This window comes from Centruroides vittatus, unplaced genomic scaffold (assembly GCF_030686945.1).
Source record: "Centruroides vittatus isolate TY-2023 unplaced genomic scaffold, ASM3068694v2 contig_273, whole genome shotgun sequence".
Classification (NCBI taxonomy): Eukaryota; Metazoa; Arthropoda; class Arachnida; order Scorpiones; family Buthidae; genus Centruroides; species Centruroides vittatus.
The window spans coordinates 1891970-2006205 of record NW_027121739.1 but is presented as its reverse complement, the minus strand read 5'-3'; the positions used below and the strand labels follow the sequence as shown (position 1 = coordinate 2006205).

The following is a 114236-nucleotide window of genomic DNA, read 5'->3' as shown; positions in this document are numbered from 1 at the left end:
TATTGAAAAGTTAATGTTTTTTAAATTTTACGACGTAATATTTTTCCAAATTAATTTCTATGATTGTAATCGTTTTCTCTAATATTTTCTCTTGATAATTCATTATAAAAACAACTGTTTTGTGATAAACATGTTTTTATAACGTATTTTTATATATAAAAAAAAAATATGGAAAATTTTGTTTTTATAAAAATAATTTTGCATTTTCGTTATTGTAAAAATTTTAAGTAACAATACTGAAATAGTAATTTGCATTTTTTAAATTTTCAGTTAAAGTAAATAGGAAAACATTTAAAATTGATAATTGTCAATAAATTTAAAACAGTATAATGTAAATAATTTGGAATTTACAGGAATAATACGAATTTTTAGAAACAGTTTTATTGGTATTTCCATTAAAATTCAATGCTAATTAAAATTAGTGTCAATTCTCTTTAAAATTAATCGCGAAAATTAGTGTCAAATTTTTCCTGTTTTACCTAATTTTTAATTCTGTTTAAAGTTGGTAAAATTCTATTTTAATTTTTACAAGAATATTTGAACAATGACAAATACTCCTGAATTTGCTAAAAAATAAAATACCTAATAAAAAGAAATAAGTAATTACAATTTCTTAGTTAAAGTATACAATTCCACAATATGGCTTCCATTCATGACTATTGTACATTAGAACTTAATTACTGTAATTATTGAATAATATGTAGTTAGGTAAGATAATTTGAATATATTCTTACAGATTTGGTTTTTATATATATGTAATGTACCAACTGATTAATATATGTAAAGGTTCTTTTTCCGACTTTTGATTTCTGACCCCAAAACGTAGTCCTTCCTTCTTGACCTTCTGAAAACTTCTGTTTCATGTTGCCAAATCTCGAAGCTTCTGTTCTGGAGTTGCTAGATGTTTTTTCTTTTTATTCCATGCATGTTATGTTGTTTCAACCGTCACCGGTTTTTTAGGCATTAAACCACGCCTCTATCTTTGGGGACAATCTACATCTTTACATATACTTTTAAAATATATTTCAGGTGTGGTTGACAATCTTAGTATCCATTATATTAACTGGGTCTATTTTGTCTAATATTATGAAAAGAGCAAATAACTTACATGGATCAAGGAAATACTGGTCAGTAAAGAAAAGCATTTGGCTTTTGTTTTCAAATATCACTCTACAAGGTAAATTTTATTTTCTTCCAGTTTTTTAAGCTATAAAATTAATTTTAGAACAGGAACTTACAATTTTATTTTGAAACTTTTAGGAATTAATTTAGATCGCATTGTTCAAGTTTCAACAAGGATTATAATCGGAGTTTGGCTGATTACAGTAGTGGTCGTGGGATATGGCTACAGTGGAATTCTGGTATCTTTCCTAACTGCTCCGAATTACGAATGGACACCAAAAAATTACCACGAATTAGCTTCTGCAGTAGAAAGCGGCGACTTCTCCTGTGGTATAAGTAATCGTGCGAAAAATTTCCATTTAAAGGTAATAAAATAATTTCAGATTAATCTGTATAGATAAAATATAACTGATTAAAATAGTATAAACGATACTTTCCAAGGATTAAATATTTCTGATTTCCACTTTTCTTCAATATTATGAGACTATCAACAAAATTTATGTTATATAAACATGAGAATATTATTAAATTCAAGATAATTTATGACGGAAACTAAACTTTTTTGTGGAAATATGATTTTTTTCTGAGAATTTTTGGCACATTTGTGCATTAATTGTTTCTTAGCAATAAATTCTTAGAAAATGGCGTTTTAAACTAGCATTCGACCAGTTCCAAAATATTTGAAAGGAAAAAGAATGGACTTTGCCAATTTGCATATTGCTAAATTCAGAGTATTAAAATCTAGCAACCAGTTGCGTAACTTTTCCGCATTTTATGAGATTTTATTTCAAATATAATATTTGTATTATTTATTAATCAAAATAAATAACGAACATTTAATGTAGCGCCATCTGTTATGAAATTTTAATACAAAAATTTTATATACAGTCAAACCTGTTTTTATGCGCTCCTTTTATGTGCGATTTTTATTTGTGCGATTTTTTTAATGCGAATTTTTAATTTGTGCGGTATAGTTGGCGACTAGTCTCGTGCGATTCGTCATGTCTTACGTTGACTTATTATAGCTAAATAAACTTATTATAGCATAAATGCACTTATTATAGTAATATTATTGCATGAATATGCGAAAAATGAAATAATTTACTTTTTAAGTCAACAAAACACCACCTGGACAAAAATATGTAAAACAGACGATAGACCAGACGATGCAGTCAAGTACTGACATCTGTTGTCAATAAATTCTATTTCGTACGGTTTTGAGTTATTTTCTATGTGAGACTTTTTTTATGCGGTCCCTGTTGACCGCATAAAAAAGTTATTTTTTTAATTGTGTTGCTAAAACTATTATTTACAGCCATTCGTGAAGTTTCGTGAGATTTTTTTTAATGCGTTTTTTTTAATGCGGTCCCTATCCCCCGCATAAAAACAGGTTTGACTGTATTTTAAATATTACAAAGTAGCAGAAGATTCTTTGGATAGAGATGAGTTATATGAAATATTGTAAATGCTAATAACAAGTAAAATCTTTTTTAAGTCTAACCCCTCGCAAGATATAACAAGTTACCACTTCCTATCTCTGCATTCCGTTACCCTTCCAAAACCAAAATGTAATCATGTTGGTTTTGAAAGGGTAACGGAATGCAGAGATGTTTCTTAATGCCCCTTACATATAAGCTACCATGCCAAATTTCGTTCTTCAACCCGTACGGAGATATAAAGGTGAATGGACAAACACAAACACACATTCACGGAATTTTTTCAATTTTTGGTTCAGGAGGTTTCTAAACATCGAGAACAAAAACTCGGAAAATAAAATTTGATCCATTTTTCCCTTCTTTTGTTTATATTACAGCCGGAAAAGTAACAACAGATACACAAGAGAAACACCAAAGAACAACTGCAGATGCTTTTTTACAACATTTTACCTTTAAAAACATATTACGTCTAAATTATCCAGGGAAAGTGAACTTGAAAAAATAAGTTCGGCCTCATTGCACAATTCTAAGTAGCTACAAAACTTTAACGTTAAAAGACAGCATTGCAGAAAGAAATTCAGCGAGCAGATTTGCAGGCAGTTGGGTAACGTCAAAGACAAAAAATGGAATTTGTTAATTACAGACGTCAGACGACTCGTCTACATTGCAAACACTAAATAACTGTCTTCACGTAAAATAGATTTATTGAGATATGTGTATGTATCACGGCACACCGTTTTTCGTGTTCTGGATGATTGTAAGATTGATGATCCTACAGTGTTGCAGATTTCTTCTTTAATTTCGGAAGTTTAGAGCATATTTGAAGCCGAAACTTATATTAAATCAACCGTACATAGAAGCGAGCATGAAAAGTGTGCAGCAATGAATCTCAAACGACATCAGGTAGAAAGAAGCTTCTTTCCGTTTTAAAACTTCTAATTATTTGTACTGTCACTTTCTTTCTTTCGATCGTCTGACTGTTATTCCTCAATCTGAAAAAGTTAATGAGATAGGTGAACGCCGAAAATAGATATACAAATATCAGGAAAGAGAAACCTCGATGACCTTTAAAAAACTTTTGTTGCAAATCGAAAGTCATATTATTTCAATTCAAAATTCAAACCTAGAAGGAGTTACATAAATAGCCAGCACGATTGTATTGCTAAAAGTAAAGTATGACTACAAGAGACTAGCCAATACTAATTTGAGTTGGAGAGCATATATCTTACATTAGATAAATTAATTAAAAATATGATAAAAATTTTCAGCCTGGCATTGTGACAATTTCACAATAAATATTTATTTCGTATAGAATTTGAATTAATTAAACCGGACTCATGTATTAAATTTTAATTGAATTTAAATTAATTTTTACAGGAAAATGAAACTGGAATTTGGAAAACGTTGAGAGATCACATTAATCGAAAAGACAATTACTTGACTGTAGAGAATTCTATCGAAAAAATAAATAGCGGTCGTTTCGCGTTTATCGAAAATATTGGTTTGATAAACAAGTTCATCAGAAAAGAACTGTATGGAAAAATAGTTATAAGTGAGGATGTGCTTGCAACGTATTCTGTGGCCTTTGTCCTAAGAAAAGATTTTCTGTATAAGAAACAGATTAGTAAGATGTGCGGTTAATTCAACTTATTTTGTTGATAAAAATATTACATTCTTTTTAAAATTCTTTTTAATTACTTGCTTATTTCTTTGTAGCGTACGTCGTATGTTTGAAAGTGGGATAAGTGAATTTCTTAGAAGCAAAGAACAAACAATTCCAATATATGAAAAAGACAATCTTGCACCATTAAACTGGAATGAACTCCAAGGAAGTTTTATTCTTCTTATTACAGGTTATGTTTTATCTATGATTTGCTTTGTTAGAGAATTAGTCGTGAGAAAGATAAAACCGATTTCAACACTACAGTAGATATGCATTCATAAGTAGTTTGCAAGTCCTGTGCTATCACTGATAATTAAATATTTCTCTTTATCTTTTCACTGACGATGTAGTACTACATATTTTTCTTATGGATGTGAGAATTCAAATTAAGGAAAAAGAATTTCGGAAGCAATTCATTATTTTTCATTAATTTGTACAGAAAAATATTCCGCACAATACTGGAAAGTGGGATAAGATGGAAGAAGGAGCCAATGCGGAAATAGGCTGCATTGCGCGAAGTTATGTGCTGTAACTTAGTAATAAATACTGCTACTAAACCTGCACACTAGTAAATTTGCATGGCGATAATACAGCTGTTTTTCCAGTGCTCATCATCAATGTCTTTCATAGCTGGACAGTTGGGTGTTAATATAATTTCTTAGTTTTTAAAACTGTATATAGTGTATTAATTTGAATTCTTAGATTATTTCTATGAACAGAGAAATGTTTCACGTTTGGGCAATTGTGTAAAGATTTCATTAATACCATTGGCTACCATGCATTTTATGGAAGACTCCCAAACGAGGTATTAGGGAAATGGGAAAGCGCTATTTGTAACAAGTCGGAATTGCCTCGTTATGTTTAATACCCTGTCATAAACTAAAAACAAAAAACTACTGACAGAGGACAAACTTAAAGAACAAAAAAAACGGTAAATTTCTCAAACTGAAAGACAAAAACGCAAATGTGTTTTTAAATTTTCGAACGATAATGACATCGATTTCAATCACTGTATATATTTGTATTCTAATTCTACTGAAAACGGTAAATGCATTGTAATATGTCATCGATAATCACACTTTTCATAAGTGGATGAAGAACATGATAATGATGAGGTTCAACAGATTCGCACTTTAAGTCTTCGAGACAAATGGATCGATTATTACAAATATGTCTATCATAAATTCTAAATATTGTCTAGTTCATAGTTAGGTGTATTGTTAATAATTATAAAAATCTTTAATATGAACTATTCCATATCGTCTCAGCACACGTTTTAAACCCATCTAGGGACAAGAGAAAGTATTTCACATTATTTCATAAACATTCTAAGTTAAGAAAAATATTAGTAATTTGAGTTTTTATTAATTATATTTGAAGCTTAAACCCTTGATTATTCAATGACAGACAATTATCTTTAAAGTTTAATGATTTAATTATGAAAAAAATATAGCTTCTTTGTTTACCTTGTTACCCTAACTTTCAACGTTTATTCGGTTTAAAAACTTTATATAAAATTTTTTAAATATAATTTTAGATTTTACAATATAATTTGAAATTTTTAGTGACTTGAATTTATTGTCTTAGTGCAACAGAAAAACAAGATTCTTTTTAAACTCTACATTTTTAGTAAAATAGCCAGTAAATGATTGTCTTTAACATAAGAAAAGGATTTAGGCTGAAACTGAATTTTTATTTCACATTTTCACAGTTTTCTTTGTGAACAGAATTTTAAATAATTCCAATGTTATTTAAATTAACGTAAACTAGACATGAATCATTTGCTATTGTTTCCTATTTTTCGATAATGTACATTTTGAAGATATAATGTAAAAAGTCCTAATAATCATCTTGCTGAATCTGTTGCTCCTATGATATTAGCCATTCAAAAGAATCAGAAATATCGTTATTCAGAATAATTCCTCGTCACTTAATCCATCGATCGCCAACTAAAAGTTTTTTTGTAAAGTTTCTATTAGATTGGAATTTGTAGGGCACCAAAGAATTGTTTTCAGTAAGAAAGTAACTATGGACAAACAGAATCAATTACTCCATCATTGATTTTCAAAATATTTTATGGTGATTATAAGTCATCTGTAGGCACTTGGCAATCACTTTTGTGGAAAGATCGAACTGAAGGGTATATGATGTTCATTTAGCAACAGTCTTTGTCGATTTTATTGCTTTATAAATTTTGCATTATCGCGCATTGACACACTGACTTGCATTAGTTTATAATCCTAATAAATCGCCATATGTGATGTCATAGTAGTTTCTATTCATAGTCATTCGATCACACCAGTATAACTACCGAATTCCAATGTAATAAATACACTGGCGATGGAATATTGCAGTTCTTCTTGTGGAACGGTTGCACCATTGAAATTTTCATGTAGAACAATATCATTGTCTCCGAACACTAGTGAAATTGAGATAGGAATTGTCGAGGTTTTAAACTTTCGTTTACATGAAACATCATCTCTCTTATTGAAATTTGTCGAGATTATTGCAATGAATCGCAAACAAGTTAAAATTTTCTCAAAAGAAATGATGTGCGATATCTTATCAATACGGTTTTCAAGATTTCCATAGTTTTTAAAATTACAGTTGACGTTTTCTTGAAATCACAAGGCAAATGTCCGACGTATATAACAATTTAAAACTTAAATTAAATAACTTTAAAAATATGAGAAAAAAAATTGAATTCAATTATATCATTTTAAAATATATTTGTCTAACCTTCTTTTGCAGACTTCTCAAGTTGATTGTATTAAAGTAGCAATAGGGGCAATGAAAAATTTAAAGTAAGTTCTTGCCACAAATAATTTTATGAATTGCATTCGTTTTTCCGAAATAACATAAGTGTTATTTAAATTGTAATTCTATTATTTCTATACGAGTGTAGCGAATTATATCAATATGCATTCTCGAGAATATTTTATTTTCGACATAATGTCAATTTCAATCATAAGCTTCAACTTCTCACTAAATATAATACATTTTATGTAGTTTTGTGGCATAAATAATACCTAAATTCATATTAAACTTATTCACCATTATTCTTACAGTTATGTTTAATAATAATTTTGAAGTCATTGGTTATCAGTTATTTTCACAGCTATAGATTTTCCAAATAAAACTTCAATATTGAATTGTCCGTAAGTATAGGCTAATTAAAGTTTGTCTACCAGTGGCCAGGCGGTTCCATTCCGCAAAGACCGGTAGTTCGGTCTTGGGTTTCACCTCGCCGGACAGGCTGGCCACGTGGAGTTTTCCGGGTTTTCTCCACGTCTGTAACGCCTGAATAGGGGCCAGTTACCCTTAAAAGACCTCCCGGAAGGCACTATTTCTCGCGTAACGACAATCACAAACGAACACAACCGCAAACTATATGACATGACAATTTGGTCACACTTTACTACTCGGCGATATAACGTAAACGCTTCTGTTCAACAATCCGATACAAGACAAGAAAGTTATCGCTATGATGTAATTTAAAATAAATATTTGTTTTGCTTATATTACTTTTTGCCCAGACAGAAGTGTTATGTGCAGAATTTCAAACTTATTTCTGTCTTAATAATTTATTTCAAAATATCACCCATTATCGTAAAAAGGCTGCAAATTTATCAAGTAAAATAATTGATTACTGTAAAACAAAATCAGTATGTTTATAAATCGTAGGAACCTGTTATTATTTTGTAAATTAAATAATAAACGAAATTATGAATTAATTGTTCTATCCTGAATATTGCTCATTCTACTGTATGTAAGTTAAAAATTAACGTAAACAATGTTTTAAATAAAACAATTATTACATGAATATTTTAAAAAGTTTTCTATTGATTGAGTCAATAATTTGTCATTATTTTAGTTTTCTGAATTAATTTAGTCAGAATTTATCAAGTTCTTCGTATTTTTGTTTATCTAATTAAATTGTCATTTCTGGTTATCAACGCGAGAACAGTAAAATTAACAATGGTATGCGAACAAAAGTAATATCATTCTAAAAACATAGCAACGGACAATAGGAAATTGTTTTTATGCTTACTTTACTTATTTATATGTCGAAAAGTAAAATATTTGATTAAAAAATGGATCCCGAGTGAAAAACATATACACGGCTTCTGAGTAGATTAATATTTTTAAGGAAACGGTAGCTTATGTTAATAGATGGAAGAAATCCTGGATAATTGAAAGCTTCGAATTTACAAGAAACAAACATTATTTCAGACACGGCATGTTCTACTGTTTTTAAAAAAGTAAAAGAATCACATGAGTAATGCAGGTGACTGTCAATAATAAATGGGAAAGCGTATTTCTGCTGGCTGAGAATAATAATGTTCGTGTCATCACGACATCCAGATTTCAATATTCAACACAACCTCGCCGGTTTTCTTCCAGATTTCTGAAAAAATATTCAGTATTATATTCAAACTTATATCACATTTAGATATTCGCGTAAATTTTCTTGATTTAGAGAAATCTCAAATAAAAATAGAAGTTTTCAAGAATATTTCAAAATTACATTCATTGATTCTCGTGATAACTGATGTATGAATTATTACTATAAGTGATCACGCACGTCGATTAAATCCAGAATGTTTATTTGAATAATATAATGACTCTGCTATTAAATACGAAAATTGAAATAATAAAAGGAATTTATCTCTTATTGCCGATAAATTACATACTTTTAATACAAGCTCCTATTATTTTATTATTAAATGCAGTATTTTATACAAATCAATAAAAATTATTGAAAACATTTGAATTAAATTTATAAAATGAACTCTTTCTTTAAAAGCACACGTAATATTTTGTATGGTCAGCAGAATAAAACAAGTGAAGAAAGACGAAACAAGTAAAACGCTTATTCCGATTTATTTTGATCATTGGAAATATCAATATATCCCATTCAGGGTAAAAAGGTTTCAAGTTAAGCGATAAAGTATAATCTTTCCTTACGTAAGTACATTAAGTTTATTTCCTGTTTATTTTGTATAATTTCTTGTTCATTATATCGTTATGTTGTAATTGTTAACATATATAAAAATTTACCACAATTGTAATAAATTTATTAAAATCACTTTGTAATTTTAATGAATTTAATTATAATTATGGCTAACTTAAAAGTTACTTAAGTAACTTTTAAGTTAGCCAAAATAAACTTTTATGTGAAAGATATTTAGAAATTAAATTTTATAAGATTTAATAAAAAATGGTTAAAGTTTAAAACTTTAACCTTCTAAGATTTGAAAGTCGTGTAAACAAAACAACAGGTAAGATTTCTTCTTGAAGGCTTTGTTTTAAAGGTATTTTCCTAATTCAGTTTAGGAGATTTTTGTGTATTTGTTTCCTCTAACCGAAGTGATAAACTATTCAGCGTATTTGCATATCCAAAGTGAAAGACTTCACTTAATATCCATCAGTGGCGTGCCGTCATTGGAAGCGATGGAAGCGCCGATTCCACCTTCCAATGACCTTCCCTTGTATTTTATAAAATATAAATTTTCATATTTTAACGTACTTTTAATTAATTAAAATTAATATTTTATTATAACTGCATTATGTATCTTTTACAAATTTCTATACTACATGTGAAAAAAAACGATAAGATTGCTATTGTATATTCGAATAATTCGGTGGTGGAAGGAATGTCGAAACTGGGTCAGTTTCTAATCAGCCAGATTATATAGGCATTAGCACATGCGGTTTACAGAGCACCAACCTCACCCGGTTTAGCTGGTAGAAGCGACACAGCGTACGGAGTCCAACTTTATAACCCGGACCGGTTCTGAGCTGTTAGCCGCCTGCCTGTCAACTTCCAAGCAGCCAGATTATAGGCATTGGCGCATGCGCTTTACAGAGTACCAACGTCACGGTTTAGCTGGTAGAAGCGACACACGCGTAAAGAGTACGCGACTTTATATCCCGGAGCGGTTGTGGGCTGTTAGCCGCCTGCTAGATATTCGGCCACCCTCGCCCGATTATGTGAATCACGAGCAGACTAGATCAACGGCGGGCAACCCGCGGGCCAGCTACGGCTGGCGAAAAGTTTCTATCCGGCCCGCGAGATCTTTAATAGATTATTAAAGATCTCGCGGGCCGGATAGAAACTTTGTAATTTTCGAAAACGATAAAAAAATAAATGTAGTAATTAACTTTTTATTTATTTATTTCATATTTGCAGACTAAAAAAATTACGAGTCACAAGAAGGCGTCAATTAACTACTACGGCGCGGAAAAAAACGTAAAATTTATTCTGGCCCATGTTATAAAAAGGGTTGCCCACCCTAGACTAGATTTATAACAACCCAACCGATAGGAGTTTACTGGCACGTTTTTATGATAGTTCTGTATAGTTGACAGGAGTTTTAAAAAAATCCATTAAAATATTTGATATATTTATTTTGCGTTTATTCCGCTCTCCCATCTTATATTACTTACGGATTTCGATGTTAAACCGGTGATATTACGATTTAGTATGTCCCATCTGTAAGGGGATGCAGAAAAAACGTGTACAATTCTAGTACAGTGTTAAAAATTAACTGTTACTTTGGCAGCATCATTTACAACCAAATTTAATGAATGAGACGTACAGTACATACAATGGTACAAAAAAAAAGCTCTAGAATTTATTTTCCTTAAATTTACGATTTATATATCCGTTGTCATAAAAATTTGTCTTTCCACTGTTTTCCCAAGACTACAGATATTCAGGTACAAAGTAACTGGTTTCGACTTATTTCTACTTAAGAAGTGACTAAATAATTAAGAGATTAGGGAATGGGGACATAAATAAAACCCTGTTGAAAGAGCCAGAATTTTACTTCAACAAAAGCTTAACAGAACCAATCACTCGCTCAGTACAGTGGGAAACTGATTTCCGTGTACACCTGGTATTAAAACGAATTAGTTAGAAAACAAATGACTATTAAGTTTAACATAGTTAGATTTTTACAGCTATGGCGAGAAACGTTTAAAATTTACAACAGCCCTGTGGCGTCCTTTGAGATATACTAGTGATGCGACAAAAGAGGCATTTGACATTGACCGGTATCGGCACCCTCGGGATTTGGCACGCACACACTCACTACACACCTACCTGGACCGTCACTAGTTCCATCCATTAGCTACTCGTATCAAGATATTTGACTAAGTGGATTGTTTTAAGATTTAAAAAGTAAAGAATATTTGTTATATTTTGTTATATTTTATGTACGTTTCTTTACAAAGCTATATTTTAATTATAATTTTCTTTAAACGTATATTAATACAATCGAACAATACATTGTACCAGGTATGTATATCCACCGCACATTTTATTTCACCGAGTAAGTTTTTATAATTTATTTTTAATTTTAGCCCTTATATCGTGGCTAGCGATTCAGAATGTAATTGTGATATTAAAATACATTTAGAGAAGTCTACAGTTTTTACTGGCTTATCGAACAAATGAATACGAATGGACCCTAGACCAGTGATTCTTAACAGGGGGCCGCGGCCCCTGGGGGTCCATAAGAAGTTTGCCGGGGGCCGCCAAATTATGCAAAATTTCCTTCAGAATATAATAAAAAGAAAATTGATGTATAATCCGAATATCGTATTGAAAAGTGAAATAAGAAAGATAAAGTTTTCCTATTTAGTTTTTATTTATTTATTTTGTATTTCTTCCTACATACAACTTTGTTAGTACAGAAGAAATAAATGTAAATATGCTACTTACACCGCAGTATTTACTTCTTTTATTCCAAAGCAATTTACTATAATGCTTGGAATTTTAAAAATAATTAGGAAAAATAGTAGGCTTTGAAAATTTAAATATTTTTGCAAAAGTTATGCAAAATCCTTACGACAAGTGGGCGTTTTAGTTTTAGTTTAGTTTTAGCATCGACATTGGATCGATTTATCGACATGTTTCTTATTTTATTTTCTGTTAAAAATTAATGAGTTTTCATGTTTAATTGTGAAGTTTGAATGTTATTTAAATAGATAATGAAATAATAAAATTATGATTTACATTTATTATATAAAAAATAAAGCAATAATAAAAAAATCAATTTATTATAGATAAATTATCAAATTATCAAATATAAATTATTATTAAACAATGGGGGTCACAAAAAAAATTATGAAATATTTGGTGGGCGGCGAGTATAAAAAGGTTAAGAACCACTGCCCTAGACCATCACTGACGCGCAATTAACTGATTGCCCCTGGAAGCCGGCTTCTTACAGAAACACAGCTTCCCTGTCATCAAATGTCACGGCACGCCACTGATATCCATATATTTATAATTGAATATAAGAATCTGCAAATTAATTTATGAGAAAATATAGGTTGGCCGGAAAATATAGGTAATTTCTGCAATAATTTCCCTGTGATAATTAATTTATAAAATATTTAATAAAGTTTTATTCAGCAAACGTCTTGTTGAAATTATAATGTGTATGTTACAGTATAAGTGATTAACCGGTTATTATAATCATAATAGTATGACCATAATTAGCACTCATCTTGTTGGGTTCGATAAATTTCATTTAATGTCTGACTTTTACTAGCGATTTTACGTTATTCTTAAATGAATTTATTAATTTTGATAAATATCGCGATATTTTTACGTTTCTTCTTGCTCTATTAAAACAACTCGTAGATTTAAAGAAACTGTAATAAATGAATGAAAAACTCACTCTCTCGCTTTTATTAATATTAGGACGATTTAATGAATATAGGGAAAAGTGATTTTTTTTAAAAAAAACTGTTTATATGTATAAAAATATCAAAAAGTTTGTTGGGAAAAAATATTGAACTAATAATTCTTACTGTTTATTTAAACATGGTAAACTTTACTGGCATTTCCAATTACATGATTTTTTATTCTTGCATTTGCATTCGGTGAAATTTCACTTTCCTTTCAATGGACATTTCTAGCATCCTTGACCTCCTTTAATTGATGTTTACTTTGCGCATACTCTAAGACATAGAGCGGTGTTTGTTACATTCCCTACCAAATATTTTCTATAAAAAATTTTTTGTCACATAGCACAAATTACTTTCTGGTATACAATTGTGAAATACGTATTTCTTGTTTCCAAGAGTCATTTTCATTAAATAATAACACTGCCATGACATTCCGCAGATCGATTCTTCCTTGTCCATGTCCTGGTATTGTTACTCCCACAGTAGCTCCTACTTTGTCCACAGAAAACTCCAGTACTGATATTTTTTCCATTGAGCTTCTAAACCTGTTTGTGGGTTCACTCATTTCTTCACAACTTCTTCTTTTCTGTTTTTGATCGTAAAAACATTTGTGAGAGTCCGAATCGATCAACAAAACAAAAATTTTTAAATTTTATTATTTTATATCGTTTTATTCGTTTTCTTTGTTCTTTATACAAATTTTGATTTCGAGATAAAAATTCAGAATTTTTCACCGGAGAATAATTATATTTCCTTTCCCACCATTTGTTTCCTCTCCCCGCGGAACTCCAATCTGAGTCAGAGAGGAACTAAAGACAAAATTCGCCAATTGGCGAGAAAAGTAACGTGACAAGATGAAATAAAAAGAGGGGCGCGAGAACAAAAGGGTCGGTCGGTGTTCCAGCCTCCCGCAGAACTCGAAAACCTCCGAGTCCTGATAAAGTCTCACCGCTGCCTGCTATCCTATCATTGACACACGTCTGCGACCCATCCAGGGACACATCGACGACCCGTTTCCGAGAAATGGCGACTTTTATTCTGTAAACTCTCTCTCGGTTTAGGAACGCGCGCGCTACTACGTAGATCTAGTTATGTGGAACCTGTAACTGTGAAACCTTTGTTTGTTAATAAACTCTGTTTGTTATTTACATGGACAATGGCTTCTGTCTTATCGACGAGCCCGTTCTCCTCCTCCATTCGACCTAACAAACAATTAAGCCTGACATTTCGGGACAATTAAACTCCAGACCGGAAACTGCCATCCTTGACAGTTGGCAGGTCTTGCCGACCTGTTATCCGAGAAAAAGGAGGTACGACCCCGTCTACCTCCTGGATGAACCCACACATTGGTCACTTCCATACTAGAATGCACTTTGGTGGACGAATCGGGTGGACGAATTGAAGTTGGTTGATTGATGGCTGTTTGTTTTTCAATTCTTTTCCTAAATACAATCGTTGGGTCCATCTAATTTACATTGATTTTGATTTAGGGATTTAATTATTTCTTTTAGCTCCTCTTTGGTAAGAGCATCTGCTACAGCATCATTAGAAAGAGATGATGTCTTTAGCCCAACTTTTAAGAGTAAAACAAACATAGTTTCCTAAGGAGTACACTTAATGCATTGATATTATAATCTATACTTCGTAAGTTGCACAAATTTCTTATTTAATAATTTATTATTTAAAATAATTATTTTCGTAATTATTCTAAATTGTTTAAAATTAATTAATCAATTAAATTATAATTATTAAAGTTAATAAGAAATAGCATCTAACTCTAGAACCAAATTATTTTGGTACTAGAGTTATATTACGTAATTTAATAATATTATAGCTTTTATCTAGCCCGATATCGTATGGCATTGATGGCGTGTAGGTTAGAAAGTATCGGGTATTAATGTTATTGTTTAGTTAATTATGTTATATTCGTTTTCGCGTATATTTTAATATTTTTTACGGTATTTTAAAATGATTTACAAAACGTTTTATTGAAACTTGTCGTATTTAATGAAAGGATTATTTATCTATTTTTAAAAGACAAGTAACTAATATATAATTTATTTTATATATAAAGAAAAGAAGGAGCATTTCACATTATATACAAAAGATAACATTTAACCACTCTGCAGTGACTGACAGATATATCTGTCAAGGGCAATCGTGTGGCACTTGTGAAGAACAGCGATATCCACAAAAGAGTTTTGCAGATATTGCCAAAAACCACCGCAAAAAAATTTCACATGAAAAAGGAATTATATGACAATAAAAATAGACTTTACTTTACTAGTCATAATCGTTTACAAAATCTTTTTCCAAAACAATAATGAGAAAAAACGCGTGGGAAAATACTTAAAAAATTTTGCACGTCTGTTCTCCACTACATAGGGATAGCACCATACCTGTCTAACCCACTGCAGAAATGTTAAAATCATGTTAATTTTTAAAATATTGACAAAAACAATAGCAACAAAATATCACAAAACTTCACAAATAGAATTCCCCAATAATATATTTGAACTGTTCCACAATTGGGGAGAAACTAGACCATATGTCCTCACTAAAGCATATCCTCAGGGTAAAAACTATTCAGCCTACAAATACATAGTAAAAACAAAAATTTTAATGCTTGAAGAGTTAAAAAATAATAATTTATATAAAATACTAACCAATCATATTTTCTTAAAATGCTAACAGCTGTACGTTATTTATTCTTAAAAATCTAACATCCGATCGTATATTATCTACAGATAAGAAAAATATACTGCAGTAACTCACAATATTTCTAACATTGTTGATGAAGAATGATTCTAAACTTTCAAATGGAGAACGTGTTTATCCGTTACCATGAACAAAAGAACACGACGCTGGTCAACACTAGTTAGTTCAGGTACAAACTGTATGGTAGAGGGCGCGAGTGTAATATATTTTGTATCAGTCTTTATTTTTTATAATTCAAAATGTATCATTACTTTACATTAAATTCTATACAAATTAAATTTTATACTCCAAAATGTATCGAACCCCCATACTGTGAAAGCACACCTCCACCCTCAAGATAGACAATATTTACAGTTTATTTACAAAATAGATATAGAGTATACAGTTTGGAAAACAGTAAATACAGGATACACAAAGTGTGGTGCCTCACGTACTAGATTGGCTTTTGGGAACTATTAAGCTCTGGAGAGGCTTCAGTCAGCCTGTGGAAGGGGCTCTACTGCAAGGTTTGTCTCAGCACTTACCTCTCCCTGACATAGTTACTAGAGGAGTATGCTCTCTCTAAGCTCAGTGCGTAAAATCACTCAGTGGTTTTAAATATATTACTGCACCATTTATTTTTATATTTTTTTACAATAAAACTGTTAATTTACTCATCGACTTGATTATCAGACAATTGTGCAAATGTTTAAAATATGTCTTTTATATTAAGAAAAAAGCTTTTGGATTATATATAATCCAAGTTTCGACACGTGGATTATATGATGCGAATTATTACATTATTACTTGATATCTAAAATCAAGATACAAAATAATAATATAAATAAGAAATTTAGTCTTCGTATCTGATATACGAAGATAAAAAGACAATTACGCCTGTTCAGATAGGAAAAAGTTTAAAATATGTTTATTTTTAGCTGTTCGTAAACTGTCATAAGTTCTTCATTCATATTTAATAAAAAATTTTGTTCTTTTAGTTCAATTAAGATCTTCGAACATGACGCCGCCATACTTCGCTTGTTGTCTCAGCAAAAAGTTAGCGCTCCTCAACTTCGCTAATGAAATTTTGTAAGCGTTTTGAGATGACGCTGCAAGCCAGCTAAAATATGGAACGAGGTTTATCACTGCGCTGACGTCTCGCTGAATAACAGAAAACGTGGCATATATAACTCATATCAAAATTTTTTTCTCACCATCAAAATTAGTATATGACAAAAAAATATGATAATATATATACAATCAAAAAATTAAAATAAATGGAAAGCAGTGGTCAATAACTGCTCATGAACGTTTATCTTTCGTACTGTTGAAAACATTTATGCCAATAATTTTTCGACAATATAAAACCTGTTTTATATTGTCTATTATTAAGCTGCCTTTATTAAGCCTTTTCTTATGTGGAAATTCATTTTATAGAATATACACAACAGGAAACAATAGAAGTTTGTTTTCTCTTTTAATTATTTTGCACCTGAATAATTTTCTGATGGTCGTGTTTACGAAGTCATTTTCTTCGTAGGCAAAACGCAACAGCATTTTTTATATTCAAGTAATTGTTTTTTAAGCAGTGCCTAATCTAAGTACACCAAGAAACAATTGACAAATAATAGCTACAATCCTTCTTTTTTACAATGATCATTCTATTTATTACAAATTCTACTAGTTTAAATTAACATATAATTTCTTTGTGACAACAGGAATACAGCATCTTTGAATTTAAGCGTTTACTTAATTTAGATTTTATTATTTTATAATATTGTAAATTCAAAACATTTTCTATGTGTCTAATTTTCATTGTGAGCATTTCTGTTGTGGGTTTTTTTCTGATTAAGGGAACAATCTAGCAATATTATCCATTTTGTAGCGTGTGTATATTTTGAACGCGAACAAAAAACATAATTGTTTCACAGAATCGATTTAACCATCACATCCTCACTATATAATATTTCATTAAACTTATATAGTTGCAAATTAAAGTCAAGTCTTTTTGTATTAGTACTATTGTAAAATATAAAATTAACGATTTATAGAGAGAGATTAACTTGTACACATTTAAATGACAATAGGTTACTAAATCAGAAGAAATGCTACAAGATTCTATAAAGCAATTTGTTCAAACTTGTTATATTGTTATCTCATCTGTCCTGTGTTCATACTTTGACATATTCAATAAGTTTTTGGCATAATTTTTTATTATAAATAAATGGCCTGTATAGGCTTGTTTACTACACGCTAATGTTTACTACAAACATTAGCGTGTTTGTAGTAAAAAGTTTTTCTACAAACAAAATTATCATTAGCTAAAATATTATAAATAGTAGATGTTAGTTTTTTAAAACAGACAGACAGTTCAAATAAATGCCCTATAAATTTTAGCATATCCTCTTAAAGCTTTTTCCTTAATATAAAAGACATATTTTAAACATTTGCACAATTGTCTGAATGAGTTGGGTTGTATGTTGTATGGGTCTGTTAACTGCAACAATCATATGGGTATGAGTCGGGTTTGCCTCACATATTCAGATACGATGATTGCGTCTACATCGTCGACATGTTAGTTTTCCTCGTCAGGGACAGTTACAAGCAGTGTGATTTTGGCCTAACCACAAAAAACATCGGTTTGTCTCATGCAGTTTCGCTACACGGTCTCTCGGATTTGTTATAAGTGTGCAGTCAGAACTGAAGTGGTGAAAGCTGCGTGTAAGCCTCAGTGACAGCCACAGTGCGTTGTTTGCTCTGATGAAAGCATGAAGTTATCCAAAGTTAGTTCGACACTTGAAAACTAAACATCCGACTCATAAAAAAATTTATTTGTAAGTAAAGCCATATTAATAAAAGTGTAATTAAAGCATCTTATCTCGTAGCATTAAGAGTAGCTAAGACGTCCAAACCCATCTCGATTATATTATAAGATAATCGAGATGGGTTGATAATAATGATACTAATAATAATATTATTATTATTAGTAGTATCATTATTATCAACCCATCTCGATTATCTTATAATATAATCGAGATGGGTTTGGACGTCTTAGCTACTCTTAATGCTACGAGATAAGATGCTTTAATTACACTTTTATTAGTATGGCTTTACTTACAAATAAATTTTAATTTATAATAATAATAATATTATTATTATTATTATAAGCGCAGAGCCTGATTGGTTAGGAGTTGAAAGTTGAAATTTTGAACACTGTTAGGTTACATCATAAAAATGCACACTAAGAAGGAATTTTTGGATATTCCACCCCCACCCAAAGGGATGAGAAGGAGAGAGTTACTTTTAAAGTATAATGTGTAAATAATAAAAACAGCAACTAAATAGTGGCACATTTACTATACATTTTGTGAATTAATAAATATTTTAATCATTTCCACCTTTCGGTAATCCGAAACCAATAAATTCAAAATAAACGAAGTCGTAAGGTTATCAACAACGTAAGTTACTTTTCCATTATAATGAAAACTTTACTGGTGTTTTTTATTTTATTGGTTATTTAAATAAAATATATTTTTAATTACTAAAGATCTCTTCAGTTAAAATTAAGTAATGATTTTAATCTTCTAGTAGATATCCGATAAATAGAATAATGAAAACGAAATTTCTCATAAATTTGATCGTAATCTTATAATATAATTGAGATAGATAGATAACAACAACAACAACAACAACAACAACAATAATAATAATAATAAGCAAAGAGCCCAAACCGTTAGGAGTTGTAAGTTGAAATTTGTTACAGTGTACACACACAAGGAATTTTGGAAATTCTTCTTCACAGGGGAGAGGGAGAGGGATAAGGATCACTCTGAAGGACTCGGCTTCTGCTGTACTATTTTAGATGTAGTTTTTGCGAGAAATTGAACATACCTTTTGACCCATCTAAAAATTCTCTAATTATTCTTAGAAGAGGACGCGACCTAATTCTTGCACACGGTGAAAACAGAAAAGATCGGTTATAATCTAATAATCTTAATCTTTGCTATCCTTACTTTTCTTTCGAGCAACGCCGGGCTTATCTGCTAGTAAGTATATAATACTTAAAAACTTTATATATTTATAAATTATAGATTATTTTAAAAAAATGGACGAAGACTACGTGTGGAAACTGTCTGGTTACGATGTAAATAGTTTTTATACAATAGTTTTTAACACAATTTATTATTTTTTACAGTTTAAATGAATTTTTCAATGCTTACAGCATCCTACAGCGATGAGATTTACAGAATCGAAAAAACAAATAACTCACACTTGGTATTTTGATATCATTAAAATCTTACAAGAACAGTTAAAATTTAGGTAAGTTCGCAACTTGTGGTAAAATTTATAAATAAAAACCATATTAAATTTCCTTTGGTAGCTGTATCTGTATTATATGTTGATCTAGTAATCGTCTCTTTAATCTGAAAAATATATTGACGATAGACTGTCTCATAGCTTAACAGGTTCAAACTCCTTTATTGCTTTTTAACAAATGCACTTCGAGTCAGTATTATTTTTTCAGGCCCCTCTTCAGTGCTTAAGTTCTTCATACACTCCCTTACACCTATACTGTACAGTACTTCCGGGTTCTGTTTACATTGCCTTCTAAAATACAGTTTTCTCCTATTGCAACAGTGCACTACAGCAATGAGGCCTTCTTTAAAAGTATTGCCGGGAGAAAACTGTACCGAGGGAAATGTTTCTTAAAAACCACAACATATGTTATACACACTTGAAACATTTCCCTCGGTACAGTTTTCTCCCGGCAATACTTTTAAAGAAGGCCTCATTGCTGTAGTGCACTGTTGCAATAGGAGAAAACTGTACTTTAGAAAGCAATGTAAACAGAACCCGGAAGTACTGTACAGTATAGGTGTAAGGGAGTGTATGAAGAACTTAAGCATTGAAGAGGGATCAGAAAAAATAATACTGATCCGAAATGCATTTGTTAAAAAGCAATAAAGGAGTTTGAACCTGTTAAGCTGTGAGACAGTCTACCGTCAATATATTTTTCGGGTTAAAGAGACTATTACTATAGATCAAATAAAAACCATTTAAACATTTTTAATAAAACAAAACGAAAATACATGAAATAAAATATGAAGTTAAATGTAATGTAAATGACTCTCACATTTAATGAAAGTGATTTCATATAGATATGAAGTTGTTCATCCAATACCTATAAGTACAGGCAAAAGAGAAGAAGATGGCTCTTATTCTGGAATGGTTGGCCAAATTGTGAATGAGGTAACTTCAATTGTTTTGTAGCGTGTTTTGATGTAAATGCAAATATCTTTCCTTAAACTGTAATATCTCAAGATTGAAAATACAATTAAATTATGAAAGGTGATTATTGATAAAGTACTTATGAAATTATAAAATGATTAGCTTTAGTCACTTCATTGACAATATTTTTTAAGAATAGTCTTAATAAATTAAAATAATCAGTTTTTATTAGTCATGTTTTGTCAGAGCGTGGCGTAGTCACCTATACATATAATACGTCACTGCAATGCATTTTTTAAATTTCACATTTCCTAAGTGTTTAACAATTTTCAAAATGGGGAACGTATTGGAGATCGTTTTTTATAAAACAAAAAGAAAATACATGAAATAAAATATAAAGTTAAATGTGTGAGATACCGGGGAAATAGAGGAAGTCGTATCTCCTTTTTCTGGCAACAGTTCGTTGACCTTTCACTTGTCAAGACGGCTAAGTTTTACGAGTTGCTGTCCCGAGGGTCGGCACTGTTCTGTCAGGCGAGTGGAGAGGTGAGATGGGGTCGACGATAAGGAGAAAGCGATATTCGAGTCAAAGAGGACACCATTTAACAAGTAAAACAAGGTTTATTTAAATTAAACAGAGGACTAAATACAACGTACACTAATATCCCTACTAGTGGTTCGAGAGAGAGTTTGCAGGTTTAGTTCATACCTCATTGTTAATTTCCTTATCGATTTGGCACTTAGATATCCAAAAAGTGTATATAGGTATCCAGGAATGGCACACTTTTATAAAGTCGCGACTGAGCGCGGTGGACGCTGGAACTTAAGGTCCAGAGCGGTGGCGACCTGCAATGGCGTTGGTCCAGCTGATGGTCAGAGACTCCCTGGAAGGAGGGAAAAGCGGCTTTTATAGCTCTAGGCTGGGAAAATCGGTCACGTGATCGACGGTTGATGGCGATGAGGGTCACAGGTGTTCCCGGGACCCAAAATAAATGACGAATTCGGACGTTAACTATAAACTTAAGTTGCAAAATGATCTGTATACAGCGTGAGAACAATGGATAGTTGACAGTTATACGGGCAGGGACGCATATTTTCCCCGCTAGGAATTTTTTCTATCGAGGATGTTATAATAGGGAAAATTATTCTAATTTTGAATGGAATTCCAGATCTCACAAATGTAATGTAAATGACTTTCACATTTCAATTAAAGTGATTTCATATAGATAAGAAGTTGTTCATCCAATACCCTTAACAGCCAGCAAAAGAGAAGATGGCTCTTATTCTGGTCACATTTAAAACGTTATAAATTCCTTTTGTTATCGGATTAAATTTGTAGACTCAAAGATAAGAGCAAATACAAATCGGTACTCTAACTTTTCTTGTTAAGAATGAGACAAGTAAAGTAAAACACGAAACTTGAAGAAAGTTCCAGTAGAAAAGGAATGAGATCCAAACAAATTTTGCCTAATATGATAGTATTAATAAAGTGCTTAATTACGTTATTTGTTGGAAGTAACGCTGAAGTAGTCGTAAGAATAATATCTGACGTACAAAATTGATACTGGTGTACATTTTGAATACTACAGATGTATGTTCAAATATTTCTGTTTGCAGATGATCATCCAAGGTTATTCCGATAAACCATACTGTGACCCATTCTTTGGTTGGTGTTCCACATATTCTGTTGTCAACATTGATTTCGATTGCGTTACATTTACATTAATTAATATTAAACATATTACAATAAATTTGTACTTGTTTTTTTTATTTCAAGTATACTTACATCCCATATTTCTTGCACCCAGAAGTTAATCATTTTTCATTTGTTAATCATTTGGTGTTCGGAATTTAATTAAGTAAGCTTCATTAAAAACAGGAATAATAAATGTGGTGTCATGTTGTTCCAGATGTGATATGTGGAAAAGAATAAAAAGGATTTTGAGGAAAGTTTAAAAGAGATGTCACAGAAAACGGGAATAGAGGAAATCATTATAGTTGGAGATTGAAATGTCCATGTAAAAGAAGGAAAAGAACGTGCAGAGACAGTATATGGAGGCATGAAATATGGAGAGAGAAATGAGGAAAGAGAGAAGATAATAGAAGTATCAGAAGCACATGACTTAAAAATTGTGAAAAGATGGTTTACCAAGAAAGAAGAACATGTGACATTTACGAGTGAAAAAAGTCTAGTCAGCTAGATTATTTCTATGCTGGATTAAGTCTAGTCTATGTTATGTTAAATAACAACAAGATTTGTTGTTATTGACATTACATAGAAAGATAAGTATAATAAAAAGAATATACAATATCAACCAAGACTCAAGATCTGGAAACTGGGAGCGGGAATGTTAACAAATTCCAGCAGATATCGAAGAGGAATACGAAGGTAATCCAGAGACAGGAGGGCAGTGAGATTAGTGAAGAGTGGGATAAGAAAAGCAAATATCATGAGAGAAACTGTGGAGGTCATATGTGGCAAGAAGATAAGGAAAGGAAGAAAACGATGAAGAGAGACTTAGTGGTGGAATGTTCTTAGTGGAGGTAGAGCATGCCGGACAGCAGAAGAAAGAATCTTTCAAATTTTTGAAAGAGAAGAGAAGGTCAAGCCGATAAAAATAGAACATAAGAATTTAAAAGTGATAGTTAAAAGTGCAATGAGATAGCCAAAACAGTAAATGAAAAAATTTGTACCAGAAACTGGAAATTGAAAAAGAAAAAAATTAATCTACAGAATAGGAAGGAACAGAACATAAGCAAGAAGAAATATTCTGGAAATCAATGCACTGAGGAATGAAGACAGAATCTTGTTGACACAAGTAGAGTAGATAAGAAAATGGAAAAAATATTTAAATAAATTGCTAAATGAAGAAAAAGAGTGAGGAACATTAAAAAACACAGATAAAAACCTAAAGGAAATACAGGATTTCACTAGAGAAGAAATAGAAAATGCGATTAGGACTATGGACGACCTCAGGATTTGTGTTAATGATGGATAAAGCAGTAGGTCCAGATGTGAAAAAGTAAATATTTGATATAATGAAAAATATCGTTAATGAAAGAAATCATTCCAAGCCAGTAGAAAAGAAGTGATATTGTACCAATCTTTAATTAAACAGAAAAGAGACCCATTATTATGTGATAACTACAGAGAAATACAACTCTTCGAATATTTATTTATGATTTTTTAAAAGAATGTAGAAGGTAGATTAAGGAAGATGATAGAAATTGATGAACAACAGTTTGGTTTTGTAAAAGGCAGAAGAACAATTGATGCACTCTTTGTGACAAAGAAAATTAAGTAGAAATAACTAGAAGGAAATAAGAAAGTATAATTAGTCTCTGTAGATTTGGAGAAAGCGTGAGATGTCCGGTTTAATAAGGAAGAGAGTTTCAGAGAAGCTAGTCAGGATAACCAAAGAAATTTATAAAGACACAAAGACTAAAAGTTTTAAAAATCAATAAAGCTTCATTTTGAGTTGGGTTTTTCAATTTAACAACCTATCTTAAAATTTAAGTCATTAATTTTAATTACAAGTAGAGGAAACCTGAGTGGCGAGATGTAAGAATAAAATACAAAAATTTCTAAATAAAACATTTAATGTGAGAGGCCGGAGATTTGAGGCTATGGCTCCAAACGCTTTTGATCGGTGTCAGCCAGGTGAACGCCGATCAAATGTCACTGGATGGCGGTTACGGTGTTAGAATGAAATAGGAGGGCTTTCTAACCGTCGAGTGGGGAGGCGCGATAAGCCCGTCAATAGTGTCCAGTTTTTCCGATAATAACAGGTTGACAAGTTAAACAAATAAAAACAATTTAATTAGCAAAAACGCAATAAGTATTTTAAACTAATATATTAGGTTTACATACAAGCATAAGCATTATTTGTTTCGATACTATTCCTAAGGACTTAAAATATAACGGGTAAGTACTAAATACTTATATCTAATTTATTTTTAATCTTCTGAAACCCGTGTTTCCTTAAATTCTTTAATTCACTAACACAAGATGTGTTATCATTTCGACAATTTACTGTATTTTTGAGACCGCGGATGTCAGCGAGAAATTTTTTAAATGAAAGGAAACTTTCCTTTTTTTTCGTTCGAAAATTATTGTAAACATCCTCTTTCAACTATCAACAGTTATGTGAGAAAGTTTACACTTAGCTGTCAAGAACGACAAGTCATCGTCAATAACGGACTACTTTCTCACGCTAACGCTATAAAAGCCGCGCGCCCAGAAGCGTAGGGCGCGTCAGCACGCAGAAGTTATTCTTATACTTGTACCCATCGATCTCCATGCAAAGGACTTGGATTCCATTAGAGAGGACACGACCGCCATACTCCACTTTACCGTCCGATCTCGCATAGAGGCTCTGTAAACTCTCTCTCCCCGAAGATAGAATTAGGCTTTAGGCATAGCCGTCCTTATTAGAATTGTAATCTTATATTTAATCGCCTATAATCGCATTTAATAGAATAGCCTTTAGTTGCATAAACTTGTACCAATTTTGTTCGTTATCTAGTTAATCAATAAATGTTTTGTGTGTTAACCTGTCGACCTGTCGATCTTTTTTCCGTGTAGACATCTATCCACTTGCCGACGCTCTCCCCACTCACTTTTGCCTTCCTAAGCCATCCAACCGACAAGGAGATCGGGTTTTACCAACCCGTGCAGAGTAAGTGGTCAGCAAGGATTAACCCCTGACCCCCTACTAATCTCACGATTTCATCTTTATTTAGTTGATACGGTTACAAGTACGATAACACGTTTTGGGCACTGCCCCTCCTCAGTCGACTAAATATCGAAAGATTATGCATAAATTCGTTTTATTATAATATCTGAACATAAAAAATTATTTAAATTAAATTATATATGTATAATATTATGCCAGTCCTATGAATGTATATTCTTTCTGTGTTGGAAAAAGTGCTTATGACAAGTCAAGCAAAAAAGTGCCCAAAACGTTTTATCGTACTTGTAACCGTATCAACTAAATGAAGATGAAATACAGCCAAGTGTTGAAATGATAACACATCTTGTGTTAGTGAATCAAAAAACTTACATCTAAGTCGACCGAGAGAAAACTTTAAAATTTTCTAAGTGAAATATCTCTATTGGACCTACGTCCATGCCTTAGGCATCTGGAGACAGATTCGAAAAAGAGTCGTTCGGAGAAATGACTCGGCCTGAAGAATGGCTGGACGGGAGTCTTTGGCCATCTGCTTCTATGATGGAGTCCACCCTGACGCTCGATTTCGAGCCTCTTTTGTCCTCCTGAGTGTGCGATCTTTACTACGATGATTCATATTTTTGTGATCGCGATCTGTTCCTGGTAAGGCCGAGGCAGGCCGTAACACTTTGACGACTGGGCTGCATTGTTGATACTTCTCTCCCGGCATCCTGATTCTTTTTACCATATAAAGCAACAAATTTTAAGTCCGTTGATGTCATCAATGAAGGGTTGTGACTCTTCTTACCTCATAATTTAACCAATTCTGACTTTTTCCCCATTAATAACAATATGTTTGAATTTGTTCTCAAAACTTATTCAAAACAATGTTAAAGATTGTTGATTTGTAAGTTTATTTGATCGTCTTTATCTATACGGTCAGAGGTCAACGGAAAGGCAAATGGCAAGAAAGTGAGTTTTTTTCCATTTCGTAACTAAATGCGTATTTATTTTTAATCCATCAATTTAATTAATTAATCGTGCTCGGAATCGTACTATTTCAAAATTTAAGCAATTGATTTTAATTACAAGTAGACTAAAACTTAAATGGCAAGATGTAAGAATACAATACAAAAATTCTTAAATAAAACATTTAATAATAAAAATAAAGAATATTAACGTAAAAATTTAATAAAAACTTTTTCAATTAAAAATATTACACAATTTAAATAACTAAAATTGTTGTAATAAATGAAATGCTTAGTAATAATCTTAAGTTTAAAATATTTTCAGCTTATTTATTTCTTTAAACGGTTAATGTTACCTATGGTAGCGAACTCGGCGACAGGGGGAAATTTTTCTACCCTACAATCTAGACGGCGACAGGGATTTTTTCCCCACCCCTACATTACACGCGGAGACAGGGAATTTTTCTTTCTACCTTACATTTAGACGGCGAAGGGGAGATTATTTCTACCATACGTTCTACGCTTACAATTCTAAAAAATACAAATTAAAAAAAATAGGATAACTTACTTTCTTTCTGAGATTTTTCCACGTTTCCCGTCGACAGAACTAGACTCTCCGGTACGTGACGATGCTCTTGTTCCCCCTTTCGTCTTAACACTTTTCTCTCTTTTTTTTCACCTTTGTCTTGTGTTTTCTTTTGCTTTTTTGTCTTTCTTGCTGACATTAGGTGTGGGAGCAGCCGGAATAGTCTCTGGTTCTTTCCAACTAGGTATTTTTCCGTGACCGGGATGTATTCGATCAGTGTATGCCTGCCTTTTTAGAAACACCCGAGGAAACTGCCGAAATACTCGTCGTGCACTGTAAACCAAGATAGTGCCGTATGAATGTAAAAAGATTCGCCCATGACATATTGCCACATTTCCTTTGAACGTTCCTTCGAGAGCCGAACTATTCCGCCAGCATTTTCGGCAACGCATCACGCATAATTTCCGGTCACTGCGATAACTCGATTTGCATGTTTGGCCACATTTCTGGCAAAGTTCCTCGGTGTGTTGGAGGCCCAGTTTTACGGTGAATTTCGGTCCGCCATCAATTCTTTCGTCTAATCCTAATTCGGAAGACTCTGCTTCTATTAACTGATAAAAAGTTGCCCAGTACACTTTTTCCAAAATTCGTCCGACTCCAAATCACAACTCGACATGACAAACTTGTGAAAAATCTATTCCAAAACTTGCCGAATACGCTTAGCAAATTTGTCAATACATTTATTCCAAGCACTTAAATTCACAATGTAAATTAAAATTATTATTAATTACCTTATAATAGAAAAATTCCAAAAGTAACAAAACCTCAAGAAAATTTTTTTGCACAACAACACGCCTACTCCACTCTCGGGGGAAAAATTTGCATACTTCCGATCAATCGCGATTCTACGGATCAAAGCGCCCTCTACGAATTTCATTAATTGATAACGAAATCCCCACAAATTCCCCGTCGCCATCTTGAATGTAGCGAAAAAAAATTTCCCCAACGCAGTCTAGAATTTCCCTGTCGCCCTCTAAAATTTCCCTGTTGCCGAGTTCGCTACCATAGGTAACATTAACCCTTTAAACATAAAGACTAAATGTAAATATTTCATCAGATTTATTTATGATAAATAATGAATTTATACTTAATATTTTTGTGTAGGACGCCGATATGAGTGGATTTCCTCTAGTTCTTAGAAGCTACATACCAGATTACACACCAGTTATAACGACGAATCTTATTAAATTTATTGTTGCAGAACGAAAAATGAAATCTGACTGGAAAAGTATTACTCGACCTTTCTTTCTGGAGGTATGTTCTCAAGATATATTTGAAAATTCAGCTTAATATTCAAAAATATGAAGGTATATCATTTTATAAAACACCGTGTAATATTCCAGTGTAATCAAAAGAACTTGTGATCGAGATTATGCTTGATTATACAAATGTTTAAAAAATTTAACAAAATACTATTACTAAACAGTGCCATCTTTAGAATGTAAGGGCCCCTGGGCCAGGACCAAGATGGGGCCTCCTTAAGGAAACAGAAACAATAGTATATTACAGACCTAGGGATGCATTATTTGTGTATATACGATTTTTCACTTCTTGGAAGTGAAAAATCGTATATACTTCAAATGCCAAGAAGTGGGATTTTATTTCAGCGCAGCAGGAAGAAAGTACCATTTTCGCCGAGGTGTGGTGAAAAAAAAGTATCCAAAATGTTTTAAGTTTTCTTACTCTAAAACAAACAAAAATTATTATTTTAAAAATTAAGTTAATATATTAATCATTGAGTTTTTAATTATAATCAAACTTTTTAATCAAACTTCAATTAAACTATTTCAGTTAACCTATTTTTTATTTGTAACTTTATTACTTTCAGATTAAAGGGCCCCTAATCTGAGGCCACGGGGCAGGGCCCCGTAGGCCCTGACCTAAAGATGGCACTGTTACTAAAGCAAACGGGTCATATTTCGTGAAGTAAGAGAAATGAAATTAGGCAGCTTTCTTGATGTTTATTCTTCCATTTTCAGTAAAATCCCAGTGCAAACACTGAAATTTGCCAATTTCTGCTTGGCTTTTCAATTATAATTTCACTAATATCATGGAATATTGTAAGGAATGCCTACAAACTGTATACTTCTATCACGTAGCTATTTTATGCTGTGTCTTTAAATAACTAATTTTCGCATTTTCACAAAACGTCTTTTTTACGCTGGGTGTACTGGAGTTTTGATGAAACACATTAGTAGTGTATATATACCAATTCTAGCCCACCTAGATGCAAACGCCCCAAAATGTAAAAGACTCAAAATCTGAATGACTTTTAATCAGAAAATTTTAAAAAATCATTAAATTTTTAAATTTTTATATTTTGCTGAGAGAGTTGCAAAATATAAAGAGTATGAGCAAGAGTTAGATTTTAATGGAATTCATTTTCCCATTGTTATACATAATATTAAAAAATTTGAAAACAAAAACAACATATCTGTTAATGTATATAGTTATAACAAAAAATATGTTATTTATTTTTTAAGAATAACTGAAAACAAGTTAGATAAACATGTTAATTTGTTGTGTGTTAAAGAAGAACAGAAATCACATTATTGCTTGATAAAGAATTTATCTCGGTTGATTAGAAGCCAGCTTACAAAAGATGGACATAAGATTTTGCCATGTGAAAGATGTTTAACGTACTTTTACTCAGAAGATAAATTGAAAAGTCATGAAAATTATTGTAAAAAAAAGTAAGCCTGTGAAAATTGAAATGCCTCGCAAGAGTGAGCAAATTGAATTTAAAAAGTTGAATCACTCTTTTTAAGAGTTCCATTTGTCATCTATGCTGATTTGGAATGTTTAACGAAAAAAATGCATACATGTCAGCCAAATCCAGAAATATCATATACAATGGCTTATCAGAAACATGATCCCATGAGTTTTTCTTATTACATAAAATATGCTCATGGTGAATACAAACCATTCGTTGTTTATAGAGCACCAAATGCTCGAAAGAAATTTGTGGAAATGTTAAAAAACAGACTGAAGAAATAGAGAAAATCTAAAAAAACGTTAAGCCCATGGAACCACTAACACAAAAAGAATTTAAACAATTTAAAAATACAAATATATGTCATATATATAATAAGATTATTAAAAGTGACGAAAAGTAAGTTAATGATCACGATCACCTAACTTCAAAATATAGAGGGGCAGCACATGATAGCTGTAATTTTAATTATAAGAATCCATCATTTATTCCTGTGTTTATTCACAATATAAGTGGATATAATGTGGAATTCACATTAATTTGTTAAGGAACTTGGATATGATAACAAAAAAATTTATTTAATGAAGAAAGATATATTTCATTTGGTAAAGGCGTTGGAAATATAAAAGTAAGACTCGTTGACTTTCAGATTTATGGCATGTAGCATAGACAAAAAGAACAATTTAGAAATACAATGAAATATTTTCCTGAAGACAAATTAGATCTTGTTATTAGAAAGGGTGTTTATCCCTATGATTATACAGACAATGAATTAAAATGTAATGAAACACGATTACCATCAAAACAAACGTTTTATAGTGAATTGAATGAAACTGATGTATCAGATGAAAAATACAATCATGCATTAAAAGTATGGGAAGAATTTAATATTAGAAATATGGCAGAATATTCTGATTTGTATGTGAAAACAGACATTCTAATATTTTCAAATATATTTGAGAATTTTAGAGATCTTTGCACTAAAACGTATAAATTGGACGCAGCATTTTATTACACAGTACCTGAATTATCATGGGATGCTATGTTAAAAACAAAAGAAGTTAAATTAGATTTAATTTATTAACTGACTATGATATGATTTTAATGCTTGAGAAAGGAATTAGAGGTGGAATCTCTCAATGTTGTAACAGATATGGCAAACAAATAATAAATATATGAAAGATAATGACAGAAAAATGAATCGAATTATTTGATGTATTTAGATGCTAATAACTTATATGGATGGGCCATGAGTCAATATTTACCATATGGAGGATTTAAATGGTCTGATACGAATACAGATGTAACACAGATATCTGATGACTTAGAGACTGGTTACATTTTAGAAGTTCATCTCGAATATCCTATAGAATTAGATGATTTTCATTCAGATCTTCTTTTGGCTGCAGAGAATAGGGTGCCTGATGGATCAAAACAATCAAAGTTATTAACAACACTTTATGATAATGAAAAGTTTGTAATTTATTATAGAAATTTAAAACAGTGTCTACAAATGGGATTGAAACTTAAAAAGATACATAGAGTTTTAGAATTTAAACAATCAGATTGGTTGAAGAAATATATAGACGTGAATACAAAAATGAGAACAAATGCTAATAATGATTTTGAAAAGGATTTTTATAAACTAATGAATAATTCTGTATTTGGAAAGACAATGGAAAAGATAAAGAAGAGAGTTGATATTAAATTATGTTAGGATGAGAAAAAGGTTGAAAAATTGATAGCTAAACCTAATTTCAAAGATAGAACTATATGTGCTGAAAATCGTTCAGCCATTCACATGAATAAAACGAAATAAAATTCAATAAACCTATATATGTAGGAATGTGTATATTAGATCTATCAAACACTATAATGTATGATTTCCATTATAATGTTATGAAATTGAAATACGGTGATAATATAAAACTATTATATCAAGACACAGATTCTTACATTTATGATATAAAAACTGATTATTTCTACCAGGATATGAAAGCAATGATTAATTACTTTGATACATCAGATTATAAAGAAGATAATAAATATGGTATACCTAGAGCAAACAAGAAAATTTTAGGTAAAATAAAAAATAAAAATAATGGTATGATAATGACAGAATTTGTTGGATTAAGATCAAAAATGTATGGCTTGAAAGTTGAGAATAAAGTTGAAAAGAAAGCTAAAGATATTTAGAAATGTGTTGTTAATAAGAGAATTTCACTTGAGGATTATAAAGACTTTATTTAATAAAACGGAGAAATATAGAACATTGAATCTAATTAGAAGTAAAAAGCATAAACATTATTCTTTAAAGATAAACAAGTTACCATTATCACCACATGATGATAAGAGACATATATTAGAAGATGGAATTCATACATTTGCATTAGGCAATAAATATTTTTCTTATATAAATGGACTCTAGAATAAAGAGGGCTATTGATTGGGATAATTTTTCAAAACGAAAGAATTTAACAGAAGATATAATAAGAGAATTGAAAGATGAAGTTAACTGGGATTTCATTTCAATATATCAAAAGTTATCAGAACGTTCTATAAGAGAATTTACAGATAAAATTAATTGGGATTCAACATCTCAAATACAAAAGTTATCTGAATTTTTTATTAATGAATTTAAAGATAAAGTTAATTGGGGAAAAAAATATCAGAACATCAAATTCTCACTGAAAATTTTGTAAGACAACACGCTGAAAAAGTTAATTGGCAACTCATTTCTATACATCAATCGTTATCTTCGAAATTTATTATAGAATATGCAAATAAAGTAGATTGGGATGTGATATCTCGATATCGAAATTTAGATAATGACTTTATTAGGAAAATGCTCTAAAATTAAATTTAAAATCACTTATAAGATATCAAAACATATCAGAAAAATTACTCGAAGACATAGATCAATTAAGTGTATTAGACTGGAAAATAGTTGTTTAATATCAAGAATTATCCAAAGATTTTATTATAAAACATGAAAATAAAATTGAATGGTGTGATGTTATTTTAAAGAAAAGATTCTCCGACGAATTTATTGAAAATAATTATAAAAATATAGTTGTTTCATTGTTAGCAAGAATTTGTAATAAATGATATTATATTGAATAAATTTTTTTCTATATAAATGGAGATAATGGAGAAATGGAGGAGCTGAAATATATTTTAGCTTAAACTTAATGTTTTTTTCAACTTAGTAAATGGATGAGAAGACAAAGAAAGCGTTACTTACTTTAGCTAATCAGAATAGAACAATAAGAAAGAAGAATGGAGAACAATTATTAGGTAAATCAAAATATGAAAAAAGTCTTTCAGAATTTCATAAGCCAGTTACAGAGAAATTAGAAGTTCCTATACAGGATGTTAGACAAGATTTAAAAGCTATTGTAGATGCTATTCCTAATATAACAATTTCTTCTACTATTGATTCAACATTTCCTCAACTTCCTGAAGCTAAATCAACATTAGTTGAATCTACGCCAAAAAAGGAAATATAGATATACTGCTGAAAATTTAAATGAAAGATTAGATGCTTCGTATTTAGAGCAAAATAGCTTTATTCTACCATCACAATTAATTAATAAACCCAATGAAACAGATGAAATGCTCGAAAAAGCTGAAAGAAGAACTAAATCATTAGGTTCGTTTCAAGCAAAAGTGAACAGAAAATTGATGAAATCAACAGATGGTTTTCAAAGAAAACCATTAGAAGTGGAGTTAAATTTGTATCAAGCCGATTTAGATTTATTTAAACTTTATAGAGAAAAATTGAAAGTTTTAAAGTCTGCTTCGCAATCATTTAAAATTAGTGGAGAAGGATTAGTTAGAGAATTAGAAAAATTAACTGGTAAGCTAATACTTTTTTATCTCCTCCTAACAAGGAGGAGATAAAAAAGTATATAATAACATTGTTGAAATTCTAGATTTATTATTAAAGTCAGGTGAAATAACAGCCGATACGGTGAAAGAGTTTTATTCAAAATTTTTATATTAGTAAATGAGTAAGTATATTAAGACCAGAGTTTATCTCAGCGAATCTCAAAAAAATAAATTGAAATCAGCTTTAAAGAATGACGAAGAAGTAAATTTACAAATAGATAAATCTTAAAAACCTCGTAATCATGATATATTTTTAACGAAAACTCAAATAAAAAATATTAATGAAGGAAAGAGAATAAAAATAAGCAGAACACAATCAAAAAAGAATGGAGGCTTCTTGCCATTTTTAATTCCAATTTTCACAACTTTAGCTACAGGAGCTTTATCGGGCAGAGCAGGATGGGGAATCAAAAAAGCTTAAGATAAAGCAACTGGATCAAGATGTAATGAAAAAAAAACGTGGAAGCTTTCTTCCTCAAGGCCCTTTAGGGCCAATATGGCCAAATTTCAAACTAGGGAAAGGAGTGATTCAGAATTGGAAATATGCAACGAAATGATAAACGATAATATAAAAAACGAAAAAGGATTTAGAGGTGTTTTTACAATTGATCTATTACCAAAAACATTTAGAAAATTTGAAAATGATATAATTAATTTAGATATTTCAACTGGAGATGACACACACTGGGTTTGTTATTATAACGATCCCAAATATCCCTTCGTTGAATTCATTGATCCTTTTGGAGAATATAAGTTAAAAAATGTAAGATTGAAAAGAGAGATAATTACAAAAGAAATCATAAAATATTTAAAAACATCTAAAAAAGAAATAAGATATAACTCTAGTTTTCTTCAGAATCCTACATCTGTTAGATGTGGTTACTATTGCATAAAATACATAGTAGAAAGAAATAAAGGTAAATCACCCTTTGAAGTTTAATATTCATTTACGCAAGAACCGAGTGAGTTTAATGAGAATTTTGTTTTATATAAATTTAACTAATAGTCTTAGATTCGAAAAATGCTGATAAGTCAGAAGACTTGACAATAGAGTTTAAAAATCCAATACCTGTAAACAAATCGAAATTAGCATTGAAATCAATGTCTATGTGGGTTTCTTGGCGTAATATCGATGAAAAATTTCATAATTATACCTTTAGATGTTTTGATAAAACAAAGTGGCATGACGTAACGATAGAAAATGGAAATTACACTCTTCGAGAATTAAATAACGTTTTAGTAAAATTCTTTGGAATTCTTTCTATAAAGTTTGGAATTCATTTTGCAACAACAAGATTTATAATTCATTTAGAACATGGATATAAAATTGATCTGAGTAAAGGTAAATTCCATGAGTTATTAGGCTTTGAACCAAAGATATACGAAGATGAAGAACAGAATGGAAAATACATAGCAAATATTTCTAAAGTAGATGATATTCATATTCATTGTGATGTAATCAGCGGAGTAGAGTACAACGATTACACGAGCGATATTCTATATTCATTTACGCCGTCTCATCCACCTGGAAGTTTGACAAAAATTGAAGAGATTAATCCTATATTTGCAGACATTAATAGAAATCATTATATTTATAGAATTCGAATGTGGATAATTTGATCGATCTTAACAGAGAGTTCATTGTAATTCATTTATTTAATTTAGAATTAAACGATAAACCGTTTAATTCTAAATTAAATAAATGAATTACAATAAGCATAGACTGTTAGTTCGAAATAAAAAATATTATGGTGGAAATATATTTATTGATGCAATTAAGACAGCTGGCAAGAAGTTATTGCAAATAACAGGAAGTCAGGCTAAATCTGTTGTTGAGGATAAGGAGAAACAGCTTGTAAAAAATAAACTTGGGAGTATTTTATCTAAAAAATCACCGACTGTGGAAGATAGAGTAAGGAATATTTTAACTAAATAAAGTTTATATGGAACAGGATTAAAGAAATTTTTATACTAATAAATGGAAAAGGTTTGGGATTTAACTTTTCCAAATTATTACAACAATTAAATCGAAAGTTTTGAGTACAAACAGCATAGATAAGACAAAGTTACCGTCGATGAAAAGGAATAAACGAAATACGAATTTAATATTAAAGATGTAAATGATATGATTTTATTTTCTAGTGGTTATATCTGTCTAGAATTGAAAATTACAAAGCACGATGGTTCTTCGATTGAAAATGATAACGTAACTTTGGTAAATACAGGAAACATGTTCTTAAGATCAAAATTACACATTGGTAAGACATTAATTAAAGAAATTGAATTGCCCTCATTGGTTCATCACATTAACGGTCTTATAAACTTTACAAAAGATTATTCTACCTCTGAAGCAACTAATATGTTGTTTTTCATTGACACCTCGGAATCGCTAGATAAACAAATTTTGATATTTGATGGATCAGGTGATCAAGATCTTGAAACTAGAGCAAAAATGGAGACTTTTCTAAAAGGATTAAAGAAAAATGCAAATTATAATGAAGGATTTACAGAAAGATGGATATTAACTAAAAACAGCAACAAGATCAAATTGTGGATACCAATTAAACAGTTGTTTGGATTTTTCAACGACTCTAGGAAAATAATAACAAACATTGATGTTAGATTTGTGTTTTGGAGAAATTCGAATAATGATATGATCTATACCAACGTTGACAATCCAAATTATAAAGTAATAATATCAGATATTTCGCTTTGGTTACCACATATTAAGCTATATCCTGAACAAGTTAGTTTTAATACTCTATCCCTAAATCCCTCATCTGATATAGAAATTAATTGGTGTTCTGTTAGATTAATTAAAGGTAATGTCCAAAATGGTTCTAGCGGTACAATAATTGTAAATACAACCACAGATGAGATCAGAAATATTTTTGTAATCTCACAATATAAAGAAAAGGAAAACGATCATAATCAAAATATTACGATATTCGATAACTTAGATATGATGAGAAGCTGGTTAAGAATTAATAACGATAAATATCCAACAAAAGACTATAATGTTTGTTTTAAACATAGAGAATTAAATTATTCGAGATATTATTCAGATTTCTTAGCAGCAGGATTAAATACAAATAGCACAGAATCTTAGCACAGAAGTTATACAAACTATGGACGACTTTATCCTATATTCATTTCGATGTTTCCTCTTATGCCTCTTATAATAATGTTGATAATCTGAAAGTTGAATTCTTTTGACAATTGAGACAAACACCCGCTAAACCGCATAGATTTTATTTCGTTTTAGTCGAAAAAAGGAAAGGATTTATGAATATGTATAATAAGACTTTTGAAACCATTAAAACTTTAAAGTAAATAAATGGCTTGGTTTCCTTTTGGTGAATATTACTAAGAACTAAAAGAAGGTCCTCCTGGTCCTCCAGGTAATGGTTTCAAATTAACGTATGACGGAAATTATGATATGCAAAATGAGATCTTAAAATATTGTGGGAATCCAACGAATTAAAACGATGCTGCAACCAAGGAATATATTGATAATAAATTAGAAATAATCGGTGAATTAAATAAAGATTTTCTACCTTTTGCTAAATAAAATGCTAATAAATTAAAAATATTAGAAGAAAATCATATAACTGATAAAACTGATTTACAAAAAATATTAATGATTTAGTTTTAAGCATTAATAAATTTATAACAAAAACGAGTAAAATACTTCAGGAATTAGATAGTAAATGTCTGCAATTACATAATGGCACTTTCAATACAAAAAACAAAAGAATTGGTAATGTTAATGATCCAACGGAAAACAAAAATGTTGTGAATAGACGATATTTAGAGAATAATGCTTTAACTATAAAAAACGAAGTGTTTGATGCAAAAATAAAAGAATAATGAACTTAACACATCCTACATCTGACCTAGAGACTGCTACAAAATTTTACGTAGATACTTCAAGTAATATTTCATTCATATTAAAGTGTTTTTTGTATAAGAGTAAAGCTAGAATTCCTTTTTATGGTGCAGAGTTTTATTTAACTTTAGGTGATTTTTCTATTAATGATAGTGATAGAATAAATTACAATTTAAAATACATGTTTGAATCTGATGGATTCATTCGTAAAATTTATTTTGCAAGCGATTGTGAATTACCTATGGGTATATTTATCAATGATAAATTAGTACTTTCTTTTAAAAAAAACAGAAAGGAGAAACTTATCTATATATATAATTGAGACGAGTTGATAATAATAATAATAATAATCAGCGCAGAGCCCAAACGGTGAAGAGTTGAAATTTGAAATTTGGTACAGAGTTAGTGTACGTCACGAGGACGCACACTGAAAAGGGATTTTTCGAAATTCCTCCCCACGGAAGAGAAGGACGAGATTAAGTCTTAACACTTCCATCAACAATGGAAGTGTTACGTAACAATGGAAATGTTAAGAGCCCAAACGGTTAGGAGTTAAAAGTTGAAATTTGGTACACAGTTAGGGTACATCACGAGAATGCACGCTAAGAAGGGATTTTTCGAAATTCCTCCCCACTGGGGAGAGGGACAAGATTAAGGCTTAACACTTCCATCAACAATGGAAGTGTTAAGTAACAATCGAGAACAAGAGAAAGTGACGTGCAAGATATACCGGCGCTGAAGGAAAAAAAAAGAAAAAGAGTAATATGTTAGAACATATTCGATTTTCAAATTTAAACAGATTAGGTCGGTTTTTCTCGACTTTTCTTCTTTAGAACATTCGATGAAAATCGAACGATATAATCAGAACACGTCGCGAAAATCGAACCATATCAGAACACTCGATTTTCAAATTCGACTTTTCTTTAGAAATACTTAGTTCGTGATGAAATTACTCTTTTTTCTTTTTTGACTATAACGTAATAATCTTAATCTTCGCTATCGTTACTTTTGCCCGAGCAACGCCGGGCCTGCTAGTATAGTCATAAATGAAACTATTCCATTTTATGAAAGACATATAATCACAATTAAAAATATAGAAAAAAATCCGTATTATGAGGAAGCAGATGATAATAAAATCGTTAGATATGATATTTCATTATTTATAAGTTATATTGAATAAATTTTTCCTATATAAATGGTGATTGATCTTAAGTTGGTAATAACTCACAATGGTGAGACGTATTATATTTATAAGGATAGAAGCGGGCGTACACGTAAGATGAATTATTTTGATACGCCTCATGGAAGATTTTTTATATACACCACGAGATAGATTTTGCATATTGATAGATAATTTTTACATGATTAAATTTTGATTAATATAAATGATTCTAACTTTAAGTCTAAAAAATTATTTTTCATTAAATATTCATTTTTTAAAAGACTATGTAGAAGAGTCAGAGATTATTTCACTGTTGCGACATTTACATTTTCCAACTTTAATAATAGGAGTATTAACAACAATGGAAGATGAGTTCTTCCACTACAAAATTTTACCTTTAAAAAACAAACGAATACTTTTTATAATTTTTTTATTTTTTCATTCATATTTATCAGTCTTAAACGTTTTGGGCCATGTGAATGATTGAAATTTTCTAAAAAGCAAACGATTTCAAAATTATATAATTTTTCATGATTTTTAAGTGATTTGATTTAAAAATTTTATGATTTTTTACAATTTTCTGATTAAAAGTCATTCACATTTTGGGGCGTTTGCATCTAGGTAGACTAGAATTGGTATATATAGACTACTCACATTTATGTAATATTTTTAATTATCAACATCAGCATTCATTATCAGCATCAACACTCTATATCAATTCTCCTGAAATATGAGTGATTGATATATTATATTAAATTCTTCGTTTACTTAACGAACGTTGCTAAATGGAAACATATGATGTACAGCGGCAGGACACAGCTAACTTGAGTAGTGAGCATATATTTTAAATTAAATAAATTTAAAAACAAGATTAAAAGTTACAGCCTCTAATTGTGACTGTGCCACAATAAATAATTGCTCGTTTCTTATAATACATTTAAATTTACCTAAATATTTAAATTATTTGTCCTGACTGACAGAGTGATTGATTTATCATCGCCCAAAGCAAACCGCTGAACCTAAAGAGGTGAAATTTGGTTCACTGGTAGGGTACGTCATGAAAAACCACACTACAAAGAGATTTTTCGAAATTCCCTGCGGGGGAGAGAGAGAGGATTAAGGCTTAATCTGAAGAACGGTTTTTACTGTACTATTTTAGATGCGATTTTTTGTTTGCAACTACGTTTAGTCTTCATTGAGTACTCAGGTGTATTAAATTGATAACATTTCAGACATTGTTATAAATATTTATAAATATATCGATTTTTTACCAAAGGTTCGAAGCGTTTTAAATTCGAATTTGTTATTGCATATTGATTCGATTATAAAACGATTGTAAACGTTCCAGAAAATTGATTAAATTAAAAACAGTTCACTTGATTTTGGCAATTCTCATCATTCTCAGCGGTAAGTGTTATGTAACAATTACTAAGGTTGTTGAAGTACTAAATCTAAATGATGTTTGCTTGCAAAATCCGTGCGGGCGAACTCGCGGGTAACAGCTAGTAAATTCATATACTCAATGGTGATATTCGAAATAGTTAACAAAGGGTTCGCTAGCAGAAAATTTTTCCCTGACAATCACCGACAAACAAAATGGAAGTTTTGGCTAGAAATAAATACAATAACTTCTCTTGCGATATATCTAATAATCAGTGGCGTATTTGGAACGTAACGAACCCTGGGCGAAGACCAGGTAACAATAGTATATTAGTGCTGTCGACCATTTTTTTTCTTAGGCAGAGAAATTTTTCACCCCGAATCTCACTACTCATAGTAGACAGATGTCATCATCTCTCGTAATACAATATCCTTTTTATTTCGCTTTCCATAGCCCGACACGTCTTCCACGGCCATCTGGTATTATCTCACGCGCGAAGGGTTGTGGGATCTCCCTTATGACTGGATCTAGTTTCAAGAACTTTCTTGAATCGATCGCGATTAAACCTCGTTTCGGTCGAGATTGAAACGGTCGAGAGAGATCGCACCAAGACATAGTCCCCGACCTCGCTCACAATCTAGATTGAAATGCTCGGTGTGAACGGAGTATAAAGCTCTAGTTTAGTAGTATTACAGAGTATAATACGTATATTTTAATATATTTAATAAAAACCACTGAGAAATATTCCGTGTGTTTAACAAGGTTCGGGAAACTGAAAATTTTACCAACGGGTTCGGCGAACCTGTGCGAACCCGCTGAATATCACCACTGCATATACTTGATGTAAATATTCAAATTGATATAAGTTGTATTTCTTAAATAACTCAACGATACATCAGTGTAAATTCGTTAATTTCACTTATAATAATTTATTTGTATTAATATACTAGCTTTGGATTGCACTTGGAATTTCCATCGTGCTACTTGGAATCATCTTACCGCAGATAATAAACTGTGGACAAAATATAAAGAAATCCAGGAATTTTTGGTCATTACAGAAAGCATTTATGTTTCTGCTGGCATCATGCTGCATGAAAGGTTTGTACGCAAATATACCAGATATACTTTTTTAATTGCCCATATTCTTGCTTTAATATACTTTAAAACAATTTTCAGGAACTAATTTAAACAACACAATGGGTTACTCTTCAAGATTATCGATTGGACTCTGTTTATTATTAATCTCTGTATTAGGATTTGGCTATTCTGGGACATTAATTTCCTTTCTGACCACACCTTCTTATGAACCGGCTCCAAGAACCATAAATGAATTAGCCACTGCCGTAAAAAATGGAGAATATTCATGTGGGACAATTCGAAATAGAATAGCCTTCAATTTACCAGTTGAGTAGACTTATATTTTTATAAATCAAATACTCAATGTCTATTTTCGAAGATTTATAATCTAAAAGTGTAGTATACTTATTTATTATTTGCTGTAAATGTTACTGTAAATTATAATCATTTCAATATAAAAACTCTTTGTTTCAACTTTACTTTTTCTTAGTTGAAATGGGCAGACTTCTCTCAAAATTTTCTTTTTCTAAACCTAAATTCAAATTTAATATTGTTTAATTTAATCTTAAATCTTAACTTTTAAAATCAAGCGATGAAATGTATTCTGTTGTTATTTTTAAAATTATTATATACAGGTATACCTCGAGTTACGTCGTTTCGAGTTACGTCGTTCTCGATTATACGTCGTTTGTCAAAAAAGTATATGGAATAATAAAAAGTCAAGTTTGAGTTTATTTTATTTGACTTTACATCCGTCAGTCACAAATATGAAGTCGTAATATCACTAGAAAAGCGTTAAAAGCACATAAAATCATATTAAAATATGTACATTTACAGTAAATGTTAATATAATCATCATAAATCTAAAGAACGAAACATGAAAACATCTGTGTTTCTGTGTTGTCGTCTTATTTAGCGGTCTTTAAGTGTTCATTATTGGGGTTTTAAACCGTAGTAAATTCGACTTACGTCGCCTCTCCTGGAACCAATTATCGACGTATGGCGACGTATACCTGTATAAGTAAAGATTTAATTTTTCAGTTTTTTAACGTTTCACTTATTATTATTTATAACTTTTACGATTTAATTAATTTGTTTTCGTTCACATTTGGCGATTGCAAATGTTTTATTTTTTATAATTAAATTTAGATGATGAATTTTTTGTCAGTCAAGCTAAGAGACTTGCAATTTTTATTGTGTTAAAAATTTTTACTAAAGATTTACACCTCCAAGCAAAGAAAAGAAAAAATATGTATATTTTTCTTTTATTTATGACTTACGTCGAAAATGGAAACTTAAGTTTTTCATAATTGATTATTTAACTCGAGAAATTAAAGCATTATAAACTTATATTTTCAATATTAATATCTATAGAAGTGTAGTATAGATATAACAGTTGAGTATAGTTATAATAATTATAGTTTCATTTCGTTTAGTCTGCTATAGAGACTTGACTGATAGAGGAGTGTATTGCTTTTTGCTTATACTCCGGAAGAACAGGAGGATGATCGCACAGCGACCGAAGAGTCGGCCTTATACCCTATTCACACTGTACATTTTAAGCCAGCTTAAATGACTAAGCCAGCTTAAGGTATGAAATATGAACGGAACTGACTTAACGTTAAACCGGTTTAACTACAAACAACCGGCTCGGCTTAAATCGCTTTCTCAAAGGAGCTTAAGTCGCTTCAAGCTTTCCACGAGGTCCGTCACAAGTTCAAAAATAATGGCGGAAGCAGACGTGTAGGTACAAATGTTCGAACAAACGATACTCTTCTCTGTTAGCATGTATACGCTGCTTCGGTACAAGAAGTTTAAATGATAATACAAATTTCTTGTTTACGAAAAAATATATATATAAAAATTTCTGTCAAAAATCCATTATTATCACAGTTCTATCGCTAAAGTGATATAAACATTGAGAGAATCGTGCTGCCAACGACAACGACATCACTGATAATAAATGTTAATAAATCCTAACTAACGTCTTATGCTCTTTAAATAAGTTATTTATAATTTAAATTACTAAATATAAATTAATTTATGATGATTTATGAAAAATAAGCAAAAAGTTTGATTTTATTTAAAATGTAATATTGAGTACACCCACTTGAGGGCTAAGCGAATAATTCGCTTTAATTATCTAGTGTGAACGAGTAGTTAATCTTGTTTTCGACAATGCGACTTAACTTAATTCTGCTTAAATTTTAATCCCGCTTAAAATGTACAGTGTGAATAGGGTATAACGGTCTTAGTAGACGGTGCGACGATGCGAGAGGGAGAGATAGAACTGCCTTCCGGGAGGACTTGGGGGAAGCTGGCCCCTATTCAGGCGTCATTGGGAAGGAGGAAATGCCGGAAAAAACTCCGGCTGCCAGCTCGTCCGACTAAGGCGCGAACTCCCCCCCCTCCGGTGTTTAGGGTCTGGTCACCGCCCTTCTAAGCGGAGACGGAGTCCACTCGGCCACCGGTGATAATTATAGTTAATTTCATATATTTTATTTCAGGGAAATAAATCAACTGATATAGAAATATTAAGAAACTACATGGAAAAAAATCCAGATATGTTAGTATCAAGTTCATCCGCTGCAGCTACCAAAATCAAAAATGAACGTTACGCTTTCATTGAGGCAGAGATTTTTATGATAGGAAAAGTTATGCCATTATTTCAGTTCAAGTCGACACTAAGTGAAGATAATTTTCATATAACCGTTGTAGGATATTTGCTTAGAAAAGATTTTCCATACAAACGTTCTATCAACAAAATGTAAGGACGTAAAATTATCTTTCATCGTTTCTAGTACAATTGTGTAACAGACATATTCTGATTGCATTTTACATTCTTCATTATAGCATAACTCGTTTATTTGAAGTTGGAATTGTTAAACGTATCATCGAAAAAGAGTATCTTCCTCTACATGAAGGTAAGGATGAAGTTCACCCGCTAAAATTAGAAGAACTTGCAGGAAGTTTCGTTGTTCTCCTTATCGGTTATACATTATCTCTTCTTTGTTTTATTACTGAATTGATAACTAGATATTACACTAATTCAAATAGAAATTAAAAATTGATAAAGGTTTATAATCTGTACATTTTTTTTTCTGGAAATTGTAGTACAGTGGTGCCTCGTATAACGTACGCCTCGAATAACGGACGCTGCGAACAACGGACTTTCTGTTTGGCCGTTACGTGACTCGAGCAACGGACTGGCTGCGAACAACGGACTTTCTGTTTGGCCGTTACGTGACTCGAGCAACGGACTGGCTGCGAACAACGGACTTTCTGTTTGGCCGTTACATGACTCGAGCAACGGACTGGCTGCGAACAACGGACTTTCCGGCATAATTGGCGACTGCTCCATGGGTGCGTTAGTGTTTTCCTAACATACTAAACAAACGTAACCCGTTTGTTTAGTATGTTAGGAGCAGCGTAACAGCAGCGCACTCCCGTAGTAGCGGAGCCCTGCGTCTCCGCTACTACTGGAGTGCGCTGCTGTTTGTAGGCATTTAGGAACGACGGTGAAAGAAAGATGGCAGCGCTGGCACTATCGATAGTATCGTGATGGAGGAATCTATAATTCTAAAATATGAGCTTTGAAGGGCAAAAGAAGTGTCCCAATTGTAAAATTTAACCATAAAATGGATTATTTGTTGAAAGAGCATTCAAAATAGTCACGAAAAAATTAGAATGCCGGCTACCATTCGAAAAAAATTCGTAAAGACACTTACATCACCGCGTGCACTAACTTGCGCTTTCACAATTTTTAAATTTTCATTTATAAAACCACATAATGGACTCGGAAACGAAACTATCTGAGCCACGGAAGACGCCATGTTGCTTTTTACCGTGAACTACTGCTACAAGCGGCCGTTTTTGCCGTTCGACGGCGCGCACTCCCACCAGAATTTAGGAACGCGTTCCGCAGTAATTTTTAAACGGATGTCGCTCGCGCAGAGTTACGCGGAGGAATAAAAGAACGCGCCCCGTGTTCATTTTTTTTATGATACAGTACGGTTATTTTATGCTGCAGAACGAATTAGATGTTTCAACATGTATTTCTATGGGAAAATGCGTTTCGTATAACGGACGTTTCACTTAACGGACGTGCACCTGGAACGGATTAAGTACGTTATATGAGGCACCACTGTAATTACAGTTAGAATTTAGTACATCATGTCATAAAAAAAAAACATTTTTTCATTGTACTCGAAAATACTGGTTTATGACGTGTGATTACTATTATATTATGACAAACTTTTCTATGATATTTGAAAAGTAGGAAAGAGTAATTGAGTAAAAATAACACATTCAATATATTCTCTAGTTTTCTGATATATAAAAATTATATTTAATCTGTCGCATTCCTGGTCAATATCTTTTTAATGATGTGCATTGAAACGTTGAAATCTGATTTTTCTATTAAGGCCCTTTACATAATAAAACTCATTAAATATGTAAAATAACAATTATTTTACTTTTAAAAATGTCATTTTAATCACACAAGCTTTTGTTGCACCGAATGTAAAATCGATTCAACAGCTGTTCGGTCTCAGATGTATAAATTTATAATTTCGTAATATTTCAAATAATGCTATATCATTGGTGTTTTTCAAATTTTATATTGAAATACACTTGAAAGTGTCTATCTCAAACATGTTCAGCTTGAAAATCTTTCTTCCTGAAATTTGTTTTTCCTCCAGCAATTTCAATCTAAATTCAATATGTCATTTATGTTTATCTCAAATAATTACCTAAAATCTTTATATCTGAAATTATAGACTGAAGTGTCAATTTGAATGTTAAAGCTCAGTTAATTTATTGATACTATAAACTGTAGTCGAGAAACATCTCTTGTAATAGAGTACGTAATTGAAATTAACACAGTTACTTTATTGTCTACAAGTTGTAGCCAATCAAAGAAAAACTGCGTTAATTTGCGCTAAAACTATTTTTAGCAACGTGACATGTAGGCGATCAGCCGAGAGGGATTTTTCCAAGAAGAACTTTCTATCGGAAACTGTCTTGTATTTTCGTGTTATTAACATAAAGAAATCCCGGAAATCCCCGTGTTGCCAGCTCGAAGGCAGATGAAAAACCACAACCAAATACTAGTGCTCAGTGGTTGTATCCATTTGATCTCTGTTGGGTTAAGATTACAAGTTTGGCTTTCGTCTTGTTGGTTGAAAAGAGTCAGCCATTAGAAACTATCGACAAATTACTTCTGTTAAGATAAGTCAAAAAAGTTTTATTTGTACCTAATATACTGTACTTGCATATACTGTACTTGCTATTATATTAATAAAATACTACATATTCAATCAAACCTGTTACTGTTTACTGTGTACGTACCGCTATATCTCCAAACCTGCCTATCTGTAGTGTTTTACTTGTCTCCATAGGATTCTCGATAGACAATGTAACTGAATACACCTTTTAATTGTAATTTTTCTCTACATTATTTTGCATTTACACTGTGTGCCTAACTGTGTGTTATTGTGTGAAAGTGTTAATTATTACGTTAAGAATGAAGCACATGTATTACTATATCACGTGATCTTTTTAAATAAATATATGTGATTATAATTCATTTTTTGTAATTTTATTTTATGCATTTGTTAACATTATTCCAAGAAAAGATCTGTGACCTGCAGTTAATAAGAAAAGGGATCCATGGAAGAGAACAGGTTAAGAACACTTGGTCTACACACCTACAGACCTTGTAGCAGTATGTAGAAGCTATTCCTAATAAAGTATACACAACTGTTAAATAACTAACGTACGAAGCCAATGATCCGTTTTTGACAATCCCATATATCAGCTTTGCAAAATTTCTGTCAAGATGAGCACAAGCCAATATATCGGATTTCTAAATTTTAAAGATTAAGTGTTCTTCTAATGTAATATCCTGCATACCTTCTGTGATGTGAACAACTACACGGATTCCGTGATTTTATTCTTGCACTTATGATCCAGCAAATCTCCTACCCTTTCAATAGCATCACTTCATAATGTCATCCACTAGCGAAGAAAGCAAGGTGTAGTAATCTGTCATTATGTATTATTTAGTGTCCAACTGGAAGTCATCACCAATTGTCTAATATATAGAGGTACAAATATGTGATAAGGAAAATATAAGATGCGGAAGATACGAGATAAAGAGATATTAAGGTTAGAAACGTAAAGTGATAATTATAATACCTATACTTTCGTCCTGAGTAAGGAAATATTTTTCAAGTTAGCAGGGTGTCCGAGAAAGAAAGCTGTCCATCTTTTGAGGTTTCATTGTAATTTTTTATTATTTTGGATATAACTACAATAATATATATATTAATTTGGTAAACCTCAAATAGTGTTCAACTTCGTTTGAGAGGATGGCTGAGGGTATAAACATGATTCAGGTATCGAATTAAAATGCTAGCCTTGTGAATGAGTCCATTTTAATCAGAAATGAAAAATTCTCAACCGTTCAGAGCATGTGGAGTGGCAAATGTAGAATACAATGTTAATTCTATGGAACAGACATCCACACTGTTGCGCTTCATCTAGCAACTTACTTTCTGACTTTTATCGTTAAAAAACCCACTTCTTACCCCTATCCTGAATTCTTTCTTTTTTTGCTAATTATAAGTTAGTTAAAAGACGTCATGCATTACTTTTTTAACATGAAATAATTTACATACTTACGCTATCCATTTAAATAATAAAATTAAGGATCTCTGTAATTTTTGAACTGAACTATTTTGATTATTAAAAGCTGTAATAAAATACTATGTATTGGTAGTAGTAAAAGACACGCATGTAAAATTGAATAGTAAAAAAGACAATACACGCTTTTTTTAATAAATTAGTTTTGTTAATATTGCTTCGCCCATATCTGTTTTTAGTCTACGTTACTCTATGATGAAAGTAAAACACGATTCTATCCGTCCAATACGATACTTAGTTGCAATTGGTGGATTTACTCACAAACTTACCAATAAAATAAGAGGAAACGTAAACATGCAACTGGTGGGAGATATAAGTGTTTTATTCGCGAAGCTCAAGAGAAAATTATTGCCACGAAGCGGGCCGCCACTACTATCAAAGTGAATCCCAAGCACAGCCAGTGGAAGCTTTTCAGCCGTAAGATTGATAAATTGCCACCCAGAAAGCCGAATGAAAAATTGATAGCGTACAATATTGCAAACGAATATTTAATAAATGAAAATTCTTTAATTTAGATATTTTAAGTCGCCTCACATTTTTATATTTTAAAAATTTTTTAAAAATACAAAAATTATATGGAAAATAATGTCATAAAACTTTATAAAATAATTAAAAAATACAATGCAAAAAATAAATTATTTCCCGGTCAATTTGAGTCCATTAGAAGTTATTCGCTTCAAAATAACGCGATTTTAAGCGAAGAACCGCGCGCCGCCGCTGCAGCTATTTGTAGTAACAGCAACTGGCGGGTACTTTGAAAGTTGAAAAATCCAATTTATCTTTAAAGTTAATATAAAATCACAAAAGAAAATATAAACTGCATTATTTTAATAGTTTTTGACATAATTAGCATTTGTTTCTCCAATATGCATTACAGGTATATACCCCTCTTCGACTGGAGTTACAAGTATAAAAGTTCAAAACACAAATGTTGAGATGTTATTTCATTTCAACTTTTACACTTGTAAATCCAACTGAAGAGGAGCGTATGCCTGAAATGCATATTGTAAAAATAAAAGTTAATATTGTGAAAATATGTAGACAATTTGTGATTTATTTACAGACTCTAGTTACTCTGTAAATAAATCACTATTGACTCAAGTGTTTAATATATAAAGAATGCTGTCTTTACTTGAGACACGAGGATAAGAACGAACCGAGGACCACCCAGATTGAGAAACGTCATCTTGGTTTTGATACAGGAAACTAAAACGTAGAAAGAATATGACTAAAAACTTGAATTAACTTGATGACATCAGAACTAAAGTACAATGAAACCTGCTAATGTGACCACTGAAGGGGCCAGCTCAAAGGGGTCATCTTATGCGGGTGGTCACATTAGCAAGTTTTATTGTACTTTATTTAAAGTAAATGTAATAAGTATAAAAGAAAAACTACATATTAACATATATAACATGTATGTTTTGTTTATGGACTTCATATTTACCTATTTAAATTGCTTCATAATTTATACTACATAGTATGGATGTTGTATGTAATTCATAATTTATATACATATTTTACTACATCAAACATTTTTATTCTCAAGTTTGTTATAACAAGAGGCCACTTTACATTGATATTTTTACATTAGTTATTTAGCAACATTTTCGCTTCATCTGTTAAGTAATATCGCTTTTTGCAACACTTTTACTCTTTTATGTAGTATTTGGGTTATACAGAAAAGCAGGATAGTTTAATAAAACTATGGCTAAAACCTCTTTTCCGCCTCATCAGGCAAAACTTGCCTATAATTGTCTCTAAATAAAGATTGACTCCGCAATGTAAATTTGTCCATCCTGAGATCTGAGAAGAACGAAAATATGAAGACAGTAAATAGGTACCTTAATGTTTCCTTTTCTATTTTTCTATTTTAAATCAAAAACATAATCTATGTAAATTTAAATATAAGAAGAGATATGCTATCATTACTTATGATTTTTCGAAAATAATCATTTTTTAAAAATTGAAAACGTTACTTCTCTGCATAACGACAACTTCGAATAATTATTTCCAAACCTAGACAGAAACTAGCCAGAATATATCCACACAATACAATGATAAAGGGGCTAATCATGTCTTCTATCAACAATGGATGGAAGCGAGATGTACCGGTACTTGTTTGCTCAGCAGTTGGAGTAACATCCTGGACTTTGTTAGCAATTCCCGATTCAAATAATCGAAAAGTTCTGCAAATAATTATATTAAAATGTAGACGACATTAAAGATATGCAATTCATATAATAATGTTTCTTCTTACATCTTATCGATATCTTTCGTCCAAGGGAACCCTTTTCTTATTGCATAAGCAGCAGGAAGTGTGTAGAGAGCATCTTTCGAATATTTAATATCCACGAAATTAAATTGTTTTTCCATACGTCTTAAGAATTTATAACTACGAATTAATGCAAATTTAGTGTTTTGCATTTTTTCGATTAACACTTCATCGGAAAAAAAATTATTACGAGATTTTATATAATTTACTATTGTTTTTGTATTTTCTGATTTTCCTCCCTGGATAAATGAAGTTATGTCTATTATTAGAAGTACGTTGTAAGTCGTAATATGTAATTTTTTAAATTTTATCTCGCTTACCAAAAAGTACGCTTCTCCGCCAACTGTGGATCCGCAATCGAAATCGCCATTTTGTATATCTTTTACTAATTCATTGAAGGTGGATGGAACGTATTCGTACACTGGAGAAGTCAGGAAAGATACCAACGTTCCACTGTACCAAGACATCAGTATCGTAACGAACAGTATCCAAATTCCTATTGACAACTTAGATGCCATGCCATTAATTTTACACAAATCAAAACCTATAAAAAAGCAGCATATTTAATTAATTTTATGTTTTCATAACGAGTTTAGAATTAGATACCAACTTTGCGAGGTGAAAGATGTGTAAAGAAACCAATAAATTTCCTTTCGAGATTTCGGTTTTCCAAAATTGCCAATTGCATGGTCAAATTTCAGGATATAATACAAAAGAAATCCAAAAATAATCATTGTCGATATTAAAACTATCCATACCTGGAAAATATTATTAATTAGATATCCAGTTGTTGCAAAGGAAAGGGAATTTAAGACAGAATTTACCTTTTGAGAAAAAGGCTTCACCACAGAATTCCAATTTGATTTTTTTCTTCCTTTTCTAACTATGAACTGTATTGGATGATGTACAATGCAATGCGTATATTCGACTTTACTATATGCGTCGTGTTGTAAAAACATTGGAATTGGTGCCATGTCAACTTCCTAAACAAAAAGGTATCATTTGAAATTATTTTCTCTTATTAGAATGTATTAATAAAATCAAAAAACTTAATAGAAGAAAGTTAATTAGATACCAATATATAACAGAAATGGTATACTGTACATTGTGGATAGTATCTTACGTAACATATTGTTTTGCTATTATATAGAGTCGAGCTGAAACGATGAGTCAAAAGCCGGACACGAAACTTCCATATAAATCGTTCATCAAACGCATAGGTATTCATCAGAATGGTATGGCTGTACCTCATTACTCTCTTATATTCAGGGCAGTCAAGAGAGGGAAAGCTGAGATTTTTTAATAATAGAAAATATCTTTTGAAATAGCCTCTGAAAATTCTTTATAATCATTTTTTATTAATAATATTATACGTTTTTAATTTGTTCAAGCAAACAGAGCGAAACTCTTTTGATGGCCCTGCTTGCGTTCAACCGATTGGAAAAATGTATGAATAAAAGTTTTCATGAATTGTTGAAGGATAACATTTCCTTCCAATGAAATATCAGACTATATTACACAGAATATAGGATTTCTAATATTTCACTTAAATAACTTCTATGTGAAATGACTAAATCGTCATTACCTAGATGCTATTGAGGTTGCCGAATTTATATTCGTTTCGCATTTTCATAAAACGACAGAATAATTCTACATGTAAAGAAATTAAAGTTCTAAAATTAAAATCATACGATTCCATCAACGAAATACACTGCGGAAACATGGACATACAGATAAAAGTAATTCAGAAATTGTCTGATGTTTTGAGACGAAGTACTTGAGAAGATTAAAATAGACAAAGCAGGTATAAACAATATTGAAATCGAACGTGCAATTATTTACTGTGACATGGTCACAATACCGGGTTTCGATTTTTAATTTACTTAATTAATTAATCTTGGGTTAGGCGCATCAGCGCCCTCTCGGGGTGTTTGGCTCACGGGGGAACAATTTTTAGCCAGTTTCAAAAATCAGCTTTGTAAAAATCATGGTTTTTTTCGTGGTTTTGTAATGTTAGGTGTTTGTGGGAATGTGTTTTTGAAGTCCTATTCAACAAAACTACTCAAAATATATCGTTTTTATTTATTTATAACGAAAACAAAAAAGTATTACGTTTTAGGAATTTTTCAGGAAAAAATTGTCAACTTTAGAAGCGCTTTTGACAAACTGTAAACCAGTCTGTTGCTATCTAAGCTTTGATTCACTTTCTAGTATGTGTCTTTTTACTATCGCAACCAATAAATGCTTTGTCCCAAATCCCAGGCCAAAAATATTTTAGTATTTCCAAAAATACACCTCCTAAATTTCTACAGCAACTAGAGGTAAAAAGGCAAATTATTGGCAGATAACATCGATAGTAAACTTCTTTTATACTGTAATTGGTTAATTTTTTGTCTGTTATTAGATCCATCTGTAAAAAGTTCCCGCAAAATGCCACGCCCCCTCAGATTACCACTTCGAATTATGTCACTATAAAATCGCTTGTTTTAATTGTTTTTTCACTTCTAATTTGCCAATAAAAAGTTTTTTGATAGTATTTAGACAAATAAACATGTTTTCAAAATCATTTAGCAATAAATATTCCCAGGAAACTTCACCTTTCAAACTTTCAATGCTAAGTCTATGGGAGATCTTTTTGCCGTTAATTGGCTTTGAAAATTCTGTTTATGCATTTTCTATGCTCCAATTGGTCATTTCTGACATAACTGACCCAATATCAAGCAATGAGCATTTTTTCAGAACCCTGACTCAGTTCTACCCCGTCAGTTAGTCACGCTAATTAAACTTCCTCCGTAAGACGCGCGGGGTACCACGGTTACCCTGGAACTTCAGTGTGGCTTTGTGTAAAAATTTTTTTCGTACAAATTTGAAAATTTCTCAGTGCGATCTTCAGTACTTTGAAGGTACTGAGGACATTGTTTTCCAGCATTTAATAGATAAAAAAATACACGCATTTTAAACTGGCATGTCGACACCTGTTTCCCGTGTGCCTAACCCAGGTTAAAATATATATGTTTTCCACCTCAAATTAGTAGTGTCTTTCCCCTGTACATCATACTTTTCCCGATAACAACAGAGTCTTGCCGGTCATCTATGTAACTCTAATCATGGTGAAGTATTTAAATTAAAATCACTTAATTTCCGAAAGTTTGTGTACAGTTAATCGGGGCTTACAGTCCCTAGGCTTTCTACCTCTGGTTTAGACGTTCATCTGTCTAACATCGTTCTCGAGACTAAGGAATGACAGGTGAATAGACAGTCAAACGACAGTGGGAATCTAAAGGTCTACAATCTTTTCAAACTGTAGCCCAATCTAACAGAGAAATATGCAAAGAAACAAAAAGAGAAACTTGTTTATACTCTTTTTTTTATTTACAGCATGAATTTAAAAAATTATTTAAAACATTTTAAATAAACAAAAAATTTAAAGTATAATTTTGATAACCTTTCTAATTACAGTTCCAATCATTCCTGACCAAGTTCCATTTTTTTCCAGACGTCCAAATGTCTTTGGTAAAGGTTTGACTAGTTCGTATCTATAAAGGAAAGCATTATTTTCAGATAAACTTATCGTAATTATCTGCAGATTATATGTATTTTAGAAGATTATATAGGGTGGCCATAATTAGTTAAAAAAAGATGCTTATTAAGAAATTCTTTAAACTAATGAATTACTTTTATGATATTGCTTTATAACATATAACTAGCAATATATAACGTAATATACAGTGCGTTCGTGTAGTCCCTTCGCAGTGGGCAGGGAATAGGAGAAACGAAGTACTGAAGTCACAGCGTGAAAAGTTAAGCTAAGTTATGATGTCACCGCTGTGCCGAGCCACAAGTACGTGGCCCACTGAGAAGGGACTTTACAATCGCCTGCATTTGGATATGTTTAATAACTGTAAATCTTATTAAACCATTAAAACTTAAATATAATTTGTTATCCTAATATGACATTTTATCTGTATTTTCCACACTTGTAAAACATTCAGTGAAATATATACAGTATATTCAAGTACAATTATTTACCTTACTTCAAATAATGAAAATGTATCTTTAAACGTATTAATTCTATATTTATTTTTTTGACATACTTAAATTTCAACTTATCTTCTAAGATTTTAAAAATTCCATGACTCGAAACCCACGAGATTTGAGTTCCAGTTTCATCTGTTTTCATGAACAATGGCCTCTAATAAGAAAAAGTTCTTTACGTTCATTTATATTATTATATCTTTAATATTATATAAAGACAAAATTTTACATTTACTCCACCCATCTTCCAGACGTAACTTTCATTTCTACTTCCTGTTTAATAAAAGAAAGCGTTTACAGTATTACCGTATTTTAAACAAAAACCATTTTACACGGTAGAGGTCTATCACCGATTTTCCAGCACGATTAATTAACGACATAATAGTGCCTCTACGTCACATTACTATCGCCACATTACAAAATACAGGATGGTTAGAATTAAATTGAAGGTACTCAGACAGACGTGAAGCCGGCTCTACTGAACCGAATCGAATGAAACTCGGTACACATAAAAAGCAGATCACAAGAAAGAGATTTAACAGGAAAAAAATTAGTAGAAGTTTTTATCACCAGAAGAAAATGTAGCGCTGTTTGGTCGAACAGTTACTGGCTGTGGAGTTATTTAAAAGATCGTGTTTATCAGGGGATGTGCACTCCGTGTCGGTGCTGACTGCCAGCATTGTTCGACACTTGTTCAGATTTCTTCTGAAATGTTACGTGCAGCAGTTAATAGAGTGGCTTTACGATTGCGACAGAGAAGGATCTTACATCGAGCACATACTGTAAATGTGTAAGATTTAATTTTATTATTTTAATAAACTTTTCTTCACTTGTCTTATAGTTGTCATCCTTGCAGCACCACATTTACTCCTAGTGGTAAAAATTTCAACTAATTTTTTCCTGTGAATCTTTTCCTCTGATCTGCATTGCATTTGTATCGAGTTTCATTCCATTCAATCTACTAGAGCCAGATCCATACGTGTCTGAGTACCGTTACCTTAATTCTAAATACCCTGTATAACTAGAAGACTAGTGTTTGATATCTCCGACACAGCCTCTTTTGTATTCTTCAATAACTTTTCTTCCATGTATTGTTTAACGAACTCATACGGTAATTTGAAAGAAGCTGCACTCGACGTTGTCAGTCGATAGATGAATCTGGCAGCCATGAGAATTTTAAATGCTCTTTTATAATTCTGTCCGGATTAAAGAGCTGCAAGAAAATTGGTGATAAATCTTTTTTATTAGTGGGATGAGACAATTTAACACGAATGTTAAGCCATAAATAAAGAAATTATTCTAAAAGACATTCGAGATAACTTTAACTTTACGTGAATTGTATGTCGCTTAAATGACAAATATAAATTTCAGTGTCATTTACACAGCTAACTACATGTAAGAAGTAAGTTACTCCAGACACTTCGAAATAATGAGAAGTTTTAAGAAAGATTAAAGAAACTTTTAAATAAAGAAAGATATAAATAATGAATTATACTCACTACATTTTGAGAAAATTAATGAAAGAGAGAGAAGAATGTAGAGAAAAGAAGAAAACATTTCACTCTTCTGAAATGAAGTAATGTGAAAAGTAGAACGTATATTGAAGGTTTCTTTCTATTGCTAACGTTTACACGCATTTTAACATTTCTATATATATTATAAATATTATTTGACATGCAAAAAATTAATAAAATTGATTTTCGCATTTAAAATAGATTTCAAATAAGTAAGCATATATTCAATTTAAAAATATACAGCGTATTGGAGAATTTCAATGTTACAGCTTTTAAGAAAATGTTTGTTTTATTGATTGTGCATCTTTGTGTTACTCAACAATAAGCCAACAGTACAAGAAAGCTAATGCTTATCGATTTTGGTGAGATTTTTATCGTACACGCCAACAATGATTCCATGAAAAAAAGCTTTTAACTAAATTAAACATTTAAGTTTGTCCTCTAATAAACTGATATACAGTCGAACTTCGATTTAACGCCACTATTTCTTCTCGAATATTGGAGTAAATCGACATTGACACTAAACTAAATTAGCGCAACGGGAATACCATAGTTATAAATATCTTCCTGTAAATTCTATGAGTTTTTTTAAATTAAGATCCTCTTATTAAAGGAATGAATTAGAAGAATGATATTATTTATGCTAATCCGATTTAAGTGTGTTGCAAATACGGAAATAGAAACACTCTTTCACACAGCTTTACTGTCTGTTGATATAACATTAGAAAAATCTAGCAACGAGTAAAATATTCGTTATTAGCATTTACAATTTTTTATAAAACCCATCCCTATCCTCAAAATTAAGTTTTTTTTCCATTTTATTTTTTAATGAAAAATGATAACAGATGGCGTCACCAAATGTCGCCGGAAAAGTTAAGCAACTCGTTGCTGAATTTTTTTAATGAATATTTTACATTGCAAACAAATAGGCGCGTTTCTTCAGTCTACTCGAAATATGATACACGAACCCTTTTATCACCCCACCCCTCGATCTTTAAGCACAATAATTTAATAGCATTAACCCTCCTAATACACAAATCTTTCAGAAAAACTTCAAAAATTTTCAACAAAAAGAACAAGAGTTGATAAGCTTCAAATTGGGTGCACGATATCGTCCCCCTACACGCACTAACATCAATACATAGAGAAAACAGCCCCAATTTTTTTTACATTTTGCTGTTTCAAAATCCCGAGTCAAAAAATGCAAAAATCTTGAAGTGGGGGTAAATTTTTTTGTGAAATACAAGAAAACCATAAATATTTTTATTGGCAGTTCAATTGTTTTCATTTCTTCTCACTTCCAAAATTCTGCATTTAAATTGATACTAGCGAGGTTGAGGCCGAAGTTTTAAACGCGAAAACGTGTACGTCGGACGTTCAGCGCCGCTTTCCTGCAAGCCTAGAAGTTTGACAATGGCGTTTGGAATGTCGAGCATAATTCCACTGACTTTCCAAACACCATTGTCAAACTTCTGGGCCTACAGGAAAGCGGCGCAGAACGTCCGACGTACATGTTTTCGCGTTGAAAACTTCGGCTTCAACTTCGTTATTATTTTCTGCTATTATGAGTATAGCATACATACGCGAAACTACTTTTATGACTCGTCTTTCTTTGCCATAACTAAATTATTTCGTAGCAAAACAGCTGATAATTTCTAAAATTTTTATTGTGGTATTTTAAATTACTGTTTTCGTCAATAGTTGGCGACACGTGACGCATGTTCGAATGTTACATACAAAATATTACAAGATTCAATGATTGATTTTATAAAAAAAAAATACATTTCTAATTTTATTTTATGAAAATTAAGTTATTCCAATATCAAATCAGTCAGAATCCATTTTAAGAGTCAAATACCTGTGTGACTAGAGTCTACAGATATTATAGGGGTTGCGCTATGCTCTCAAGTACAGTTAATGTCTCAGGTTGCCGATAGCCGGCGTGAGAGTCGCTGTTAACGAGAAGAAGTTTGTTTATCTATTTAGTTAGTAGGTAGTTTTCTCGTTTTCAATTATTTTTGTAACTTTTTTCTACTGTTCGGTGAAAAAATCTTATTCGTAATTACATTTTTTAATTTTATATCACGTATAAAGAAAGAAAACGTATATTTGATTTATAAAAAGATTAATAAGATGATGATTTTAAATTGCAGATGAGGATGTACATAAATCTAAAATAGTTATATTTTCGATTTAATTTATCCAGGTTTTAAATAGATATCTGTTTAAAACTTAAAACTAATATCTCAAATAACATAGTAGAGATAGCAGTAGCAGTGTGATAAGTCTGTTAACATAAAATGACACTTCTATCATCAGAATGCAATCTTCTGTCATTTTAATGTTAACAGTAGTGGGGTTTCTCATTTCCCGGTCTTTTGCTTGTCCCAGGTTTCTGGAATAAAAGTGAACTGTTTCCCGGAATCCCAAGAAATCCCGGGTAAAACTAATTATTTTCAAGATATACGAAATATCTTGAAATCAGATGATATACAGTAGACCCCGCCTATAACACGGGTTCATATAAGACGGATTCGTATAACACGCTAATAAAGGCTCGTATAACACGGTGAAAGAATGAGACTAATTGTCATGGCCGACTCGTGTCTCAACAGGATTGGTCGAATCAGGACCAATTGTGGACATTGCACAAACCGTTGAGTTTAAACGAGCAACGGACCTACTAAAAACATTTATTATTCAACGGCCATAAAAATTATATTTCTACTAATGATGTCTCCAAAGTTCAGCGAATTTTTTGCAGAAATAACAACTTATCAGGAAATGCGTCTGCCGTTCGATGACCCGCTCCGCGACGAAAACAAGCTTAAACAATGGCGTTTTCGAACGGTGCACACTCGGTAAGTATTCCTACAATTTTTTGTTTATAGCATAGTTTATATGGATTATTCCCAAAAAATTATACGTGTTTTGGAAATGTTCTAGTCAAATTAGTCTAGAATCGATTAATTTTATGGAAGAAAACCTTTCAAACAGCCGTACCTCTTAAACTGCACAACTGCGGTGCTGTGAACGGCTCATGCATTTGTAAAATCTAAGTGACTCGTACAACATTCATATAACACGGAACGTATCTACCGTGTTATAGGGGTCTACTGTAATTATCTTTTATTTTTTTAATAATTTAATACGTTTTACAACCTCCAAAATCATATTAATATTGCTCTGTAAGATATATATTAAAAGTTACCTTTAAATTACGTAAAAATTTTCACAAATAGAAAAGTTAATTAAAGTTTGCTGGAAACTGCATACAACAACAACAACAAAATGCTTTAATTGAGTTAAAAATTTAAAAAAAAAAAAGAACTTAGATCAAACTTCTAACTTAAAAGGTAATTTTCGTTTTGTAAATAAAACATAATACAAAATATTATTGTAAATTTTTATAATAAGATTTTAAAAAGTAAAGATGGTCAATACTCCAATCACTCGATCTGGTTCTTATTTAACTAATGAAAAGTCCTGTTACCAAGAATGCCCTTCCCGATTCAATTCCTGTGGAATCGTGTTTAATTCATATGGGTAGAATTGTCGTTAATGCATTTAAGAAAAGACAGATGTTATGTGTTTTTTCACCCGTAGCCTGGAAGATTTCTAGTTCGTTTTCGAGATAGTAGTATTTCTTTTGCTCTCTAGTATTCTTGATTTGTCTACCTCGGCTGCTTTAATAGAGAGGTTTCAAGGTCTCGTGTCACGTGATAAAACACACGTTTGCTCCGCCCATTCGCCATTTTTGTGGTAGTTTTCGCTCGCTTAGCTTGCACGTAGTCTGTTATTCGACGTCCTTTTTTTAGTTTAAACGTACAAAAATACTGCAGTTCTATTATCATGGATTAAGTTAAAAAAGATTCTTTTCTTGCAAGCTTTTCTAGCAGTCTAACAGGACGAGATGCAGCTCTGTACGAAGAGAAAATTTCGTTATGTCAAGGCGATCCATACGAAGCCAGTTTATCAGACTTCGTCGTATATCAAGAGTTGTGGCCGAAAGTAGAATTTGGTGACATTATAAACTATTTGGTTTTTACAACAAATTTCTACACCCTGTCACAAATGAAAGCTTACAAATCTTTAGAGGCCCATAACTATTTAACAAGTGGCTGGGTTTCTCCTGATATAAAAGTAAAAGTAATGAATAACAGCGAAGTAATATTGCTTGGAAAGATATGTTTTCTTTCGTTTGTTTAAACTCGTGTTTTTACGTATTTCTTAAGTAAGAATTTTTGTCTGAAAGTAAAAGTCTAATTAAAAACAGCCGTGGAAATTTTTTAATTCAAATTGTTCAGTACCTTTATTTTCTAGTTGAAATTAGCATATAATAAGTCTACTTGCTTTTCGTTTTAACGTGTAATGTTTATAAGTTTGCACTAGCTAAAGCCTAAAATTACGTTAGTTATTCGTTTATAAATGCACTATACCTAACTAAATTAATATAAGCAAATCAGTAAACTCTTTTAGGTTTTAAAATATAACTTAGTGTTTATTAACGTAAATATTGAAATGAAATGTTTCTGACAAACTCTTGTATTGATATTCACTTTATTCGTAACGAAATTTTTCCGGTTAATTCTCGAGAGCCATGCAGTTTGCCTTCGTCGTGGAAGCTCTTCAGTTTGAGATCTTTGATGACAAATAATGCCGGGAATTAAAAAAAAATGATGTTCCTTTGTTCTTGAGTGAACTTGCATTACACTCAATTACACAACAAATCAGTGAATTACACAACAGTGATATTCGCGACGAAAAAAAACAACACAAGAACTCCAGTTAAAACGCACGTGAACACACACAAAACGTAAACAAGTCACAAACAGTCACAAAGATGGCGCTGGACAATTGCGCATGCTCATGACGTCACTCGTGATGTCGACATGAAACCTCTCTATAGAAACATAAAGCTTATAGCCCGATAATTCGGCAGTTCGTTTGGCTGTAATAATCAGGTTTATGAAGAAAAACTTCATACTTGCAGACTTCGTACTCGTTTGTATCCTTGCCCAATTTGCACAATCTGGCGTTACGCACTTATTGAAGCTACTGGGCATGGTTAAATATTAAGACAGCATAAGCACAATTATTCCAGATATTACAGGTTCTGACAAGTAAAGAATTTTCAGTTCTGCCACAAATAAGCTACGTATTGATTATTGACCATTTGTGTCACGCCATAACGAGCAAAAATTTAAAAAGCTAATAAGTAGGTTTAAAATTAATAAATACAGATGTATTCTGACAGTTTATGAGTTAATTATACTTTCTATTTGCAAAATTTCCTCAACCTTAACACAAAATAAGAAAAAAGTGAATTTTTAAGAAATTTGCGGGATTTTCCGGAATAAGAAAAATTTCCCGGGATGTTTCCCGGGTAAAAAAACAACCGAAATCCACGGATCCCGTTTGAGAAACCCTAACCAGTAACATTGTAATACGTGTCTGTCATCTCTAATATAGTACAGTGGGAGATCGGTTAACGAACATAATACGTTCCAAGACTGTTCGCAATCCGAATTGTTCGTTAACCGATTATCGATTTACCATAGGTTTTTATGGGAATTTGATTAATTCGTTCTGGAAACTCCAAAAAATAAAATATAAATACTTTCTTACTACAGTAATAATAAAAATACATATATACACAGCCTTACATTTTTATTAGTCATGTTTTTTTTCCATTTGTGGAGGTTAAAGAATCTGTCTAATGTCGATTGGTTTTCTCACTTCTTCAGAATTTTTCAGAAGTAATTAATAGCATTGTCATTGTAGAGATCCCTAAGCTATTAACCTCAACCCGGTTTGGATGCCATTCTAAGACCTTTGTTCTGACATCCTTCCCAGTGGCGTAGCGTAGTGGGGGCGGCAGGGGCGGCCCGCCCCGAGCGGCATTTTTAGGGGGTGGCAAAATTTCACAATAAATAATAATAATATCTTGTAAAAATTTGAACCTGTACAATACACAATAATGATGATTGTTCTTGCTGAAAAGTTCTTTAGAATCACTGTATATTTTAGTCTTTTATATTGAGATACCTAAATAAGGGGGCGGCGAAGTTTTCTTCCGCCCCGGGCGGCTGACACCCAGGCTACGCCACTAATTCTTCCACTTCCTTAAAAGATGTTTAAGAGCAGTTATTTGCATTAATCCTCTTTTTCAGAAGAAAACATATTTCGCCGAGTATCTTGGTTTTCTTTATGCAAAAGTTCTTGGCGTTCTTCTCTTGTCAGATCAGTTTCAGGCTCCATTATCAGCTCTTCAATGCTCTTTATTTCTCAGATGTAATTTTTGTTATTTCTTTAGCTGCTTGAGTCTTCTTGATTATACCGTATCTTTCTTAGATGAGATTGAAGTGCAACCTACTATAGACGTGTTCAAGCCATAATGCCCAGCAACATCAGATATTTTCTGTCCACTCTCTACCTTGCCTATTATACTTTCACCTTTCGAAAATAAAATCCGACGCAAAACTTAACGAGTGCTCGCCCGACAGGCTCGCGAATACTATAAAAGGATTATTTCTGTCAGAAAAATAAAAAGCTGGAATTACAAGGGAGCGTTTCAAAGTTCGGAGGAATACTATCAGATCAATATATACCGAGTTGAGCGTCGATGTCCACGTCTCCCGCGTTCCGAAAAGTTTCGAGTTGTTTCCTGAACACAAGGGAAGACCAATCGGTATTCATTATTTTACGTCGCTTCTTCTTGTGTTTGTTCTGTGAGGTGTTCGTTATCCGAACATAAAAATCTTTCGCGAAAGTATTCGTTATCCGATTTTTTTGTTGACCGAACTGTTCTTTAACAGATCATCCACTGTATTTGAGATATTAGTTTTTAAATTTTCAAGACAAGAAACTTTTTTATAATGTTAAAAACTTTTATATTGCTACATATTGTGAATGAAAGTTTTGTACATAATGTTCTTGTATGATATATCACACCAACCAAATGCCGAAATTCTATTGGGCTAGATATGGTTAATTACTAAATAAATTATGTAAGCAATTTGGCACTAGAGGGAGGCGTTAGGCGCCATCTCTTATTAACTTTAATAATTATAATGATTATAACGTTAGCTTATATGGTCGATGGTTATAACCAGTGGTGATATTCGGTGGGTTCGCACAGGTTCGGCCGAACCCGTTGTTAAAATTTTCAGTTTCCCGAACCTTGTTAAACACACGGAACATTTCTCAGTGGGTTTGTTTTTTTAAAAAAATATATTAAAATATGCGTATTATACTCTGTAATACTACTAAACTAGAGCTTTATACCCCGTTCGTACCGAGCATTTCAATCTAGATTGTGAGCAAGGTCAGTAGTATGTCTTGGTGCGATCTCTTTCGACCGTTTCAATCGAGGTTTAATCGCGATCGATTCAAGAGAGTTCTTGAAAGTAGATCCAGTGATGAGAGAGATCCCAGAATGCCACGCGCGCGAGATAATACAAGATGGCTGTCGAACACGTGTCGGGCTATGGACAGCGAAAGAAAAAGTATAATGTATCTCGAGAGATGATGACACGTGTGTATTTCGAGAAGCGCGATTTCGCGATAAAGATTACCCCTGCCTTAAAAAAAAAAAAAAAAAAAAAAAAAAAAAGGTCGACAGCCCTAAATTATTATCGTTACCTGCCCTTCACCCATGGCTCGTTATGTTCCAAGTACGCCACTGATTGTTAGATATACGGTTGCAAGAAAAGGTGTTGTATTTATTTCTATTCAAAACTGCCATTTCATTTGTCGGTGATTGTCAAGGAAAAATTTTCTGCTAGCGAACCCCTTGTTAAATATTCCGAATATCACCACTGGTTATAACGTTAGCTTATATGTGCTGAAAGAGGATAGCGTAACTGGCAACGCATCTGCACGGTAAGCAGGGGTCGTGGGTTTGTGTCCCGTTCCGGGTCGATTTTTTCTTCCAGCGGTTCTAAATTATTTAAAATAATAATAAAGTTAATAAGAGATGGCGCTTAACGCCTCCCTCTAGTGCCAAATTGGTTACGTAATTTATTTAGTAATTAGCCATATCTAGCCCGATAGAATTTCGGCATTTGGTTGGTGTCTAGCAATGTTGTTTATATATATCTGTTTAATAAATAGGTGTTGATAAAATAAGTAAATAAATTTGCATTTCACTGTTTTATTTTTATAACATATGTATGACAATATAATTAGGAAAACCATAGCTTATCCTCTGATACATTTAAATAGCCATAGAAATTTAATTCAGATAAAGACAAACTATTTTTTAAATAATTTATAAACTTTAACACTATTTAAAGTGTGCTATACAATTTTACTTGATTCCGTATAGTGAGAACTATTATTTGGGATGAAATAATTTAGTATTTTTGACATGAAAAATTACACTCACATTGCCTCTACATATTTTGGTAATTTATATAATATTTTGCACTATCAAAAGTAGGATATAAATGAAGATTTATTGATGGCCTACTACCCCAGTCTTTTGTTTATATAGACCTAAAACATCACTAACATTACTTTTTTTAGCCTCCATGTCATCACTATTCACTTTCACTGTCAATATCTAACAATAATGTCTGAACTTTTGCCATCCTACATTTATCTATTTTATTTGTCAACAAGGACGACGCCAGCCAATGGGCCAAGGAGGCAAGATGATGTAAATTGATAGAGGATATGAATTGTATGTAGGTAAAATAAAAACGATTAATAAAGTTTTAATCATTTAATATGTACCGGAAAAGAAATATCTTAATTAAAACATTTTTAACTTACAAGAAGCTTAAGAAGATTATTTTAATTAAAACTGAGCATATAAATAATTTTTTCGAATTTCTAGGGGAGGCAGCTGCCCCTCTGCCGACGCCCTTGTTTGTCAACCTCTATCTCATCATCTTCTAATCCTCTATCTCTTGATCTAGTAATAGTCTCTATAATCCGAAAAATTGACGGTAGACTGTCTCACAGCTTAACAGGTTCAAACTCCTTTATTGCCTTTTTACAAATGCATTTCGGATTAGTATTATTTTCTCTGACCCCTCTTCAGTGCTTAAATTCTTCATACACTCCTTTTACACCTATACAGTACTTTCGGATTCTGTTCACATTGCCTTAAAAATTACGGTTTTTCCATTGCAACAGTGCACTACAGCAATACTACACAAATAATTACAAAAGTATAACATCTAATTAACGTTCTAGCTTATTTTTAATATAAATTTCAAAAGTTTTTAAAACAATCAATTATACATACGTACATACGTACAGGCTTTCCATAAAAATTTTCTAAAACCTTGCACATTTTTTAAAAATCACTACATATGTTATACACATTTGAAATCATCCCTTCGGTACAGTTTTCCCCCGTCCACAACAATATGATTCTATTAATATAAACTACTGGCATGTTGCGCCCTCTATCAGGTTATACCATTGTTTGTCGATCTGTATGCCATTATTATTATTACTATTACTATTATATTTTATTATTTCTACATGCTCTTTAATTTTTCAATTTTTCGGATTATAGAGACTCTTACTAAATCAACATATAATGCAGCTACCATAGAAAATATAACCTCTATCTCTTATTTGCTTGTAAATATGTTGAATATCTTGTCTAAATAGTTGAAATTTCCTCTTTTTCCTTTAACAGTCTATATTTGAGATCCAAGAACTAAATTTACTGACTTTTAATCCTCCTCTCTAACCTGTTTCTAACTTTTTTTAATCTCTCTCTATCTCATTAAATTAATAAACACAATATAAATTGTGAATAACATATATCATAGCTCTTTTCTCTCTGCAAACTACAATTATATACCTAAAATTAATAAATTAATAAAAAAGATATAGGCTTAACCTTGATAAACTCCAAAGTCACCCTAAATTCTAAATCTCTTTTTTGTAACACTTTAAGTTTATCCTATCTTATTACGTGATTTAACATTTCTATACATTTCCATAATTAAATATGTATAATTCTCATTATTTCCTTTTTTTCTGATTCAGAGAGTTTTCGGGAATTCCGAAGACTTCCCATATTAATGATGTATATACAGGCTTATCTATAAAATTTTTGACTACGTTTTCTTGCCTTTAACAAAAACTCACAAAAATGTTTTAAAATGAACACAAATTGTGAGCAAAAACAAACTGTCTAATCAATTTAAAGTCTAAAATCGTGAAAATGACAGTTAATAGAAATATAAATACTGTATTAACTACATTTACGAATAAATAGTGTTCAAAACCGGATTAAAATGGTATTTATAAACAGTCCTTTAAAAAAGACAAAAGCAATATCCGAGATAAAAACGAGAAAATTTCATATATTAAAAGAATTTTCAATATTTACAGCTGACTCTCCCTATGCTCCAGCCAAACTTATGACTACACACGATCGAAGCGCTGGAAGTGGCAGAAATATTTACTAAACCAGTATAGTAGCATTAGAGCTATTGGCAGCTCAAGCACCAGTATATCTACCGCCTCTGGCTTAACCCAATCATCCGGCTATTATACGGCAATTATTTTAAATTAATTACTAAATAATTTGTCACTAGAAGGAGGCGTTCAATGCCATCTCTTATTATATTTAATAATTATAATCAAATTAAATACAGTCAAACCTGTTTTTACTTGATTTTTTATTTGTGCGGTTTTTTGTGCGATTTTTTATTTGTGCAGTATAGTTGACAACTAGTCTCATGCGTTTTGTCATGCATCACGTTGACTTATTATAGCGAAATAAACTTATTATAGCATAAATGAACTTATTATAGTAATATTATTGCATGAATATGCGAAAAATGAAATAATTTATTTTTTAAGTCAACAAAACACCACCTGGATAAAAATATGTAAAACAGACGATAGACAAGACGATGCAGTCAAGTGCTGACATCTGTTGTCAATAAATTCTACGTGTGTTTTAATTACGTTAATTAAACCTTCAAAGTGCTTTCACATTCCTGGACCATTAAGATAAGATTCATTTCAAAGCGTAAATTGAAGGTAAATGTACTGTATTATTTTTTCTATTTAGATATAAAATTTTAGGATTTTTATTTTATGTTTAGACATAATCCCTGAAAATGAATAAGGACAAAAACAAGGCGAAGAGGAAGGTAATTTCCTTAGAAACTAAGACTACGATTTTAAAACGAGTTATTTTCTATGTGAGACTTTTTTATGCGGTCCCTATCCACCGCATAAAAACAGGTTGGACTGTAATTTATAAAATTCTGGAAGAAACGTTAAACCTTATTATATGGTTAAAAGAATTTGAAAATTGTTTTTATTAACTTAAATACTCGGTTTTACACGAATAGTAATTGGGTATTACATGAAATCTTATGAAATTTTATTCAATTTTAAAGTTTTATACCGAAAAATTTATTTAATTTCAATTACTTTTAATACAGTTTATATATATTTAACGTTTAAAGTGAAATATTTTATAGAATCACTTACACAACGTTTAAATTTTGGTTTCTTTTTCACTGAGCATTAATTTGATAGACAGAGCTTTGTTCAGGGATTTGCAATATGTTCTATCTTTTGATAACGGCGATATTCCTGAATTCAAATCGTAATTTCTCAGTAAAGGGAGAGAAACTGTTGTAGAATAATCAGTTCTCATGGGTATACCATTAGATATAATGGAAACGACAACTAATTCTTCGTGATAGAGTTCGTCCAGCATCTTTCTGATTACTTCAATGGGCACAGTTGGGAATAAGGTAACCAATCGCCAAACACAACGTTCGTAATTCGGATTGTCGATTTTCACTTCATTTAATGTCGTTTCTCTCTGAAAATCTCTATAAATCTTTCTTTGCACCATCTTCATCTTTTGCGATTTCCCATATATCATTATGCAAACGAGGAAACTGTATATACAAAAATATGCAAATCTTTTAAGTTTAGACGAGCCAATTTCTTTTTTTAATGGCGATTTCTCCTTTCTAGAAATTTACACGTAAAAAAAATCTTTTTACACATTTAAAATACGAAAATAATTTTTCAAATTTCTATAATTGCTCATCAAAATATATGAAATTCTATTTGAAAGATAATTAATATAATATTTAAATTTAGAAAATTAATAAATTCATTACATTTCATTAGTTTTTAGTCAATATTTCGTGGGTAATTTTAAACATTTGATATCGTAGCCATTGATGCGTTAGTATTTTCCATGGAAATGTAGATTAATAAATTAATTAAAATTAATAAATTCATCATATCAATTGACCCAAAAGCTCCTTTTTTTTCCAAAATTAATATCATATTTTATACCTTTTTTAATTTATGTATATAAAGAAATTTCTGTAATTATATTATATTATACTAGCAAATGAGACTGGCATTGCTCAGGCAAAAATAACAACAGAAAAGATTAGAATTATTAAATTATTTCTTACTTCTAACCCTTCTACTATATTATATTATAGTATTTGATTTATAATTATTACGAAGGTTATCTTACGTAAGGGTTTATCACACGGAATTTCCAATCTAACACATGACCCCTATTTAGATGTTACTAACGTGAAGAAAACCCGGAAAACTGCACGTAGCCAGCCCGTTGGCTGTGCCCAAACCAATGACAAACTAATTACCAATATTCGGTGGTTTTATTTATTCGACTATTGGAGGGCACCTTTAAGGAAGTATCGTTCAGAAATAAAAAAGTCCGAGTGGAAAGTGCGATATGTGACCTGCCGCAGTAATTAAGTAAATGTAATATATATATATATATATATATATATATATCTTTTTAAATTATATCCTTTTTTTGTAACAATTATATTTATTTTATGATTTTGTTAAATGTTTTGCCAAAAGATGGCCATACATGTAGATCAGCAAATTGAATGTAGATAGAAAGTAATTGATTTACAGAAAGTTAATAGATATAATTTTTGGGTTGGGATGTACGATATTGTTTCTTTGCTGAGTTTCTTAGCAATTGGTCGAACGGCCTAGGAATCAGCAAACAAACAAACATCCACATCTATTATATATATATATAAAGAGAAAACAAAAATATATGAGAGATAGTAATTTACTTTTGAAATGAACGAAGAATAAATATAGGAAGGATGATATGCGATTGTTTATCATCTTTCCCTTTGCTTTATTAAGTAAAGCCGGTTATAAACCTGGAACTTCTTTGAATTTCTGTACCTTCTTTAATTAAGAACCTCTACGTAAACTTATATAATTTATACTTTTATAATATCGCTGGCATTTTAACATAAATTCATCAATATAAAACGAAGGATGTAATTGGTTGCTAGAAAAATATTCTAAAGGGAAATAAATGTCGTAAAGCGAGCCACTCTCATACCCATAAATTGAGTCTCGAAGTGAGTTTACGTTCCTCGAAATAGTTTTCATTGTATAATGCTAATAAAGAATCGCCACATGAATAAAATATAATGTATACTCGCTCATAAAAGAGTGAAAAAGTGAGCGGTCATAAAGCGAGGTCTACTACTTGTATACAAAGTATTAAATTTACTGACATCTAGCAATTTATTTCTACAAGAAATTTTAAGTAATTAAATGCTGCACATTTACTAAAAGAGCAAAAAATATTAAAATTCTGTATTAATTACGAAACACTAAGTTTTAATTATGTTGTTCGCAGTTAGAGACGTAAAGGAAGAACATCTGTTACGGCTGGTAAGCGGCAGCAATGAAAGTTATGAAAGATAATTAACCTACTAAGAAATTATCTTCATCTAATGCTAAATATTTACTGTAAGGTGTGTAAAAATCGAGTAAAATCACGACAGTATTAATTACACTACGTGGAATTTTCTGATGTTTACACGTCGAAAGACCGACGAATTTCCAACGAGCGGAGGTGTAAAACTATACGAAATAATGAAATTTCTGGATCATTTCTCTAATTTAATACTGCGATTACAAGATATTTAGCGCAACGACCTCGTTTTATTTCACCTTTGCTAGGTTATTTGCCTTTAGAATTGCATGTTTCTGTGTCATATGTCACTGCATTGATAAGTAATACACTTCACTTTTCTACCAGCAAAATTAAATGTATTTTTACCTTCCACGTGCCTAATTCGAACCCCGATTGGCTCTAAAATACTTAATATCCGCTTCCTGTAATCGAAAATAACGTTATTTACCAGCAAAATTAAAGTAATTGAGAAATACAGTACATGAGAAACGTAAAATATTAAGGTGACGTTTTTTCTCACGCACGCGATTTGGTTTTTTATCGGAAGTATGTTGACTAAACTATAGAATTTTTCTTATACTTATGATAAATATTACGTTAATATTAAAATAAAGGATATACGAGTGTGTCCTACATAACGTGAGAAAGTGTTAATATGTTACTGTGCTAAGCTTGTTCATTCATTATATGTTAGTGTGTTACGCTGGGAAATCCGCTGGAACTTTGTCTCCGCTAAACATAGTTTTACTTTATTCCGCTTTATTTTTATATAAGAAATAGGTAAGTGAAATTTAATTTCTGCATATACACGTATCTAGATTTGTTACGCTTCACTTAATGCTAGCATCAAGGTGTTAAGTTTATAGATTTACTGTACAGTATATAGAATTATCTAAGTAATTATTACGGTAATTTTAATTGATAAAATTGTTAAAAATTGAATTTAATTAACTTAAGTATATAATTAATTATTAAGTAGTGGAAGTTAATTAGGTTATGTAAATGATCTCCTTATAAGACACAAGCTACGATCTACTGTAAAAAATCATTCTAAAACATTAGTGATGCTTAATAAAGAATAAATATATAATTATTTTTAAGTTATGAGGTAATATATCGTTTTTTATTTACTAAAAGGCTCAAAACAATGCAAACAAGCTGTTTTCAATTTTTTTTTTCATTCGCGTACTATCTAAGCCTTCTAAGTATAGTATTAAAACACTAACAGATCCTTTTTGCGTACCAACTAGTGGTACACGTACAAGTATGCGCTAAATACTAATTACACGGTTCATATTAGGCTTATCTGTCAGATGATAAAATATATCTATTTTAAGTACAATTTTACTGTTTATATTCTCTTATTGTGAATTACCAGTTGCCTCGTGTAGTAGTTAATAATAAAATATGCAAATCGTGAGGTCTAAAAGTGTGAAGGTCGTGAAGCGCACGCTTTCCATCCCTATCCTTTTATTAATGGAAACAGGTGAAACTAATACCAAGAATACAATATTTTTATTTTTATTTTTTTATTTTTTTTAATAACAAGAATATTGTTTAAATTTTTAAAAAACGTGTTAACGTAGTTAATTCCGTGTTTTTCTATTTAGAATGTTTAGTTTAATCGCTAGGAAGCAAGTTAATATGCTTAAAGAATTGAAGTATTACATAGATTATTAATAACAATTGATGATAACTATAATAATAGCTATAATTATAGAATATCCTTCTATATGTACTTACAAATCAAATTGAGTGATGTTAGTGAAGAGTCTTTTCGATTTTTTTCCAAAGGAATTTATGTATTTATGTTCAATATAAAAGTAGAAAAAATCGCAAATATTTTTGCTCTTGTACACACGACAGTTGTTTACGTTTGTCCTCTTGCACTTCTAAATTAATAAAATCGATTTAAAATTATTTTTAATAAAATTATTTATGTACACGTACCTTAGTTTCCTGCTTCGAACACCACTCTTTGTGTGGTTCCCTACTATTGCAACGTTTAACGGACGAGGATTTTTGGAGTTTCGAGCAATACCTGGTACAAAATTTGGATCTCGGTCGTATCTTATTTCTCTCGTGCCGATTGTGGGGTCGATATCTGTTTAAACAGCGTATGAATTTACTTAATAATCTCTCATTTCCGTGCGATAAACTCTCAACAACACCAGCAAAACATTGTCTGTCGTCTCTTTTGCAAACACTTCTCGATGCATAAATTATGCACGAAGAATAATAAATGGAGAATTTATCAACAAAAAGTGCTCTCGATGCACTCGGTACTTTATATTTATTAAAAATATTGAGACTAAGAGCAATCGTTTTTGTATTTGCAGTATTGTCGATATCGTATTTATCGATGGCCTTAGAAGGGTATAACTGACATTTCATACTGGTAAAGAGTGTTAATTTAGATAATTTAAGGCTTTTATTGTCATTTCTGCCAATATCTTGTTTACCGAAGACTCGATCAGTTAAAATAGAATGGAATATCACGTGTTTAAGTAATGATACCAAGTTACGATTTAGGTTATTAAATACAGAAACATCGACAATTATCTCCGTGTTATGTTTATTAATTCTATTGAAATTTTTGCTCCAGCCAATTTTTAAATTCTTCGAATGACTCTTCCACCTTTCAGAATAGACAAATTTGTTAATGTATTCACTTATTACGTCTGTTCTTCTGTATATAATTGCATTATAATCTGTAATTTTCAGGTTATTTGGGCATGGTTCTAATATATATGTTTCCTCTGCCATATGGATGATGCTCTGAAAGACTTGGCCATTGAAAATTCCTAACACGGAGGCGTTCGGATGCCCTAATAACCATCCACTATAGAATTTAATCCGAAAATTATCCAGTTTATCTACCGCAGCTTTATTCTTATAGTGGATGTGTACGGTGCCATCTCTATCGATTACCGAATTCTCTGTGGGTCGAGCAATTACACGAAAGTGCGTATCGTACGCCGAAAACTTCAGATCCAAGCGCGTGTAATTGGATCTAGGTTTAAGTAAACGTAGAAATTCGTACCGTTTTAAACTGCAAAATCTGTATTTTTTGAGCTCCTCGTAACTACAAGCCTCCGAAAATAAGGAAATTGTAACCAGGTTCAGTAAGAAAATGGTAAGCATCATTCAAATTAAATGTAAATATTTTAAAATAAAACTCTAACGTTCGAATTTAAACGAATACTTCCTTTCGAAATTAGAATTTCAATATTAAAAGTAAATCTATTAATTCGAATTTTTTAAAATTTTAGTGAAATAAATTATTTTATTTCATCTCTAGATGGCGTAAAAAGTTAATTAGTTGACGTATTGAATTTACTTTACGGAGGTACTTACATTTCACTGTTGTTATAATAATAATTTCTAAAATACCCTCATTGTCGGAAAAAAAATTATGCACCAAGAGTTTCCTGCGCAACAACAATACAATTTAAAAGAGCTAGAAGTACTGGAGGAACTCCTGTTGCTTGGAAACATACGGCGATACAAAGAGTATGGAGATACGCAACAGATGTTGCACGTGCCACTCCACAGTGTGTGACAACGTGAGAAACCCTAAATGGATGGTCGTGCATAATCTCTCTGGAAAATGGCTGTTTGCAACTGTGCCTCGAAATGCAAAAGCTATCCCCCCTTCGCAGGGATCTATGATAAGATCTGTATCAGACTGCCGCTTATCTTTGCTTCCTACAGTCTTGCTTAACCTTGGAACACCTCCAAACAAAAAAACACTGAAAATTTTGAACATAAAAGTCTCTGCCAATTTTCCGATAGTATAGAGGAATGGCAAATTAAAGACATGCTACCACCTAAATACAGCTCAATGAATAAGACTTTTGCTACGAACGCAGCTGTTTATAGCTAGAGACTCTGTTATTTTATTTTATTTTTACTTTTCCAGCTGTTATATGTAACAAAAAAAAGGAATAGTGATCCGTAAAAAATGACCCCAAGATGTTTACATTTTTGGACTCAGGACACCTTGAATCGTCTAGAAATGCAAAAAGTTCAGGGATAATTTCAATATGTATGGATGTTAGTGTGTGTGGTGGGGCACGATTTTGTTTACGCTATCGGAAGCTTAATAACTCCCGTGCTTTTTGTCGACAATTTATGAAATGTTGCAGGGAAGTTTGTGTATTAGAGAGATTGATACTTTTAAATTTTGGTGATTAAAGGTCGAGGAGGTGGAGAGATAAGGGGATCGTGTATATCTCCAGTAAGGTCGGACTTCATGACGACTTTACAATTTTTTATAAAATCCATCCCTACCCTCAAAGTTAAGCTTTTTGCCATTTTATAGTAGTTAAAAATACAAAAAATTTTTAAATAAAATATCATAACAGATGGTGCCACCGAATGTCGCCGGGAAAGTTAAGCAACTCGTTGCTGCTTTTTTAAATTACGAATGAAATCCAAAAATAGGATCGTTTGGCTATGATTTGCGTTGTTTAAATGAAATCGTTCCTCATTTATTCTTTGTTTCGCAAGAGGGAAAATCTCTTAACAAGAGAATGGAAATTCCCCTAAAGAAAAATAAATGAAAAGGGATAAAGACAAAAGTGAAAATGAGGTGATTTTCATTACCTTCTCATTAATAAACATTATAAATAATTTATACAAAGCTCTTGTGCTTTAATAATTTCACAGTAATCAAATGAATTACACATTTTTTATCAGCTGTAATAAATTTTAATTATTGTACATACATTTAATAACTTATTTAATATAATATTTAAATTTAGAAAATTAATAAATTCATTACATTTCATTAGTTTTTAGTCAATATTTCGTGGGTAATTTTAAACATTTGATATCGTAGCCATTGATGCATTAGTATTTTCCATGGAAATGTAGATTAGTAAATTAATTAAAATTAATAAATTCGTCATATCAATTGACCCAAAAGCTTCTTTTCTTTCCAAAATTAATATAATATTTTTATACCTTTTTTAATTTATGTATATAAAGAAATTTCTGTAATTACTGTATATTATATTATACTAGCAGATGAGACTGGCATTGCTCAGGCAAAAATAACAACAGAAAAGATTAGAATTATTACATTATTTCTTACTTCTAACCCTTCTACTATATTATATTATAGTATTTGATTTATAATTATTACAAAGGTTATCTTACGGAGGCAAGCATGTTTTATTGCCATTGATAATTATAGAACGTTATCAAAGTCCTTCGCTTCTGTAATTAATTTACATAGATAATATTAACAATAAATATATCGATGTTTATTGTTATTTTACCTTGAATCGCCATATAATTTAGTAGTTATTGATCACGAGCCAAATTTTTCTTCAATTCTTTGCCAAGCTTGACCCTGGACTTTTAATATCTTAATATTTCTTTTAAAGATTTTTTATCACTACGTCATTCGTGACATTTGCATAAATTATGTATCCTTATATGTGTATATATATAATATGTGTAATCACTTATGTATAAATACATATAAATATGTATATGTATGTATATAGGCCTATGTGTAATCATTTCTAAATTTAAATAACGGAAAGGGATTCAAATAGAAAAGAATCCAGCAACCAGTTAGTTAACTTTCTTGGTAACATTTAAAATTTTGATGGCGCCGTCTGTTACATTTTATTTAAAAATTTTTATATTTTTAATTATTATAAAATGGCAAAAAGCTTAATTTTCATGGTAGGGATGGTTTTATAAAAAAATTGTAAATGCTAATAATGAGTAAAATCTTCATTAATTCCGGCTCTACTGGAAATACACACGATCTTCTTTATCTCTCTATTCCCTCGATCTTTAATCACCAAAATTTAAACGCATGAATTCCCTAATATGATACACAAACTTCCCTGCAAAATTTCAGAAATTTTCAACAAAAAGCACAAAAAACTTCAAACAGTGTACAAAATCGTACACACACACAAACATCCATACATACAGAAAAAAACAAAAACCCGAATATTTTTATTGTTTTAAATTTCTCGACGATTTAAGGTCCCCGAGTCCAAAAAATGTAAAAATCTGAGGGGATCATTTTTTGACCGATGGTCATACTTTTTTTCTGTTATATATAACAGATCCAGGGAAAGTAAAAATAAATTATCTTCCATACAAAATTCAAAGAAAGTTATTATAAATAAGAACGTTTTTAAAATTTTTATACCAATTTCCGGAAATTTTCGGACACTTCTACTAGTATTTAATGTTAATTATCAACTTAGGATGGAGAAGTCTGGACAGGTGTCACGAGGCTTTCCTTATTCCTGTCCCAATTCAAACAATGAAACCAATGTCTTAATAATAATAGTGATAAGCAATACGGGATCACCTTGAATGATAATTTATAAAAAAATTAAATCCTACCGGAATGTTGATTTCATTGAAAACGAAACTATTGAGTTTATTGACTCAATAATTCGCATTATTTAATAGAAAGTTCGTTCTGAAGTAATTGATACGAATCAATTACTCCAGAACGGGATTCAAATCAGAAAAAAATTAATATTTGTGGTTAATAATTCATTAAATAAATCAGTTTTTAACAAAATCAAAAACAAAAACAAACTTTTCTGCAGAAACTGCAATATTTTGTATGGCTTTTAAGTTGATTTCTTTCAAAAATGAAAGTTACCGTCGTGCGATAGGAACATACCCATAAACACGTTTGTTCCGAAAACATGGTAATTGTTTTTATTTGTATTTTTGCGTTCCTATAATTGTGCGGGTCCGAAATATTTGCCCATATATTACGTAGTTTCATTTGAACTAAATTTTATTAATTTTACCAAAAATGTGAAAGGAACTCTACCGGGAACGTCGGTACGAGAAGGAACAGTACTTTCGTCCAAGATATTTTGACGACACATTAATGGTAGACCTAAGCATCAAGAATCGGATCGTCAATGAAAGCGAATGAAAACTGTTTTCGAGTTTGAGTTATTCTATGATGTGACCACTGGACCATATTTACCGTAAGAGGAGAGAGAGGAGTGACTGCAGCCGTTAATGCAAGCAGAACCAAGAACGGAATTTACCCAAAATGTGGAAACTTCCACTTATCGTCGACCATTCATCATCCTCCAGCCACGTAATAGGATCGACGCCCGGATACAACCTTCCTAATCACTTCATTGATGGACCGCAAGATTCAGATGCGCCTTCAGAGACCGTTGTCATATTTGTTAAATAAGGCATTATGTAAACTCTGTTTAGCGCTTAACGGGAAATTAATGTATTTCCTAAGTATATTAAATAAATATATTTAAAAACGTAAATGTGTAGCCCTAATTATTACGAACCTAGATCCGAAACCACCCAATGTTTAACGGGGCAAGGCAATTTTATGGCCTACCTCTACCGCTTTAAGAAGAGAAACACTAATAAATGCCAGTGCGACAATAATAGTGTAGGAGATACCATGCATTTTATATTTCACTATGAACGATTTGGAGATCAACGCATTCTATTCTATAGGGAATGCATTCAAGAAGGACTTAATTGGCCACCGACACTACAAAACATTATTGACGAGAAAAACCTCTGGAAGTGTTTTAAAAGGTTTATTGAAAGCACCACGCTCTTTTGCCAGACTTCTACAGGAAAGAAAAAAATTCTTGAGAATGAAAACAAGAACAGACAAGATGACCAGGAAGACAGTGAAACAACGGAAAAGTGACATTATCAGCGATTGATCTGCAGTGTAGAATTCTTCTGTATATAGTTTAGTTGTCAAGTATTAATTTAGTTTTAGATTCTAGATTTAAAAAACAAAAAAAAAGTATTTCCATTAATATGTCTCATTTCAGTTATATATGTTCGGCATGTTAACTTATCAATTGTAGGGGAACTTGTAAATAACGTAAATTACCTTTTCTGCGAATAGAAATTGTAATCAGAATTATTATATCATAGTAAGCTAATATTTACATTCTCTGCGTATTAAAATCGTAATCAATTTTTAATATTATTGTAACCTTGCAGTGATCAGGGTTATTATCTACCTACCCATAAGTGATGAGTTTTGCATACTACTGTAACTGGATCATTTCTTGTAATTGATAATATTGTATAACGGTTTTGTCAACTGTTATAATTTTGGTTATTAATAATTTCCGATACAGCGCTCTGAGGTTCTAAGAACTTTTTTCACCTTTACTTTTCCCCCTGAAGGGAGAAGTATAAAGGAACCTTTAAACTTCTCCCTTCAGTACCTTTCCTTCAACTTTTTCTTCCTAGTGGGCTAAGTTTGCAAAAGCAGGTAGCCCCTCCTCCTCAGTCTTAGCAATAAACCCTATAACTCCCTAACGAAGGATTTTCGGACCCATGTTCATATGAACTTTTTGTAATGTTTTGATATCAGTAACAGATTCCTACATTTATGGACACCAATTTAGATACACCCTGTAGATCAGTCATACCTCCAAACTTGAGGATATTTTTTTTTTTTTTTAACTTATTCCGCCCTGTGGGCACTAAGAGGGCCTCATTTAGAAGGCCCATTATGGGTTCGGCCAGGCCCACAATGGGGCGAGCGGGTGGTGAGGGACGGGGCCCGACATATCCGAACGGACCACCCCCCGAAAAAATCCTGGGGATTATTCGACCCGTTCGGATTCGATCCCGGGTCCCCCAGAGCGGTGGGCTGCCACCTAGACCGCTCGGCCATCCGGCCTCTACTTCAGGATATCATTATGACTAATATACATTAATAATTAATGACACTATCCCGTTTCTGTGAAAGTATGAGGACGACATATTTATAAATTCACGTTGGTCAGGTACGAACCTACGAATAAGTACCAGTGATTTTATCCACTGTTTTTCTGTATGTATGATGTTAGTGTGTGGGGGGCACGATTTTGTTTAGCAAATTTGAAGCTTAATAACTCCTCTTCCTTTTGTTCAGTATTTCTTAAATTTTGCAGGGAGGTTTGTGTATTAGAGAGAAATGTTGTTAGAAATTTTCAGAAAAATAGAGCCATAAGTTCGAGAGATATTAAGTGAAATGGAGTCATATCCCAAAAAGTTTCAGAGTTACGAAATTCTTTTACTCGTATTAATTTTTAGCTTTCTAAACACATAAAATGGTGTTTTTTATAACTTTTGACGGAATAAACCAATTGAGTTTTAAGTTTTTCAATATTTATATAATTAATTATGTTATTAATTATAATTTTTATCGAAATTAAATCGAAAGATCTTCATATGTTGAAGTGGGGAGAGAAATATTTTTAAAATAGTTAAATATCCCACCACTTTACAAGAGATCATTCGTATTAGCAATTATTACGGAGAAAAACAAGTAAAGAATTCCGGGAAAGTTCAGCAACAAAGTGAAAACTTTGAATACTGGTCCTAGTTTGAAAGTAATGGAAGTTTATATTAAAAGTGCAATGCGAACTTTCAATTATTGATTTTTTGTAATCAATAATTGAAAGTTATAAAGGGATTATATAAATCTTTTGTGGTTTATAGGCCTATAATGCAGACAGTCGGAGACAAACTTCTTAAAGTACATCACCTACAGTTTGAAAAAAAAAATTCGTATGATGATAGGTTGGCTCACGCGGGGGAGAGCGGTAGACAATTATTTATAAGATTCGGAGAACAGTCAGGCAGTTGTTATTTGTGTGTGGCCTTGGTGGAGAAGAGTTCATTGAATAAGAAGAGATGGGTGGATTTGAATGACGCAAACACGGGATCGCGTGCAGTGTCTATTGTTTAAACAAAAACTTTTTTATAGTTAATGTAAGTATATTTATGTTAAAATTTAAGCGCAACTTATGCATTTGTATTTATAATTACTGTAATTTAGCTGTAAATTAACTTATAATGTGATGCCTTGGTGTGTCATAAATGACAGTTACTCGTGTAAAGCCTGGACTCCACATTACCGGAATCCGCGACGTAATCGTAAAACTGAAAGCCAAACTGACGAAACTTTCAGTTTTGGAAGGTTCAGTTGGGCAGAAACAAGACTGAAAGCAAAGTTAAAAATTATTTAACTTTTCCGTTTTCGTTCCGCGCTTCTGTCCTACTGCAACCAATAAAAACGCGAGGATTTGTGACGTGCATTCATCACATGTAGTTTGATTGTGGTAAAGGCAGAAAAGGACGAGGAAACAAATAGATTTGGAATTATTCATTGAAGAAGTTAGAAAATACGACAAAAAATGTAAATAATTCAAAGATTATTAACAATTTCATTGTTAATAAATGTAGAGAAAGCGAGGCAAAATCCGTAGCGTCGTCCGTGTTTGACTCTACGACAATTACAAAACTGATCAACAGATGGCGCAGTTCCACGTAACGTGCTAGTGGAGTCGAGTTAAAACGAAAACAAAACTGAAACGAAAACTCTCTGTGTTTGAATTCTGTTTCTGAGTTTCTGTTTTCAGGTAATGTGGAGTCCAGGCTTAAGATATAATGGTTCAGTGGCGCAACCAGAAACTTCCAATAGGGAAGCGAAACTGTTTGCGGTTTATTTATTATAAAAATAATAAAATAATTACTTTATACTTTTCTGGCTGTTATACATTACAGAGGGAAAGTATGGCGATCGGTCAAAAACTGACCCCTCACCCAACATTTTTACTTCTTCGAACTCAGGGGACCTCGAAACGTCGAGAAATGCAAAAAAATAATTCGGAAGCAATTTCTGTATATTTATTTTCGTCTTTTCACGTCACTACTTCGAAGTATTACGTATAATTTGTATTTTCCAGTAAACACAGGATGTTAGTGTGTTGAAGGCTGGACGGCTGAGTAGTCAGGGTGGCAGCCTACCGCTTTGGGCGATCTGGGATCGAATCCGGGCGGGTGAAATAATACCCAGAAATTTTTCGGGGGGTCCGCTCGGATATGTCAGGGCCCCGTCCCTCACTACCTGGCCGCCCCATTGTGTGCCTGGCCAAATCCATAATGGGCTTGCAGAAAGAGGCCCTCTTAGTGCCTCTTTCTGGGCGGAAAGAGTTATAAATAAAAAAAATGTTAGTGTGTGTGTGGGGGGCACAATTTTGTTCACCCTGTTTGAAGCTTAATAACTATTGTGCTTTTTGTCGAAAATTTCTGAAATTTTGCAGGGAGGTTTGTGTTCTAGGGGGATTGATGCTATTAAATTTTGATGATTAAAGGAGAAGGGGATAGAGAGATAAAGGGAGTCGTGCGTATCTCCAGTAGGATCTGAATTAATGCCGTTTTTACTCGTTATTAGCATTTACAATCTTTTATAAAACCCATCCGTACTTTCAAAATTAAGTTTTTTGCCATTTTATAATAATTAAAAATTTAAAAATTTTTAAAATAAAATATCTTAACAAATGGTGCCGGGAAAGTTACGCAACTCGTTGCTGGATTATTTATGATCCTATTTGTTATATATTAAATGATCATGTGCTGTTTTTCATTGTTATTTTTGAACTCTTCAGGATGCATAATAACATATTTCACAGTTGCCATTACGCTAGCTACTAAAATAATATATATTAATGATATGCAAATTAAAAATATTTAGTTTATTCTCGTCATTTCACGTCACTACTTCGAAGTATTAAGTACACTTTGTATTTTCCAGTAAACCGAGGTTTATTTTCTAAAGGTAACTCATATATAATAATTAAACGTATGTATTCAAATAAGATAAAAATAGTACATCCAGTATTTTTCTAAACGACTTTTTTCAAGGAAAGTTTTTTCCCGTTTTATGAATATTAATATTTGGTTTAACCTTTAACTCATCATGTATTTTAAATATAAGAAAAATTTTATTTAAACTCTTAATAATGTCAAGTTCGTATTAAAAGCTGTTCATATGTATAAATTTCATATTTTCGCCCCCCCCTTTAATTTATAATCGCGGATCACAATGTATTTCTAGAACATTATTCGAAACTCGTTGGAGCTGTTAAAAAAAGAAACAAACACTAAAGAGAGATTTCGAATATTATAAAAATTTCGAGTGATTTCATAAAAAATGACACCGCAAAAAATTATGTACGTGCTCTCGTGAACATGGGCGTGAATTGAACATCGAATAAGAATCCACCGAACAATGATAAACTTGGTCGCGAGTTCACGCCCCTCTAACGTGGAGGGGCATGAACTTGCCACGTGGAGTATTCTGGTTTTTCTTCACGTGCACAACATCTAAATATATGTCAGTTTCTCCGTAGAAAGTTCTTTTGGTAAGCATCCTCTTGGCAAATTGCCCCTTTGTCGCGTTGCTTATCCCATAAAAATATAAACATGGACAAAGACAATAATAAAATTAATTGAAAACAATACATTACATTTGTTTATCAATGTTCACTCCGTTCTATAATTATATTATCGAAATAAATCCTTTTATCAATAATTATATATAAAGTCTAAATAAACCATAAATATGATTTAAAATTTTATTTAATGGCGACAGAAATCGTAAACGAGCCTTTTTCACTACTGTGACGTTATTTTAGTAGACACGAGATACTCCTATTAAAGCTGGCTCTTCTTGAAAAACTGGTCGACCGTCATAAACCAGATTTTAGTTTGATTTATATTTGTTTTCATTTTTAATGTTTTTTTTAAAATAAAATCCGAAAGATTTTCTATGGTGGTCCTCGGGGCATGGAGGTTATTCCGATACTCAAAAAGGAAAATAATGACTATTGTCAACAGGAAAAATTGGCGTAATGATCTTAGCATGAATCCAGCCTAGTGGATTCATGTCACAAATTCGAGGCCAACTCGATTCAGAAATTTTCCTGAGGGGTCGACTCAAATATGTTAGATTCCATCCCTCACTGGATGGCCGAGCGGTCAAGGTGGCACACTACCACTCTGGGAAACCCGGGATCGAATCCGGATGGGTCGTAAAAGCCTCGGGAATTTTTCGGGGAAGTCCGTCTAGATATGTTGATCGCCGTCTCTCACTACCTGGTCGCTTCATTATGGTCCGGGCCGAACCCATAATGGACTTACAAAAAGAGGCGCTCTTAGTGTCCACAGAAAAGAAAGAGTTTAAAAACTCTACCATTCTATTGTGAACTCGATCGAACTCATGAATAGTAAAATGGTTCTTAGTGCTTACAAGACTGAAAGATTTTTAAGAATCCATAGCAAATGGAAGAGGTTTCAACATCAATCAACGGAAATGGCTGGGTGATAAAGAAGAGTGGCAAATGAGTCTTTGCCTGATTTTCTGATGGATTGTAAAAGCTACAGAATAGTCTACCAGAAAGTGGACTAGCACCTTTACAGCCTCGATCATTTGAACATGAAACATTTTTACTTTTCTGTTATATATAACAGAGAGAAAGTGTGGCGATCGGTCAAAAAATGCTCTCCCCAAATTTTTTCATTTTTGAACTCAAGGAACCTTTAAACGCGGGAAACGCAAAAAAAAAATTGTTCACTCTGTTTGAAGCTTAATAACTCCTGTGCAAAAATTTGCACAGGAGTTTTGTCGAAAATTTTTGAAATTTTGCAGATAGATTTGTTTCTTAGGGAATTGATGCTGTTAAATTTTGGTGATTAAAGGTCAAGGAGTGGGGAGATGGAGGGGGGATTATATGTCATATCTTGACTAGGGTCGGACATAATGGTGATTTTACTCGTTATTAGCATTTACAATTTTTTTTATAAAACCCATTCTAGCAATTCGTTACTGGATTTTTGGTTATTACTTTTATACTTTTATTAATCTTCTATAAAATAAAGCAACTTTATATTAAAAATAACTTTTTATTACTCATGAAATATGTCGAAACTTTTCGGTCATAAATTCAATGTTTACGTTATAGCACTTCTTCCTCTAATCTATACGAAAGTGCTCTTTTAATTTTGGAAATTTTCTTCCTAAAATGTCTACGTTTAGGTCCTAATATTTTGTAATATTTTATTTTGGGAATGGAAATCGGTTTTTCAAACTCGATCCTCATAGGAATACCACTAGACACTATAGACACTACTACCAGTCTCTCTTCATTCAAGATTTTCATCAAAATAAATATGATATTAAGTGAAACAGTTGGAAACAAAGTTGACAAACGGATAAAAGTATTTATCTGTGAGATATTTATATGTGTAATTTCATGACTAAGGTCTTTTCTTTTTATATTGATACATTTTTGAAAGTATATTGCTAGTCTTCTCTCCTTTCCTCTTTTTCTGTAACTGTAAATTATACTTAATATAATGGCTAATATTAAAAATGCAAAGAACAGAAACATTAAATTAGAATCATTATGGTGAATAGAAGAATATTTCAAGGATTCATAAGGATTGAATTCAAATTTAATACATTTTCCATCCCTGGAAAGGAAATAATTTTTAATTACATAAAAGAATAAGTGTGCTCTTAATACTAATCAAGAATGGAATATATATTAACAATCACGTAATAACCAAGAAAGAATTTATTATACTCACACATTACAGTAACCCATTTTATTCATGCAATATTCTCCTAATCGCTTTATCGGAACTTCTTTGTACAATGGTTTAGCCAACAAATAAAAGGAATTGCATATGTTTTTATACACGCAACAAACGTGGCACGCATAAAAATCATCGGCACATTCGCAATCCTAAAAACGTCAAATTTTAAGTTTCTCCCCCTGAATAAATTACTTATTCTCTACTTACCGATAATTCATGTTTGAAGCAGATGCTTCCGTTGCAGAAACCGTGGTAACAAAAACGTGAATTTCCTGCACACAGTTTTCTGTGATACGAAATACTGGATTGTTTGCAATCTGAAGATTTACCATTACATATCTGTGGTTTCACGCATTCATTAAGGTTACTCGTGCAAATTTTTTTGTCTTCTCTCCTAACATATTTTCCATCTTTGGTGCAGCATACTGATTCTCTAGAACTACAAATCTTATTTTCGCTACGTCGTAGAGTGCATGGTTTATCTGTGCCGTTTCCGTCTGAAGGGGTACAGCTAGGATCGATACTATCGCAAATACTCCTATCCCCACAATCACATTCTTCGCCTTCTTCTGTAATCCTATTACCACAAACGGCACCATCCTCCTTCCTCAAGCACCAACTTCCTAAAAATGTACTGTAATTGTTAATAAAATTTCACTTTAATTAAAATTACAATATGACTCACCTCTTTCGTGAATAATTCCAGATATAGAATCGATGCTATAATTTGAAAGAGTCGTTTTTGTCAAATCTAACATGCCAAAATGTGGATCCATCAAAAAATTCTGATCTTTTCTATTGGCATTCACGTGAGGTGCGCCGAAAGCATGAGCCACGCCGTGAGCAAATAAGTAAGATGCTTCAATTAATGGTCTTGCAAATGGACCGTATTTTCTTGTGGTAATAACGACATTTCTCGAACGAAATGCTCTTCCTGAGTTCATACAAATTCCATTATTCTTGGAACCACCATAAGATGCTACAACACTCTTATCGTTTTCAAACTTTTTGAAGAACAGAAAATGGACTAAACAGCAATAGTTTTTGTAATTTTCTGCACTTTTCAGATATTTCTCTATATCTATACTATTATTTATATTTCTAAATGGATAGAAAGTGGATTGAAAATCTTTAAATATTGTAAATCTACTCGCTGTAAGACCTATATTATCTCGTTGTCCATCTCTATTAAAATCGAATTTAGAGAAGAACCTATCCGCAGCGGTAACTAAAAAGAGCATTTGTTGAATAATGTCTGCTTCGTTAGAGTTATCCTTATCGTATAAAGATATATCACTAACCATATCTACATTGCATACCGTTCTCTGATTCGAAGTGTCGAACGTTCTTCCCGAATCGTGTGCGGTCTTTAAAGATTTAATCTTCCAGTTTGCTATATTTCCACATTTTGAACCATTATTTTCAGGTAAAATTATAATATCTGAACTTCTATAGACAATTGCATCAAAATTTGTTTTATTTTTTAAGTATTTACTGGTACGTTCCACATTAAACGTCTCCTCTTCAGCGACGATGATGCTCTGAAATACATTCTTATTAAAGAAACCCACAACAAAAGAATCGCGATGGCCTACCAGCCATCCAGTGTAGACTTCGATTCCTAAATTAATCAGATTTTTCATTGTAACGTTGTTTCTATTGTGGATATAAACAGTGGCATCCGCAGACGAAGTCGAACGGTGAGTGACAACATGAAAGAATCTATTGAAAGCCATAAATTGGAAAGTTATCTTCTTCTTCCATGTCAATCTGGAATATTGTATATCATTTCTAGAAATCGACTTCGAATTAATTAGTCGAAAAGGTTCGTATCTTCTGAAAATTGGAATTGGATATTTTCTAAATGTTTCAATGTCTTCTCCGTAAATTACAGAAAATACCAGTAAACCGAACGTAAAGCATAATAGCATTACTCCAGTTCTTACTCAGAAACGAATTATATTTAAAAAATAGTTTTCGGTTCGGTTAAAATTCGAAAATTTTGATAAGTGGAATTACATTAACACGTTCGAAATTTCAAATAATTAATCATTTAGAATATGATTACTAAGTATTAATTAAGTATTGAATAATTAGAGTAAATGTAATCAACCCAAAAACTATTGACAATGTAAGAAAGGGGAGTAAATGTAGACAGCCTCAAGTCCACCATTTAGTGCCAGTTGCTCCATTTTTCAGTAATGTATTCTGCCTTTTACTATATTCCAGTACTCCATTCTACAATAAGTTTTCTTCTTATCGCTTTTCTCTTTACCATTCCCTTCGATAGTATTTTCATCCATTCTTTTCCCTTAATGGATGCTCTATCGTGTTGTTTCTTCATTTATAGTGACAAGAATGCTTCTGATTTTTCTGCTCCTTCTAAACCTGCTCATTGGTCGAAAAACTCCAGGATTTTTCAGTCTAAGCTACTTTCTACATTCTCCTCCAGCGCAACAATTTAAAGGCCTGTACTTTTCCCCTCAATGTCCATTAGCAAGTAGCAAAACCCTTTGTTAATTAAATAATATTTATATTATTAACTAATGAACAGTAGTTTTACTAGCAGTCGGATTAAATGAAACTCCTGCCGTACTTTTTGTATTGTTCTATTCTAAAATATACCCTAGGTATGAAAATATATCCTCAATATCTACACTTGGTATCACACTTGGATGAATAATGATTAGTCCGGTGAAAATTTCTTCTTCCTACTTTATTTATACAGAAATGATATTCTTATTAAATTCTGATTAGATCTATAATTATACGCATTGTTAGGTATTGAATCCAATGTTAAGTAGGGTTTGTGTAGAAAAGATTGAACGATACTTCATAGTTAAATCTCTTCTCGAGGTGTTCACTACACATTTATTTAGTATTATATCAGGTGAGTTAACAGCTTAATTTTGTTCGAGTAGATTTTTTTAAAAAATTATTAATTTTCAAGACGTTCGTTTATTTTTAGTGTTTAATATTGTGTATAGTGTGTAATATAGTGTTTTTAGTGTTTTGCTCCCATGTTTGATTAATTTAAGTAATAGAAAATGATTCCTGGCATTGTAAATATAGGAAATTTTCAGCGTTTATATATCATTAACAGCCAATTTTTTACTTTAAATTTTACAAAAATGTATCAGTTTTACGTGAAACTAGTAAGATTAAACCTAATGAAGTGAACCAAGAATAGATATTATTCAGAGCATATAGAATACTCATTAAAATCTATCAATGTTTATAATAATAATGTAGCTCATATCATTTCTTTAAATTCAATGAAGCATAATATAGGCCTTCCAGTTTCAATTTTTTTCTATTATTGATTGCAAAATCTAAAAAATAAATACTTCCTTAATTTTCTTTGAGTGAACAGAAAAATGTTGTAACCATTACTACTCGAAGGATGTTGGCCGGATGATCCAGGCGGTCGAAAAACTCCAGGAATTTTTCGGGGGTGGGAAAGCCAGCGTAAACACCCAGCTGCCCTATTATAGACTGGTCGTACCACGATGGGCTCGAAAAGAAGGCACTGAAAGGACCTTTTTTCGGGCTCATCGGAGAGTAAACAAATACCTATTCAAAGAATGGTTACAGATGTCCTGCCGATGCTAAATTGGTTTGGTTTGATGGAATACAGTATAGCAACGCAACACTTGATCAATCTGCCAAGAAGGTGTCTTTCGGGAGGACTTTCTATGAGAAACTGGTCTCTATTTAGGTGAAGAAAACCTAGAAAATTTAAAATTTATTTTATATACTAGTATACAAAATAAATTTTAAATAGAGTTAAAAAGGACACAAAGACATAATAATGAAATAAAACCTAGAAAAGTCCGGCCCGTTGGTCAGTCGCAAACCCACTATCATTAGTGATCGGTAGGTTTTTACCACTCGGACACTTACGTGCTTGCATACAAATTATTTCCATTGATGATATTATTTTCGATAATAGAACTAAGCCAGATTAAATAAATCTTTAAAATATTATTCATCCTAATTTATTTAGGTCTACCGACAGCCATTGGTAATAAGATTAATGGTATATTGCACGAAAGTTTTATAAATACACTGTAACTGGAACAGTATATTAAAAACTAGACACGCTAACGAACAGGTATTAACAATCAATCTGTATGATTGTGATCCAGATTAATTTATATATACATGGAAGCGAAGATCCTGCATTAATTAAGAATAGTAAGATATTATAATTTTAAATTTAAAGTCGATTATATTCTTCTAAAATTGTTTAATTAATTGCTAATTATTAATATTAATGCAAGATGGCAGCCTAACATTCTTCTTTTAAGTCAAATTAGTTCTAGCCCGAAAACTATCGAAGGTTTAATTTTAGTCTATATTTATATTTTGATGTAACATTATTTAACACTTTCTTTTGTCATTTTAACACTAAACATTAAGAAAAGTTGAAAATTGAAAGCGTGGTGAGTGCAACAACCGTTAAAGGTTAATAGGTTAATGGGTCGTTCTCACATCTCCGCTAATAGCCGTTACTTTCCTTATTTCAAAACTTCATTTCTACAAAAAGGTCGAGATTAAAGCACAAAATAATAACAATAAATTCGATATTGTTTAATAAAATCGTTTCGCTAATGATACAATTAAAATACTAATTATAAATCTCGTGTTTATATCATTGATTTAGGTTAGTCATAATCGATTACTTTCAAGGAAATGAAACGATTGCAATGCTGCCAGCCGAATCCTAAAATTTAGCTGACTTAAAGCTGTTAAAACATTTCAGCTTTTTTCCCATTTTGTACGGCTCTCATTGTCGTTTATTCTGGAACCTTTAAGTAACGTCCACTTTTTAAGTCAGCTAAATTTTAAGATTATACGTCATCACCTTCTCGAGTACGTGGGTAGAAGTGTCAATCACATCTTCGGGGGTCGAGTTGCCAGATTAGGCGATTAATTTTAAAAGGGTGACTCAAACGACTAAATTGCGTTTAATTGACATATATGCAATTTTTTCCAATGTCATTTTTTTCGGAAGCAATGCCAGACGTCAACCTTCTCAACGTTTTGAAGTTGACAGGTCTGCAATTGATTTAGTTTGTTTCATTTCCTTGAAGGTAAACAGTTCGTTTTTTTTTTTTTACTTTTTTTTATAAAACACAATGCTATGAGAAAGTCATTATACTTGTGAAATATCTTGAAAAATTCTGACTGGGTTTTTTAACTCTTTCTACCCTGTGGCACTAAGAAGGCTTTTTTTAGCCATCCCATTATGGGTTCGGCCGGGCGCACAATGGGGCGGTGGTGGGGATGGACTACCCCTGAAATTCTAGGGGATTTTCCACCGTCCGGATTCGATTCCGGATCCCCCAAATTATGACTGGTGTACGAGATTCGAGATGTTCTGAACATAGAGTAGTTTTGAAGTGTTATATATTCTAGTACGTCCGTTTTTCTGATCGTTTAATAAACTTATTAATTACTAAGCGATTTTCTAGTTTTCTGGTTATACCGGAAACGGGAGTTATTCGTGTTTTCTTAATATGTAACTTGTATAAAATTAAAATATTACATAAATTATAATTAAATTTTAAAAATATTTTAGGGTTTGTTATCCCTTAAGGGGATTCCGTACATGCAATGTTAAAAAGTTTGTGGCATAAATTTTCGAAAGTAACAACTTCGTTCACAAGAAAAATTTGTAGGTCATTGATGAATACAGTGGGTAATCGGTTAACGAACATAATCCGTTCCAAGACTTTGTTCGTTAACCGATCACCCACTGTACTTTGAACTTATTGCTCGTCTCTGTCTGATAAATTAAAATGGGCCCAGATTAATTAAAATTTGGATTTATCTTTTCCTTAATTAGTATTTACGTTCGTAAACAGATGTCGCTACCTATTCTTTTCTACCTATTTCTGTATGTTTTATCTTTCATATAGCCTATTTTAATATTATCCGGAAAACTAGTGAAAATCGAGCAGAAATGTCTAAAAGGGGCATTTACAACGGGTCACAAAGTGAGAACTTTTAGTTGTGGTGGAAGCCAATATCTTGTTTCGTGACGTCAAGATTTCGATATGTCGCAATGAGAATTGTCTGGCTAAATTAGTATATGTCCAAAACACATAAATACGGGGATTATATCTACAGGTAAGAGTACGTACCTCACCTTACGTCGGTAATTGGTTCCAAGAGAGGCGACTTAAGTCGAAAAACGATTTAAGTCGAATTTACTTGTCACTAGGCTAAACCACAAATAACAATTCCCAGGTCTGTATTTTATTTATTAATGCATTTTTAATAATATATGGTTAATAAGAATGTATTTTACGCTTACAAACAAATTAATTTTTTTCTGTACTATATTAAAAACTAAAATTTATCTAAATTTACGAATACATGTACAGTACGTACATACTTGTAAATGTACATGTTTACAATTTGGCGATATTTACAGTACATCGCGGACTCTTTGTTTGTTTATGTGGTTTGCTCTAAGACATTATAAAATAAAATGATTTTGTAAGGTTAAATAACAAATACAGTTATTAAAATTATTTTGCGATAGTAGAAAATAAACTAATTTACGTTAAATTCACCAATAAAGACCGCTAAATAAGACGACAACACAGAGTCACAGATGTTTTCATATTTCGTTCGCTAGGATTTATGATGTACAGTATTAACATTTACTGTAAATTTGCCTACATTAATATAATTTTATATACTTTTATTCTTATTGACAAGACAATATCTTGTTTATAAAATCGTACTGCCGGCTTGTGTTACCAGCTTAAAGATATGAAGGAGTACATGTCAGGAGTTGCAATTTGGCATAGAGTATTAGGTGCCCAAATCATTTGCGCATAAAAAAATCCAGACTCGTAGGTAGTCAGGGGACCGAAAACCGAGTCAAAATAAAATACAAAATGGCGACCTCTTCTACAAACAGGCAAAACAGACACCTCACCCCACCGAAGTCATGTGGGGAGAGTACCACTCACAGTCATTCTAAGAAATGAACTCTGACCTTAGGACTAAACACGTAGTATTTTCTTTGTTAAGTAAGATTTGTAACCTAATTTTGGGAGTGCTTCAAATATGACGTTAAAACGGTTTTATGTCGTTACAAGTGGGTTTTTTTTAACATTATCTAGTGTAGTAAAATCGTGGAACCCATAAAAGTTTGAAGTGTAGGGCAGAGGGCGCCGCCGCGTGACCTTCGCCCTCTGACCTCACTTTGTCTCTCCTCGTTGGAGTTCGGGAACATCTTTTTACTTCATATTAGTTAACCTTTCGAGTCGACAGCCGTGCCGATCTTGGATTTGTATTATATCTCGACAGTATTGTAAATATCGCGTAGCCGATCCAAATTAAGTAAATTATCAGTTTCTCAGTTAATTTTTACCGGCAGAACAAAATACGCAGAACACGTGGTCGAGGTCAACGGACAAGGTAGGACGCAACCCAGTATTGTTTGTGCAAAATAAAAAATAATCTCGGACGATACAATAGCCACAATTATTTTTTTCAAAAACGGGAAATTTTCGTTAGGCATCAACAAAAATTCAACCCGGGAAGACACGCAACGGAAAGAAATTTCGACATTAGATAGGTTACTTTCACCGAAAATGCATCGTGGCCGGCGAAGTTTGAACGATCGCGCTCAAAACCAGCGATACCAAAGAAGATTGGAGAATGAGAACGAGATCTGCCTTAAGCGTCAAAGCGATCCCGCTTTGTAGTGAGTCTCCGAGACATAGTCTTGTCCCAAATATGGCTTTGCCGTTTTACTTGTTTATTGTATAGTAACATTATGTGCTTCTAACGCTTTTCTAGTGATATTACGACTTCAATGTTTGTGGTGGACAGACGTAAAGTCGAATAAAATGATTTAAACTTGATTTTTATTTTTTATATATATAATATATATGTATATAAAGAACACGCGAACGGCCGTGCTTCTTTATTTTTACTGTCTGTAAGTGTCGATCACACGCACCTTAACATTTAAATAGATATAATCCTCGTATTTATGTGTTTTTTGGCATATACAAAATACAGATATACCTCGTATGTCAATATATATATATATATATATATATATATATAATGCTTATATATATATTATATATATTTATTTATTATTAATATTATATATGTATAAGCAAATATTAAGCAAATATTATATATATTTGCTTATATTATATATATTATATATATTTATTGACAAGCGATGTATAATCGAGAACGACTTAACTCGAGGTATACCTGTATTTTGTATATGCTCAAAACACATAAATACGAGGATTATATCTATTTTAAATGTTAAAGTGCGTGTGAGTCGACACTTACAAACAATAAAAATAAGGAAACACGGCCGTTCGCGTGTTCTTTATTCATAATTTTTAAACTAGGTGGCAATATATTAACGTAGGCTATTAATATAATTCTCGGTGTACGGACATACCGACGAACGAATACGAACAGGAACTGATCGATACAGATGTGGCAGAAACCGATGTCAACTCAATTATTTAGAGTTTTAGAAAATACAGTATATTGAAATTTTAAAATTTTATTCAAAATTAGTTGTAATGAACATCTGGAAATAAATTGTAAGTACAACGTGTCGCATTAAAATGGCCGTGTTTGGGGGCCCGCCATTTGGAGTTTCCCGGGTTTTCTTCGCGTTAAATATGGGCTAAACTGTCCATATTTAGGTTATGTAACACCTAAATATGGCAGTTTCCCGTAGAAAGTCCACCCGGAAGGCATCCCCCCTCGGCAGCCACATTCACACTTCACAAAGTGTGTTAGCTCATTGTCACGCCTGTTTCATCAATTTGTTTCTATTATACGAGTAATGTTATTGTCAACGCTTTGATATTTTATTAAACATTATTATTTTAAATGCGTTTCAATGTTGTTAATGGAAATCACGTGTCGATAGAATGCTCGTAACTTCCTCCTTAGCCAAATATTTGAATAAATTGTACGCAAAAGAAATAATAATCAGCATTAATTTTAATACAAAAAAAAGTTTAAGGTTAACGTTTTAAATACACAACGAAAAATAAATATCAAAACAGTATTTTTTCTGTTACAGTCAGTCAGTACTTTTCTTATGAAACCATTTTGTAATAACCAAACATGGAAAATTTTATATACAGTACGTTTTTAAATTTTGTTAATTTATTTACCTTAATATTATATAGTTATTTTGATTTTTACTTCCCCGATATATTTTTTTTCTATTCTTTTTAAATGAATTAATTTTACAAGTATACTTAATATATTTAATAAAACGTGCATGATTACTAGGAATACGTGTATCTCAACGCCTTATCTTGTGCTTTTCCATATAGACTTGTTTTTCTTTCTCCCCTTTCTGCGCTTAACTCTCCTACCACTTCGTTCCTGCACTCACCTCTTCCTCCCTTTCCTTTCTACGCTTTTCAAGATTTTTGGATTCGGAGACCTTGAAACGTCGAGAAATGCAAAAAAGTTGGGATTTTTTTCAATCTTAGTGTGTGGAGGCCACAATTTTGTTCGCCCAATTTCAAGCTTAATAAATTCTGTGCCTTTTGTCAAAAATTTCTGAAATTTTTGCAGAGAAATATAGCTATTAGAGGAAAATTATTCTGAAAATTTTAAAGAAAATCGGACCATTGGTTCGAGAGATATGACCCCCCAATCCCTTAATATTTCCCAAACCAATCTGAACACTTATAAAAGTAATGTTGGGATGAATCAACAAACAACGCCAGCTCTTTTTTAGCGAAAGATAAAGTATAGATATAGATATAGTTCCATAAGATATGGAAGAAAAATTTTATGCAATCGTATCTATATCTTATCTTCCATATCCTTCATTGAAAAGTTGAAATTTGTAGATCGAGGAAGCATCAAAATGATATCACAATGATCCAATTCGGCTTCTGTAGAACAGGAAAAGATCCTCCCTTCTCTAATAAAATTCGATAATTTAGAACAAGCGTATTCCCCTCTCCTCTGTTCCTCATAAAAAGTAGCAATTTCAGAATTTACAAATAACTTTTCCATGAAATAGAAACTTACAGGGTGGACCAAACTCAGTTAACTTCGCCGTGTTATTCCTAAATGAAACTAAAAAGATACAGGATTTAATTAAGTAAAAGTAGATATAATATTACAATATATAAACTACGAGATGTAGTATTTCCCTTTAAGGAAACTTTCCTCCTTGCATAAGAATTAATTATTTGTATACTTTGTGTATTTAATTGCAGTTGGGGAAGAGTTGTTTAAAGGTTAGATTTCGTTTCAAATTCGACCAATAGGAAACGAGTTAGCAAAGAGTCAAGGGCACTTTCAGTCGAATCACTTTCCGAGTATAATACTTCTATAAGAGTGCAATAAACAATAAAATAACATAATTGAAAGCTTTTAAATTCATTTTAAACGTTACTACTGGCAGGCAAAGGTTAGTTATTAAATTTATTTTATTTATTTTTATACTTCCCCTGTAAATGCGACTATAACATTTAAAGAAGGGTGGACAAACTTTGGTAATTAGTACTTAATTTTTACTTTCGTAAAAGAATTTTTTTCTTTTAATAAAATAAGTAAAATATTTTCGTTGGTGCTTATTGCGCCATTTCGGACGTGGTGCAATAAGTGCTAGTACATTTTTTTAATATTACTAATATTTTAATATCTAAAGTAATATAAGATTTTAATTTAAGTTCTGCTTCATTATAGACGTAGGCATACTTGATGGAGCGCATTTTCCTTCTTTACAAAAAGTAAGAGGTCCAACAGAAGGGAGTTTGTTCCACTTTCGAAATTTTTGATCTTAAGGTCGTCACGTTATACGTTTCTGAACGAAAATAACACCGTTCGAAATGATAAATAACGAAAGAAAAGCGTTTTCAAACTAGTTCAAAACTTGGTTAACCGGTATAAACGTTTATTTTGTAACTAAACTTTGATACAACCGGTTAGAAAATTCATTTTTATTTTTACGATATCTTGTGTTAGTTTTAAAAAGAAATTGAATTATTATAAACTCGTCTGATGGCTGGTATTCGCGAAAAATGAACGATTAACTGACTTTCAGGCCACCCTTTATACCAGTCGAATTTTTAACGAATCGTGACATCAAATAACCGATTAGTTTTTTAACCTTACTTGAATAATAGTTGTATTTACTTAATGATTTCTCAATTACTTGCAATTTCCTGTACTGAAAACAATAAAAATCTTTTTTTCATGTCATTTGTTTACTTTCAGCACAATTCAAAAATGAAACTCGACTGTGTGGCTAGATTTTTCTCCTCCAGATTTAAACAGCTTGGAGGATCCATTGCTGATAATCCGTCGTATTACGTCATTATACCCGTAGCCGTAACACTGATCCTTAGTACAGGGTTGCAGAACATACACGAGAAAAATAATACAAAGTATTTGATAGCACCCGATAACTGTAGGACCATTCGGGAGGAAGCCATAATAGGAAGGTATTTTGATGTGGAATACAATAACGACTCGAGCCCTTGGAGACTCAACAGAGAGCCCAGTGAGGGTTCCATTGTAATCACTGCTAAAGACGGAGGATCGATTTTTCGCCAGTCCGTCTTTGAAGAGGTCGTCAATCTCGATGGAATCATAAGAAACGTCACAGTACAATATAAGGGTGAGCATTGGAAATATAAGGATCTGTGCGTTAAAGATGGAGGCAAGTGTTACAAGAATTCTGTACTTCTTCTAAGGGACAAAATCCCCCAAATTATCAGCGGAGATTATTCGTTTAAGTACCCTTTACACGCCGATAGTGGGATATTTTCGTATACTTTTTACGGTTCGTCATTGGGAGGGGTCACTTTGGACGAAGAAGGAAGCGTTAAGGATGCAAAATCCTTACGACTCCTCTATTTTTTGAATGATGCATCGGATCTTAAGAGCGAACTGAGTAAAATGTGGTTGGACGAATTCCTCGAACTTCTTCGGGATAGGGATTATCATCATATTGTGGTTGATAGATACTCGAGTGAATCTCAAGAGAAAGAACTAGTTAAAATGCTGAGAAGATTATTCCCGTTGTTGGCATTTTCTATATCCGTCTGTTTACTATTTTCTATAATTACTTGTTTAAAGGACAATTGGATCGTAAGCAAACCCTGGACGGGGATAATTGCTGCAACGTCAGCAGGTATGGCTCTCGGATCTTCTTTCGGTCTAGTCATATATTTTGGAGTGCCACTTATCGCTGCTGTAGGATCTGCACCTTTTCTTATACTAGGTAAGAAATTTTTACTTTTTCACCTACTTCCGGTGCTATTTCCGGGCCTCGTCTCCATATATTTACAATGAGTATATGATAAATACCTACCTACTATTAGAACACGTGTAACACGTAGCATATCAAGGTAAATATATATATGCATGCGCAATAATTAAAAGAGCGTGCCAATTGTTTCAAGGTAAACACTGAATTCGCATTAAGTAGAAAGGTGATTGCTTTATGCCTTTCTTACAGTAACTATTAATGTATTCTAAGCACGCGTATCATTTTGAGATAAACCACTGGATAAGAGCCAGACTTATTTATTCAGTAATTCATATCTATAATTACTCGTGTAAATAAACTAAACATATGAAACCGAAAATGAAGCTGGTTTTCTGCAATCGAAGCGAAGGAATTGTATATATTAAGGAACTTTTAATTGCAATTTACATACCTTTCGGTTAACCGAGAGTTTGCGAAGCAACAACTCCCGGCCAACTGACTTTTGGGCCGCGTATACTACCTGTAATATAAATAATTAATCATGACTGGTTTTATTACGATTTTGTAACCTAGGATACATCTGCGATGTAAATGGGATGTTGGAAAATTCAAATTTATGTAAATAAATTGATATAACAGGTCTAGTCATTGCGTGTTTATGAAATGATAACGATTGCATTCCTGCATAAAGAAATCAATAGGAAAAGAAACAGTCCATACAACTTTACCATTAAATCAATTCTTTTTTTAGTTTCAACTGTCGTTGTCAATGGGTGAAAATGGGTCAATGTTGTTATTTGTTTGCGTGTTTATTTGATTTTATCATTGCAGGTATAGGAATGGATGACACTTTTGTCCTGCTGGCAGCATGGAGGAGGACCGATTCTACAAAGAGTGTTAAAGAAAGATTATCGGAAGCGTACTCCGAATCGGCAGTGTCTATAACTATTACGTCACTGACTAACTTCGTTGCCTTCATTTCTGGTGTAGCTACACCCTTTAGACTCATCAGAATATTTTGCATTTACGCCTCTACTGCAGTTTTATTTTCTTACATTTACCAGATAACTTTTGTAGGGGGTTGTATGGCTATTTGCGGACACCTAGAGAAAAAGCAAAGGCACGCTGTATTTGGTGTCCCCCTTAAAAAAGCCAACGGTGAGGAAATTTATTAAATATTCTTAAAGTTTTAACTGGTTTAAACTTTAATAAATGTATATTTACAGATGAAATGGGATGCTGTGTCCGCTTCTTCGCTACGAGTTCGACGTGGCACGACTCATCCAGATCGATTTCAAAATTAAATTTCTGGGAAAAATATGCTAAAATTTTAACCCTTTGGCCCATTAAAGTATTGTCGCTGGTTATACTATTTACGTATTTGCCAATTGGATTTTGGGGTATAACCAAATTAGGATTTGTAACCAGCTTGAAGACCGTGACCGCTTACGATTCTTATTACATTTCGTACTACGACAACATTTACAAATATTTCAACCAATACCGTGATAGGATACAAATTGTGGTTCATCAAGAGATGGATTACTCCGACGAAAAAGTACAGAAACAAATCGAAAACCTTTTAACAGAAATAGAAAACACAGATTTCATAGCAGACTCGACTCTAACGGAATCGTGGTTGAGATATTTCATGAAGTTCGTCAAGAGCAACGTCACTTCACCTTTAATTTCCAATTTTAACATGAGCAGCAGCCAAGATTTCATTTACGTTCTGAGAAATTTCTTCTTGAAGCATCCCGTTGCGAGGAGATTCACACGCGACATTGCCTTTAATAGTAATAATACAGCCATCGTAGCCAGCAGATTTCTGTGCCAAACTAATTACACGAATTCGTTAGGTGACAGCTATTACGGAATAAAAGAATTACGCGAAATAACCAATCGGGCACCCTTTTCTGTTTTCGCTTACCACTTTCTAAATTTCTACTCGGACGAGATCGAAGTCAAAACCGAACTTACAATCCAAATTTTATGCTCCGTGGCTATTGTTATAACAGTGGTGTGCTTTTTATTTATTCCGAACATAATAACGACGTTAGTAGTAACTTGCACTGTTATATCTATAGAAGCGAGCGTTTTGGGTTACATGGCTCTGTGGGACATAGAAGTGGGGCCCGTTTCTATCATGATTTTAACCATGTGTGCTGGATTTTCGGTGGATTATTCGGCCCACATGTCCTACACTTATCAATTAACCGAAAACGATAACCCAAACGAGCGTATGGTAACAGCAATTTCGGCTATAGGAATGGCTATCTTCCAAGGAAGCATCAGCACCATCATCTGTATATTGCCATTATCTATACCCATAGCTTACATTTATGTTTCGGGATTTAAAATTATATTTTTAGTCATTTTATTTTCTACAATACACAGTTTATTTTTCCTACCCATATTATTATCCTTATTCGATTCCCTACTCAAGAAGTTCAAAGGTAAAACCGTGAAATTGGAAATTAGCGAAGAAATGCGGAAAAACGGTAATGTTAATCACAGCTTCGTAGGCGAAGACGATAAAAACGCTCGTAAACTTATAAATTCCAACAATATGACTGTTCCTACTTCTAATCACCCGTATTTTGTTCCGTATTCCTTACAGAATGAAAAGAATAAGTTGTAAGTGATTATCACTCACAATTTATTATACAAACATACGCTCAATATCTTTATCCAAATTAACGGGTTTATACAATACTGTAACCACGTATCGTGACAATATTGGTGATTGTCTTTATATAACTTACGTTTCTTATAATATTTTCTATTACGTTAATCTCGAAATTGTATTTTTCTCTTAGTGTACGACCGTAACTTATAGATTTTTCCTACTGAAATATATGTTTATTTACGAACGTAGTTACGATTCTGTGTAGTCAATTGTTAACAGATAAATAAATTGTGTGTACTTAATAAAGAAATCAGGTCCAATAATTAGGAAAGAATTTTGTATATCCAGAGAAGAACTTCAAAGTCCTGTTAAAAGTATTTTGTAAGTGTAAACTATAATAAAGTAGAGGTAAATTGGACTAGAGCAATTTCTATGTCTGACGTTTATACGAATAGAAATAAAAATATAATACAGATTTAATAATATCCTTCGAATTTCCTCCTTATAAACATTCGAAATTGCGTGTTTAAGGTTTTTTTCAAATTATAATGATTTTTTACAAGGACGTTACATGCATTAAATTAATAACATTATTTTATATTTTATTATTGTTGTATGAATGCTAAAAACAAATTTAAACGCCGATTTAATGAGCGTTTTATTAGAATATAATCGGTTTTAATTATGTATATTATAGCATTGAAATATTCTACATTATTTCTCTTTTATACTTCTATAATTTATCAAATTATAACATTAAAATATGTTTAAAAAATAAATTTGAAGTCGAATTTTCCTATACAAAATTTAAATAAGTTTTCCTGTCTAATTTAATATAAACCTATTTGCTATTCTTTCCTTCCTTGTACTCTACCACACCAAATATATTTATTTATTCCGAATAAATAATTCGGAAAACTTGCTTAAAATAACTCGTTTAAAACATTAAAATAAATATTTTTAATAATTTTATTTAAACTTCACAACAAATTAATATTAAAGGCGTCATATCATAAATGTCTTTGATGCTAAAGAATGTGGTGAGATCCTCATAGTGACCCCTACCATGGAATAGTGTGGCATTATAGCAAAGGCTATCAACATAATGCTTCACTTTTTCAATTGTAGGAAGTGTATGATATTACCAGCAGAACACCGCGAGTCGTTCTGTATTGAGTGGAATCGTCAAAAAGTGCCTATGAACCCATTGTAACTCTTTCTTTCTGTCTCTGGCAACATAGTAATCCGAATAATAATAAATTAGCTTTTTTCCTGTCAACTTTACACATTTATATGGAATTTATTGGTTCTCCGTTCGAACCCAGGTAACGCAAAACTCTCACCGAGGCACGTGAAAGTCCAACATATGATAGAACCTCACACTGATGTCTGAAGAGTAACTCGGTATAGGCTTATATATCCTCGTATTGGTGTGATTAGAATATACACCAATATAATTATACAAAATACAAGAACTGGAGTAAAGAGAAACGCAACACTCTCGAGCAACCAAGGATGCAGAATATTTTCGAGGCTCAAAATTTGACCTCCAACTACAACAAAGTGCACTTTTTTCTTTCTTTTATTTTGAAAAGTTACCAAGAAACCAGCCAATCTTTTGCAAAAAAGATAAGCTTTTTTAGTGTTTATTATAGATGACTATGCCTGTAGTCCACATAAGTTTAATGGCATCTTATGTAAAGATTCAAAAAGGAAACTACTACACGTACAAAAATTTCATAATTGCATGGAACGACTGGGCGAGGATGTACAAGTGTCTTGTATCGGCAGTACAGTACAAGTGTCTTGTATCGGCTAATTGGGCATGAGCTTCTAGACCCGTGGTTCTCAATCCGTGGTCCGCGGAGCATTGGTGCTCCGTGAAGCCACTTCAAATGTTCCTGAAAAAATCAAATATACAATTAAAAACTGTTTCAAACGAAAAATCAATACAATATAAAACAATTTTTGTATGGGACTGTAATTAGCAAACGCCAATGGCGTCATATATTAGACCGGGTGCGCTCTTGATTTCAAAAGGTTTGCCATGCCTGCTTTAAAGCTGATGTATTTTAAGTGTTCCGAGGGACAAAAATGTCAAAGTTTAGTGTTCCCCAACTTCAAACAGATTGAGAACCACGGTTTTAGGCTATATCGGCCCGTAGTAAAATGTGACGTAATTGTTAAGTAATAGTAGTTGTATATGTTTATGATGGTCGTTACGCGGAAAATAATACCTTTCGGAAGGTTTTTTAAGAGTAACTGGCCCCTATTCAGGCGTTACAATCGTGGAAAAAAACCTGTAAAACTCCACCGTCCGGACGATGCGCGAACCCACGACCGAACTCCCAGTGTTCAGGGAACGGAACCGCTTTACCACTGGTGGGCCACAGTACAAGTGTACACTATCACATTGCAGCGATCACTAGCGCCACAATTCTGTGGGAAATACAGAAAGAAAGCCAGTTGCTCTCCTTGATCGGCTCAGATATCAGCCTACTGCTCGGGGACCGAAAAAAACGGATTCAGACAACTGAAATACCCTAGGGGTCCGCCGGAGATGGTCTGTGTCGAATACATTAGAGCTCATCTCTCACCAACCGGCTGCTCCACTTTAAACCTAGCCTTACTCATAATGGGCTTGATGAAAAAGCTTTCTTAGTGCCCACAGGACAGAAAGTCCAATAGAAAAAGTATCAAGATGTCAGACTCATAATTTTGAAGTGTTGCAAGAAGACAATAAGGGAAAACCCATGTTATTAATGGAAGACTAATTGTACTTTTTCCATTTTATATCTTAACTACCATTCAAATTATGGGCCTGACAGGGAGCTATAAAGTGGGCGGAATAGACTAGTCAAACTACCACCCAAACTGGTAGGAGCAAACGTATTAGTAATGACTAAGAAGAAAGGACCTTATTTGAATAACGAACGTAACTGCTCGATCGGGTATCATACTGAAGAGTAATGCTGTACGACCCTTTCATGGAGACAGAAGAATTGGAGGAAAATGGAAAATCAGAATGACAAGTGAAATAACGGAAAATAAACTCGTTCAACTCTTCGATTGGTCCGAAATAGGGAAGGATAAACCTTATTATATATAAATATTTACTACGAATGATTTCGATTCAAGACGATATAATTACAACAGGAGATTAACACCCGGGGTCATCTATCCATTTACCTACCTCCAAATTAAATTCCGCACGCGCAAACTGCCTCACGAACAACAGGATTAACGATTTGTTCGAATACACGAATGTATCAGCATTACTTGTGGAAAAAAGCACAAAAACTTTACGTTTGTAATAGACTTACTCATTTCCTCTAATTCTTACCTCCAAAAAATTTTTAAAAATGGAATAAATAAGCGTATAAATCAATTAAAATATACTATTCCATACAGTATTTTAAATTACAGGTTGGCCTTGTCTATTGATATTAAAAATCGAGGAAAATGGATGAGGTTATCGAAAATAGAGAACAATGTATAGCCAATACAAGCATTTAAATTATCAATTCACAATTTTCTAAATCAATATTTAAAATGCTGAAACATATATATTTATGTATATTTAAAAAAAGGCGTACTTTTACGAACTTTTCATACGTTTTAACAGTATCAAATGATATTAAATACAAATGTATATTTGTATCAGGTCATAAAAACAACAAGGAAAAAAACTATCAGTTTTTGTTGTTTATGTGATGTAAAGAAATTGTTTAAATGCAAGAGGAAAAATTTCTTAAAATGTAAATATTTCTTCTTCTTTCACATACAACTTTTATACATTTTGATTATTCGTATTTTAATTTCATTGGGTACAGATGCTACCCAGAAGTCTTAACACTTTCTCCCAATTTGACACGTAAACATTCAATCACCCAGAGAAAAAGTAGCGATTCCGCACCTATAATTTTAACAAGTAACTGCAATGGTGCAATTTTATTTTTTCATTTTATAATCTCTCGTTCAAACTCCCATATCCAATTATATTTCTCTGTTACACTGTATTTTATCATTACTTCAGTTTCAACGAGTGTATATACAGTGCGTTAGTGTACATGCCTATGCTTCGTTTTCCACAGAAAATTTTGAACTAATAGATTTTATTTATTTACTATTTTTTATTGCAAAAAGCTTACTTAGAAGAGGAAGTAAATAAACTTGTATAATTATAATATTATTGTTTAATATTCTAACTTATACATTTTATTACGGCCCTTTGTCAGTTAGTACCAATTTGTATCGCTAAATCTAAAGAGTAATTGATTATTTGAATTCGGTAAAGCAAAAATATTTATTATTTGGTATATATAAATGCTTATTTTATGTGAAAAAAATTATTGTTTCGGCTTATTTCACAGAAGAAATTCTAAAACAAAAATGTTTTGGTAGATAAAATCTGCCTTTCATTTTCAGATTTGTAGCAATAACAACCGGTTATAAATTTACCGTTTTCTTTGTTGTTGGCCTGATTTCTAGCAGGTTACTTCTCAAATATATCTACGAATTAATTAATTTTTTATTCTATTTAGCAATCGAACGGTTCGTTAAACACTAGAAGAAATAAACCAAATCGCTTTGAAGGTTAGAGGAAATGATGCAAGGTTACGACTTTTAATTGTGTAACTAGTTCTGTACAACCTTCAACTGAAATGAATGGGCTCATTGAACTATAATAACCTTTATTTCGGCCGAGTTTAACTGTACCTATTCCGAAGAGCTACCTTCATTTGTCCTTAATCTATAGGTAGTAATATGTATTTACCTGTATTTCAACGTTACTGCAATAAACGAACACAGAAAATTTGAATACAGTAAAGCGTCGATAAGTGGAACGTCGGTAAGTGGAATGGCCGGAAACTGGAACGATTTTCAGTCGGACTGTGTCGTGCTGAATCGAATGTTTTTGATACTAATTTTACTTCTAAAGTATAATTTTCATGTTTTTTATATTCTTTAATATATTTATTTTGTTTGTACAAAATGCAGAAATAATTTTTAACGATACGATAGCCTCGATGATTATTATAAAAATTTTCGTTAGGCTTAAAATCAACGAAAATTCAACACGAAGCGACACGCAACGGAGAAAAATTCAACAGGAAGCGATACGCAACGGAGAAAAATTTGAACATCGGACAGGTTAATGTATTTTTTCGTACAAAGTCGGAAACTGGAACAAATCATTAACTGGAAGGACCCCAGTCCCCAATTGGTTCCACTTATCGACGCTCTACTGTACTTCTATTCTGACTAGGAATGGCAACACGATCTCTATTCATAAACCAAAACAATCATTGCAATAACCTGGAAGTTTCACATGCAGCAAACTCAATATCTCCAAGTCATGGGCTCACGCAGAAAATCTTCAGGATAGGGAAGAGCATGGAAACAATTACATCAATAAATTTTTATTTAATTAATTAAATTTGGGGGTTTTATGACAAGTAGATTATGGAATACAGTATTACAACAGTACAATAAACTTGCATGATACTAGCTCTCAAAATTTTTTTTACCTCAATATGTGAGGTTTTTTTCCTTCTTTTTGACTCTTCCTGCTTTGTGAGCACTAAAAATAGCCTTTTTTCTCAAGTCCATAATGGGCTCAGCCAAGCCGGGTGAGAATTAAGTCTCTAAATATCCGGATGGATCATCTCTCCAAACATTCCAGATTCGGATCCTCCAGAGCAGTAGACTTCACCTTAACCGCTTGGTCATCAGGCCGTGACGAATTGTGATGTGGATCGTGTCAAAAACTATCAAGTGGCTAAACGTTTTATCTCTAGTCTGGGCATATCTTTTGCATGTAGGGACTTTGAAATGCGGAAGACATGGAAAATGGGGAAAGGGAAGTGTATATTGATCGTAAAGTAGTTAATGTAGATAGTAGGACTAAGTGGATACATCATTTGCAGAAAAAAGAAAAAGGTGATGTAGTGGCGAAGTGTCATAGTGATGTTGAGGCCGAAGCTTTAAACGCGAAAACGTGTACGTCGGACGTTCGGCGCCGCTTTCCTGTAAGCCTAGAAGTTTTTGACAATGGCGTTTGGAATGTCGAGCATGATTCCACTGACTTTCCAAACACCATTGTCAAAAACTTCTAGGCTTACAGGAAAGCGGCGCCGAACGTCCGACGTACACGTTTCGCGTTTAAAACTTTGGCCTCAATCTCGATATTATCGCTTCATAGACGCCTGGGAAAATTTGAATTAGAGGTCCCATGTACAGTGTTAACTTCGAACATTTTTTTTTCGGGGAAATTTCTGAGGGGGAAATATATTCTTATAAAAGATTGGTTTGGTGTCTCCTATTGGTGTGGGCCCTTTTTACCATAGAATAACACGCCACTGAGATGATGCACACCGTGACAAGTGTTATTAATAATTGGTATAATATTAGGTACGGCAAGATAAACTATATTTAGAACATCAACACGAAAGTATAACATATAAGTGATAGGAAAGTTTTGTGTATTTCTCATGCAAATTGCAAAATGTAAATTGAATTTACTGTAGAAGGAAAAATGTGTTTAAGAATTTTCGATTCCGTGTTACGCAACAAAGAAACATTGCAATTTTTGACTCAAATCAGCAGAAATATCCACAAAAGAAATAGAAATGATACCGTGAGAGAAATAATCAACATAATATAGACCATAATTCGTATCGTTGAAGAGGGAATAATTAGTGGTAGGGGTATGTAGAAAAATTGAATACTGTGGCACAGAAAACAATGAAAAGGAGAAGACAGAGGAACACGTAGATGAAAAGAGTGGGAGTAGCCAAGGAATAAGAATAGCAAAGGAAGAGGAAAAGCAGAGAAAGATGATGAAACAGAGTGCTTTTATGTCATTACATCATATATAGGCCTATACAATAAATATTTTAAGCCTGACTTTTTTTATTACTAAATTAAATTATTGTTGAAAAGTTAAATTATTTGTGTAAGTCGGATGCAGACAATCGAAATTATACTTCGATTTCATTTTTATAATGAAATACCGTTTGTAAGTAGCCTATTCAAATTAATTTTTGAGTATAAAATTAAGAGTTTGTAAGAATAGGTCTTTCAAATATGACGTTCACACTAGGAGGGGAAGATACGTAAAAATTTTATGACACATTATGGTAGATAAGAGAGATGCAATAAAATTAAACATTCGTAACAAATGTCTGGAAGCCTCCATAAATACGAGGCTTCCCGAGTTTCCTCTGTAATACAGCCTAGCATAATTCATATAAATTTATTAAATTTGATTGTAAAATTACATTAATTATTAATTATTGACGATACAAATGTGATTGCCATTCATATAAAAAATAATTAATTAAGTAACGTAAAATCTTATTTCACGTTACTTAATTAATTACATTTGTTTAAGAATGTAAGTTTAATAATTGGCACATTTATCACAACACTAGAGTGAATGTAATTGATTTATTATTAATTAAAACTAACACAAGACAATTACTTCACAATACTTTGTAAGGTTGTTGGATTTAGTTTACTTACTGTATGGAACAACTTGCGACATCGCCTATTGGCTGTTGCTTAAGGCGAAATAGCAAAGTAACATTAACCATAACGTGGTGTTAAATTATTTCTTCATTATCATCGAAATAAAATGCGTTAAAGATATTCAGTAATATCCATTGTATGATACTTCACTATTATATTTTATGACATTAAATCGTGTAGCCGATGTAGTATTAGTTACAATAGTCGACCAAGAGAAGGAGCCAGGAGAGATAATTATACCCTACTAAGATTTTCTTTAAACTTACTAAGAGTAAATTTATTTTAACGCATTAAGCTATGGTAACTGCAGTCCGCGTGAGACAAGATGATCCATTAAAGTTCGTTTAATTTAAGCCGTAAGCGCTGTACTACTTGTTTATGGGTTGCCATGGGGCAGATCGCACTTGTGCTGCTTCCAGAGGCGTACACAGGATCTGAACTATAGGGGCAACTCATAGTTTCTTTCAGTGCAAGACTAGCAGCAAACAGCGAAATAGTTCTAAGTTTTCAAGACAGATGGCTCTAAGCTCTAGTCTAGTCACAGTATTCATTATTCAAACTACAGTAGTACATCGGTATACGTCTGCTTTAGAATATTCCAATTCGGAATACGTCCTCTTTGGACGAAACAAATATTGCTCGGTATACGACTTTTGTTCAGTATACGACTTAATTCAATTATACACACCATCTATGAACAAATAGCACTATCGGTGTACTAGACCAGACTAGACGTTCGCGGTCCCACGGTTTATAACTTTGTTAAATTTCTTCTGATTTTAATTTGTAAGTAAAACTTTTTATTAATCATGAATTGCAAAATGGCAAATGAAAAGCAACAGAAAACTAAAAAATGACTAGAATCACAATGGAATTGAAAAAAGAAATTGTTGAGAAATATGAAGGTGGTATGCGTGTTCGAGATTTAGCTGTTGCATACCGTATTCCGAGAACGACGATATCGACAATCGTGAAACATAAAGATATTATTAAATCTGCTAACGTTGCGAAACGGGTTAAATCAATTTATAAACAGAGATCGGAGACATTAGATCATGTTGAGAAATTGCTTTTGCTTTCGATAACTGAAAAACAATGTGCTGGCGACAGCGTATCAGAAGCAATTATTTGCGATTATTACTGTAATAACTTTAAAAATCTATAATAAAATTTATTCTTTTATTAATGTGCTCAAACAGTGTTCCAATTATTTTACAACCCCATTAATATACCATATCAAGAGGAGTTTTTTTACATGAGAACGGATTAATCATTTTTACATTACTTCTTATGGGAAAGGTTGGTTTGGTATACGTCCTATTCTGTATAAAGCCTGGACTCCACATTACCTGAAAACAGAAACTCAGAAACAGAATTCAAACACAGAGAGTTTTCGTTTCAGTTTTGTTTTCGTTTTAACTCGACTCCACTAGCACGTTACGTGGAACTGCGCCATCTGTTGATCAGTTTTGTAATTGTCGTAGAGTCAAACACGGACGACGCTACGGATTTTGCCTCGCTTTCTCTACATTTATTAACAATGAAATTGTTAATAATCTTTGAATTATTTACATTTTTTGTCGTATTTTCTAACTTCTTCAATGAATAATTCCAAATCTATTTGTTTCCTCGTCCTTTTCTGCCTTTACCACAATCAAACTACATGTGATGAATGCACGTCACAAATCCTCGCGTTTTTATTGGTTGCAGTAGCACAGAAGCGCGGAACGAAAACGGAAAAGTTAAATAATTTTTAACTTTGCTTTCAGTCTTGTTTCTGCCCAACTGAACCTTCCAAAACTGAAAGTTTCGTCAGTTTGGCTTTCAGTTTTACGATTACGTCGCGGATTCCGGTAATGTGGAGTCCAGGCTTTAGTCCAAACATCAGGAACGGAATAAGGTCGTATACCGAGGTTCCACTGTAATAATAAATTGATACGTGTTTGTGTGTCAATTACCACACTAATTTTTCTTCTAGAGGGGGCAGCTGCCCCTCCCTGCCGCTAGCTGGGTACGAAATTGGTTGCTTCTTTAATAAATCGCACTTGTTGTGTTGCTTCTTTGACATATCGCACATGTATCAGATCACACTTTGTCGTATTGTACATCTCTCGTACAAACTGCCATGAAGACTTTGCATGAACGATCCTCCCAAGACTTTTCTTAACCATTGGAAATCCTAATGAAGGAAATATCCTTCATTAGGATTTCCAAAAGTTTCATATTTAAGACGTTAAAAATAAAGAATTGATTATGCAATAATATAAAAAATTAACTCCATTATTGTATTATAAGTAATACAATGCCTTCAAAAATCAAAGTTGAAATATTACTCTCTATTTTAGATTTAACTGCGATTTTAACATATAAAATTTTACAATTTATTTTCCTGTTAATAATTACTGACAATAGTGTACTTGAGAAAAAATTAAAAACGTGAACTGTTAAAACATCAATAAAAATTTAATTTTACATGTATTATATAACACTAAAAGCTCTTAAAAGCGTATACATTAATACCGTATTTTACGGACTATAAGACGCACTTTTTTCTTCGAAAAATTGCCTTCAAAATTCAGGTGCGTCTTATACTCCGTAAAATACAGTAGTTATTTTAAGTAAATTAGATTGGAGATGTTATTTTTAAGTTATTCTCTATTGTCAGAGAGATGCCCTCCTTATTAGTTGCTTAAGTGGATGTGCTCAATTAGGCACGAAACACTTTATCCGCGTATCTAAGTCACGTTTGGAGATGTGTGTTTTAGATTGAAAGCATTTTGAGACAAGCCGCTTGATATATCTCGCTTGTATACATGGGCGTACTCAGAAAATTTTCCAAGGGGGAAGCGCTGAGACAAATAATTACATCAATAAATTTTTATGTAATGTTTAGGGGTTTTCTTCACAAGTAGATTATAGAATACAGCAGTGGGTTCCCGAAGTGGGCGTACCTCTCCTAGGGGGTTATAGATAAATCTACGGCGAAATGAAGCAAGGGAATGCAGGTAGCACTGGTGGCAGGACCGAATGGTGACCATAGGCGAGGGTGTAGGTCACTGACATCCTTTCCCTTTCCTCCGTTAAAACGGGTAAGAATAAACAATTAATTGTTTCTAGATATGGAGAACAATGTACGGTAAGGACACAAATTGTGAATTTCGTAGAAAAGTTTTTCTAAAAATATTTCCACGCCTTTCTCACTCAAGGAAAAATGAGTTAGGGACATTGGGTATAAGTTTATGCAATCAAAGGGACGGTGGCTCAAACAAGTTTGGGAATCGCTGGAATACATACAGTAGTGCATCAACGCATCCCATTGTCAAGGGTGTAAGGTTACATATCGTAATCACTTGTACGATTACAGTTTATAGAATTTTTTACTCGATCCTTGGGAACGGCAAGTGTCCCGTTTCCCCCTTTGCGTAGGCCTACTCCGATTCTTACGCCCTGCGTATATTCTATACCCTAACATAACTATTAAATTAAGTCGAAAGATTTATAAAACTTTTGTTGTAACCTTGATTTTTTATAATATTTTCTCTAACATTATATTGTAATTAAAATTATTTTGTTAGTTTTTATACGTTAAAATGCTAATCATATTTTCTTGTAATACACTTTAATACAAATAAAATTAATTAATTAAAATATATGTGTATTTAATTTGTAAATCTTATTAAATATAAAATTCTTATAAAGAAGTTAAAAATAAAATAATCCTAAATATAAAATTAAAACAGAAACGTGTTAAACGGCGTGTTAAAATTGATATGTTACTTGTCACACTGCTCGTTAAATTTTTTCATACGATTTGACATCCTCTTGTGCTTTTGAGGAAAAATACGATGGAGGACATTGTATTTTATAATTAAACTAGCAGATAGGCCCGGCAAAAGTAACGATAGAGAAAATTAAGATTATTACGTTATAGTCACAGAAGAAAAAGAGTAATTTCATCAACAAACTAAATATTTCTAAAGAAAGGTCGAATTTGAAAATTGAATATTCTAATATTGTTCGATTTTCACGACGTGTTCTGATTATATTGTTCGATTTTCATCGAATTTTCTAAAGAAGAAAAGTCGAGAAAAACCGAACTAATCTGTTTATATTTGAAAATCGAATATGTTCTGACATATTACTCTTTTTCTTTTTATTCCTCCAGCGCCCGTAAATCTTGCACGTCGCTTTCTCTTGTTCTCCATTGTTACTTAACACTTCCATTGCAACAATGGAAGTGTTAAGCCTTAATCCTGTCCCTCTCCCCGTGGGGAGGAATTTCGAAAAATCCCTTCTTAGTGTACGTTTTCGTGATGTACCGTAACTATTTACCAAATTTCAACTCTTAACCGTTTGGGCTCTTAACATTTCCATTCTTACGTAACACTTCCATTGTTGACACTTCCGTTGTTACTTCACACTTCCATTGTTGATGGAAGTGTTAAGACTTAATCCTGTCCTTCTCCCCCGTGGGGAGGAATTTCGAAAAATCCCTTCTTGGTGTGCGTTCTCGTGACATACCCTAACTGCGTACCAAATTTCAACTTTTAACTCCTAACCGTTTGGGCTCTGCGCTGATTATTATTATTATTATTATGTTGGGTTAAGTGAGATATACTCGGTTAACCCCGGTGGCTGTGTACTATGCCAGACCAAAGTCAAGGCATAGTAACCAAAACAGAAATTAAAGAAGTGTATCAGTGTGTGTGTCTGTATTCAGGAATTTTCTCACAATATGACATGTATTCAATATAGTGGCCTTCTGTAGAGTGATGTATGTGTTTCTATTCAATTCTAATGTGCCCAGGCTTTTGTGTAGTGTGTGTGTATGACACCTGTAGAGGAGAGAACAACAGGTACAATAAGCACCCTATCCATCCTCCACAGATGCCTTATTTCTTGGGCGAGTTCTGTGTACTTGCTAATTTTTTCAGTGCATGCGTTTTGTATATTGTGAGTGTTTGGAATGGATATGTCTATAATGTATGTGATTTTATTGTGTTTGTCAATGAGTGTGATGTATGGTCTGTTGTGGTAAATTGTTTTATCTGTGATTATGGCTCTGTCGTAGTACATTTTGTGCGTGTTGTTTTCCAATACTGTCTGTGGAATGTATTTGTAGTATGGTTCGTGGATGTCTGCTAATTTGTGTTTCTTTGCAAGCTCTTGGTGTATTATATTTGCTACTTGGTTATGTCTGTGTAAATAATCTGTCTGTGCCAAGAGCTTGCAACCAGAGGTGATGTGTTGTATAGTTTCTGGCATGATGTGACATTTTCTGCATGTGTCATTTGTGAGTGTTGCATGTTTGAGTATGTGTTTTCTGTAGTTTTTAGTATTTATGACCTGATCCTGTATGGCAATCATGAATCCTTCCGTCTCCCCAAAGAAGCATCCCTGAGCTAACCAGCTGTTTGACGCAGTTTTTTCAACAAAATCCTGGGCCAGATCGTAAGGATGCCTGCCATGGAGTGCCTTTCGAGCCCACGATTGCTTAATGGTGTCTATGCTTTTTATATGTTGTGTTGTGTCCATATGATGTGAGTGTAAGTTTAATGGTGTGTTATTCAAGTCTGCTAGAGTTACTGCTTTATGTAATTGTGATGTTTCTTGTTTTTTGTAGAAAAACTCTCGCAGTGACTGTATTTGTTTGTAGTGAAGGTTAACTATGTCAATCAGGCCACGTCCACCATCTTTACGTGGAAGGGTTAGGTTAATCTTTCTGTGGCGGATTTAGGATGATGTTGTTTATGCTTAGTAAGTGTTGTTCTTGTTTTCCTTTGGAGTTGCTCAAGATCAGTGTGAGTCCAATGTATAACTCCAAAAGAATATGTGAGTACTGGAATGACATATGTGTTTATTGCTTTAACTGTGTGTTTTGCATTTAATTGTGTTCTGAAAATAGCATTTAACCTACTTTGGTATTCTTTAATTAATCTTTGCTTTATTTGTGTATGTTCTGTTAGTTTGGCCTGTTGAAATCCTAAATACTTGTAGAACTCGCCCTCTTTCATGGATTCAATAATGTCTCCATTTCCAAGTGCAAAATCTTCTTTCTTCAGGATTCCTTTTTCTATGTGAACTGTTTTGCATTTATCTAGGCCAAATTCCATTTGTATGTCCTTGGTGTATGAATGTGTGATTTGTAGGAGTTGATGAAGTTGTTTTTATGTGGATGCATAAAGTTTTATGTCATCCATGTACATGAGATGTGACAGTGTAAACTGTGTTGTTTTTTCGTGTCTGATATTGTAACCATATTGCGTGTTGTTTAACATGTTGGATAATGGGTTCAGGGCTAAGCAGAACCAGAGAGGACTCAAGGAATCTCCTTGAAAAATTCCTCGCCTAATAAAAATTTGGTTTGTTTGTATGGAAGTGTTACTAACCCTGAGATGTAGTGTTGTTCTCCAGTGCTGCATAGTGTTTTGAAAGAATGCAATGAGTGATGGATGTATTTTGTACATGTGTAGAATATGTAGCAGCCAACTGTGTGGAACACTGTCGAATGCTTTTCTGTAGTCTATATATGCCATGCGTATGTTTCTGTGTTGTTTGTGTGCTTGCCGTAGAATGACTGAATCTATGAGTAACTGTTCTTTGCATCCCCTGTGGTTTCTACGACAACCTTTTTGTTGTTCTGTTAGAATGTCGTGTTCTTCAACATGTTTGTATATTTTGTTTGCAATACAGGATGTCAATAATTTGTAGAGTGTTGGAAGACATGTAATTGGTCTGTATTGTGTGGGGTCTGTGGTATTGTTGTTTTTAGGTTTCATGTAGGTGATGCCCTGGGTAAGAAAATTTGGCATGTCTTGTGGATTGATGATGATGTGTGTTAGATGTTTAACTAGTTCCTGGTGCAGTGATGTAAACTTTTTGTACCAGAAATTGTGAATGTTGTCTACACCAGATGTCTTCCAGTTGTGTGTTCTGTTAACAGTGTATTGGAAATCATTTATTATTATTATTATTATTATTATTATTAGATTATCCTATTAGTTACGTTACAATGTTAATCGATAAAGCTAGAAGGGTAAATAGTTCTAGGAGCCGTACAAAGCTACCATTTTCTAATGGCGACTCTGTAAAGTTGTCAGACCGAAGGTGTTACCCATCTATAGTGAAATCTCTAAACAGTCCTGAAATTTCTCCTAATACTAAGAAAGTTTCCCTAAAAAATGAAACAAATTCCCCTAAATAAATTTGCTCCAGGTGAACAAAAAAATATTAGTCTTTTAACAATCCAGAGTAGCACATGTTTTAATTTCAAGAAGCCATGTGGGTACACGTGAGCGTGAAGATGCGGCCTGCTCCAGTTCTCCCCGAGATTCTCACGCAAGAATAGTCGTGATTCATGTGACTTTAGAAACTACTGCTCATTGCTGAAACTCCACTAACAAATAGGCAGACTTTATATTTTCCCTCTAAACTATTTTACTCTTAAATTTAAGGGAAAACTAACTTGTAGGTTGAATTCATGCCACACACTGTTTATATATAGCTCCGAGCCTATAGTTTATAGCGCCATCCGCCAACGAAGATAACTTTACGAGCCACAACTCTTTTATGTATACGGCCTGTTTATTTTACACGTTACTTGACACTAATTAATTATTAAGTAATTTAATTAGAGATAAGCGATTGAACCGCCATCTAATGTTAAACTTACTGATTAGAAATAAAGCAAAATTGACCTGACAAATTTCGGGTTTTGACTATAACATATATTACTGTATTTAAATATACAGTATGACTCTCCTTTATTATTTCTTTTGTTTTATCCCGAGTCAGTTTAACTAGAGTATTTTAAGCTTGAAAAGTATTGTTAACCGCTGTGCCTACGTTAACGTCACTTCTATGCCATGTTTATATAGAAAGCGAAACGGCTATTTCTGCATAACCGGCTACGTAATGTACTTATCCATTGTATCTGTTAT

The 114236-nt window shown here is 32.3% G+C and overlaps 6 protein-coding genes across 8 annotated transcripts; 3 read left to right on the top strand and 3 right to left on the bottom strand.

Moving 5' to 3' along the window:
• Positions 1-1049: 1049 nt before the first annotated feature.
• Positions 1050-4888, top strand: LOC136971887 (ionotropic receptor 93a-like). The gene is made up of 4 exons (XM_067266415.1): positions 1050-1177; positions 1261-1487; positions 3936-4189; positions 4275-4888. The coding sequence occupies exons 1-4, from the start codon at positions 1087-1089 to the stop codon at positions 4486-4488; spliced, it is 786 nt and encodes a 261-aa protein (XP_067122516.1). The 5' UTR covers positions 1050-1086; the 3' UTR covers positions 4489-4888.
• Positions 4889-28190: 23302 nt separating this feature from the next.
• LOC136971918 (uncharacterized) lies at positions 28191-43836 on the top strand. Its single transcript, XM_067266442.1, has 5 exons — positions 28191-28331; positions 41064-41211; positions 41290-41516; positions 43698-43760; positions 43825-43836. Exons 1-5 carry the CDS (start codon positions 28191-28193, stop codon positions 43834-43836), a joined length of 591 nt encoding a protein of 196 aa, XP_067122543.1.
• Positions 43837-49870: 6034 nt separating this feature from the next.
• Positions 49871-55374, bottom strand: LOC136971917 (glutamate receptor ionotropic, kainate glr-3-like). Its single transcript, XM_067266441.1, has 9 exons — positions 55218-55374; positions 54441-54478; positions 54265-54362; positions 53628-53706; positions 50995-51153; positions 50781-50928; positions 50491-50714; positions 50156-50409; positions 49871-50084 (listed from the first exon to the last, which is right to left on the bottom strand). Exons 1-9 carry the CDS (start codon positions 55372-55374, stop codon positions 49871-49873), a joined length of 1371 nt encoding a protein of 456 aa, XP_067122542.1.
• An 11673-nt stretch (positions 55375-67047) lies between these two features.
• Positions 67048-72664, bottom strand: LOC136971870 (uncharacterized). The gene is made up of 3 exons (XM_067266384.1): positions 71393-72664; positions 71186-71334; positions 67048-67691 (listed from the first exon to the last, which is right to left on the bottom strand). The coding sequence occupies exons 1-3, from the start codon at positions 72587-72589 to the stop codon at positions 67205-67207; spliced, it is 1833 nt and encodes a 610-aa protein (XP_067122485.1). The 5' UTR covers positions 72590-72664; the 3' UTR covers positions 67048-67204.
• On the top strand, positions 72508-99186 carry LOC136971869 (patched domain-containing protein 3-like). Its single transcript, XM_067266383.1, has 4 exons — positions 72508-72578; positions 95138-96146; positions 96966-97292; positions 97361-99186. The coding sequence occupies exons 1-4, from the start codon at positions 72576-72578 to the stop codon at positions 98773-98775; spliced, it is 2754 nt and encodes a 917-aa protein (XP_067122484.1). The 5' UTR covers positions 72508-72575; the 3' UTR covers positions 98776-99186.
• LOC136971937 (disintegrin and metalloproteinase domain-containing protein 10-like) lies at positions 83213-85864 on the bottom strand. 3 transcript variants are annotated; one of them, XM_067266456.1, is made up of 5 exons: positions 85180-85329; positions 84564-85106; positions 84086-84501; positions 83870-84027; positions 83213-83752 (listed from the first exon to the last, which is right to left on the bottom strand). In XM_067266456.1, the coding sequence occupies exons 1-5, from the start codon at positions 85193-85195 to the stop codon at positions 83236-83238; spliced, it is 1650 nt and encodes a 549-aa protein (XP_067122557.1). In that variant the 5' UTR covers positions 85196-85329; the 3' UTR covers positions 83213-83235. The 3 variants fall into 3 exon arrangements, with proteins under 3 accessions (XP_067122557.1, XP_067122555.1, XP_067122556.1); XM_067266454.1 differs by having other exon boundaries at positions 84564-85864; XM_067266455.1 differs by having other exon boundaries at positions 83213-83608; positions 84564-85864.
• Positions 99187-114236: the final 15050 nt, after the last annotated feature.

Bases quoted from the DNA above. Each gene is read 5' to 3' on its own strand.
- LOC136971918 (XM_067266442.1), top strand. From the start codon at position 28,191: ATGAGTGGATTTCCTCTAGTTCTTAGAAGCTACATACCAGATTACACA. The intron at 41,212-41,289 runs GTTTGTACGCAA...AACAATTTTCAG, and splicing joins GGCATCATGCTGCATGAAAG to GAACTAATTTAAACAACACA. The intron at 41,517-43,697 runs GTTGAGTAGACT...ATTTTATTTCAG, and splicing joins GAATAGCCTTCAATTTACCA to GGAAATAAATCAACTGATAT.
- LOC136971917 (XM_067266441.1), bottom strand. From the start codon at position 55,374: ATGGCTGCCAGATTCATCTATCGACTGACAACGTCGAGTGCAGCTTCT. The intron at 54,363-54,440 runs GTAAATGTAAAA...TTTTCTTATTAG, and splicing joins ACGTCTGGAAGATGGGTGGA to AGGCCATTGTTCATGAAAAC. The intron at 50,085-50,155 runs GTAAGAAGAAAC...AATTATTTGCAG, and splicing joins ACGAAAGATATCGATAAGAT to AACTTTTCGATTATTTGAAT.
- LOC136971870 (XM_067266384.1), bottom strand. From the start codon at position 72,589: ATGATGCTTACCATTTTCTTACTGAACCTGGTTACAATTTCCTTATTT. The intron at 71,335-71,392 runs GTACGTGTACAT...TTATTAATTTAG, and splicing joins GTTCGAAGCAGGAAACTAAG to AAGTGCAAGAGGACAAACGT. The intron at 67,692-71,185 runs GTAAGTACATAT...GTAAATTTCTAG, and splicing joins AACATCACTCAATTTGATTT to AAAGGAGAAATCGCCATTAA.
- LOC136971887 (XM_067266415.1), top strand. From the start codon at position 1,087: ATGAAAAGAGCAAATAACTTACATGGATCAAGGAAATACTGGTCAGTA. The intron at 1,178-1,260 runs GTAAATTTTATT...TGAAACTTTTAG, and splicing joins TTCAAATATCACTCTACAAG to GAATTAATTTAGATCGCATT. The intron at 1,488-3,935 runs GTAATAAAATAA...TAATTTTTACAG, and splicing joins CGAAAAATTTCCATTTAAAG to GAAAATGAAACTGGAATTTG.
- LOC136971937 (XM_067266454.1), bottom strand. From the start codon at position 85,809: ATGCTATTATGCTTTACGTTCGGTTTACTGGTATTTTCTGTAATTTAC. The intron at 84,502-84,563 runs GTGAGTCATATT...GTACATTTTTAG, and splicing joins TGGAATTATTCACGAAAGAG to GAAGTTGGTGCTTGAGGAAG. The intron at 84,028-84,085 runs GTAAGTAGAGAA...TGACGTTTTTAG, and splicing joins GCTTCAAACATGAATTATCG to GATTGCGAATGTGCCGATGA.
- LOC136971869 (XM_067266383.1), top strand. The intron at 96,147-96,965 runs GTAAGAAATTTT...TTATCATTGCAG, and splicing joins TGCACCTTTTCTTATACTAG to GTATAGGAATGGATGACACT. The intron at 97,293-97,360 runs GTGAGGAAATTT...GTATATTTACAG, and splicing joins CCCCCTTAAAAAAGCCAACG to ATGAAATGGGATGCTGTGTC.